The sequence below is a fragment of the Glycine max genome, chromosome 14 (assembly GCF_000004515.6).
Source record: "Glycine max cultivar Williams 82 chromosome 14, Glycine_max_v4.0, whole genome shotgun sequence".
In the NCBI taxonomy this organism is placed as follows: domain Eukaryota; kingdom Viridiplantae; phylum Streptophyta; class Magnoliopsida; order Fabales; family Fabaceae; genus Glycine; species Glycine max.
Genome location: NC_038250.2, coordinates 40,684,791 through 40,828,969, shown reverse-complemented (window position 1 = coordinate 40,828,969; position 144,179 = coordinate 40,684,791). Strand labels below are relative to the sequence as shown.

Genomic DNA, 144,179 nt, shown 5'->3' with positions numbered 1-144,179 from the left:
GTACCTACAGGGAAGATCCGACATAAGATTTAGCTTTCCATACCAGGAAGCCTTCTTAACAACAAAGAGAAGAACAAGATGAAAGATTGCAAAAATACAAGTGTGAGGATGTCTCCTTCACCTCTAGGATCTCATAATCACTCACAAACTCATCTCAAGCTTTCAAACCGGCTTCTGCTTCAAGCTCTGGTCTCTGCAGATCTTTACACAACAAAATCTCTCAAAACTCTTTGGAACTTGGACCTTTCTCTCTCTAGAAACCCTAGACATGCAAAGCTCTGAATCCCAGTCCAAACTCTCTTTCTAAAATCTGATTTCAGGCTTAAATAGGTGGCCTTGTTCATGCTTGTGCGCTTAGCACACCTATGGACCGCTTAGCGCATGTTAGTGATTTTTGGCTTAGTGCGCCTTTCTCGCTTAGCAGATGCTCTAAAGCGGAGCGCTTAGTGAGATGAAGCGGTGTGCTTAGCGAACCTGTACAGCTCATCTTTTTCCATAGTCTTCCTCGCGCTTAGCCCAAGAGTGTTGCGCTTAGCGAACGCTCACTAAGCCAATAGATTGGCTTAGCGAGAAGGTGAAAAACAACACTTTCCAAAGCTTGCCTAATTAACCTGAAATTGAGAGAAAATGATTATTAAACACACAAAATGAAAATACTAAGTATTTATTACCTATACTTAACAGAAAATACTTATAACACTCCAAAATAACCATAAATTGGGAGAGTTTGATACAATTTATACAAGTTTTATACACAAAAGTTAGTCATTTTCATCGACTAACACTGACACAAAAAATCAGGGACCAGCTGGTGGAGTCAATCACAAAAAAAGTGACTCGACAACTAATGTCCTTCAGCTAGATGCAGTCCAAGTTTCAATCGCAGATGCAATCACAGGGACTCACACTGCCTCCTAAGTCTGAGGTTGGTCCTTCAATTACTCATGTCAGCACAAACGAGAGTTGTGTTGATCCCTCAGGGAACGACCCAGACACAGCTGACTCAGAGAAATGTGGATTGTATGTCAAAGAAAATCCCCCCGCCTGGTTGCCATAGGAAGACTTTATAAGGGGTCGGCAACTGTTCACAACATCTCTTTGTGCAATGATCAAGTCAAGGTTGGTGTTGAGGAAGTTAGAGATGTAGATGCTCCCATTCTTGTACCCACTTAAGAGGTTCAATTAGTGGAGCTGGCACTTAACACTTTCGTTGCTTGGGCGACACATCTTGTCAAGCGTTTATCAAAACAGGTATTTCACTGTCATTAAATGTTTTTTTCCAATTAAAGTGTTCACTGTCATTAAATTATGTTAATTAACTATGTTGGATAAACAGGGAGCTATGGAACCAGTGAAACCTGCAGTTAGGTCGGATCATGATGTCAATGATACCCTATATCTGATGACATTGACCATCCCACAACTTTTTCTAAAGTTGTTGCATGTTATGTGGGATGCTACCGTGTTTGGGGTGTTTAATGACAACTTCTCCTTGTACATAAAGCATGAAGATCTGTCTAAAATAGCACATAGTGGTCAATGTCTAAGCATCTATGTTATACAATTATGGATTCTTTAAGTCACTTTACATTATTGTTTATTACCTAACTTAGTGTTTTAAATTCATACATAATTTACTTTATTTTAACAACAATAGGCATATGAATGAGACAAGTATGTGAGCAGGGAGTGCTGATGTATATGGATTCCTCAAGCCACAATCCATATAGAGATCTGGGCAATCACAATTTGAATTAGAAAATTATATTAAGAACTGGATGCAGAATTCAAAGAGTGATGTGTACCTAGGAGCCTACTTGAATGGGTAAGTTAAACTAAATAAATGAATTTAAATAATATATAATAGTATAATATCTTATATTGTTCTCCACTGCAGTGCACATTGGCAAATGGTCATTATTTTGCTTAAGGAAAATGTTGTCATCTAGTTTTGTTCGTTGCATAATAGGTGTAACACCCTGAAATATCGCTAATTATAAATCGATGTTTAATTGTATTTGTCGTGTTATTTGATTATATGATTGACTTGAATAAGTTGAGGTATGGTGTAAATTAGTCGTGTTTGATTTGCTTGATGTGGATGTTGAGTTATGTAGATTTTTATTGAGCTAAGTTGAAATTATGAGATTTCAAATTTCACCTAAACCTATTTCGGTAAAACCACGATCATGGATTCGTTAACCATTGGATCATCTTCAAATTTTGACTCTAGGTTCCTAACACATGTCCCCATAGCCTGAATGTTGGGATTTTCAAAATAACAAATTTTCACCTCTCTCTTAGCATGAGAAGCGCACTAAGCACAATTCCAACCTGAGAGGGAATTGCGCTGAGCGAGAATTGTTGCGCTTAGCGCAAGATAAATTGCGCTCAATGCGAATTGTCGCACTCAGTGCAAATTCCAACCCGAGAGGGAATTGCATTGAATGAGAATTGTTGCGCTTAGCGCCAAAAGTGGACTCCCACTTAGCGAGATGAGCTCACTAAGTGAGATCTGGAGATTATAAATATGTTCTTCAGTGAGAAAACATTCTTTTTTTCAGTCTCCTCCTCTCTAAATGCCCACCCAAACCCTAACACCTTCTTCCACGACCACCGGTGGCCACCACGAGCCATCGTTGGTTACCGCCGAACCACCACACCAAGAGGAACGTTTTAATCGGAGTGAAATCCTCAGAATCCACCTTAAGGATTCGGTGGAGAAAAATCCCTCAATCCTTCCTTTCATAGCTTCTCTGAGGTAATATTGACTTCTAAGCCTTTCTCTTAGTTAGTTTGAGTTTATCTTAGTGTCTCGTGTTTTGGGTACTGTAATAGGGTGTCTTTACACTTCCTTTGAAAAACCCTTGAAAATGAGACATTGTAAAAGTTATCTTTTTTAAAAATTGATGTTATTTTCATGACCTTCACTAAACCTCAGTCACATTGGCCTGATTGGAATTTCAAAATGACGTCTCTGTTTAGTAGAATCAGAAACACCCCCTTAGCCCTTTATGTTTTGACAAGGGTAATTAACCCTGAATGTTGTCATTAACCTTGTTTCTGAAATCTATACTAAATTTCCTTCAATTTGGTATATAGAACCTTGCATTTTGACTGATAAACATGAGCAAGAGAGGTCTCTGAGCAATGCAAAGAGGAACTGACGTAGAGCTCACGATAAGTGAGGGGAGTTTATTATAATTTATGGCTTTTGATACCATAGTTAGGTCAAGGAACTAACTATGGGGATGTATGCTTGTCAATGTTGCATGTTGGTTTTCAACAAAAACAATGTTTTGACTAATGGGATGCGATATGTCTGTTATTGATCAATGATATTATTGTTTTTGTTAGACTTGTATTGTCTGAAGACTTGGGGACTGTGAATCTCAAGCATGAATCGTATATGTATGTATATGAGGAATGTGATTTATTGATGATATTGTTATTGATGATATTAACTGATATGATATGATGTTGTTACTGATGATTATGTTGATATGAGATAATGTTGTTATTAATGATAATATTGATATGAGATGATGTTGTTAATGATGATTATGTTGATATGAGATGATGTTGTTATTGATGATTATGTTGATATGAGATGATGTTGTTATTGATGATAATATTGATATGAGATGATGTTGTTATTGATGATTATGTTGATATGAGATGACGTTGCTATGCTATTGATGATAATAATGATATGAAGTGATGTTGTTATTGATGATTATGTTGATATGAGATGATGTTGTTATTGTTGATAATGTCATTGAGATGAGATGATGATGATGTTGAGAATGATATTGAGATGAGATGATGTTGATGTTGAGAATGACATTGAGATGAGACAATGTTGATGTTGATAATGACATTGAGATGAGATGTTGATGATGTTGAAAATGTCATTATGATGATGTATGTTGTGTACGACAGGCTGACCTCGACACTTACTGCCTAGTTTTCCTAAGTGAGAGTGTCGTGTGGACATGCTTAGGCTATTTCCTTGATGAATGATACAACATTGCATTTGAGAGTTGAGGTTAGGTGCATGCATCTTACTGAGCATGATTGATTGGAATTATGGATGGATGATGACTACTTGTTGAGTGTATGTTGGACTAATGGATGCTTATGTATGCTTATGGTATTTGTTAATGTTTTCTTACTAATTATTATTATTTTATTTTTATAATATGCTCATCCTCCCAATTTTTGTACCATGTGGTTGGTACCTGGGATGATCACAAACCTTTGTTCGTGGGAGTAGAATGACAACAATAGAGTACGTGAAGTGAGATTCTTTTGTGGAGCCGCCAAGCCAACGTGATGACATTGGGATTATTTTGGGAGAGAGTTGTGTTTTGTTAATCAACTCCTCCGTAGCTGATTTTATAATTCTTTGTTTGAATTGAGGATGTAAATCATCGATTTAATTATATGTATGAACTAATTTACTTTCTATTATGTGAATTATGTGTACTGAGTTACTATACCTATATATATATATATGTGTGTGTGTGTGTGTGTGTGTGTGTGTTTGTGTATTCAATTAAGTAATGGTGCGTTGTTTGATGAATGTATATCCTGAAAAATTTACTTTCATTTTTCATAAGAAAATTAACGAAGTTTTCAATTAAAAATTGAAATTTTCACGATTTAGAGTGGTGATATCGTAGTGACGAGGCGGGTCGTTACAATAGGTCAGACAACTACCTGAAAGGAATTATTAATAGGTTAGTTATATTTTTCAATACATTTATATTAGCATTAGTCGGGAACATCAAAATTTTAATTGTACAATACACATCCATGTTTGTATTGAACAATGCTTTGAAAGGATTTGATGATACTCCACAAAGTAAATCCAAGGTTGTGGTTAGGTGGATTATTGTTAAAGTAAGTCATTTAAACAATGATTCTAGTTATATTTTAATATTGTGTAGACTAATTTGTACTTAACATTGAATTTCTAAATTTCATAATGTATTTAGTGTAATAGACAAAAAAGAAGTACTGAGTGCGGGTATTACGTCTTGCACTAGATGTCAACTATAATCTTAGGAAGTTTCAAGAATAATTGGGAAACGGTAATTGTTTAATTCAAACGTGTTTCATTTTGTTATAATTGGTATTATATATTATTAACTTATGTTTTATTATATCGTGCAGTATTTCAATGATGCTAGACCATTGGAACCAGAGAGATTGAAGGCGCTTCACATCCAGTGGACAAGCTACTATTTGAAAGTTAAAAATGAAACAATTAGTGTTTATGTAATTTTGGAATTGTAGTATAGTTGATTTACATTTTTTACAATTCATGTTATATGCACATTAAATATTCTTTTAATTCATAGTAAATATTCAATTTTTATGGAATTTATGCTAAAAATTGTTTGAAAATAGACTGAAAATTATTTGATGTAGTTCTGCTTTTAAATTTGCAGGTTAATTAGGGGTAATTAAAAAAATAGACAGCACATTAAAAAAAATCCAAAAACAATATCGATTTTTACTAAAAAACTGATGTTGATGTTTACAAACAACATCACTTTTTCAGAAAAACCGATGTTAAGCTGCACTCACAACATCGGTTTCTATAAAATTGATGTTATTGTTGAACATACAACATTATTTTTTAGGTTTTTAGTAAAAACTGATGTATCGGTTTTTAGTAAAAACTGATACATTAGTTTTTACTAAAAAACGATGTTGTATGTATAAGTTAACATCGGTTTTGGTAAAAATCGATGTTAACGGTATTACTTTCAACGTTGGTACTTTCAACATCGGTTGATAACCGATGTTGAAAGTCCTTAATAACCGATGTTAAAACCCTATTTTCTAGTGGGGAAAGTATTAATGCAAAATTGACTATGGGGGAAAATAGATATCTTCAAAAGCTTCAAAGGGATTTGTAGAAAGAGTATCATTCTATTTTGCACTAGGAGGAATATTTTTGGTTCCAGAAGGCTTGGTGGGATTAGTTTAAATTTGATGATAAAAACACTAACTTTTCCATAAAACCATCCTTATTAGGAGGAAGCGAAATTAGTTAGAAGCTTTGATTAGTGATAATGGTGATCTTGTCATAGATCAAGAGGAGATTGTTCGTGTTGCTCAAAATCATTTTCGACAATTGTTTCTAGATGATGGAGAGTGGCGGCCATGGGACATGCCAAATATGTTTCCAGTTCTTGAAGGTGATATTCTTAAATATGTTCATAACCTTTTTTTTGGTGAGGAGATTAAAATGGGTGTATTTTGTATGGGCCTTTTTAAAGCACCGGGACTTACGGTCTTCATCCTATTTTCTTATAGATTGATTGGCATATGGTGGGCGAGTTTGTGTGTAAAATGATGAGAACATGCTTCCATGAGCTATATAGAATTGGGGAGATTAATGGTACTCTTATTGCACTTAATCTCAAGTGTGATGCACCTACTAGTATGAGTCAGTTTAGGCCTATAAGCCTCTATAATGTTATTTAAAAAATCATTACTAAGATTATAGCCACTGGACCAAAGAGTATCATGTCACTACTGGTTAGTCCAAATTAGTGTAGTTTCATGCCTGGAAGACAAGGTACTGATAATGTGGTTATAGCTCAAGAGGTTTTTCACGCCATGAAAAGTAAAAAGGGCAGACAATGGTTCATGGCTATTAAGGAAGATCTGGAGAAGGTCTACGATAGGTTGAACTGGCAATTTCTCATGGATACGTTGCGAGATGTAGGTTTTGAGGAGCACTTTTGCAAATGGATTTTGGCTTGTGGTTCATCACTTGGTCACTACTAAACCTCCACAAGTAAGTATCATCCCACACATAATATTTGGCATCACTCTTAAGTTTATCCATTTGAGACCTAGATGCATGTGGTGCGACAATAAATGCAACAATGAAATTCACAATGCCAACAAACCAAGGTGTGACATGTGATGAATGCAACTACATCAAATGTTCATCAAGGAAGTTATCCCTAATAGGAAGGGAATCAACAGGTCCCTCTATCCTACTCAAATGATCAACAACCACATTTTCTGCACCACTCCTGTCTCTAATCTCGATATCAAACTCCTGAAGAAGAGGCATCTACCTGATCAATCTGGGTTTAGCATCAGGCTTCTTCAACATGTACCTCAAAGTTGCATGGTCAATAAAGAAAATTGTTAAAACAATAGTTAAAAGCTCCTTTTTGACAGTGGTGTAGTTGACTTGGGCTGCATCCAAAGTGCATGAGGCGTAAGCAATGACAAGCGATAGTCTATCAACTCTCTGCAACAAAACAACCCCAAGTGCATAATTGAAGGCATCACACATGAGCTCAAATGGAAGCTCCCAATCTGGTGGTTGCATAATGGGAGAGGTGGTAAGCCTCCTCTTCAACTCCTCAAATGCATCTTTACAAGGTTGGTCAACCACAAAATATTCGTCCTTCTAAAGAAGCTTGGACAATGGTAAGGCAATCTTGCTAAAATCCTGGGTGAATCTCCTGTAAAAACGTGCATATCCAAGAAAAGAACGTACTTCTCGCATAGAAATGGGGTAAGGAAGAGAAGTAATAACATCAATCTTGACCTTATTGACCTTAATACCTCTACTAGAGACCAAATGCCCTAAGACAATACCTTCATGGACCATAAAATGAAATTTTTTCAAAGTTAAGAACAAGGTTAGTCTCAATGCATTGATTAAGAACTCTAGAAAGGCTATCCAAACATGGATCAAAGGAAGAATCATAAACAGTGAAATCATCCATAAACACCTCCATGCAACTCTAATAATTCAAAAAAGATACTTACCATGCACCTTTGGAAGATGCCAGGAGCGTTGCATAGGCCAAAAGGCATCCTGGTGTAGGAAAATGTGTCAAATGGATAGGTGAATATGGTCTTGTGTTGGTCCTTTGATGCAATATGAATCTGCATGTAACCTGAAAAACCATCAAGAAAGCAATAATGTGATTTATCTGCCAACCTCTCTAGAAGTTGGTCAATGAATGGGAGAGGGAAGTGATCCTGGCAAGTTGCTTGGTTCAATCTTCTATAGTCAATACAATCTCACCAACTGTAGGTCACTCTAGTCGGGCTCATTATCCTGGTTCCTCACAATAGTGATGCCCGACTTCTTAGGAACCACTTGCACAGGTGAAACCCAAGTGCTATTTGAAATGGGATTAATGATCCTTGCAGCTAGTAGCTTCATCACCTCCTTCTTCACCACATCAAGAATGATGGGATTCAACCTCCTCTGTGGTTGCCTTACAGGCCTGGAATCATCCTCCAAGAGTATCCAATGCATGCATATGGAAGGATTTATTCCAAGAAGGTCAGCAAGTGTCCACCCAATGGCCTTTTTTTGGCCTCTCAAAACATGCAACAACTTATCCTTATGCTCAAGTGAAAGGCTGCTAGATATGATGACTGGGAGCTTCTAAGCATCATCTAAATGGGCATATTTAAGGTGTTTAGATAGCGGTTTCAGCTCCAAAGAAGGTGGCTAAATGGTGGAAGGCAAGGGAAGGTTGACAGTTGGTAGAAGAGAAATAGGAGGATCAGAACCTGCACCTGCATCACAATCAGAGTGAATTACAAAGGAAATCTCTGCATAAATACTACACAAAACATCAAACTCATCAAAATCATCATAGACACAGTCAAAAGAACCAAGACCAAAGTCATAAGTCTGATTAAGTTGGATAGATTCCTATGAAAAATGAATGCTCAAAAATCAAGAATTCCTTGATTCAATTAAGGAACAACTCAACCATTTGGACAATTCTTCAAAGTTTCACTATTAATGTAGAAGGTCTTGTTGAAGTTGTTTTCAACATGATGCACATGCTATCTACCTCTAAAAATATTGAGCTTGTTAATGTCCTCTAGACTATAGTGTTTATGAAGGAGGCATAATGAAAAAGACTAGGATGGAATTTCAAAGAATCCATTGTTTTCCATCAATTTTGTACATGAACATTCCCCGACTAGAAAATGGCTCAAGCTAATAATGTTGAAACAACAAGTGCATCTTCTACTAGCAGAATTTTAAAGTGGACAAAATCGAATCCAGGCTATTTAAAGTTTAATGTCAATGCTACAATTTTCAAGGAACAAAATCTATATGAAGTAGGCTTGTGTATTCACAATAACAATTGTGATTTTGTTTTAGCAAAATCCATTTTGAAGCAAGGTTTATCCTCCAACTTTTGAAGCTGAAGTTGCATCTTTTTCTAAAGTCATTTCATGGGTTTTTGACTTACACCTGCACCACGTTATCATAGAAATAAATTGTGAATATGTTGATTGATTGGTTAATTTTAGCCCTAACTAATTTGTATATGGATTCATTATTCATAAGTGCAAACATTTAATCAATCAATTGTCAAACGTCTTGGTTCATTTTTAGAGAACAAGCTAATCATCTTGTTCATACTCTTGCAAGAGCATTTAGATTTTAAGCTAGTCACCATATTTTTTTTAGTACATTCTAACTTGTATTGAAAATCTTATTATTAATTAAACAACACAAGTCTTTCTTCCTAAAATAATCTTAATTTAAAAATATTATATTACAATAAACTACAGTATAAAAAATATAAAAGGAAATATATTTTTTTAAAAACAAAACCTATTTGGAAAATTTGTGACTGAAATGTCTTTTTTACTTAATTTCAAAGCATTGAACAAAATATTGTCACAAATGATTAATGAAAAGACTATATATGTAGGGGTATCTTTCAATTTAATATTACATTACCTTAGCATAATAACAACATATTATTTAAAAAATAGTAAATATTTATGTCTTTTTGAAGAAGTATAAGTATGCAAAGTAGTGAAGGAGACAAAAGTTTTGATGAGGAGAAAGATAATTATCAATCAAGAAGGAAATAAAATGATAGTGAGGATAGCAAGAAAAGAAAAAAAAATAGTCCTCAAATGACATTTGCTGATAGTTCGACAATTTTTTGTGAAACTTAAAAGAGAAAACTTGAAATTTTGGAGAAAATGAGTGCAATTAATGTTGCACTATGAACATCTAATGTTGCAAGAGAAGTAGAAAGAGAAAACAATATGGGAGATAAGGAATCTATAGTGACTTGTGTAAAGGTCCTTCAAAAACTTCAAAGCATTGATGACGCTTCTTTTACATAGACTTTAAATTTATTAAAAGAAAATGTTGTATGGAGATATGTATTTTGAGCATTACCATATGAATGAAATAAAAATTGGGTTCTTAATCTTGCCTAGTAAATTTTGATATTTATTACTTTAGTTGGTTTGTCTAAAATTGTTGGATCTTTTAAATTTTACATTTGCACTTGAATTGTGGAATCTTGTATTTTCTATTTTCTTTTGTAGACTCGATGGTATTAATTGTTGTTGTGGTGAATTTTATTTCTCATGGTGTTATTATAATAATTTTAAATTTATATTTATTCACATGTTGTGACAATAGATGTTAAATTGCTAGATAATTGTCATGGATGTTATTATTATTAAGAATTTTGATAGATGATTTCAATGACGAAGAACTTGAAAATATTTTGTCTTTATATCAATTAGATTAGTGTTCCATGTGTTGCAAGAACTTATTGTTATATTACTTGATAAGAATTTATTTTAATATATAAGAAAATTTGCAAACTGACTAATAAGTTTTCAATTAAGTTAATAAGATTATATAAAAATCAACTGCCACATACATGAGATCTATATTGTAAATTCATTCAAAATAATACCTCCAAAGTATAAATTAAAAGGAATGAAAACTATAAAGAAATTTTTTTCTTAATTATTATCTTTTTGAATAAAAGAAAAAATTATGCTACTTTACACTCCTTATGAATTTGAAATTTAAAGCAAAAAGTAGCATAAAAGTCCTCTTTTTCAAGCTCAAAATGAATAGCAAAACTTATACCATAAACTCAATATAAAAAGTAATTTATGTTTTATAACATTTTCACAAAGAAACCATAAATTAACCACAAAATAACAACTTAATATTAAATTAAACAATGATTAGTTGATATAGCATAATTGTCGCAACCTACCTCATGACAGGACGATGAAAGAAAATAAAAGAGGCGTCTTCTAAAAAGAAAACGAGTGGGAGTCGCTATCAATGTTTATTTAAGGAAAACGTTAGAAAAACCAAAAGAGGTCTGAGAATTTTGAAAATAAGGGTTCGAGAGTTATTTACACATAGGAAAGGTATTAGCACCCCATGCACCCGTCACGAGGGACGACAATCTTTAATCAAGTGTGCACAACATGACTTCAAAATTATTTATTTTCCCAAGAGCAGTGAATCGCTTTTATTACATTATTTTTTTTTCGAGTCGACAAGGGTGTTGCCCTTGCTCCTACGTATCCTCAGGTGCGATGAGAAAATCAGACTTACGTTCTTTAAGTCTGAGTGTTTGTGTGTTAAATTGATTTTATGTTTTTTGAAAGATTTATTTTAATTGCGAACAAAGAGTCGTTAAGGCGTTGGACCTTGAAATGATGTTTTAAATTTTTGAAAAGCGGAGAGAATCGTTAAAACGTTGGACCTTGAAACGATCTCAAGTGATATTTGATAAAAGAAGTTTGGTTTAAATTGATTTCCTTTTCATTTATTTGTATTCATTAATTTCTAGTCTCACAAAGAAAAGAAAACGATTTCATGACACTGGTGATCAACTAGAATTAAGCCTTACAAATAAAATGAAATTACTAACGAAAAAGGGGAGGAGATGAATACATACATAATGTCAGAGAGGACCCTTAAAGGTACATGGATTATATGAAAAACTAACCAACTGTTGCATAAGGTACAAGGCTAGCAAGAGAAACGGTGTAGGGAATGATCCACGGTTGTGATTTGGTAACCCCTCGGCTTCATTTTTTCCTTTTTTTCTTCCTCCACAAATTTTCTGAACCCCTAAACCCCTCCCCTAGCATGGCTATTTATAGGAAAAGGCCATTTGGGGCAGGGGAAGCTCGCCTAGGCGAGCCAGTTACTTATGGCTGAAGGAATTAGCTCGCCCAGGCAAGCTGGTTGCTTAGGCCTGAAGGCATTTCATGGCCCAAGGGAGCCAGATGCTAGTCTGGGCAAGCTTGGGTCCAGAAAAATCCCCAAAATGATCCTTTTGCCCCCTTTTCCTTGTATCCTTTTTTTTTCTTGATCAAAACCCAGAGTGATCCCTGGCTTTGGGCTATGACCGGTGCCAAACACCATAATTCGACTGGCAATGATCCAAACATCACGAGTGACTGATAAAACATCATACCCGGATGAAATTAGGGTCTGACAATAATCCAGTAATTTATATGACTTTGCTAGTATTTGAATGTTTGTCAAGCCAATTCTCTATACAACAACTGCAGCCAATTATCAAAAAGTAAGAATCTTTGTTTGCATTTGAATGTTTGTCATGTAAAGTATCTTTCATACTTTTATACCATTTAATTACCATTCATATTTACAACAAAAAAATGCATTCTAGCTAAAAATATATTCATTAATCTTTTATATATAAGATAATTTGATTAGGTAACCTTATCTTGTTTATTCTAATTTAGTATGTATATATATATATATATATATATATATATATATATATATATATATATATAATTTGAATAATGGTTCAAGTGATTTAGTCAAGAGGGAAAATTTGGCTCTTAACCTTTTGTGGGCTCCCAAGCTAAAAAAGAAAGCACTTTGATTTGAGGTGAATCTCAACAAAAATATGAACAAACTAAAGTAAAAATTGAACATGAAAGAAAACAATAAATTTGGCAAAGATAACTCGAAAATAATTTAGAAAATAATTGCATTGATTATTGGTTTTGGTTGAAGGCCCCTACAAACATTTTTGCAACAACTATTTATATTATAAAATCTAAACTAACTTAATCTAAATCGTGTCTATCCACGCTTATACATGACTCCTTCATTTTCAACTGATTTGGCTAGTTTTCTTCATGTTTCGGCTAAGCAACATCCTATTTTTCAGGAACCACTACCTAAATCATGGGATCTTCATGTTCTCAATTAATTTTATAAAAAAAACTATTTTTAGCCTTGATCCAAACTCTGATGCACTTATCCTTTGAGCTTCCTCTAAATTTTCAAAAATTGACTGAATTATCTTCTAGAACAATCAAATCTTATCACTTATTTGAAATAACAAACAAACCCATTTTCTGCTAAGTTTCCATCTTGATTCATTCGGTTAACTAAAAAAATTTCTACTGGTATCAAATGCCCCCTATATCTAGACATGTTGATTGGTCAAATCCAATGTTAAGATATATTCATTTAATCTTTCCCGCTTCTTTTAATCTTTACAATTGACTTCACATTTATTATCTCTAATCGTTAAATCTATGCAAGTCTTATCACTTTGAATAACCTTACTTTATTGTTGCTAAACCATCCGATTTACCCTAATCCTTGTTTTCTTCTTCTTTCACTTCTAGTAATATTTTATCTAATTTTACAATGTCTTTCACTAATAATTCTCAATCGAAACCCTATGAATATGGTAATGGCTATAATGATGAGTCATCATCCTCTTCTTCCAACTTTTAAAGCAATCAACATGATAAAAAACAACCCATAGCTCTTAATGGTTTCATCAATCCTCTCAAGGCTCATGAAGGACACTACTACCTTCATCCTTGTGTTGATGATGTCATAGATGTTGTTACTTTCATTATCATTACCTTTATCATGATAGCTATCTACTTCCCAATACGTCTTGGTTTTGGATCAGTTCTATCCCTTCCAACTTGGGCACTAGGCCTAGAGGTTTTGAACTTTATTATAGGTACCTCAAAAGAGTAACTACTACAAAAGAAGCTAACAGGAAACGATGGGGTATCTTTGATGCCCTCGACATGACCCGTCACAATGTTGAGTCAAATTACCATTTAATCTTTAGCTTTCTGAGCTTTTGGTCCACTACTAGAAATACTTGTGTTCCCTTTCAAGTTCATGACCATCATGTTGCAAGATGTGGCTTCTATATTGGGCTTCCCTATTGTCGACAACTAAATACCTTCCTTATTTGACCAACCCTTCAAAGACCTAGGGTGTTCTTTTAATCGATCCACCAATGACTACCCTTATTTCATCATGACTCACATAAAGAAGCTAAATATTGTTTCTAATGCATAACACAATGTTTTTCTCCTATTTTGGTTTTGTAAGTACTTTATTTGTTCTTCTTCAAAAGCTATTGTTTATGAATATGCCCCCATGTCTCTTTGCTTAAATCGGACAAACCTAAAGCCATTGGGGTTCTATTCCTAGCTTCTCTTTATAAATTCATCTTTCTACTTTTAGAAACAATGAAAGCTAAGCAAAACATATCTGGTGCAACTTTGAATCACTATGTATTTTCCAATGTTTGCAGCCAAACAATTGAAATCGATGAAAGCATTGGATCGCCATGCCAAGGACCCCACTCTAGGCGAATCTTTTCAGATCAAGATGTCCACTACCTCAAGTTCAACTCACTTCTTCATAGAGGTCATTTTTGGCACACTAGATGATATAGGTGCTTTATGGAATCCCCCAATTGTTGATCATGTTGTTCCTAACTAGCTGAAAATGGATCCCCTTGCCGATTTGGAAGCTAAAGCAGTACAATCGGCAAATTGGGGTAGCATCCTATTAGCTAGGGATTTGTTTTGTGGAGTCAAGCCTACATCCAAGGCTAACAAAATTTATGTCGAGCCTCATGACCCACAGTTCGTGGCTCGTCAATTTGGTCTTACTCAACATCTTCATATGGCCTTTCTGACAATGACTTCACCTAAGTCTCGTCTTTTATTGTCGACTAAAAAAGTAAAGAAAATCACCGACCTAACTCATTAGATGCGTAGCCTTTTTAGATTTCATATGTTCTTGCTTGATCACAAGAAAACCACTAGTTTCCTTAATTGGCCTTCTGTAAAAGATGCCTATTTTGAAAAGGCTTCCTTTTTACCTTTTACAAGCCAATGACCATGTTCAACTAGATCCTATTTCTCAAACTCCAAGTCAACCCAACCATTTTCTTCTCGTCCAGCTTTTGTTTTGGCTAAAAAGAAGAAAAGTTCATCAGTTGGAATCACCATTAACCATTCACCAGCTCTGTAATCAGGTATCATTTTATATCTTTATCTTTTAATTTCTCTTTTCCTTGTTGCTATTTTGCTATTATTTCCCTTTATAGCCAAACACCGAATTGAAACGATTGATTTGGAAAACATAGAAAAGGACACTTCTCCATAACCAGTTCCTCTGACTTTCAAGAAAACTACTAGATCTGCTACTGCTCAAAACTCTTGTGCTCTTAATCCTCCCTTAACTCAATTATCAATATCTTTTTTCATAAATCAGTTGTCACTCCTAGCCAAAGACACAAAAGATTGAAAGTTGGATTTGTTTCTACACCTATCCATGTAAGTTTCTTAGTTGCCATAGTACTTTCCATTTTGCTTTACTACGACCTCCATTGACCTACTTTTGCTTTTCAATTTCAATAATAAGTTTCTATAGAAGAACCTTTTAATGCACCTTTCAAATCTTTTGCCATGCTTCTTATGCCAACAACGACCTTCAAACAATTTCCAACTTTCACACACCTCATCTTACCAAATATTAGTAAAAAAAAGCTTTACTCGAATACTTCTAGTCCCCTGCTTCTTTTGTTCATGTGGTATCAAATGGATCTCCCATCGACAACCATTTTTCCCAATTTGAAAATTTTATGTTAGGAGATATTCCCTTTGATCCTGCTATAATGAAGTCATTTTGACTATCTTTTTCCAAATTGGCTATAGCACCCATGGTCTCTGATGCTAGCTACCAACTCCCGAACCATATTAGCATGGCTATTGATGACTTAATCTTTAATCATGATATGCACCAACATCGATATCTTTTTGCTGCAATTAATTTGGAACAACCGAGACAATTGCAAATTCAGAAGTTCACTTATAGTGCTAACTTCTAAATTGCTAAAGCAGAACAACAAGCTGGTTTAGCTGAACAAGAACGTCTTAACAAAAGATTTTCCTATCTGATAGTTGAACTTAGGTGTATGAAGAAAGAACTAGCTGAATTGCATCCCAAGATCACCCTTTTGAATTCAAAACTTAAAGGCAATTGAAATTAACGCATTTAGCTCTACACCTTGGCAAATTCTCTTGATCCCAACATCACTCATTTACTTCATCAACTACAATACTAGAGAAAGATCTTAATGCACATGAAATGGGTATTGCTAAAGATAGAAAGATATAGGATGACTTGCCGTAGAAATTTGACCAAGCCAAACAAACCCTTTTTGCACCTCCTATTCCTTCTACTTCGGCTGCCCCATCTACAACTATTCCCCAAGTGGAAATCATGGATTATATCGTGGAGGTTTCAGCCGGAATTTCTAGTGCTCAAGTTGTTGTTGTTGCCCCGAATATTGCTATTGGTGCCTCTAAGCATTGACACTGGACTTGCTGATCAACTTGAAGAGGATGTAGGTAATGTTGGCACTTCTTCCATTGAACCAAATGACATGATGATTGATTCAACTTCCAATCCTTGATTATCTCTTTTTAACTTATGCCTTTTTTTTTCAAATAAGTCCAATTTTGAACAACCTTTAGATTAGATAAGCAACCGACTTGTGGTTACTATCAACAATTTTTTTGTATGCCTCTCTCCTTCTTCCCAAATAGAAGTGTCATACCCTAGTTTTGTCCGGGGACTATTGTTTGATGGCATGCAACCTTTGGTTCACCGCTTCGAGGTACTTGGCACCCTTTGTTGCACAATACGTGAAGTTCTGAGACATGCCGAAAATCAAAAGGAAGTATTGTTACGCAATCCGTGAGTTTCCGTAACATTCCGTAAGCTAAAAAAGGAGTAATTACATGACCCGTAAGGTTCCACAACCTTACAGAAAGAAAACAAGTATCGTTACGAAATTCGTAAAGTTTCGTAACGTTACGGAAAAAGAATCACCAAAAAAAGCAAAGGGGTGTATTTAGTAAAAAAAAGGGTGCAAATAGCAACCAGGCCCACTTGGGCCTTCCAGGATGTTCCTCCAGAAGGCGGTTGCTTCTGGAGGAAGCAACCTGGCTCGCCTAGGCGAGCTGAGCTCGTCTGGGCGAGCTGGGTGGCAAGCTCCTCCCCTATTTTCCTATAAATATGGGGAGGAGTGAAGGAGAAAGGGTTTCAGCCCTTCTGGTACTTCGTAATCACTTAAAATTAGTGAGGAAAATTGTTTCCATGAAGAAAATCCAAGCCGAGGCGCTTCCATAACGTTTCCGTGGGTGATTTCGCGAAGATTTTCAACCGTTCTTCGTCGTTCGTTATTCGTTCTTCGTCGTTCTTCGGTCTTCAACCGGTAAGTTCCCAAAATCGAACTTTTAAATTCATTCTATGTACCCTTGGTGGTCCCTATTTGTTTCACGTACTTTCATTTTCGTTTCATTTACCTTCCGTACCCCCTTTTGACGTGCTTTAGTCATTTACTTAAGTCATTTTCTAGCCTAATCAAAAAATAAAATAAATTTCCACTGATCATTTGATTTGTAATATCCATTAATTTCTATTAAAATGAAATCCGACCGTTCGGTCATGCCGTAACCACGTTGGAAACCAAAAAGAGGTAAAATAATAATATAATAATCAAAAAATATCTTTTAGTAAAATAAACCAAAAAAATCAATTGGACGTTTCTCTTTGGGATTTCTCTTTCTTAATTGAATTGATTAATAACTAAAGTGAAACTAAGGCTAAAATCAACTCGCAAAGTCAAGCTCGTTCGCAAAAAAATCACTAAAAAGGATTTTAAGGTTCGATACCTCAGTTTTTCTCATCAAGTAAAAATGGGTCATTTTAAGGTCCAATGCCTTAAAAGGACCACCTTCCAAGTAAAAAGAATCGCTTGATTCGCCCTTTAGAAAGAACTACGTAAGTCTGATTTCCTCTTCGATGGAGGGTACGTAGGAGCAAGAGCCCCGCTTTTGTCGACCTCAAAAATAAAAAATAAATAAAGGTTTAGGTACACAATTTCACACAATTCTAAAATTAAGGCTGTTGTCCTTTGGGACAAACGTGAGAGGTGCTAATACCTTCCTCAAACGTAAATACAACTCCCGAATCTAGAATATTCTTCATGACCGGTTTCCTTCGGTTTTTCCGACGTTTTCCACAAATAAACGTTGGTGGCGACTCCGTGCATTTTCCTCCTTTTGGAAGACGCACCTGTGAGCCTCGCCTCACTCGCCCGCAAAAGGGTAGGTTGCGACAAGAAGGATGAAAACACTTTAAGTATTTAGCATTTAGGCTTTGATCCAACTTTATCCCATCCAAATGAACTAGTTGATATGCTCCATTAGGTACAATTTGACTAATTATGAATGGTTCTTCCTAATTCGTGGACCACTTGTTAAGCTCCAAGTCCCTAGATCCCAAAGGTAGAATTGATTTCCAGAAAATGTCTCCTGCACTAAATTACTTTAGCTTAACATGTTTATTGTACACTCTTTCTAACATTCTTTTGTTAAGTTGAATATGACCAAGTACCATGAGTCGATCCTCATTCAACTCATCTATTTCATCAAGCATGGATTGCTAATATTAATCCAAACTTAGCCTATTTTGCTTTGCTACCCTCAAAGATTGCACATTAATCTCCTACCGCAAAACCACATCATGTCCATTGGTTAGCTGAAATGGGGTGCAACCATTTGCTTTGGTTAGAGTATTTCGGAAAATCCAAAGAGCTTCTTGCAACAGTTCATGCCATCTTTTTGGGTTTTCCTCCAAATTCTTATTAACAATGTCAACCAAGATCTTATTAGTAGCTTCAGCTTGTCCATTTGATTGGGCATAATATAGTGTCAAATGTCTCAATTTGTTGTTGAATTGTCATATGAATGAACCCACTTTATCTTTAGTAAACATAGTTCCCTGATCAGTAGCAATTGACTCAGATATGTCGAATCTATAAATAATGTGTGTTTAATGAATTTAATAACAATTTCCTGAGTTACATTAACTAATGTTTCAACTTCTACCTATTTTGTAAAATAGTCAGTAGCTACCAAAATGAAACTATGTCTTTTAGATGAAGCTTGATAGATTTTGCTGATAACATCCATGGTCCATCCTCTAAATGACCAAGGCTTAACTATTGCATGCATTTCTTTTGCTGAAGTCTTTTGTAAAGGCCCAAATCTTTGCATTCTTCACACCCTTTAGCATATTGATAGCAATCATTTGAAATTATTGGTCAATAAAATCCATGCTTAATAATCAATGACTTCATTATAGGTACAAACCTATGAGCACCGCATAACCTTTCATGTATCTCCCTCATCAGCCGCATTGACTCAACTTGGTTCACACATTTTAGCTAGACTCCATTAAAACTCCTTATATACAACTCATCTCCATTCATGGTATATTTCAGAGCCTTTTGCTTTAATTTGAATTCAGCTTTGTTGGATGGGTTTTGTAAATAATCCATTATTTCTTCTTTCCATAGATCTACTAATCAATTTTCATTATGCAATACTCATTTACAGTTAACTCTAAAGCCTTATCTTTCAGCATCTTGTATCCAAAGGCATGATGAGCTAATTAATTATCTTCATCATTTTCCCCTCTATACACATGTTCTATTGTTACATCGACAAAACAATTAAGTAATTGTCTAGCCGAATTGTAGAACTCTGTTAAGGTGATGGTATTGCATTTTTATTCTCCCTTCATATGTCAAATCACTAATTTGGAATCTTTATATATTTTCACACATTTCACTTCTTTCTGTAATAGTAACGGTACTCCCCCCCCCCCCATATCAATGCTTTGTATTCTTCTTAATTATTGGAATATTTTAGATCAATTGGCTTAGAATATCTTCAGACCTTTCATGTAAGGCTAATAACGGCCTCTCCGATTCCTACACATCCTTGCATTCTTGAACCATCAAAGCTCAAAATCCAAGGTTGAAGGCTAACATAATTGTTGGCCATCTCAACTACATCATCTATTGGGATGCATGGATGTTGGGTGATGAAATTGCCTAACACTTGCCCTTTCATTTCCCATAATGGTACATATGTCAAAGCATAAGCATTTAATTTTATTACCCATTTCATCAAACATCCTTGCAAAACTCGTCGATTTAACAAATGTATAACAATATCAAATTTGCAGAAGACTAATATTTCATTTGTTAATATATAATATTCTAGTTTTATACATGCATAAAATATTGATAAACATAATTTTTCCATAGTAGTGTATTTGCATTCAGTGTTGTCTAATAATCAACTATGATAATAAATTTTTCTTTAGGTTCTATCTTCTGCATTTGTGCTAGAAGGCATCTAATAGATTCATTTGTAGCTTATATATATAACTTCAAAGGCTTCCTTGGGAATTATTGTCACATTGAATCAAAGTACTATTTTCCTCCTTATGACCAAGTTTCTCTAAAACTCTTCTCAACCAAATACACTGACAGGCACAAAACGCAGCAGCTATGTACTCAGCCTCAGTAGTAGACAATGTCACTATAGGGTGTTTTTTAGAAGACCATGAAACTGCTCCAGAACCAAGTAAGAATGCAAAGCCAGAAGTGCTCCTACGATCATCCAAATCACCAGCAAAATCACTGTCGATGTAAGCCACCAAATTTGTGCAACCATTCTTTTTGTAGAAAATTCCAAGCTCAGTTGTACCTTTCAAATACCTTAATATTCTTTATAGACGATGCTAGAATTGGTGGTTCAGCTAACACTTGCTTGATCTGCTTAGATGATTGTCGTTGCTCTTCTCCCTAAGTGAATTCATCTTGATCCTTCACCTTTAGTAAAGGAGAAAAAGGCCTTCATTTTGGTAGCAAAATTAGCTATGGATCTTCGTAAGAAATAGATTTTACCAATAAGGCTTTGTAGCTCTTTCTTGTTCTGAGGTGGGCTAGCCTCCAACACCAAATTTGCCTTGTTTTTATGAACTTCAATTCCCTTCTAACGTACCAAGAATCCCAAAAAATTTCCAGCTGACATCCAGAATGCACATTTAGCTTAATTCATTTTCAACCCATGAAACCTCATTTTCTGCAAAGCCTATTCTAACTTTACCACCACATCATCAATGTATACTTCCACACTCTTACCAATGAAATCATGGAAGATGAGGTTCATCGCTCTCTGGTATGTAGCACCATCATTCTTTAACCCAAACGACATTACTAATCATTCATATATCTCAAGCGCTCTAGAACATCTAAACGTTGTTTTGTGCCCATCTTCAACAGCCATGGAAAATTCATTATAACCAAAATGGCCATCCATAAAGGGAAAGACACCATGCTTGGGTGAAGCATCAACCAACATGTCGGCAATGGGGACAACATATTCATCTGTAGGGGTTGCTAGATTGAGATCCCTAAAATTAGTGCATACTTGTACCTACCCATTTTTCTTTATCACTAAGATAATGCTTGACAACCACTTTGTGTACCTGGTTGTTATGATAAAACTAGCTCCTAACATTCTCAATTTCTCCTTTTATTTGAGGCAATTTTCGATGTTGCTTAACTCCTTCTCTGATTGGTAATCTATGTTCTACCAAATCCCTCCACAATCATTGCATCTCGTGGTAATCCCAAGCAAAGTGATTAGCTTGATAAGCCATTTTTTGTCTTTTTTTGGCTAACAACCCACTTACTTTGGTCGTTCTCAACTTATCGCTTGTTCCTAGGTTGACTTCTTTTAAGGGATCTTGTACTTCAAAACTAGGAGACCTCTTTTCAATGAGCAACACTCCCTCTCTGTGTTGTGTTTCTTCTATTATTGCTAATTCGGCTACTTTATCCTCAATGACAAATGATGTTAGTTAGTTCAGTAAATCCTTTAAGATTTTATTTTGTATGTCCATATATAAACTCGATTGATGGTCATGCTTTGGCCTGCCAATATATGATGAACCTGTTGAGTCCAAAACCCTTGGTATTTTACTTATTACAAATCATAAGCCTTCTGAGTTTATGTTTATTGATGAGTTTGCTAAGTGTATTTAGAAAAGACAAGTTTTGCAAAGAACTACAATAGAAGTAAATTCAAGGCTATCATAAGTCACTCAGAAAGGATGATAAGCTTGAAAGCTCAAAAGAAGACTCAAAGTGTCATTGGTTGTGCACTGCAATGAATAAGTCAACATCCTCACTGGATGAAGATTAAAACTTCTAGCCATAAGAAGTAATCATCGACCAAATGATAAGAAAAATGTTGCAAACATCAAGATCTGCACAATGGACATGACACGAAACCGCATTGTTGCAACATACTTAGAATGAAATTTCATTAATAGAATGAGTTCATTCCAGACATTGTATCTATAGTTCCATAAATGAAATTAAGTTTTTCTTTCTAGATATGTAAAGCTTGAAGAAAACTCTTAAACTTTCATGAACAAGTCATGGTCAGATACAACCTGGATCATGGACAAAATTGAGCATGAAGTTGCAAACACTAGTCTGCCTAGATAACTTGATATATGTGCAGCAATTTGAAGATTGCTTGAGCTACAAAAGTTCATTTGATATTATCTTAGTGGTTATGGAAAGATTGGAGATATACTTATATCTTTTATGAAGAAATCATGGGCTAATAAGGCTTGGATATTGGAAGAAACTAATCTTGAATATAGAGATGTCATTTGTCCTCAAAATATAACACAACTGCAATGCTTTGAAGATTGTTTATGTTGTAGTGGTCCAATTGACATTATACCAGTGCCTAAATGTCTATGATAGAATTCTATAAAACTTTCATGAAGACATCAAAATCTAGTTTGGTCATTCAAAGGGTCAAAGAAATAAAAACCAATATCAAGCATAACATGCTATAATAATCTCACACCAGAATGTCTGGAATACATGTTTGTCATGTCATTTCATCAAAGTATTCCTATAAGAAGAACATTCTGTGACTTTCCATCTACATCAAAGAACTATCTCAAAGCATAACATCATATGCAGGAAAGCTATACAAGCCAACATATCTGCAAATGATACATATACAAAGAGCAGAACATAGCAAGTGTTCTGATGAGAACAGAGCAAGCTCAAAATAAATGTCTCAACTATGCTTTCAAGTGAGAAGCTTCATAATATTTGAAAGAAGCCCATATGTTGAAGTTAGTGCTTCCATTTAAAGATATCAACCTTATCATGTTGTAAAGACATCAAGAAGGCCTTACTTAGAAGATCTACCTAAGGCTACATTGAGCATATAACATCATAATGGTGTACTTGAGGACTCTAAGAATGAGAGCATCAAAATAATACTCTGATGACAGACCATAATCAAGACAAGATAGATTCTAAAATGACTACATCAAAATTATGTATTGAAGTCAAGATCATGCAATATCTAAGCATCAAAATGAAACTGCATTAGACATCAGAATGATGAGGAAATTGACTCTGAAAACTAAACATCAAAATGGTTTAGAATAGCTTAGAATGCAACTCAAAAACAACATCAGTTCTTCCATATGCTTCTATCGCAACCTACCTCACGACGGGATGGCGAAGGAAAATAAAAGAAAAGCATGTTCGTCTCCTAGGGAGAAAAACGAGTGGAGTCACCACCAACGTTTATACGAGGAAAATGTTAGAAAACCCAAAAAGAGGTCTGTGAATTTCAAAAATAAGGGTTTGGGAGTTGTTTACGCATAGGGAAGGTATTAGCACCCCACGCGCCCACCACAAGGGGTGGCAGCCTTTAATCGAGTGTGCACAACGTGACTTCAAAATTATTTATTTTTCCCTTTTTATATTTCTTCATTTTTTGGGGTCGACAAAGAGGCTGCCTTTGCTCCTATGTATCCTCAGGTGCGATGAGGAATTCAGACCTACGTAATTCTTTAAGTCTAAATATTTGTGTGCTAAATTGATTTTTTTTAAAGATTTATTTCGATCGCGAACAAAGAGTCGTTAAGGCGTTGGACCTTGAAATGATGTTTTAAATTTTGAAAAGCGGAGGGAATCGTTGAGGCGTTGGACCTTGAAACAATCTCAAGTGGTAATTGATGAAAAGAAGTTGGGTTATGAGTTGATTTTGTTTTGGTTTTGTCTATTAGCTTTCAATCATCTTAAGCTAGTTTTGTGGCACTAGTGATCGGTGAAGATTAAACTTTACAAATAAAATGAGATCATCGATGATAAATGGAGAAGATGAATATGCACATAAGTTAGCAAGAGAATGATGTAGGGAATGATCACGGTCGCGATTCGGTAGCGCCTCGACTTTGCTTTTTCTTCCTTCTTCCTCTTTTTCTCTCTTTCTCCTTCCTTTCCTCAACTTCTAAACCCCCCAAAAACCTTCCCCTACATGGCTATTTATAGAAAAAGCCATTTGGGGCAAGGGCAGCTTGCCCAAGTGAGCTGGTTTCTTAAGGCTAGAGGACCTAGCTCGCCCAGGCAAGCTGGTTGCTTAGGCCTAAAGACTTTTGGTGGCCCAAGCGAGCCAGATGCTAGCCTGGGCGAGTTGGGGTCTAGAAAAATCCACAAAATGACCCTTTTGCCCCCTTCCTTTGTGGCTTTTTGTTTTCTTGACCAAAACACTGAGTGATTCCTGGCTTCACGCTATAACCGACGCCAAATAGCGTAATTCGACTGGCAAGGATCAAAATATCATATCGAACGTGATCGAGGTCGTACCCGAATCAAATAAACATTAGAATGCAGTAACTAGGAAGTGATCCTAGGTCGTTTCCCAACGAGCAATGACTAACCAAATGTTCATAATATGCTTCGTTATAACAGTAACAATTGGGGGGTGTGTTTGTTTTGTGAATTTAAGAACTAACAGATTGGAATACGAAATTAATAGTATTAAAAACGTGTTGTTTCCTCTGATTCAGAAGCCATTCTCTTATCCTAGGTTATGAGGATTTCACCCCTAGCAGTTAACCACTTAATCCAATCCTAATTTAATTTACTAAGCGAAAATCAATTTAGGGTTGTCAATATGTGATTAAGCAACACATACACCAATTAACCCCTTGTTCATTAAGCACAAACGTAATTTAAGCATAGAGGCAATTAATCGAACACGAAGCATGCACAGATTAACAGAACGCATGTGGGTTAATTGGTGAAGGGAAAACCGATAGAAGAGCAACATTAAAAACAGAACCTCAAAGAGAGTTACGCTTCATCCTCAAAGGGAAACAACACTAGAAATTTAGCCTTCCATAAGTTCAACAAAAGCAGAAAACATAAATGAAACTAGAAGCAGAGACGTAAATGAAGCTAAAGGCAGAAAATGAAAATGAAACTAAAGGCAGAAGAAGGAACAGAAACGAAATTGCAATTAGAAGCTGAAAAATGGAAAAAATGCATTAACGTGAATAGTAATACCAAGCTCAGAACGTAAAACCCTAAAACTTCTGAATAATAGAATAACAAAATCCTTTGCATGAATCCCAAGGTTGTGCTATTTATAAGGGTCACTCAAAGTCACTGGGCCCTATTACATTTTTTTGGCCTAAAACGAAATAAAAATAACTGAACGCCATAAAATGAAATTAGACGAAATCTAATAAAATTGTCTTCTCTCTTCAAGTCCAATCTGGCTCAGGCCAATTGCTTATAATTATCTTGAAATTGAATTAAAAACATCAAATTAGTCAAGTGGGCCCAATTGATAAAACTGAATAATAAATTTAACAATTAGAGTAAATTAGTAATTAAATTGGTGACAAAAAGGGTTAAGAAATAGGAGAAAATAATGACACATCAGAACAATATTCCCCGGACGAAATTAGGGTCTGGCAACTTCCACACATACAACAGACACATTAGAATACTAAAGTTGAAAGCATCTCACTTTTCATACGTTACCATACATACTGAGAGCACATCAGAAAATGAATGCTAACTGTATTAGAAGATATACAAGAGGAAAGTTGAAAATGTCCTTGAGAAGATGTGGTGTGCAACATTAGAATAAAGACTAAAAAGACTTTGTGAAGTCTAAACCAAGGAAAGAACACTAACACAACAACAACAACCTTCACATGTCACCTATGCTAAAGTATGTGACTTTAGAATGATTTATGTTGTGACGAAGTGTTTGGATTGATGAAGCTTAGCTATCTACATTGTCATATCATATTATCTTCATCAAAAGGAACCTACATTAGAATAGGTTCTTCATCAACAACATAAGAATGTATTTCTAAGAGACCATCAAAAAGTTGCTCAGAAACTGATCATCTAAATCACAACATCAGAATAGACTAATAAGAAATCAGCTAATAGTTGTAAAGTTAAAATCATTATGTCTACTTCAAAAAGAAGTCACCCAATCATCATAACAACTAGATAATGGCTAGTTTGTCATGTGGGACCTATAAAAGGACAAAGGAGAACTGCAAAACAAGAGAGAGAGAGAGAGAGAGAGAAAAAAGGTAGGAGATGATCTACACTATGCAGAAACTAGATTCATCTCCTCTCCCTACTCTAGATGTATTTTGAGCTCATAATGGTTGTAGCAGGGGTGCATAAAGCTTAGAGCTTCAAAGAAGATTCACCTCAATGAGTGTTGTAAAGTTGTAACAGCCCATCAAACATCTTCTTTTAGTTTGTAATATGTATGTACCAAAAATTAATCATAAGGATTAACTTTAGTTGTGAGAGAAGTCATAGGGAGAACACATGAAATGTGGGAAGCTTAGAGAGAGTCTCTAATATGGAAGCCTGAATAGGCTATAGTGAAATAATACTTGGGTAGCCGGGAGAGGTGAAAGAAATACTTGTATTGTCTCTCCCATGTCCAAGTGGGTGTCATGGTTAAGTGGGTTTTGCTTCCCAAGAATGAAGAGAATCATAATGTGGGTTAAACCTACCTGAAGAGGTGAAGAATACTTGGATTGTCTCTCATGGTATTATGGTTAAGACGAATTATCTCTAAGCTAAGACCAGGTGTGGTGCTATGGTGAAGGAGATGTTGTGAAGTCCAACAAGTGGTTGGCAGTTGTAAAAATCCAACATGATGTTGGTCGTGTTAGTGGAAATCTCATCAATTTAGGTAAGGACTCGACCATTATGAAAAATCTATGTTCAAATCTCCTCTTCCCTATCTCTTTACATTATGTTATTTGTTATCTTATATACTGCATCTTCATTAGAACATTATGAGCATCAAAACGACATATATCATAATGCATACATAAGAAGGTTTTCATAACAAGCTTAACTATTTTATTAAATGGCATACCTTAACTAAATGATCTTTGTGATAACAAGATCCATTTTAAACTAGTTCGATCGTATGCATCAAAGTATGAAAACTTCCAAAAAACATGAAAATGATTTTGTGCATGAAAAGCTTCAAATAGTATTCTAAACAATGTCTTTTTTAGTACAAAATTTTGAGTATTGCAATCAAACCAACAACTTTCTAAGTGTTGAATCATCATAACATAATATATGTTTTCATAACAACTAAAAGATACATTTATCTATGTAATGATCTTCTTAACATGAGCAAATGCACATTGACATTAGGTTCTCATAATCATATCAAACATTTAATAATGAGTGATGTGACTAACCACTTAGAAAGTCTAATTCTCTAAGTGCTTGAACCTTTGTGACAAGACTTTTTGAACACCAATGTAATCTTGACTAAAAGTTTAGAAAGGTTAAAGTTTGAGGAAAATTTGATAAAGTCACAACTCAACCCCCTTCTTGTGACATTATGATCACTTCAAAACCCCTTCTTGGTCAAATTACAGGATTCCCAAGTACCTTTTTCGTAATTACTAGGAACTTGAATGAGAACCAAATAGGGAGAATGAACAGGCCTTCTACCATTCTCACATTAGTCGAAAATGGATGCTCATAAGCTGAAATGATACTTGATCTCCTTTGAAGAACATCAATTATTGATGTAATGTAGAAGGTACACATTGGCTAGAATGAATTCAATCTCTCTCCAAAAGCATAGAGAAAGATTGCTTGGCATCCACAATCAAGAATGTTGAATACATGGGCTTAGGTCAAATCGTGATTTTGGCTACCAAAACCCCTAATGTTGGAGTGGCTCCTCCCATAGAATTGGTCATTTTTATATTTGTAGGAATTAACTCCTCACGCCTTTTACCTAACTTCTTCAACATGGTCAATGACATCATATTCAAAATGGGTCCCCCATTTACATATACTATGGACAATTTTTTACCATATATCTGGGCTTTCACGTATAAAGGCTTCAAATGCTAAGTCATTCCCCAATGTAGGATGATCAAAAGTTAATGATAGATTGCTTATTAACCTTTATTTCTCCAATGGTATCCCTTTTAGTTTCCACTAAACAAACATCTCCATCTAAGTTGTCGTTTTAACTCGAACTGGCCCAAAGTTCACTCGGTATCAAGCTTATAACATCAATTTTCACATTTAGCAAGTCATCATCATTAAACCAAGCCTCCAATGATGAATCTTCTATTTCTTTCAGCTTTTGTCATGTTGACTCTTGCAGAGCGACACTTTCTTTCTCCTCATCTTCTAGAACTTGGTCAATTTTCTCACATGCACCCATCATTTGGTTGGAGTATATTTGTTCGAATCAGCTAAAGTGACTAATTTTTTGTTGTGATTGATGGATGCTTGCAAAAAGCATGATCTAGTGCAAGAGCTACTTAACTCAATGAATTTTCTCCTTGCCTCCTCGCTTTCAAATTTGCAATCACAGCCAAGCTTTGCTTCATTTTATTCATAGCCTTACTCCTTTGCAACCTCTTCTTATGAGTACGAGTTAATCCCCAAAATTGTGTATTTGCTTTGTCTTGAACCGCCTTTTGATTCAAGCACCGTTGTCCTACCTTATTATTGGCAGAAGGTTTAATAATCCTGGATTTACTCCATCCCTCGTTATCAATAGTAACTTGCAAGGTTTTCATCCTATTCTCCACATTGAATTCAACCACCCTTCTTTTGCTTCGTGGAATTGGACTATCATTAATTTCTGGAATGTGAGCCACCTCTATGTTGTCATGGACCTGTCGCCTCAATTTCTTATGCTTCATGGATTCTTCCTTCCTTCTCATGGCTTGTCGCATATCGACTAGCGTATGACCAGTAACTTGATATGTTATCCCATTAGATGTGTATTTTATTTGATGTTCCAATCTATTAAGCACACTTTGACAAATTTGGTGAGGTGCCCATATACCTCTTGTTGACGATGAAGACTATAACCTCTCAAACACTGAAGTTCTTTCGATGGACCCTTTAGTCTCCTATTTTCCTTCTTTTTTCGGCTACCACACCTATTTCATCTTCTTTCTTTTAGTAGCAAGGTACTCATAAGATACCATATTAATATCCAATTTTTGGAAGGGGTGTGTATCCACTTCCATTTCAGCTATACTTTTATCAACTAGCTTAAATCAACCTTTTTTCAAAGCCCTTTGTGCAACTTGCTGAAATATGATGCAATTAGTCATTTAATGGTTGTAAGAAATATGTCACTTGAAGTATTTGTTTCCTTTTAATTCTTCTGGAGATGGTATCTTGTGCCCCTTTTTCAACCAAATTTGTTGGTCCTTTATCAAATGGTCAAAAATCTGCTATGTTTTGATATATCAAACTCATACTCAAATTTTCCATCACCAGTAACACATTTATTCTTTCCTTACTTCAAGGCTAGATATGAATAAGGTTTCCCTCGTAATATCTCAAAAGCCATGATTTCAACTTCCTCTTCAAAAACCTCCACATTATCCTTATCAACAATAACTAATGAGATCCTCGTCCTTTGTTAGCCCTCCTCAATTCTTTGTCATGTATAAACGGCTCTATTAGATTAGTCTTGGAAGCCAATTGACTAAGGTCACCATACTTTTGAGCCCTAATTTTTCTTTCAACTGGGGATGCATATTCCCAGACGTCATGGCTACACACATACTCTACTTTTGGCAATTTAACTGAATAGCGACTTCCAACTTTTTTGAACCTTTCTATGAAGTCTACTACCGATTTGTCAACCATTTGCCTCATGGTCATCTAATTGGCTATAGTTACTTTATGTTGAGCCCAATAAAATGTATCATGAAAGCCAGAGCCAAGGCAGTGGCTGACACATACTCTACTCCTGATGAAGTTCACAGTCTTTTCAATTACTGCCAACACATGGTCGAACTAATGACCCACATAATTAGGAATCGTTGATGCGTTTGTGTTGTATTTATGCTTTGGCTCTGACAAGATGGACAATGTTGTTTTTAACGAAAATAGGATTTGATTCGATCCTATGTTCTACTGAATGTTTTGTGTTAATTCACAATACTTCAGCAACTTATCATTGTCATGCATTTACGTTTATTTAGTTTTTGCATTACTCATTGCATTCATTCTTTAACAGTCATCGTTGTCGTCAAAACATAATCATAGTAATCAAAAAGAACAAATGCACTTTACGGAACCCTTACCAAACACGTGCCAAGGCTAGAATCATGAGCGAGATAGAGGAAGTTCAAGAACAGATGAAGGTCGACATGGAGGCCATGAAAGACCAAATAACCACCATGATGGAGGCCATGATGAGTATGAGAAAAATGATGGAGGTCAATGCAGCTGCAGTCGCTGCCACAAGTGCCACCACTGAGGTGGACCCAACTCATCCATCTGGTATCAATCAAGTAAATCGTCTAGTCCCAGATATGGTAGGTCAGGGAGGCGAAGCATTGGGAAGTATAGGCGGCCCCCATTTTGTGCAGGTCCAGAGCAAGCATCCCTTCCCACCATATGGCTTACCTCCCAACTATGCACCACCCAATATTGTACATGCACTCGATGAGAATGTCGACCACTCCGCTCCCATACCCATTAAGAGCCAACAACCCTAATTTGGTCATGCACATGTCTCTCAACCCATGGGGAGACACCTGAAGTACCCCGAGACCACACTCTGACTGACTTCGAGCCTCACCTTGGATATGCCACTGAGGGGCAAGCATTTGGTGGCATACCCTTACCAAAAACTTTGGGGGGCCCTCAGTACCGCCCACAACCACAACTATAACCCCTACATTTCGTAGTGGGGAGGCTGCCTCCTACCATGGTGGAAAGGGAAATATTCGATCATATAGAAGAAAGGCTGAGGGCCATTGAAGGAGGCGGAGACTATCCTTTTGCCAAGTTCCCAACAAACCCCTCATAACCCCATGTACCAGTATCCCCCGCACTAATATAATTACTCAACCAATATCGGATCTCCCCCCCTACCCGACGACCCTCCGACCAAGAATGTCCAATCAACCACAAAGACCTCCCCAACATCACCCACAAAATCCATTCCGTACACAGCCTAGACCGGGTGTAAATCCTAACCCCAATACAAACACCAACCCAAAGAGAAACTTCCTAGAGAGAAAACCCGCAAAGTTCACCTCAATCCCAATGTCGTACGCTAACCTGCTACCATACTTGCTTAGCAACCAAATGGCCATGGTGAGCCCGGGAAAGGTCTATCAACCTCCATTTCCCCGATGGTACAATCCATACACCACATGCGCCTATCATGGTGGCGTCCTGGGGCACTTCGTCGAGCAATGTGTATCTTTTAAGCACAAAGTACAAATTTTGATTGATGTTGGATGGCTTACATTTCAAGAGGATAGCCCAAATGTAAGGACTAATCCACTTTCCAATCATGGAAGTTCGACAGTGAACGCGGTGGAAGAATGTAAGTCCCATGAGTTGAAACAGATAAGGGATGTGTCGACTCCAAAACGATTCATATTGGAGGCGTTGCGCGAGGCCGGTGTGATTAAATGTGATGGTAATAAGGGAGATCCATGCTTGATGCATCCAGGGGCATTACACGATGTAGAGAGATGCCCAATAGCTGAGGAGTTACTGCAGGGACTGATAAGTAGGGGTCAAATTGAAATCCACAATGCAAAAAAGTAGGAATGAGGGGTATTCATGTAGTCGAGTGACAGAAACCCAAGTAAGCCTAAGCCTTTGGTGATCCACTTCACCAGGGATATTACCACTCAGATATCTTGAGGTTTCCAACCCTCTATAGCAAAGACGCCAGCACCCTTACCTTATAAGAGTGACAAGGTAGTACCGTGGAAGTATGGCATACAGGGGCCCAACGAAGGGCAGGACGCGTCCGTCATATGTGTTGGGAATGGCATGCCAGCTGCTAAGGTCACAAATATTTCCGGTATGAGCGGCATGACTCGTAGTGGACATATTTTCGCTCTTCCAGAACTACCGGCAAGGTCAAAAGACAAGGGGAAGGCAAAGGCAGATATGGGTGAGAGGGAAAAGACAGGCTTGACCGTGAATGATGAGGCCTCGGCCGAAAAGTTTACAAAGGAAGGGGACGACCTTAACAAGAAAGAGATATCGGCTGAGGAGGCAACTGAATTTCTGAGAATCATTCAGCAGAGTGAATTCAAAGTAATTGAGCAATTGAACAACACTCCAGCCAAGATCTCTTTATTATGGCAGCTCATGCATTCCGAGCCTCATCGGGCGTTGTTGGTAAAAATCTTGAACGAGGCCCATGTGGCACAAGACATATCGGTGGAGGGTTTCGGGGGAATAGTCAACAACATCAACACAAACAATTACCTGACTTTTGCTGACGAGGAGATGTCAGTTGAGGGAAAGGGACAAAACAAGGCTTTGCACGTATCGATCAAGTGCATGGGCCACATAGTGGCCAAGGTACTCATTGATAATGACTCTTCTCTCAATGCCATGCCCAAAACGACATCGGATAAATTGTCATTAAGGCTAAGCTCCATGGTGGTAAGGGCTTTTGATGGTAGCCGTTGTGACGTGAGAGGAGAGATCGATCTCCTGATTCATATTGGGCCACACACCTGTCAGATAACTTTCCAAGTGATGGACATAAGCCCCGCCTATAGTTGCTTCTTAGGTCGACCTTGGATCCATTCTGTTGGGGTGGTCCCATCAACATTGCACCAGAAATTGAAGTTTGTGGTTGAGGGTCAGCTAGTTATAGTTGTTAGTCGTCTTATACGACTAACTTTTGTATAGAAAACTTTTGCAAAATATGTATAGTTTTACCCAATTTATAGTTCTTTTGTAGGAATTGTAAATAAACTTTGTTGTGTTTTGATCTCTGTCATTAGGGTCTCTTTTATTGGAATTAATGTTAAAATCTATACAATTTTAGGTAAAAAGGAGCTAATTTCTTGAAGTGCCAAAGTGACTGTCGCGCTAAGCCCACTAAGTTCACTTAGCGCGTATCCATCGCTAAGCGCGGCTTCAGCGCGCTTAGCGTGAAGAAGGAATCTAGAAGAGCACCTGAATTGAAGCAACGCGCTAAGCGCGAGATCAGCTCGCTAAGCGAGTCGTCCGTCTCTTGCTAGTCTCAGCGCAGCATTGGCGCCATGCCCAAATCCACTTACTCGCGTTAAGCACGACAGTGGCGCTAAGCGCGACGGCGCGATTTCAGAGCCCATTTAAAGCCTAAATTGTCAGAATTAGGGTAACAAGGACAGCAGGAAGGAAATTATTACGCTCTTGTATGGAATTTTACACACTCAGAGGAGGAAGCAATAGCAAGGAGCCATTTGAGAGTGATTTGAAAGTGTTTGCGTGATTGTGAGGTGCTAAGAAGAGGAGGAGGGATCCCCCTTCCTGTGTAAGCATCAATTGCTCTTCATTCTCTGTCTGATTTGTAATTTAGGTCTCCTTGAAATGGATTGGTAAAACCCTAGCTGGGGATTTCTAATGAACAATTCATGTAAATACTTTTCATATCTAATTAAGTGTGTTTTATGTGTTCATTGCTTCTATCAATGCTTTATTGTTGCATGCCTTTGGTCTGATCACCCACTAGTGTGTATTGTTAGGGAACTTTAGCACTGGGAAGTGTAGTGTCTCCTTAGAACTTGATAGAGCAGGGCTGTGGAAGCAATGTCTTCCAAGGTTATTTTGATGATGCCAAAGAATCAAGAGTTAAGCAAACTCCAAAGATTCAAGAATCAAGTTTCAAGATTCAAGATTCAAGAATAATCAAGATCAAGATTCAAGAATCAAGAGAAGACTTAATCAAGATAAATACTAAAAAAAAGTTTTTCAAAACATTGAGTAGCACAAGAAGTTTTCACAAAATCATTACCAAAAAATTTTACTCTCTAGTAATCGATTACCAGAAGGTAGTAATCAATTACCAGTGCTTTAAAACGTTAGATTTCAAATTTCAAGAGTCACAACTTGTGTTTAAACAATTTTTAATCATTTTAAATTTGTGTAATCGATTACACAATACTTGTAATCGATTACCAGAGTTGTAAACATTTTAATTTTCAAAATTTAAACATGAAGAGTCACATCTGTTGATGTGTAATCGATTACACCTTAATGGTAATCGATTACCAGTGACTGATTTCGAAAAATAAATTTCCAAAAGTCACAAATCCTCAAGTGACTTGTTTCTGAAGATTTTTTCAAAAGTCACAACTTATAAGTGACTAGTTTTCAAAAGAGTCACAATTTTTAAAGGGTTACTAGTTTTAAAGAAATTGCCAAGAGTCACAAAATTTAACTCGAGTCATCAAGAGATTATAAATATGTGCACATGGCAAGATATATATGAATGCAAGTTTGGCCACTTAATGAAATTTGGAGCAGCTTCTTCGAAAAACATTCGGGCCTAAAAGAAGAATTTTAGGTCACCCTATATCGTGAAAGGGACTTGGGGATGTATATAGTTAACAATGAGGTCTAGCTATAGCTGGGGAATATTAATTTGCAAAATACTAATAATAGTAAGGGGAACTTCATTGATAATTTGTTTGAATATGTGGATTGGATTGATTATATTTTAGTAGTGTAGAATATAAATAACAGAACTTATGCAAACTAATCCCAACAAGTAATAAGAACATATGCGCATTATTAATATTTGCACTTTTGACAATCTTGATGTAGCTACTAGCTAAGTTTACCATGATATATCATTAGCTTGAAAATCAGACATGGGGACTAGTGATAGTACCATAATTTACAATTGAAAACATGGGGACTAGTGATAGAACATATGCGCATTATTAATATTTGCACTTTTTTCGTCCCGCTCCCACCAAAAGGCATGATGAGTGTGATATCAGTAGAAATGAGACTGAATTTTAATACTTATTCCCCTAACCGGATTTGGATATATTTGTGGGTTATTTATTACACTTTTTATATTTTAATTTACTTATATATTTTTAAATAAATTATATATAAGTTTCTGATTATATTTTAATTGAAACAATATATAAATATAACTAATAAAAAATAAAAAAAATTAAGAGTTCATTATATATTTAGTTAAGTGTATATTTTTAAGTTTTCTATTTAGTTATTTAACAATTAAGTTAATTGATTTATATTTTAAAAAATTATAACAAAAAATATATATATATATATATATATATATATATATATATACACGTTTTGTGAAAAAAAATTATAAAAAAATGTAATATCACAAATATAAATATGGGTATAAGTATAATTTGATACTCATCTCATTCTGATTCTCGCTTGAATAGTAGTTTGGGTAATATCAATACTTGTAGATTTATTTGTTTGTCACACTGATCATAGGTTTCCAGTGATATATGCTAATATAGATTTATTTGTCATATCTAATCATTATTAAAAAAATCTAATAGTAAAAAATTATTACGTCTTTTAATCTCTTCAATTCCACATCAGTTAAACCAAGGGGACACTTACCGTAAAATTATACTACTATTCATATAAAAAAATTACAATAATTTTACAACATTACCTAGTTTTACCACATTAATCATTTCTTTTATCTTTCTTTTTATTATATAAGTTTTTGTGCAGTAAAATTATACAAAGCAAGCAAGATACTTCATCAAACGCAGGAAAGTTTCCTAATCCAATATGGCAAAGAAAAAGAACTTTAATAGTCACAAATACAACAAACAGAACTATAGCATAAACAGAAAAGCACATTTATGAAAGGATTTCGTATCTACAAAACCTTATAATATAGAAAACTAACAAAAGCTTATCTTAATTGAAGTGAGAGTGTGAAATGGAATGTAGAGGCTAATGTACTTAACTGCCCCCACTTTCATTTCTACCAATTATAGTCTAACATATTGACCTAACCAGTACTTGAGTAAGGCAAATCACATCAACATAACTTCATATAGAAATAAACTAGTCACATAAGGAGCAAAAGAGATATTACCTCCAACATCACATTCTTGAATGACACAACTTCCTTTGCCTCTTCTACGGAGAGCTACACATATTATTGAATATTAGCACACAATATATATCTTGAATATAACTGAAATTCACAATGATGCAAGGTTACCTTATCTCAATATGTCCCTAAAAGATCCCTATTTTTATCAGAATCCTACAATGTGTAAGAAGCATAAGGCAAAAAATGAGGAACATTTGGAAAAGAGAAAACCAGAAAATACTCTTGAGTGGAAAAAGCATGAACCAAGAGCATCAATGTGGTAAATAATCACTTCTACTTAAAAGATATAAAGATAACCTTATCAAGCTTTTTCAATCGATGCTGTATGCGTATATGTCTTCTATAGTTAATGGGAGAGCAAAATTCTCGAGAACACTTGTTGCACTTCTGTAACTAAACCTTCACAGGAGAGCAGAGGCAACCCTGGAAGTTTTGCCAAGCAAATGCAAGTTTTTATCAGAATGTTGGATTTAGAATCAGTAGCACCAGAAACAAACTCAAAAAGCTACTTATGGTACATTTTACATACAATTCAGCTAGCCTAGAATAGATAAGCACAAAGGCAATACCAATCTAACAACTTTAAATTTTTGTTTCCATTTTCCACTTTCTATTGATTTTTTTTATTTTACTGTTGAAGCTAGGGTGGGCAACCTATATAATCACACGTGTCTAACATATAACAACTGCATATTATCTCTAAAATAATTGCTAATACCTTGCTGATCTAAAATCATTTGACTAGTCACCCAAATTTTATTTTATATATATTATATAATAACATTTGAGGCTTAAGATTCTTTGCCTGACATGTGTCACTTACAAGTTGCCTCCATCGCATATAGATGGCCCCGAACGAAATTTCGTGGAGACATGGGCACCAAACAAACTAAAGAACATTGCCAAATTTCCACTGCCCCCCCCCCCCCCCAATACTTTCAACTCTTTATCAGATATTTGACACAAACCCCATGTGTTGCTTGGTTGGAATTAACATAAACAACGAATTTTATAATGAAATATCATCGCTAATAAGAACAAAGAAGAAAACACTATCTAATTTATTTATTTAATTTATTTAATTTAATTACAAATAAACAAACAAACACTTGTGGAATATAAGATTGACTTGGGGAGAGAGGTTGAGCGTGAAAGTAGAAAAAGGGAGGAGGAAATGAGTTCAAAATTCCTGCCACTGAAATTTCTACAAAAGTTTTTGTTGGCAATTTTTTTAATAAATAATTTTATTAATTGTAATATTGTAATTGAGGGGCTAAAATCCAAAGGAGACGAACTAATAACTATGCAACCCCATCTAAATGAAACTCCAGGGAGAGGTAAGCCACTAAAGAAACATAAGCAAAACCTAAAACAGAGCCAACAATCCACTGCTACAACTAGACTAGCAGATTCCCTTCACTCGATCCTAGTAGAAAAAAAGACTTCCATAAAAGAAAAGGACATAAATAAATATAAATTAATAGGCATATGGTTCACCCCTATTCCCACCGTTCGTGTGAACATTGCAGGCTAGGAAAATTCCAATCCAAGCGGATAAATGATCTATTGCATATTCAAGTAAAATATTAAGCAAAAATTGAAACCTAAACACACAAGATGCAGCTACGAAGTAGCTGCACATCAGCAAGAGCAAATGAAGTCAAAAGAATTTTGATCCAGAAAGTGAAGAAGGAAGCTTTTATATTCAGTGAAGAGAGCTAAATGAGAGTGAAATGAAACTCAAATGCAAATGAACTTTCGACTTGGACAACGCCCCATATGGAATGCCCCATATGGAATACCGTGGTTTCTTGTGAAATGAAAACGGAGTTGTAACGGGTCGCCTTTCAAAAAGCAAATATATTTGCAACTAATCATAAAATTTAAGCTGATTAAATCATGCAAGCACTACTTTAGCAGTAAATTAGGGTGAAAGAAAGCAACCAAAAACTAGCTAGTTCTCGTCACATCATGTTCCAGGTTTCTTGTTTTTTCTTTTGGACATCAAAAGTTCATCAAATTGATAATTTAAAAAATTAAAAATCACATTTTTTCATTTTAGTTGGATTTGATTTTTTTTTACTATTTTTCACTTTTAAAATATTTATATATTACTCTTTCTCTTATTGGAGTGTGGTTAATTTGACTAACAAGAAATTACACTATTATTTGTAGGTAAAAAAATTTTAAATTTTATCTACATAAAATGTAGGTACAAGTTTTATAGGATTTTACCAACACCAAGTAATCGTAGGTATAAGTTTTTTGAAATTTTACCAACACAGAAATTATTTTGAGTTTTACCTACACAAAACAATAGTAAGTATAAATTTTTAAATTTTACCTATGACAAACAATAGTAGGTATAAGTATTTTTTACTTTTACCTACACTAATTCATGTGTGTAGGCAAAAGACTTTTACCTACACTTATTTTAACTTGTAAAATTTATTCTCTTGCATGGATAATAAGATTAGGTTGAATAAATATTTTAATTTTTTTTTAAAAATTATTAACTAAAAAATTTGCTTAATTTTTTATAAGGAAATTTTTTTTTTGTAATGAGTGTTTTAAAAATATTACTTGAAATAGTATTTTTTAAAATGTTAACTTATAAATTTTTATGTTTTTTTACTCTTAATAATTTATTAGTTATTCTTATTTAATAAATTAATTTTTTAGTTTTCAATTAACTTTTAAGTTAATTTTAGCCCAGGTAACTTATGTTTAAAGTTCCAAATGTATCTTTTATATTATTATAATTTTTAAACTATCATTTGAGGTTATACCTACACCAATCAATTATAGGCATAAGTTTTATCAAGTTTTATCTACACTTTTTTTTGTAGGTAGTAATCCTTGAGTTTTACCTACACTAATCAATCATAGGCAAAGTTATTCGAGTTTTAACTTACATTAGTCAAGTGTAGGTAGAAATATTTTTGAGATTTACCTACACTACACTACACTAATTCATGTCTGTGGGGAAAGGCGTCGGTAGGCATAGGTCATTTTGTCTGGTAGTGAAAATTGAGTAAAAAGATTAATTATATTTTTTAGTTGATCAAATATCATCTTCAAACATACTTAAGCCTACTGAAATTTATCATGATTTGTTATTTCTTCAAGTAAAAATAATGATGTCATACCTATGTGAAATGTATAAGTTGAAAATAAAAATAAAAAAATATAAATTTATAATTATTTTAATTGAAATTTATCAAACTCGTGTGTTATAAAATATTTTTAAAAAATTTTAATCAATTTATAATTTATTATAAATAAACAATTCATTGTAAATGTAATTTTTAAGTATTATGTGTATTTTTAAAATTAAGCATATTGATTGTCGATTTTTTCATGAGGTTATCATTATAAAATAAAATATATTAAAAATTATAATTTATTAAAGTAATTTATCAAATTCCTTATAACTATATATTTAATATTTATTCATATTTAAAAAATAAAAAAGAAAAAAATATAAAATAATTAATTTAACTCTAAATTTATCAAAGATATGAGTCTAGCTTTATAACACATAATCATAATAATGGTTCTTAAAAAAATCATGATAATGGTGTGAGTAAATTTCACACTTATATAATTTCTCACTCACATGATCAATATGAAGGGGAAAAAAGCATGATCAAACATTTATTAGTCATGCATTCGAGTTTATTTTTCTTATATGAAAAGTATGAATTCAAAAAGAATCTAAAAATAATAAATATGAATGTATAATATTATATAATTATTAAAAAAAATATTTTTATTTTATTAATTGTTGATATGATGTTAATATGTAGTAATTTTTAAATACATTTATTATTAACATTAATATTTATTTTAAATTTTTTGAAATAATGTATTTTTTTATTAAATACATATATTTTTTAATTATTTTAAAATAATTTTTTTCATGATTTTAAAGATATTAATTTTAATTATGTGATATTGTTGAATATTTAAATTGATTAATTTGATCGTATCATAAATTGAATATTGTCATTTAGTACACTTAAAATTACATTATTATTGTTGTTATTATTGTTGTTCAAAGGAGTAAGAGCACTCTAATAATACCAATGAAAAAGCCAGAACAACTATTGTTTTGGACTATGTTACTATTACTAAGCATACCTATTCTTTGTTACAACACTTTTTTTAAGCCTTAGCCTCAGCTATTTTAAAGCCTAACTTGGCCTAAAAGTTTGTTTACATGACCTAATTTACAAGAGGACTATAAAAATGTCAATAGGCCTTACTAGGCCAACAAGCCTTGTTCATTACATACATTATTCTTATTATAAAAATTATTATTAATATTAATAATTATTATTAAATATAAATATTACATATGTGTTATATTTATGTAATATGTAATATATATAAAATATTATATAAACAAGTAAATCTACCAGGCTTAATAAGGTTTTTTTTAGCCTAAAACTTGGCCTTTTTAATCAAAAAAGACTTTTTAAAAAGTCTAAGTCTAACTTTTTTTTTAATAAATAGATCATTCCCACTCATGTAACACATAAATAAACCTTAAATATAATGCTAACATATTTGTAGATACATCATCCTTTCTATTCTACATTATTGAATTGTTTATTTATTTTTTATTTAAACTTGTATTTATTAAACTACACTATTTTGTACTTAAATTTGTGAGCAAGGATATGTAAAGACATAACTCCCGCTTCATTTATTGGAACATTTTTTGTTCTTATTAATCCACTACTTTCTTGTAAAATTCTACAAAGCTTGAGAAATGCACTATTAATAACCCGTAGTTGTTCTATACAATTTCTTTATGACCCTTTATAGAGACAATTAAGGTAACTGTGTTGTTCCAATTCCCAATTGCAGACTAGTTCCTTAAAATAATATTTATTATGATATCATGCTACTACACTCATAATCATACAAAAGACACAAGTAAACATAATTTTAATTATCTCCTCTTTTATATTTTCTTGAAGTAATTGTCATGTCCAAGATTGTTAAAATCAAGATCTTACATAAGATCGGGAGAAAAATAAAAACTCGTAACTTGAATCATAAGATCCTGCATGTTCCTACCCAAAAACACATATATATAATATATGTGCAAAAAAAACTACATAGAAAAATGTCATCTAAATCACAATATAAAACAAACTTAAATTAAAAACTCATAATTTAAAAGTTCATAATCATAGTTTTTTCCTTTTAAAACAAAATTAAAATTATGGCATGTTAGAGATAAAACAAAAAACAAAACCTATAGGCTACTACATTACAGTTTTTCCCAAAAGAGGTAGAGCTTGGAAAGAAAAATATTTCATTCGATGATTCATAGTAATCTTTCCAAGCAACTAAAATCATTAAAAGATCAACACATAACAAAGATAGGCTCAAAATTAACAAAGATAAGATGTTAAGGACATAGTTTCTAATTTAGGTAAGGTTGGCCCTTTGAAGGAAATGGCTACTAATATTTCATTTGAAGGACAAAGTTCTTAAATTTTACCTTTGACTTATATTTAGTAACAATCAAATTTAACTAGTGAAAAAAATCAAGTAATCTATACTTTGATGAAAAGCTTTACCTAACTTAATATATATCCTCTCTATATATTGATAGCAATGCCATTTTGAGGTATATGACCTGGAATCAATATGGACCAATGGAAAAATTGACAACTCGGTCCATGTTTGATTTGGTTAAGCATAATTTTCAGTTTGACAAAGAACTAGGCAATTCAAAACTAGCTGAATTCTCCAGTTTTGCACAATTTAACCAATTTTTACTGGTTTGGTTGATTAAAATGTTAAAGTGGTTTAGGATTTACCCAAACTGGTATGGATTCAAGTTGGCGAGGCATGTTCTCAAAATAGATTTTAGAATACTAATCAAGAGTGACACAAAACAAAATTACCTAATACTTCACACTTTTGTTTGTGATATTGGCAAGATGTAACAACAAAACCAAAAATATTAGCAAAATAAAAATGATTTCATTTAATGACAATCTTGAACTTGGCAAATGAAAGTATTCATGATACTCAACTACAAATAAGGGCATGGGTTTAATAGTGAATCACATTTAAGAGCACATACTCAATATAAGTAGAACACAAGGATAAACTTTGATTATATTTGTTAAAGTAAACTCTCCTATTTTCATGTTACTATCACATAATTATTTAGAAATGATAAAGATTTCTAGTTGTTAACAAAATTTCTAAACTAAATGCAGGAAGACTCCACAAAATAGTATACATTAACAACATATAGTAAAATTTTAAGTTGAAAAAGATATATCATATACTTATAAGACATCTAAACAAAATTCATTATTAAAAAATAGTAATAGTCATACAATTAAATACAATTTGAATTGATTGAACTAAATTTTGATTATTGGTACCTTTTGCATGCTCTAACAATTAAGAGGACTCATCCACCTAGACATTGAATATAGTTTATGGTAGTTCTAAGTATACTACTATAGACAATCATATCATGTGTCATTTACATTTAAGATAAACGAAAAAAAAAATTGTGTTGTGATTATGTAATAATGAAAAAGAAGGAAATTAGCACACACACACACATAATCGGACATGCTATATTCTCCACAAACATGCAATACATGACATTAGGACACCAACCTCAAATAGTCAAAGAAAAACAATACCTAAAAATATTTTTTCACATTTATAATCCATTTTTCTCTTGATCTACTTACACACTCACAAAATAAAAGGCACACAAAATAAAATTACCTAATTTTGGAATTCCGTCTAATCCCATGTATTAAAATGTGACATTCTCTATTTTGCATTATACATAAATCATTATAGTTTTAAACACCTCTAACAATCATCAAATATTAAAATGAGCTTTGAGCACCTCCAATAATCAAATGAATAAACTTATAAACAAGCCCTTATTTAAAATATTGAAAAGAAAGAAAAACAGGCCAAGAGATTAAAAATAAAATTTTAGATCAAGAAGACAACAAAAAAGTATTACAAGTTCATGAAGATAACAAAAATCAGGAAAAGATGATACCTCCCCAACTTGAATATTATTCTCAAAATATAAATGAATCTTTGTTTCTCACTTGTATAGTATAACCCTTAATAAAAAAAATCAAAACCTAAACACAAATCAATGAACTATAAAATGAAACCTAGATTAGAGATAAGTGAAAAATTTGCTATCAACCACGAGAGAGTACTCTAAACAGAGAGAATGAACAAAATGTAGAAGAAAGCTTCATGATGATGAATCAAGTTGATTCAAGTAGTTTTGATAATGACAAAGTTGATGACAAAAACCCAAAGAATGATTTCAAGATTAAGTCAACAAGAAGAAATCAAGAAGATTCAAGAATCAAGTGAAGTTTGATTTCAAGATTCAAGAAAAGATGAATTCAAGATTCAAGAGAAGAAATCAAGAAGACTTCATAAGGGAAGTATTGAAAAGTTTTTTCAAAAAACAAACATAGCACAATTTTGTTTTTTCAAAAGAGTTTTCTCAAAATTTTCTAAGTTACCAGAGTTTTTACTCTCTGGTAATCGATTACCAGTTTCATGTAATCGATTACTAGTGACAAAGTTTGATTTCAAAAGCTTTCAATTGAATTTGCAACGTTCCAATTGATTTCAAAATGGTGTAATTGATTACAAGATATTGGTAATCGTTTACTAGTGTATCTGAACGTTGAAATTCAAAATCAATTGTGAAGAGTCATATCCTTTCATAAAAAGCTTTGTGTAATCGATTACATGGTTTTGGTAATCGATTACCAGTGACAAGTTTTGAATAAAAATCAAAAGATATAACGCTTCTAATGGTTTTCAGGTTTTTCTAAAGGTTATAACTCTTCTAATGGTTTTCTTGACCAGACATGAAGAGACTATAAAAGCAAGACTTTGACTTGCATTTTAAACAACTTTTACACAACTTTTTCATATCTTCTTTTACAACCTTTGAGTCTCTTTGAACATCTTCTTGAACTCAAAAGCTTTCTGAGTTTTCTGGTTTCCAAACTTTGTTCTTTCATAGAAAACAAAAGTGTGCTATTCATCTTTTTCATTCCCTTTTCCCTTTGACAAAAAGAATTCACCAAGGACTAACCGCTTGAATTCTTTTTGTGTCTCTCTTCTCCATTTTCCAAAAGAACAAAAGACTAACCGCCTGAATTCTTTTGTGTCTCCCTTCTCCCTTGTCAAAGAATTCAAAACAACATAGTCTAAGAATTCTTTTGATTCTTCCCTTTCCCATAAACAAAAGATTTCAAAGAACTAATCGCCTGAGATATCTTTTGTTTCCCCTTCACAAAGTTTCAAAGGACTAATCGCCTGAGAACTTTGTCTTAACACATTGGAGGGTACATCCTTTGTGGTACAAGTAGAGGGTACATCTACTTGGGTTGTTGTAACTGAGAACAAGAGAGGGTGCATCTCTTGTGGATCAGTTCAAGTAGAGGGTTCATCCACTTGGTTGTTCAAAGAGAACAAGGGAGGGTACATCCCTTGTGGATCTTTGCTTGTAAAGGATTTTACAAGGTTGAAAATAAATCTCAAGGACCGCATGTCGCTTGGGGACTGGATGTAGGCATGGGTTGTTGCCGAACCAGTATAAAACTCTTGTGTTTGTCTTCTTCTTCCCTACACTCTTTAATTTCCACTGTGCACTTTAATTATCGCTTTTACTTTTGGTTAAGTTTCTATTTTTGAATCTAGTAACATTAAGAATGATAGATTTTTAATTAGTAAAGGTTCATTAATAATTAATTCAACCTCCCCCCCCCCTTCTTAATTATTCTGAGGCCACTTGATCCAACACAAAATGTTGGAGAGAATAATCATAGTGAAAAAATGAGTTAGTTGTGAGTGATTGAGCAAGAATGTGAGTGTGAGGGTGCAATGTGTGTGAGTGTAGGTTGACATAGAGAAAAGAATGGCAGAGAGAAGGATCAAAGCAAGCTAGGATTATGAGTGATGGAGTGAGAACATGAGCGTACAGTTGTAGTGAGTGTGAGCTTGATTTAGATAGATAAAGGAATTTGAAATTCTTTCTTTTTTGTTGGAATTTCAAATTCTTCTATTTTAATCAATTAAAAATGAGATATTTTCAATTACTCTTCACAAATACCTACCCAAACACGGTAATTTAACATGGAGTATTTGAAGTTCATGGTAAAAATGAATTATCTTGTAAAAATGATGCGCCTAAACAAATAGTAAATGATTTTTTTGATTTTGCTATATTTTGATTTTGATTTATATCTTATCGTGTCAAATTTTTTTTCTAAATAATCATGTGTATAATGGAAGTTATTTTTATTTGAATTAATTTTGTATTTTATGTCTTTCTTCAAAGTATATGACTCACATTAATTGTATGACTTGGAAATTATTCTTATGGTATGTTGTGTGTTTTTTTTTTTTTTGCATGCATTTTCAACTTAAATAACATTCATTTCAAAAGTAATGTTTTCACATAAACAAATAACAACGCCTAAGAACTTATGATAATTGAATTTACACATTGCACTTAAGGATGTTCAAATAGGCTTAGGTTCATGACTTGTTTAGATAATCTTAACCATTAGATTTATGTGATAAATCATATAAGTTTTAACTATACTTGTAAAAAATTGGAGACTCACCATAAATGCTATTTTTGAGTTTTTTGTTTTAAAAAACAAAAAGTTTAAATTGTGTTTGATTCAATTTGATTTTCAAAATTATATAGATGTATTTTTATCATTTTTCATCTATTAATTTCATTATTGCATTTTCATAAATAAAAAAATCATTGTTGCATTAGGAAAAGAAAACTCAATTGTATGAGTCCAAGATGAAATTTTTCTAGAAAATGTGTTACCTCATATTACAGTTATCCAATGTATATAAAACCTTGATTCTTTTTTTATGCAACTAGATGGACTTTGCAACAAACCTAGCAAGGCCTTGTGTTGCTTTGGTGTAAATGTAAGCTTATATTTCTACTATTTTCTTTAATGTGATTTGACACTTTGTTTGTCAATCGTTAGATGATCTACAAATTCCATACAATCTAGGGGTGTTCGTAGTACGATTTGGTACGATTTTGGCTTAAAATTAGTCCAAACCAAACAAGAAATTAAGTGTAGTGCAGTTTAATTTGGCTAAAATTATTTATGAAATTTGAACCAAACCTAACCAATCTTTTATAGTTTGATTTAGTTCAATTTTTGCGATTTGAAAATTCTATTAGTAAGTATTAAAAAATGCTAAAAAAAATGTGTTACTAATTAGACAAAACTTGAATAATAACTAATTCAACAATCAACTGCACAAATGGATAATAAAAGTTTTAACAATTGAACATAAAGTAAAATAGCAATTGTTTTCAATTTGAATAATACTTGAATAATAATCATTCAACTTAAAAGTAAAAACAATACATAATACTTGCTTCCAAGTTCAAACAACTTAACTTAAAAAAAATAGTAAAATAACATTCATGTTTCGGTTTCTACTTTAAGGCTTCACTTTTCTTCATTAAGTTAAGCATTTTACACTTTTAGCCATGAGTGATTGTCATTTCACATAGTTGGGTGTCATATGAGCCTATAATACATTAACAGGATTGATTCGATTTTGTTTGGTTTTCATGTGCCAAACTGTGAATCAAATCAAACCACAAGGTTTGGAAACTTTAAAAACCAAACCAATGACTATCAGTTTTTTTTTTGCAGTTTTCAGTTTTTTGGGTTGATTTTTAGTTTTATGCTTGATTTGGTTTAGTTTTGAATACGCCTAATACAACCTACCAAAAAATTTGATGCACCATTATTCTTCTAATTAAGAGGAAAGCCATATTTTGTTGTAGCAAGCCTTAATTGTGTGGCTAGTGCAATTGCAATAAAAACTATACATTTATGTACTTTGTCCTATTTCTCCATAAGTACTTCTTCCATTCATGTGACCTTAGATTTTGTCATATCTTTCCTTACTCTTTCATCTTTCTCCACATTTGAGGTCATACGCAATAACTAAAACTAAAGATTCATTAGAGTTGTCACATAAGTGTCTCTTTTAATGAATTAAAAATGAGAATACCTAATTCATGTTGGGAAGATATTGCATTAACAAGATTTGCAATCTCACAGCAAAATATTGATCATTCAATTTAAAAAACCTAATCAAATAATTCTCTATGTATTCCCTAACTATAGGAATTAACTCACAATTATAATAAATTTGATAGTTGTAAGAATAAAATTATATGAAGTTATTCAACTATTCTCATCATCCCTTGAGATAGATGTAATAACTAGTAACATGTCACATGTTTTAAGTGCCAAATTTTTTTCTTGTATTTCTAAGAGTTGAAAGACATCCCCCTTATAGTATTTCTAATGCAATTTCTTTCCAAAATAAACTTTGAATAATGGATTAATCTAAAGAGTGATTGATTTATGATAATAGAGGAACGTTGCGCTTATCACATGTAGGAGGAGATATATCAATGATTTGAGACTTATTCTTCTATTGAAGGCTATGGTCATGGCACTCAACAAAAAATGATAGTTTTTTGTTGTCAAGAAATTCAAAACTAATTATTTGATAAGGCTTTCATTTCGATGCATATAATAGGAACTTGAATGATAAACCAAAAGATTTATGTTCACCATTATTGATCATTACAAGAAAAATCAAGATCAAGCAAGGAAGGAGATAAATCGGAAAAATATGCATAATTAGACTAATATGCACAAGGGAGCTCCCAAATGAGGGGCCTTGATACCATGTAAACAAAATATAAGAAACTATAACTTGAGAGAAAAAACGAGAAAGAATTTTTTTTTTCATCTAGAAGATCAAAAAATATATTACATCATGTTCTATTAAATATAAGTTGTACAAGTCCCATAGACACAACTAGACTTTAACCAACTTAATGTTTCTTAAAAAATAAATTATAAGTGTAAGCAATTAGATGACGTGTAAGCTAATTAGTTATCATTGACACAATGATACCGATTAAAAAAATGTAATCAAGGTTTTGGAATTTGGTGTTTAAATGATAAAACTACAAATAGATAAAAGGAGTTACAAGGAGGTAAGATCCATAACTCTATCTCTCTACTTCTAATTTTTTTCATTTAAGAGAATGATCATATTTATCGAGGAAATAATAAATTTGAGGAGAAAAAGCCCATGTCAAGATGCATTAAATAGAATTTTCTAATGATAGGAGACTTGAATTAAGAAGTTGATTGAGGACTCTTCAAATTTCTTCCACCAACAAAAAATGAACAAACAAATGAGTATTTTTCATGATAAAGTGTGTTTTTTATTTATTTATTGTAAAATTAAGTTTGTGATTTAGTTGTATGTGATGGAGAGTAACACTTCTCAAAACATGTTATAATACAAAATAACTTTTACTTAAATAAGGCAAGATAAGTATGGGCTTCATGTAGTAAAAAAAAAAGTATGAGTTTCATGATCATTCTCTTGATTATTTCATCTCCAGACTCATCTCAATCCTTGTAGGGGATAAAACTTGAGTAGTAATCTTTATTCTCACGAGTTAGAAAAATGTTGTCATTCTCATTCTTGATTTTAATAATATTAATAGCCTTTTATTTTTTTTAAAAAGTCTTAGCAAATTAACATAAATAAGTTTATTAAAATTTAAATATTATTAAAGCATGTATCTACATCTTGAATTTGACATTGTTCTAATACTTATATGTTGTAATTTAAAATAAATAAAATTACACTTGTACCTCTAAGCTTTTGTTGGAAAACTCACATAAATAGTGGTTATCGCTAGATAAAAGGGTGTGTTGAAAGTCTCACGTGGCGGGTAGTCATGGGTAAAGGGAAAACATGTTGAAGTCTCACATTGACTAAAGATAATATCGAGATAGACTATATAAGTGAGAGCAATCCTCATCTTACATATCTTGATTTTGTAGATTTGAGTTAGACTCATAACTCACTTTCTAATAGTTTTTTTTTTCAAATTATACATGACACTATTTTTTTCTATTCACGCACTAATTCCCCTTTATGTTTGAAAATATTACAGTGACACTCCCTTATATGTTACATTAATACCCCTAAATGTTTGAAAATATTTCACTGGCACACCTTTATATATACACTAACACCTCTTACAAGGAAGATTACTGTAATGATTAAAAAAACAGGAGGTGTTTGTATATTTTTACAAAATCTTAGGGATAATTAGTGTAATTTATTCTTTAAAATATAATCCAGGACATGATTAAATTAGGAAGACATGTATCTACAACTTTTTTGGGAGGCATACTTCCTATTAAAAGATTTTGTTATATTGGGATGTGGAACATCAAATTGTAAAGACAAATATCACAAAGCTATCATCTGATAAAGCTTAAAGATAAAAAAAACCTGATTTTCACATCAGACTCAATTAGACGATATTAACCGATTTTGCAAAAACTCTTTTAAAAAATAAAATCAAATTCAAACCCTTAGTCAATTAAAACAAGAGATATAAAAGGATCAGACACAAAAAGTTTTATATTGGTTCGTCTTTTTCACTGAGACTATATTCAATTCTTGACAATCTATCAAGTTCCACTAACTTTAATAAAGCATTCTTCACAACTACTTCACAACTACAACAAAGCTTATCCTCAAGCTTTAAACAACCCTAGTATTCTTTGTTCTATCAAGCCAGTTCTGGCTCTAAACAAATTTGAAGATTTGTTGAAGTTGGTTTGCTCATTGACTAGTCGCAATGTATTATAGACGATTATACAAATTAAACACTTAGTTTTTTATCTGAAGGTATACAAAGTGTTTTGATAGCTTTATAACGTAAGAAAATTCAAAGAGATAGCTCAAAGAAAAGGGAAAAATGAATTTCAAATATTTGCTTGTAGGTTTGTAACTTCATCTCTTCAAAGCTTCTCGTATCTGTAATCATTCTTCATAAAGTGTCCATTGTTACTAAACAATATTTTTTTCATTGATCTTGCAACTAAAGAGGTGTTTGTTGGTGTATTAAATGCAAACATTGAATGCGCGTCCAATCCATCCTAAAACACCACTCTCTTTTATCTTTCTTGAGTCACACTTTAGTCGAGTTTAAGTTGTTTTTGCTCAGAAAAGATATTGTTCACAATAAGTGTAGTAGGTATTGTCCACAATAGGTGTACTAGAAGAAGAGAGATGTTGTTTTTTGACTCTTTGATTATTCTCTTACTTCCTTGGCCTTTGACAGATCCTTGGAAGAATGTTTCAAGCCATTCTCTATAAAAAAAATTTCATATATAGAACATTAATGAAGTCTTAAGTGCTTATCAAGGCTTCATCTATCAAATGCAAATACAATGCATTCATTCGATGTCCTATTAAAGTCAATTTTTAAACTTTGTAATTTGTAACACCCTGACATATATATCTATATATTATTAGTAATTATGTTTGATGTTTGATTATTTGTTGCGTTATTTTCATCCGTAATTATTTTTAAGGAAGTTAATTTAGTTAATAGAGGGGTGTGTATAGATAAGGATCTAACTTCTCAAAGAAGCCTCTTTAGAAATCTTCTCAAAGAAGTCACGAGGAAGCTTCTAGAGGAAGCCTCTTAATGAAGCTTCTAGAGAAAGCTACATGAAGCTGCCTCGGTAAAAACGCTGCTCAGCCTTCGTTAACCGTTGGATCTTCTCGAAATTTGGTCTGCAACTTCACAAGACATTTGTCCATGATCTGACCATTGGGATCTTTAAGAAGATGTCTCGAGTGTTCTAGAAGCCTCTTAATGAAGCTTCTGGAGGAAGCCTCTTAATGAAGCTTCTAGAGAAAACTACATGAAGCTGCCTCGGTAAAAACGCTTCCCAGCCTTCATTAACCGTTGGATCTTCTCGAAATTTGGTTTTCAACTTCACAAGACAATTTTCCATGATCTGACCGTTGGGATCTTTGAGAAGATATCTGGAGTGTGCTAGAAGCTTCCGTTCCCGAGAGCATCTCTTATTTAAGCATTTTAGCCTTTGCTTTCTTGTAGCTTAGGCAAAACGTCATTTCTTCTTCTTTCTTTCTTCCAAAGCCATTTCTAAAGTTCCAAGAACTTTCTCCATCACCCACAGCCACCATTAGCCACCACAAACCATCATTGTTCTCCATTGAAAACCCACACCGAGAGGAACCCTTCAACCGAAGCGGAATCTTCCAACTTGGCTTGCGGTTCCGGTAGAGAACGAAAACCCTAATTTGACCTTTCGTTTTCTTTTGAGGTAACCATGGTTCTATGCTTGTTTCTTGTTAGTTTCATCTTGTCTTTGCATCTTTTCTGACTTTGAAACCGCCATTGCATGTCTTATGCTTCCTTTGAAAAATCTTAGAGAAAGAGACTTTGTAAACGTTATCCTTTCATGAAATGCATGTTATTTTCGTAACCTACACTGAACTCCGGTCACATTGGCGTGGTCAGAATTTCCAAATGACGTTCCTTTGTAAAACCCGAAATGCTCTCAGCTCTTTCATGTAGTGATGTGGGTGTTTGACCCAGAGCACTGTTACTAGTTTTATTTTCTGAAATCGATACTAAGTCTCCTTCATTTTGGCATGGTAGAGGCTTGTGTGGAATCGACGAGCAAGGACAAAAAGGAATCTTCAAGTGACGCGACGAGGAATCCGCGGGGTAGCTCACGATAGGTGAGAGGAGTTTATTATAAAATTTACCGTTTTAACACCATAGTTAGGGTCAGGAAACCTAGCTATGAGGATATCTGCCTGTCCTTGTTGCATGCTGATTTTTCTTCAAAGAAAATTACGTTTTAACTAATGGGATGCGATATATATATATATATATATATATATATATATATATATATATATATATATATATATATATATATATATATATATATATATATATATATATATTATGATGAATGATATTGTTTTGGTTGTTTGAAATGTGTTGTTTGAAGACCGTGCGTGTGGAAATGATATTGTTGTGTTTGTTTGAATTGTTGTTGATGTTGCTATTGAGGATTTTAATTGATATGTGATGATAATGATAATTATGATGATATTGATTTGAGATGACATTGTTAATAAAGACCATGTCAACATGAATTGTTATTATTGATGAATATGTGAATATGAAATGAGGTTGTTGTTGTTGTTGATAACATCATTGAGATGAGATGATATTTATGTTGTGAATGACATGGAAATACGATTTGTTGATTGATGTTGGAAATGCATTGGCATGTGCATGTTGTGTATGTTCGTGGGGGGCACTGTGCACTGACCTTTCAAGGTCTTTGGCACTAGCTTTTGGTCACGCTCATACGTTGGATGTTGTGTATGATCGTGGGGGGCACTGTGCACTGACCTTCCAGGGTCTTTGGCATTAGCTTTTGGCCACGATCATACGTCGTATGAAGTGTATGTCATGGGGGGTAGAGTGCACTGACCTTGTCGGATGGCTCAGACGTGGGTAACTAGCGTGGTTAGAGAATCTAAGCATTCCTGAGGGGATGCTTAGGTGCTTTAATTGGTCCATGGTCTTTGGCACTTACTTTTGGCTGTGATCATAACTCATACGACACAGGAAATGGAGTAACTGTGGCCAAGTGTACTTTGTACTAGGGGACTGTCACCTGGTAGGGAACACCTTTGGGCTCCCAGGCTGATCACCTATGGGAGGGGGGCTGTTACGTGCACAACCAGGTGGTCTCAACAAACTCAGCACAGTTCCCTAAGTGAGAGTGTCGTGTGGACACGCTTAGACTATTTCCTGAGGTTTGGTTGTTGTTGATACGTACCACATTGCACCTGAGTGTTGAGTCAGGTGCACGCATCATTCTGTGCAGTCTTGATTGGGTCCATGGATGGATGATGAGTAATTGTTGGATGTGAATGATGAATATTTGTTGGATATGAGTGTTGAATAATGATTGTTGTGTATGCTTATCATGTTTGCGTGTGTTCCTTGCTAATTGTGGTTATTTGGAATTGGTATTGGTTCTTTTATAATAAACTCACCCTTGCAATTTTGTATCGTGTGGTTGATACCTGTGATGATCACGAACCTTGTTCGTGGGAGCAGAATGACAGTGGCAGGGTGTAGGGAGTAAGATTCTGGTGAGGAGTCGCCGAGCCGACGTAATGACGTTGACATTATTTTGGGAGAGAGTTGTGTTTTGTAATCAACTCCCCCGTAGTTGGTTTTTAAATTTTATTTTGTTGAGTTAAAGATGTAAAACTGGAATTTTAATTATATATATATGAAAATATTTAATTTTCGTTATGTGTATGACACGTACCGAATTATTGTTTCTATGTAATTATGCATATTCACTTAAGTAATGGCGTGTTTATGTTGTGACAAAATCACTTCTATTTTCATAATAAAAAATTAAGGGAGTTCTTTTTATAAAAATTAAAATTATCGAATATTACAATGTGGATACCATAGCGACGAGGCGGGTCGTTACATAATTAGTTGTATTTAATCAAAATCATTAAGGATCCTGATTCACCTTATGACTTTACACATACAATACATATTGTATTAGAAGATGATCATAAATTGATCAAATCTAATAAAAAAGACCCAAAATTGAATAAACCAAAAAAAATGTTTATGGGATAGGATTGAATGAATTTTGGATTTGATTTTGAAAACAAATTTAATGGTGATGTACTGATCATGTAAAAAAATTATTATAATTCCATCACAAATCATCATTAATATAATTTTTAAGGTAATTACAAATATACCATACATGTTAGTATGTTATTAAGTAAAACTATTTTTTATTATGAGTGCATAATTATTATTTTTTCTTCTCTAGTTTCTTTTATAAATTTATGATGCCATTCATATTTATATATTTTTTATTGTATGTGTAAATTTATTCTATATGGGTGCAAAATATTTATATTGAGCTTGATTGTAAAGCAATTGTTGAGAACCTATATATTTGTAACACTGCTAATTCTGATTTTCATTATATCTTAAGATTAATAATTTTTTATTAAAGTTTTTTTAATGATTAATATTTTTTATTAAAGTTTTTTTAATAATTAATAATTTTTATTTAACTTATAATTGACTTAATAATTTTATTAATCATAATTAATAATTAATAATTTATTAAATGACTAAAATTGTCAATTTAAAAATAAAAATAACTAAATTATAAATTAAAGAAATTAAGAAATAAAAATTATAATTTAGTCAATAATAAAATAAGATTAAATGTTTTCTAATTAAAATCAATCTAATCGAAGATTGCAAACACCTTTAGGTTCATCTTTCTGATCTTTCTGACTACTACCCTAAGGGATTCTTGAGTGAAGAAAAAGAAAAAAAGAAGGGTATTGAAGTGGAGTAGGAAGCAGGAAAAGGCAAGAGAAAGAGAGACAAAAAGAAGTGGAGAGGAAGTAGGAAGAAAAGAGTGAGAAGGAAAGGAAGAGTCGGCGCGCCCCTTGTCCCTGCCGACCAATCATAACGTCGTTTTCAACCTCATCACATTCATACCCTTACTTACCCACCTTCTTCTCCTCCTACACTTACTCTTCTTATTACAACCTTTGTCACTTCTCCTTTTCCCCTACTATTATTACTCTCATCAATAATACAAAATCTTCTTATTCTTGAATAATTCTTATAATCCTAACCTTTTATCTTCCTTTTTCTTTCGATACTTTTTTCTTCTTTGGGTTCTTCCGATTTATATTTTTTTCCCAAATACGGAAGGCCTAGTGTTTTTCCTCTTTTCTTTTTTAACCTCTTCCATCTTGATTCGTTTCGTTTCCCTGAATTTCCTATTTTTTTAGTTTCAAAATCTCTTTCTCTCTCTCTCTCTCTCTCTCTTAATTTCGAGAATTATGAGAGCCACTGTTGAAGGATCCATGACCGAGAGGTTTGACGACGGTGAAAAGGAGAAGAAGAAGAAGCGCCGATCCAATCGTCGATCCAAGCAAAATCCTCCATCATCTTCAGGTGTTCTAATTTCATCCTTTTTTTCTTCTTCAAATTATTAATTCTCGGAAGACATAATTCAATTGTTTTATTAGGTTAACTTGTGGATTATGAGAACATGGCTTTGTGGGTGTTGAAGTTGATGTTGTGTGTTTTTCCTATTTATGGAAAGTCAAATCGAAAGCGAGTTCTCTTTTTTTGAGGAGAAAGGGTGTAACTATTTGTGTTCGTGATGTGAACACATGTCACTGTTCTTTACCAATGGTTCCGAGGTTTTATTGCGGGTCTTGTGTTTGTTGCTGTTACTGTTTGCTTTTGTTGTATATGGGTCTTGAATAGTTCAGTCAATGCAAAATGTGCCATGGTGATTTGTTTGTTTGATTTTTTTGGGGAGGTTGAAAAGTTTAAGTGTGTTGGATATCCGGTCTTTGCCGGGGCAGGGTAGGCCTCTAGGCTTGCTCGCATACAGTACTTACATATTACCCACACTAACAAGGTCTTCACATCATCAATAGTAGGATTCAAACTCACAACCTTGTGAGATATTATTCTGATCCTTATGAACTGGACTCGTTGCTTGTGGTTGTTTGTTTTACCTGCCACTCTGATCAACTCTCCTTTTTTTGGTAAATTTGCAATTTAGATTAAGAATTTAGGTGAAATGGTTTGAAAGTTTAATTCTCTCTTTTTTTTGTGTGTTTGTGGTAAATGTGAAAAAAATGGATTCTCGTGTGATTCTTGGTGTTTTTTTTGTTATGATAGCGTCTGAAGTTAATGAGGCCCAGGGGGTGTCACCAGAATCAGGGAAAATTGGAACACCTACTCATGCTTCTCCATCCTTTGGCAGTTCATTGAAGCAGGTCAATGTGTGTTCTCCTAATGAGCAAGGATTATCCAAATCATCAAATGTCGCTTTTAATTCGATGCCTCCCATGCATATCAATGAGCAAGTGGAACCTGGTGATTTGCGAATTGTGCCAATGTATGATGGAGGAATTGATTCAAAATCATTTTCTGAGCCCACTGGTTGCAGAGGGTCATCTGTAATTAATAAAAACAAGGACTCAGTCCCTTGCGGTCAAATTGGGCTTTCTGGGCAGAAAAATTATTTTAGTCCACACTGGTCTGTAGAGGCTGTTGAGAAGGCATTGGAGGTTAGTAAATGGTAGTTTAAACACACATGCATGTGTGCAATATTTTGTTGCTGCCATTGTTATGGAATAACATTTGGTTGATTTCTTCTGGCTTGTAGAAGGGTGATATTTTTAAAGCTCTCCTTCATGTCAATGCTCACAATAGACTTGAGGTTTTTTTCTAACATCTATCTTACAGTCTTTTTAGTTGCTGTCCCCCTCCCCCCCCCCCCCCCCCCCTGTTTTTTATGGGAGGGGGTGAAGTTAACTTGATATAGTTTGTAGTTCCCTGCTACATATAGTGTATTAATATGGCAATTAAAATTTTCTATGTACATGTAGGCATACTGCAAAATTGATGGAATGTCAACGGATGTTTTCATTGGTGGGATTCCAGCCCAGAATAGAGCTGTAAGTATGGATGTCATTATATTTCCACTTAAGTTTTTAATTGAAAAATTGTTTCTTTTTTGTTTCCTATTGATCATATACAAATCATTGTGAAGTACTATGTTGCTTTTATCAGGGTCATTTGCTTATATGTCTCCTGGGCATTCATTAAGATTTTCTGATTTTCATATATTACTGTATGCATATATTGATTTAATTATCAACCTAGCCCGTGTCTGGTTATGTTGACCTCTGGAATGCTGTGATCCATGTAGCCCACCTCACCTAATTGAATAAGACTTTTGTTGTTGTTTACCATGTATGTACTGGTTTATGTGGTGGGGTGGAAGATCAGAAGTAATTCTCTGAGCCGATTAGCAGTTATAATTTTTGGTCATGTGCAGGGTATTCTCTGAGCCATTTAACAGTTATAATTTTTGGTCGTGTGCAAGGGTACATTCTCGATATTGATTACCTTTCTCTCCTCTACTTTCTACAATGAAACTTTTCATTTCTAAATTCTAATTGGCATAGATTTTAGACAGATGCGTTGTTTCTTCCTTAGTTGATATCATAACTGAAATGTGCCTCATTGTGCCATGTTCTAGCTGGAGGATGTAATCTGATGATTGTTCTGTGTAGGTGCAAGGTGATATTGTTGCAGTCAAGTTTGATCCCTTGCCATTGTGGACAAAAATGAAAGGACCAAATGGGTCTTGTAACAACACTGCAACACTGGAAGGTTGCAACCTTCTTACAGAAGATAAAGAAGTGGGTGGTAATATTTGTAATGGGAAAGCTAAAGTAGGTGCTGAGTATGAGTCTGCTCATTGCAGAAGCTATCCTGGTCAAAACAAGGAGGATGCTGATCAAAACTCCTCATATAGAAGTTATCCTTTGCCTGAAAAAACAATGGTTTATGATGATATTACCTCTCAGGGTTCTACTAACCATTTAGATCTGCATGGAATGGCCAGCCATGACAGCATTAATGGTCATCACTGTGCTGCTCCTGATTCCATAAAGAACAATTCTTGTAGTGGGCAGAGCAATGCATTAGAAAAGATGTGTTTGTTGGTTAACTCTTTCCCGTCTAAAAGACCAACTGGCAGGGTGGTTGCTATTATGGAGAGATCTCCACGTCGAGAGGGTATTGTTGGTCACATTAATGTGAAGCAGTGGGTTTCTTTCAGGGACACAGGCAAAAAGGATTTGAAGAAGAATAAGAATTTGATTTCTGAGCATGAATACATCCAACTGACACCAACTGATCCAAAGTTTCCAAATATGATGCTTCTTGTTAGAAAGTTGCCAAACTGCATTAAGAAAAGGATGAAAAGTGGTGATGTGACAATCGAAATGGATCTGGTAGCTGCACAAATTGATGACTGGGTTGAAGAAAGTCCTTTTCCCGAGGCTCACATTTTGCGTGTTTTTGGACGAGGTGGTGAAGTTCAGACCCAATTAGATGCAATTTTGTTTCAGAATGCAATCTGTTTGTCTGAGTTTCTACCTGAAGCTCTGTCCTGTCTGCCATGTGTTCCTTGGGAGGTTCCACTGAAAGAAATTCAAAGTAGAATAGATCTTAGAAATTTGTGCATATTTACTATTGATCCTTCAACTGCCACTGATCTGGATGATGCACTGTCAATTGAGGAGTTGCCTAATGGAAATTATAGAGTAGGTGTCCACATTGCTGATGTGTCATATTTTGTTCTCCCTGACACACCCTTGGATAGCGAGGCTCAGTTTAGGTCAACAAGTGTCTATATGTTGCAAAGAAAGTTACCTATGCTGCCTGCATTATTGTCAGAGAATATTGGTTCACTTAGTCCTGGAGGGGATCGACTTGCAGTTTCCATGCTCCTGGATATAAATCTTGCAGGAGATGTTGTAGACCGTTGGATTGGTCGTACTGTCATACATTCTTGTTGTAAGCTTTCATATGAACATGCTCAGGACATCATTGACAAGGCTTTTGATTTTGAGGGTTCAAATTTCAGTGAAGATGGCTATCCTAGAGTGTATGGCCATTTTGAATGGCCTGATGTTATTAAGTCTTTGAAGAGTCTTTATGAAATTTCAAATGTCTTGAAACAGAAGAGGTTTACTGATGGGGCTCTACGGCTTGAAAACCCCAAAGTTGTTATCTTGTTTGATGAAAATGGAGTTCCTTACGATAGTATGCTTTCTGAAAGGAAAGAATCAAATTTTCTTGTTGAGGAATATATGCTTTTGGCCAATAGGATTGCAGCGGAAGTCATATGTAGAGCTTATCCTGATGGTGCATTGTTGAGGAGGCATCCTGAACCTAATATGCGGAAGCTGAGAGAGTTTATGGCATTTTGTCAGAAACATGGTTTAGAATTGAACACATCTTCATCTGGTCAGTTCCATTGGTCATTAGAGCAGATCAGGGAAAAGCTCAAGGGTGATCCTGTGCTTTACAATATACTTATTTCTTTTGCTACAAGGCCAATGCAATTGGCATCTTACTTCTGTAGTGGAGATTTAAAGGACAGTGAAAATGAATGGGGTCATTATGCTTTGGCTGTCCCATTTTACACTCATTTCACATCACCTCTGCGTCGGTATCCGGATATTATTGTTCACCGGACACTACTTGCTACTATAGAGGCTGAGGAATTATATATGAAGCATCAGAAGGCTTTGCAGGGTTACAAGGAAGTGAAAGTGCAAAAAAGATGTTTCACAGACATTAGTTTTGATAAAATTGCTGCAGAATCCATGGAAGGTAGGGAAGCACTATCAGCCGCAGCTGTGAAGCATAGTGTTCCATGTGCAGAAACACTTGCAGATATTGCTGCTTATTGCAATGAGAGAAAGCTAGCTAGTAGAAACGTTAAGGATGCCTGTGATAAACTTTACATATGGTTTCTCCTGAAGAAAAAGGAGGTATAACTTTTCTAAATCATTCTCTTGGTAAATGAAAGTCACTTCTGTCATCATTCTCTTTAAAAGAAAAATCCTAGGTTTGGTTCTCATATATATTCCTTTGCACTTAAAAAGTGTTACATCAATTGTGCAGGTTTTATTGTCAGAAGCAAGAATACTGGGACTAGGCCCAAGATTCATGTCAATTTATATTCAAAAGCTAGCTGTAAGTAACTTCTGACGATATGCAGCTCTAATTTTGCATAGAGTATAGGTGTCAAAGTGTCTCTTAAATAAGTATGCTTTTTATTTTCTTTTATGTGGAATACCTTATGCAAATCACTAGAATAAGAAAATGGCTTGTATGATCTTGGCATTTTCTGATGCTGATTGTCAGAGATAACCATTTTTTTGATAGTCAATGATAACATGTGTTGGAAAATTTTCATTTTAAGAGGTTGGGCGTTGTTGATCGAGTAGTTTGTCTATTGACATCACATAATTCATAATAGGACATTATGGCATCATTTTATCCATGTATATAATATAACTGAACCTAATAGAAAACGTCTTGGTTGTTGGTGTCGTTGGTGTTACTTGAATAGGAATACTACACATTTACGGATAAAAAAAATACTATACATATTTTGTAATCTATTCAATTTCTACCATTGGAGAAGTACCTTATTTATTTCACTATAGATTTATAAAGAAGCTTAAGTTCATATCCTAGAAAATTTTATAAACGTAGGAATATTGAATCTAACTAGGTGCATATTAATTCTGTCATCCTGGAGACACCAAAACACCAGAGAGAATTTGCATATTCTGAATTTTGCACTATATTGAAAAAAATAAGTGTATATGATGTACTAGTTGAGAGTTTTTGCATAATTTAACTTATGCAATTTGGTACTTTTCTGTTACAAATGCTTCATGCCATTCTTATGTACACTGTTCATATTCAGATTGAGCGACGCATATATTATGATGAAGTTGAAGGTTTGACTGTGGAGTGGCTTGAGACAACATCCACTTTGGTGCTTAGCATGTCTACTAGTAAGTGTGCATTTAGGAGGGGCTGCCCTAACAAGTGGAGGGCATTTGAAGAAGTTGCATTGCTTACTTGTCCATATAACCTGGATTTTACCATGGATAATTCTAACCAGAGTGAAGTAATGAAAGTGGATGATAGTATAACTGCCATGGACAGGGAGGAGCCCATTTCAAGATCAGACTTATCGGAAACTGAAATTGACCCTGCATTTTTCCCACTCACAGTGTGTCTTCTTTCAACAATTCCAGTAGCACTTCATGCTGTTGGTGGTGATGATGGCCCCCTTGATATTGGAGTGAGGCTGTACATGAGCTCCTATTTTCGGTGAGTTGGTAGTTTTGAGGTGGCAGATCCGGTTTGCAACCAAAGATTTTTATGTGATGAATCTGTTGATTCTCTTAATGGAATGCACTCGGCTCCATTGTGGAAAATAGTGTATAGTTCGACATAGGTGGGAAAATTGCATTGTCTAAATTTGCTAATGTTCTATGAACCTGTTTAAAACTGAGATTTGGGAGGTAGGTGTTTAGATAAAAAAAGCAGGAGGTTCTGTTATAGATTTGGCCTCACTGCCTGTTTTCTAACAGAACCTTCTTAATGGAATTGGCGCTTGTTTTTGTTGGCCCGTTCCATCTACTTAGTATGTGCACGTATTTGGTTCTCTAATAGAGGCTGAGGCCAATTCATACTTCGTTTCTATTTTGGTTTGACTGCAGCCCAATAAATTTTTTGACATTGGGTGGTCACTTGTATTAGTAATTTGGTTTCTGAAACCTTTTTTTATGTTACCTTCTGACTTTGGTAAACGTTGAAATGGAATAGTCATTTGTTTTATACCATTGCTGCAGTTTGTTATCATTGTTGATCCTGTCTGATACTGTGTTTCATTTATGGTTAAATTCTTTGATTTTTTTTATATGCTTTATGGGATTATTAAAAGATATAAGTGGTATCCAGTCCATTGGTAGTGTTCTTGAAACATTGATGATTAGTTTCATGCTTTGCTCTTAAATTTCATCATTTTCCACTGTTGTTTTGGCAAAAATTTCACCTCATGGAAGAGGTGGTGGTGCTTATAAAAGTTCTAGTGTAAGATTCACTTTGGAGAAGGCCATATTTCTCATGGCTTAGTATTTCCAAGGATACATGCTATAAAATGTTTTCATTATACTGTCATGTATTTTGCATTAAAGAAATATACGGAATGATTTAACTTAATGATATAATTAAATATGTTGTTTTCCTTATACTGTCATGTATTTTGCATTATTTTTAAAAATATTTTTATTAGTGGAAAAAATTCTAGTATTATTATCTTTTTCATACATTTCCAATTTCTCTAATAAAATATTTTTAAAAGAAATAGAACTAAATTAGTTATATTTATAATATTTAGTTAAAAAAGTTATATTTATAATATATTATATGTATTTTTTTTTTATGTTTTTATTGCTTTTAAAATTAATCAAAAACTGAGTTAAAATTTTAAACTAAAATGTAAAATACCCGTGAAACCTATTTAATGTAACATTTTAGAATTGTATCACAAAAAAGTATTTAAGTTCTATAAAGTAAAAATTAAAATATAGTAGATGGTCTGTACAATAATAATGTAAAAATGAGTTTAAGTGTTACTCATTATCATCGAGTAATTTTTTATACTATCAATTAATTAATATAATTTATGATACTTGTGACTTTCAAAGAAGTTAGGATAAATTAAATATTTTTTAGTGTCCCTATTTTATATGAATGGTTGATAATGTAAAAATATTTTTAAACTATTAGGTCATATCAATTAAATTCAATTTTTTTCTAACAAAAATTAACAAATATATAAATTTGTTAATTATTTACCGTAATTATTTTAAATATCTTACCGACTGTAATCTTTAGTGTAAACTTAATGAATAAAACTTGAGTATCATTTTTGTGGTGCCTTTAGTACTACTCTTTTTCGGTGATACACTTTTTTTCACAAAGTCGAACAAGGCAAATGCTAATAATTATATTTAAGATACAAATGCTAACCTAAAGAAGGGACTTTTTTTTTTTTTTTTGTTAGAATACGTAAAAATATGTTTTCTATTATTTTTAACATTTCTCCTTAGCAAAAATCTTTAAACAATTCTCTAGTTTTAGACCAACATTGGAGTGTTACACAAAATACCCAAACAACAACACTTTAACTTAAATATATTTTTATTTTTTGTAAGTCAGTAACTTTTTCATTTTCTATTTCTATAAGTTTGTTATAAGTTTGTGTTTATCTAATTTTAGTTCCTGTAATATTTTAATTTTTTTAATTTATAATTAAATTCATACTTACGAGAATTAAAATTAAAAAAATCAGCAATTTAAAATAATTAAAATAAATAAAATATCTTAGATGAATAAAATTAAAAAGACATAAAAGTAAAGTAGTTGTTGCTCTTGGCCTAGGTTACAAGAATACGAACCATTTGTTGGCGCCAAAAGAAGAGAAGGAGAAGAAGATGGGTTCAGCATTTGGATGGTACGGTCCTCTCATAGACCTCTCCACAACCTCTTCTCGCATCGGCGATTTCGTTCAGCTTCTCGTCTTCGTTCACCGTTCCTTCCCCGTTCAGGTTTCTCCCTTAATTATTAGACTTCTTCTTCTGTTAACTTAATTGCGTCCCTTTTTCTTTCTTATTCCCCAGTGCAAATCGTGGAAACGTGGACGCGACCTAACCCGAACCGACATTGAAGTCGGCGACGATACGATGCCGTTTTTTGTGGTTTCTCTTTGGCAGAAGCAAATGGGGTCCATGGTATCAGCCGGAGATGTCGTCTTGTTACAGAGTAAAATCAATCCGTCATCCGTTTCTTCGAAACTCGTAGCTAGCTATTGAATGAGTTGACGCCGTTAACTAATGCTGATTTGACACGTGGCAGATCTCAAGATTGCGAAGTATGGAAACGCCGTTGAGGCCAGAACCGTTCAGTGGTCTTCGCTGCTTTGCTTGGTTCACCCTTACCAATCACTTCTCTCAAAGGGTCTGTTTTTTCTGTGCTTCTCTTCTTTCATGAGTTAATAAATTCAATTGTTTTGTTAATTACTGCATTCATGAGTAAAAACATCAAATTTTTTCATACATTCAGTGTGTGTTTGTTTCTATGTTTTTGCACATTCCAAAGCAATTGAATGATTGTGGCTGAGCAAAATAGTTGGAATTTGCGTTCACCATGTTTTAAACGGAGTTTCAAACACACCTTTACTGCTTTACTCAGTCAGTGAATTGTGACGGTTAAATAAAGATTGGACCTCATATCTCCATTTCGTATTTTAAGTTTGATTTGTCGAGATGAAATATTACTCGATCTTCATCCAATGGTTTCAATTTGCTGACTGCGTGATTGTGCGAAGAATCGTAGTGCATGGAATCTAGACGGTTCTCGAGAACTAATTTGACTCACAGAACACAGACACATACGCATACTTCAGTGTTAATTCAAAAATTAAAGGACGAAACTAGGTGCAGGAAGAGCAATTGATGAGAGTTGCATGAGGTTCTTAAACTTGAGAATATGTTGTTATGCTGTTTCACAATTGGAGCAATTGATGTGACAGTTCTTGTATAAGAATTGTTGCTTATATAAGCAACCGTTCTTAACAGTTTTCAAGAATTGTGAGACAATTATTAGACCCTTTTTAAGTTTTGAGGATTGTAATTTGTACCATTATAGAGAAAACTTGTTGAAGTTCTTAAATCTCATGAGTCATTATAGGTCCCGTCAAAAGTGAGTTTAGCAACTCCACCATAGTTGCCCCATTGGAGATGCTCTAAATGTTTCTTATATTATCTATAATCAATATTAGAGTTTCACTTTCACCATCATAACTAGCAACAACCTTTACGGTAAACTTTTATTGCATGGGCTACCAAAGTGAAACTTTAATTTTGATTGCAAAACAATACCAGGGTAAAGTTGTGCCTTGGTGACTTGTTGGTCATGGGTTCGAATCCGGAAACAGCCTCTTTGCATATGCAAGGGTAAGGCTGCGTACAACATCCCTCCCCCATACCTTCGCATAGCGAAGAGCCTCTGAGCAATGGGGTACAAAGTTTTAAAACAATACCAGGGGTACTGAAACTAAGTTTTCTCTTGCCTATGTAAGTGTTTTCTCATGCTAATGATTACCTCCACATTAGACATGTGCACAGTTTTTGCCATCTGATTGCAGCTGGTTCTGCTAAGACTCTCTACCCTCCCATGCAGATGTGAGATACCATGTGATGTGCAACAAGAATTATTGAATGCGGATACAATTAGTTACTCTATGCTTTTAAAAGGATTCAACTTTTACAATATGTTTCTGTGCAGCTGTTGAAGAGTTGGTAACAGGTTGCCGTGTGGGGACAACAACAAAGGACAAGCTTAGGAGGGTCATAAAATGGGTGCAGCAGTCTCGGTCAACCATTTGCAACATTAAGTTGCAGTCCAATCAAGTATTCTCTTTGCCCTGTAATTGTTGCCCCTATTATACATTTCCGACAAGGGTGTGAGGATACATCATGAAACCATAGAAGTATCATTAGCACACTACATCTTAATATCCTATGGCTTTGGTTACGTTATTAGGCTGAGGGCATCGTCTGTTGCATTTATCACATAAAGTTTAGGATAAGAAATTAGGACTTCTGCTGTTTGAAGATTAAGTCACATAGCAAATAGCATAGGTGTATTCAAAAGAGAAAAAAATAAGTACAAAATCCAAATCTGTGCACTTGTCTGTCCAATTCATGTCCTGTATTTGATGAGTGTGCTATGTGCTATGTTAGACGAGTGTGTCATTTATCCATCAATCATCCAATTGACTCATGTATAAATCCAACAAATCCATCCCATTAAAAAAATAATAATCAATGGATTGGATCACCATTTGTTTGGGTGGATATTGAACCATGTAACATATTTTTGTAATTCATTGGGTCAAATAGTTCAAAGTTCATTGTTTCAGCATAGGTATTTGAGGGATAAGTTTTAGACTCTGGTGTTTGAGTATAAGACTGTATAAATATTGAATTTTATTTATAATTTTTTTGAAAAAGTAAAATATAAGATACTTTAAATAGATGAATTGAATATTCATCCCTAAAAAAAGGTTTATGGATGAGTTGGATGATTTTTTATTGTGTCATGAATGGATTGAATTTTTCTAATACATTTTTAACAGATCATAAATGATTAATGCTTTAGTGTGTGTGTGTTTTTATGTTTAAAACCCTGTTGAATGTCAATCCAACATTTTGTTTCTTTCACATTCAATTGCATTGGGAAGGTGGGACAATGAAAATGCAACAGTCTTACCTTCAATTCAAAATTCATCCATCCATTTGATACCTCTAGTTGTGTCAATTGTCCTGAGGCAAGTAAGATATTAAAAGCTAGCAAATCCTTTTGTTTTATTATATAGCATGTCACTAATATTATATGCCTGTCCGGTTTCATTGTAATTCCATTATCTTGCAAACATAAATACTGGTAATCGAGACTATTATATCATGTTCATTTCATATTTAGATTCAAATTTCATTAACAAAAATGGTTGTCATTGATAAGTTGACTACGTTAGTATTTCACTTACTAAAACTATCAATATGCTTCATCCATAGTCCGTACTGTATTGGTTAAGATATACTGATGAATCTACTGAATGTGATAGACACAGAAAATAGAGCATCTGCCTAGAAACTGGACGGTGCTTGAAGAGGAAAAGCCTAGGGACTGCTTTTCACTTATGGAAGTCTCTCAGCTAACAACATCCTGCAAGGCTATAGTATGTGCATCGATTGGTGAAATTGTTCCACTACATACCTCCAGGACTCTTGGTGATACCAAGAAAGAGAAGGTTTTCATTAGCAGGAGAGTTTGCAGAACTGAGGATAACGAATTAGTGGATGATCTCTTATGCACTGGCTGCCAGCTCTGTGGTTCACCCTTAGATTCAAAGTGCTAGTTTATATAATTACTTTAGCCTTCTTGTTGTTCCTTCCATTATGATCAGTGATAACTCTTCCCCTTCTTTCAGATTTGAGCAAAATGCTGTTCCACTGATCTGTTGGAAAACTTCAAGCCGCCTTCACTCTATATGCTCGATATATCGGCCCTTCTTGGTAAATATATGTACATGCATCTTGCTCATGTGTTTCTCCTCATCAAGATCTTGTTCAATCACTCACTAGGCTTTGAGGATTAATTTATGTGCTGTGTTTAATGATACATTCATAATCATCATTCATATGAAAGTAGAAAGACACTTCTTGTTGTCAAAGAGCAACCTACAATTCCACATATCTCTTATAAATGAAACAAAACTATCCATAGCCAAATTGATGAAATGTGAGGCATCTTTCAAGTGTCTAAAATTTTGAAGTAAACTTGAATGTGTCTGGTGCCACTATTTGTTTCATAATTATTATAGAGATCAGATAACATGAGGGAACATACAAGTTTTGTTATGCATCTGATTTGTAACATTTAGATTATTCTTGTAAAATTATAATCTTAACATTGCTTATTGATGCAATTTTGGCAGCTATATGTCTGGGACGAATCAGATTACATGCCAATTCTTGTTAAGAACAGGGCCGCAGAAATCTTGTTTGGGAACATCAAGGCTGGAAAAGTATATTCAGCTTATAAAGAGCAAATGAATAACCAAAATCTTGGTCCAAGAAACGATAAAGATGCCATTGGAAGACTTGCTATTGACCCGAGACTTTCTGGGGAAGGACTTCCGAGTACCAGTACATTAGAGGTGGGTAAGAGCTTGCAATTGCAGGAAAAACATCTTCCTGATAAGTTAAACTATTACCGTGTATGGTTAATTCTTCTGAAAATGTTGCTGAAACAAGGAAAGAACGGCCCTCTGAAATTAGAGATCATTGTTGATCCCAGCTTAGATATTGAAAATGGAAAATTTGAACTGGTTTCTGCAACAATGCCTTGCTTTGGAACCAAATGATTTCACATGTCATGGACTTTGCATATCTGCTTGCGCAACTTCCTAACTGCAAATTCTAGAACTCCTGAGTCTCGCACCCTCTTTTCAAAATTAGTTCAAATATGTTTTTAATCTATAATTTTTTTAAAATAATTTTGAGGATTAAAACCTGATAACATTTTAATTCACAAATGTAGACTAAAGCTTCTTCAATTTCATAACGTCGAGCTGCATTTTATCTAGAGGCAAGTAAATCGGGTTGCTCATTTGCTCGCAAGGGTGTCATGAATGAAAAGACATAATTGTCTTTTGTGATGAAATTCTGATTTGCGGATCCAATTTTTAGTATCCATAAACTGGGGAACCTATTTAAGATTCTATGAAATTGGAAAAAATAAAAGGAAAAAAAAATGGGATTAGAGAAGAAGATGAAAATAATGCCACAATCTTGAGAGTTTGATCAATTGAGGATGATTCGTCACAAATAATAGAATTCTTCTATAAGAACCTAAGTTTTTACACAAGAATCAAGAAAGACACTCTCTTAACTGGGTGCCTAATCTAAAAATTTGATCAAAACTGCAAATAAAGTGTTTAAGGAGTCTATTTATAACTCCTACTAATAATCCTAAATTAAACTTAATGTCCAATAACTCATCTAATAATTAAAAGACTTAAATAACAATAAAAAGATAGTAGTCTATTACAAGCCTAAAAATAGGCCTTAAATATAATTAAAAACGAAAATAAATTTTATTCTAAAAGTTTACTAAAATACTTTTTCTTCTCTTTCTTCCATGAGAGAATTTGGTCTCTTGCCAGACTTTTTTTGAAATCTTTTACTCCTTGTTAAGTGATTGGTCCATCCATGTTGAGCCCACCTAAGTCAAACTCTTTCTCCTTAGATAGTTCTCTATCATACCCTTCTTCTTAGGAAGAATTTGCCCTTGAATTGATGTCAAAGATACCTACATCAAGTCAAGTCACTAACATTAAGAGTGTTGCTTACACCATAGTCTAGTGGTAAAACAATTCTATATGCATTATAGTTGATGCGTTTTAAAACATGAAAAGGACCATCTTCCTTTTCTTGAAGTTTAGATTTTCGTTTGGAAGTAAACTTATTCTTTCTCAAGTGAATTTAAACCCAATCACCTAGTTTGATAACCATTTTCTTTTTCCCCTTATTGGAATATCTAGCATATTGTTCAATCTTTTTCTCAATTTTTGCTTCCCCCTTCTCATGCAAACTCTTGACAAATTTGACTTTAGAAAGTCCATCCCTATTCATCCTAGCAAAAGTGTTAGACAAAGGTAACAAATTAAGAGGAGACAATGGACTAGAACCGTAAACTACCTTAAAAGGAGAATAAGTAGTAGAGTTTACTACCCTATTATAAGAAAATTTAGCATGAGGTAGGCATTCCTCCCAAGCTTTCAAATTCTTACCTACCACGTACTTTAGAAGTTGAGATAGAGTTTGATTTACAAGGATGACAGGCATAGCACATGGGCTCAAGATTTCTCTCACCCATCATTTTTTCATCAAGCTCTCCAGTTGCCTTTGGATCTCTTTTGTCTCTTCCAGATTGCTTCTATATGTTGACTTATTTGGTAAGGAAGCTCCTAGAATGAGATAAATTTGGTGCTCTATCCCTCTTAAAGGAGTTAACCCATGAGGGGGGGTCTTTGGGGAAGACGTCCCCAAACTTTTTGAGTAATTCTTTCACACCTAGAGGAAAAAAACTAGCAATAGAAGACAAACAATAATCACGAGACATTAGTAAATACATAGGTTGCCTACCTAGTAGCACTCTCTTCACCTCTTTTTCTTTCATGAACAAACTCTGTATTTTCCTCTCTTGATTTTCATCTTTTTTTTTTCAGTTTCACTTTTTTTTATCTCCACCCTTTTATTTCTTTTCTCTCCTTTTATGTTTCTCTCTTTTTTCATCAGTTTTTTTCTCTTTTTTTCTCTCTTGTTCTTTTTTCACTCTGATTTTTATTTGATCCTCACAAATCTAACTTGGAGACAAAGGTTTAAGGGTAACCTTTTGCCCTTTATGTACAAATGAAAATTTGTTTATGACACCATTGTGGACGACATCCCTATTATACTACCAAGGCCTTCCAAGTAAGAGATGGCTAGCCTTCATAAGGACTACATCAAACAGTATCTCATCAACATATTTTCCAATGGAGAAGCATATCAAAACTTGTCTATCTACAACTAGCTCCTCATTCTTACTCAACCATTGTAGTTTGTATGGCCCAGGGTGAGGGGAAGTTTTCAAAGCAAGCATTTCAATCAATCTTTGGCTAGCTACATTAGTGCAACTACCCCATCAATAATAGAGCATATTTTCCCCATGACCATGCAACTAGTATGAAAAATGTTCTCCCTTTGAGTTTCATCTCCATCCTTACACACACTCCCCATTAACCTCCTAACCATCAAAAGATCACCTTCTAGGGGTTGTACATCCCATTCACTTTCACTCTCACTAAAAGAACTTGAAGAGCTAGAAGAAGATGCACTAATGATATCCTCATTACCCAGCACAACCATAGTCCTTTTGTTAGGACATTGGGAGGCAATATGACCCTTTCCCAAACACTTAAAACATTTAATAGAACTCGCCTTTGAAGAAGTGGGAGTAGGGTTAGAATTATTTTTACCAAGGGCAACACCTTTTTCATGAGATTTGAATAAAGATCCTCCCTCCTTCTTGAATGTCTCCTTATCTTTCCAAGTTGAAGAGTCATAGAGGGACTTCTTGTATCTTTGCTTCCTCTTTAATTGTTGTTCCACCTTGATAGCTTGATGAATGAGATGCTCCAAAGAGGCATAGTGGTGCAACTCTACAATGTCTTGGATCTCCCTATTCAGACCATGCAAAAACCTTGCCATGGTGGCCTCTTGAGACTCCTCAATTTGAGTCCTAATCAAGGAAATCTTCATCTCTTTGTAATACTCATCCATACTCCTATTTCCTTGAATTAGTCTTTGAAGCTTGTTGTGAAGGTCTCTCGCATAATATGATGACACAAATATCTCTCTCAAAACTCTCTTAATGTCTTGCCAAGTATTAATCAAAGGCATTCTCATCCTTTTAACATCACTCATCACTTGATTCTACCACACTAAGGCATATCCCTCAAACTTCAGGGAGGCCATTTTGATCTTTTTCTCTCCGTTGTAGTTGTAGCAAGCAAAGACTTGCTCAATCTTCATCTCACACTCAAGATACACTTCTGGATCATAAGTCCCTTTAAAAGTATGGATCTTCACCTTCACTCCCTCAATCCCTACAATTACAAAGAGAAAAAAAATTGGATAGGATATAACCTATAACAAGAACTTGGCTCTGATACCAGATGATGTGATCCTTTCTAGGAGCAGATTGCTTGATATAGGTTACAGAGTTTTTGATGTGATCCTTACTAGGAGCGGATCGCTTGATACAAGTTACAGAGTTTTTGGATGATGCCACTTCCAGTGAAGGAAGATAATTCAGGGTAAACGCCACAGGATTACCTTGATAAGTCCGAGATTGGTTCAGCGAGGAACCCAAAGAGAAGTTCTCACAAAATTTTATCAAATGCCAAAAGTCCTTCTATTGAAAACAAAATCAATACATATAGTGTATCTAAAAAAAATTAGAAATAGACATGGGCCTTCAAATCAGTTTGGGCCAAAATGACAACGAAAAAAAATAGAATATAAAAAAAGAACATATTTGGCATGGGCCTTCAGTAACAATTAATATTCTTAGCAGTACCTCTGCCTCTGGGCCTTCATCCTTCTCCACTTGGACCTTGTTAAGTATGTCTGCTACCATTTGTTGGAGGGTATCCACTAACTGTTTGGTCCTACTCCTGGTCATAGGTCCCTGTATTTGGCCAGTCTTAGGATCCTCATCAGTTTTGGATGACACCACTTCTAGAGAGGGAAGATAAGTTAGGGTAAACACCACAAGGATTACCTTGATAAGTCTGAGATTGGTTCAGGGAGGAACTCAGAGAGAAGCTCTCACAAAAAAATTTCAAATGTCAAAAGTCCTTCTATTGAAAACGAAATTAATACATATAGTGTATCTTAACCAAAAGATAGAAATAGGCTTGGGTCTTCAAATATATTTGGGCCAAAATGACAACAAAAAAAATAAAAATATAAAAAAGAATATATTTGGCATGGGCCTTCAAATTAATCTGGGCCTTCAACAACAATTAAAATTCTTTGTAGTGCCTCTGCCTCTGGACCTTCATCCTTCTCCACTTGGGCCTTGTTAAATATGACTGCTACCAGTTTAGTCCTACTCCTGGTCATAGGTGTCATACCCTAATTTCGTCTAGGGACCATCCGTTTGTTGGGATGCGACCCTCGTTTGACCACTTCGAGGTACTTGGCACCCATCGTTAGGCAATCCGTGAAGTTCTGTGACATGCCAGAAGTCATAAGGAAGCATTGTTGCACAATCCGTGAAGTTTCGTGACATGTCGGAAGTCAAAAGGAAGCATTGTTGCACAATCCGTGAAGTTCCGTAACCTCCCGGAAGCCAAAAAAAGGGATGATTACATAATCCGTAAGGTTTTGTGACATTACGGAAAGAAAACAAGTATCGTTACATAATTCGTAAAGTTCTGTAACGTTACGAAAAAAGAATCAGCAAAAAAAAAGGGACAGGGGGTGTATTTAGTAAACAGGGGGTACAAATAGCAATCAGGCCCACTTGGGCTTTCCAGGAAGTTCCACCAGAAGGCGGTGCCTTCTGGAGGAAGCAACCTAGCTTGCCTAGGCGAGATGGGTGGCAAGCTCCTCCCTCTTTTTCCCTATAAATAGGGGAAGGAGGGCAGAACAAAAATGTTCAACCCTCTTGGTATCTGAGAATCACTTAAAATTAGTGAGAAAAATTGTTTTCGTGAAGAAAATCCAAGCCGAAGTGCTTCCTTAACGCTTTCGAGACGTTTCCATGGGCGATTTTCTGAAGATTTTCCACCGTTCTTCGTCGTTCTTCGGTCTTCAACTGGTAAGTTTCCGAAATCAAACTTTTCAATTCATTCTATTTACCCTTAGTGGTCCCCACTTGTTTCGCGTGCTTTTATTTTCATTTCATTTACTTTCCGTACCCCTTTTGACGTGCTTTAGTCATTTATTTAAGTCATTTTCTCGCCTAATAAAAAAATAAAATAAATTTCCACTGATCATTTGAATTGTAACATCTTTTAATTTCTGTTAAAATGAAATCCGACCGTTCGGTCATGCCGTAACCACGTTTAAAACCAAAAAAGAGGCAAAATAATAATATAATAATAAAAAAATATCTTTTAGTAAAAATAATCAAAAAAATCAATCGGACGTTTTTCTTTGAAATTTTTCTTTCTTAATCGAATTGACTAATAACCAAAGTGAAACTAAGGCTAAAATCAATTCATAAATCAAACTTTTGTCATCACCTAAAAGCCATTTTTAAAGGTCCAACGCCTTGAAATGGTTTTTTCCGCTTTTATTGGTTAAACGTAGATTTCTAAAAAAGCCTAAGATCAACATGTAGCTTTATTACCTCTTTCAAAAATAACAAGAGATCATTAATGGTCCAATGCCTTAATGTTTTCTCTCCTTTCAAAAGAACCGAAAGATTGTTTAATGGTTCAACGCCTTAAATGACCTTTCATTCAATCAAAATATATCTTGCAAAAAGGATAAAAACAACTTAACCAATGCTCAGTTCTCAAAGAACTACGTAGGTCTGATTTCCTTATCACAATTGAGGAATACGTAGGAGCAAGAGAAACACCCTTGTCGACCACAAAAAGATAAAAAAATGTAAAAAGGCATAAAAAGACATAAGAACGTAAAAAAGGGAAGATAACACAAATTGAAGTCATGTTTGCACACTTGATTAAAGACTGTCGTCCCTTGTGATGGGCACGTGGGGTGCTAATACCTTCCCGTGTGTAAATACAACTCCCGAACCTTTCACTTAAAGTTCGTAGACCACGCCTTTTCTGGTTTTTTCGACGTTTTCCTCGAATAAACGTTGGTGGCAACTCCGCACGTTTTCCTTCTTTGGAAGATGCACCCGCAAGTCCCGCGTCGCCCTCCCGCCGAAAGGTAGGTTGCGACAATAGGTCCCTATATTTGGGCAGTTTTAACTACCCAAATACAAGGACTTATGACCAGGAGTAGGACCAAACAGTCAGTGGATACCCTCCAACAAATGATATCAGACATACTTAGCAAGGCCCAAGTGGAGAAGGATGAAGGCCCAGAGGCAGAGGCAAAGGCACTACTAAGAATATTAATTGTTGCTGAAGGCCTAGACCAATTTGAAGGCCTATGTCAAATATGTTTTTTATTTATAATTTTTTTGTTGTAATTTTGGCCCAAACTGTTTTGAAGGCCCATGTCTATTTCTATTTTTTTGTTTAGATATACTATATGTATGGATTTCGTTTTCAATATAAGAACTTTTGGCATTTGATAAAATTTGTGAGAACTTCTCTCTGGGTTCCTCGCTGAACCAATCTCAGACTTATCAAGGTAATCCTTGTGGCGCCTACCCCGACTTATCTTCCCTCACTGAAAGTAGCGTCATCCAAAACTCTGTAACCTGTATCAAGCGATCCACTCCTAGTAAGGATCACATCATCTGGTATCACAACTTCGACTCTTGTTACAGGTTGTATCCTATCCAATTTTATTTTTTTTTCTCTTTGTAATTTGTCTTAGGTTCGTGTTTTTTTTTCTATTATTCGTGTTCTTGTTCGCGTCTTGTTGCGTTCTTGTTTGCATCTTGTTGTGTTCTTGTTTATGTCTTGTTGAATTCTTGTTTGTGTTCTTGTTTTCGTTCTTATTCTAGTTCTTGTTTGTGTTCTTGTTTTCGTTCTTGTTCTTGTTCCTTTTAGATTTTGTGTCAAAAAAATTCTGTTTGAATTCTATTTCAAATTCTATTACAAATTTTGATTGGGGACAATTTGGCTTACTGGAAGAATTTAGGGGTTTAGGGTTTAGTAGGCTCTTGAATCTGTTTGCCTATTTACCTATTGAACAATTTGCCTAATTGCCTATTGAACAAATTGCCTAAATTATCCTAGACGAATTTGAAAAGAAAGCATTATAAAAAAATGTTGCAAAAAGTTTGAAAAAAAAGAAAATATTTGCCATGGGCCTTCAAATTAGTCCGGGCCTTCAGCAACAATTAATATTCTTGGTAGTGCCTCTGCCTCTGAGCCTTCATCCTTCTCCACTCGGGCCTTATTAAGTATGCTTGATATCATTTGTTGGAAGTTATCTACTGACTGTTTGGTCCTACTCCTGGTCATATGTCCCTGTATTTAGGCAGTTTTAGAATTCTCATCATGTCCTCTCTTCTTCGCTCTATATTTTCAATCCTCGCACTTAAAGCTTCACTACTCCTGTGTATTCTTCCCAAACTCTCCTCATTCTCCTTTCTCATACTCTCCATCCTTTCTTCATCTTCATAACTCATTCTTCTCATTTGCTCACCAAGTTTAATCATCTCCGCCCCGAGCCTTGCAGTTTTTGGAGATGGTGGAGTAACATTTGTACTTGTAGAAGCCATACCTACAAGAAAAGTTAGTGCACAAGTAGAAAATAGAATAGGACCTCACCACTCAACTTAGTGTTTCACTCAAGTTCGCTTATGTATTACTCTTTCAAGGCTTTTTCTTTTATAATATGCACTTTTGCCTTTTACCACTCTTATTTCTTTTTAGTTCTTATGCAGAACCTTCAAGCTCAAAATCAAGAAGTATTCAATGTGAAATATGTCACAAATCAAAACTCAACTCAAGAAGCCAAGAAAAGAAATACTCTAAGACAAAACAAAGGAACTTTAATGACAAGCAAAAATAATGAAATGAATACTCAAAAGGAATGACAAGGAAGACAAACCAAAAGACTCCAGAATGAAGAAAAAGATAGTCCAAAAATTGAACTATACTATATGTAAGTAACCAACAAGACAATTTTTTTTTAGAAATAGAAATATTTAAAAACAAGAAAGACTCTGTATGCAATTTTTTTCATTTTTCTTCTTTTTTTTGCTTCCTTTTTTTTATCTCTGCACTTTTTATTTTATTTTTGGCACACAATTCAAATTTGAATGCAAATATGTGATTGGGATAATCCAAATCCAGACTGTAACAAAATTTTGCCTCCAAATCTAAAAAATGGATTTCTTTTTTTAACTACTTTCTTTCCTTTGTTTTGCACAAATTTAATACTATATTTATAAAAAAGAAGATAAAAAGATATTGATACTAGATATAATTCAATAAAGAAAGATAGACACAAAGAAATAAAACAAATGAAGATAAAATAATAATATAGAGTTAAACAAAAAAATGACAGAATAAACAAAGGAGGAAACACACATGAAACAAAAAAAACAGGATATATAACACATGATTTCAAGAACCAAAGCTCTGGTACCAATTGATGGAACCCTGATTTGTGAATCCAATTTTTAGCATCAGGAATCTGGGGACCTATTTGAGACGCTATGAAATTGGGGAAAATAAAAGGAAAAAGTGGAATTAGAGAAGAAGATGGAAAGAACAATGCCACAATCTTGGGAGATTGATAAGTTGATGATGATTCACCACAAAGAATATAATTTTTTGATAAGAACTTAAGGTTTTACACAAGAACCAAAAAAGACAATCTTAATCGTGTCTAATATGAAAATTTCATCAAAACTGTTAATAAAGTGTTTAAGGAGTCTATTTATAACTCCTACTAATAATCCTAAATTAGGCCCAAGGCCCAATAACTAATCTAATAATTAAAAGACTTAAAAATAACAATAAAAAAGGTAACAGCCCATTACAAGTCCAAAAATAGGCCCAAAAATATAATTAAAAACGAAAATGAATCTTATTCTAAAAGTTTCTAAAATAAATGAACTTCACTTCTTCTTTTCTTTCTTGCATGAGAGAATTTAGTCTCTTGTCAAGCTTTTCTTGAAATCTCTTACTCATTGCTCAAGTTATTGGTTCATCCATGTTGAGCCCGCCTAAGCCAAACTCATTCTTCTTGGATAGTCCTCTATCATTTTGTGTAAAAAAAAACATATAACATTTTTATATATGAACTACAAAACATAATACTTTTAGAGATCAAATTTATAGTTAAGTCTTTCGAAGTAAAATTACATTTTAGGGATAATAGTTGCTATGCACAAGCGAGTGTCGTTGGGAGAATCCATCGATTAGCAATCAAAACTAGACACTACTTAAAAATGTTGTAGATATATTTTTCAGGGTGAATGTTTGCAAATTTGTTTTTGAATTAAATTGATTTTTTCATTTATTTTTGGTTTTTTTGAAGTGATGTAATTTATATTTTGGTTAAAAGCAAATCAATACTAAAATTTAGCATCTTGTTTTTATTTAATCAAAAGTACCTAAAATTGTTTACAACTTATCAATTTTGGAGTTATTGAACTATAAGTTCTTTCTGTTTGCTTCAGAGTTTGGGTGACATATGTACTACTCAGACTTGGCATGTTTACATGAGGGATGATCGATCGAGTAGACAACTTGAGGAACATGTGTAGTTATGTATTACTCAGACTTAGTAGACTCGACTAATAGTGTTGGGCTTGTTAGGAAAGTCAATATTCTATGATTCTTGTTATTATGAGAGTTAATTGTATCCCATGATTCTTGCTTTAAATATGGTAACAGTCAGTCATATTAGAATGACTTGATTGTAGGAATAGATTGTTGAGTTATAGGAGTAGAATAATCTAATTAGAGATATGCATTTGTGTATATATTGCCTCTATGATTCTGAATGAAAACACAACCAAATTATTTTCATCTTCTTTTTCCATTTTTTTACATGGCATCAGAGTAGTGATGATCTGCTTTCTCTCTTTCCCATTTTTTTAAAACCATTATGGCTAACGATGGAAACAAAAAAGATTCCAATAGCTCTTACTCTCTTCACCATTCCGATCATCCTGGAATGGTCCCATCAGCACATGTTCAGCCCCTTGTGAATGGATTGACTGAATTACAATTACAACAAATTTTGTTTATTATGCACGACAATGGAGCATCTCAATCAGCTACTCCCAAGGCAAATAATGTCAATTTTTCTTCAGGTTTGTCCGCACCCAAGTTGATAATTGATAGTGGTGCAACAAATCACATAACTTCTTCTCCATCTCTACTTGTCAACAGTAAAGAAACCCTTATTTACCACCAGTTGTTATGCCAAATGGAGATCAAGCTCCAATTATTTTTACTGGAAATTTACCTTTGAGTCCTATTATTTGTTTGAAGAATGTACTTGGGGTACCATCTTGTAAGGTGGATTTGATGTCTATGAGTCAAGTCACAAGAGAATTAAATTGTTCAGTAACCTTTTTCCCTCAATTATGTATTTTGCAGGATTTGATGACGGGGATGACGATTGGTTTGGGTGAACAACGAGATGGACTCTATTACTTGGTTTCAATGAATAAGACACACAAAGTAAATACCATCAAAGTTGCCTCCACTTCAAACACCACAAGTATATTGTGGCATAAATGTCTAGGACACTTATCCTCTTCTCGATTAGACTTTATGGCCAAAAACCTCCTTCATTTCCCTTTCAAGCAAAATAATGATTGTACTGCTTGTGCTCTTGCAAAACAAACTAGGCTTCCTTTTTCCACAAGTTCAATTTCCTCTGATAAACCTTTTGAATTAATACATTGTGATATTTGGGGGCCTTTCAAAGTTGCTTCCCTTTTTGGTGCAAAATATTTTTTGACTATTGTGGATGACTTTTCTCGTTTTACTTGGGTTTTTCTAATGCATTATAAAAGTGAGAAAAAAAAATTCTAACCAATTTTTTTCTCATATGTGAAAACCCAATTCAATACTACAATTGCAAATATTCGGGTTGACAATGGAGGAGAGTTTTTCTCTATGCGGGATTTTTTTTCCCAACAGGGCACTAATTATCAACATTCTTGCATTTACACACCTCAACAAAATGGGGTGGTTGAGCGCAAACATAGACATATCCTTGAGTCAGCCCGAGCTCTTCGTTTTCAATCTAATCTTTCTTTACACTTTTGGGCAGAATATATCTCTGTTGTTGTTCATATAATTAATAGGTTGCCCACACCTATACTTTCTCACCAAACTCCTTTCAAAAAACTTTATAAAAAAATTCCCTCTTATTCCCACCTTAGAGTTTTCGGATGTCTAGCTTATGCTACAAAGGTTCATGTACCCCATAAGTTTGCTCCTCGTGCCACCAAATGTGTTTTTATTGGTTATCCAATTAGTCAGAAAGCTTACAAATTATATGATATTGAAACCAATAAAGTCTTCACTAGTCGTGATGTTATTTTCCATGAGGATATTATTCCCTATGAACCCATTTCTCCTTCCCCAACTAAAACAGATTATGTCCTACCCATTGTTGTCTTAGATTCCTCACCCATCCAGCCAACACATGCAAAATCTAACCTTGCCACTACTACTTCTCCAAAAACCCCTTTGCGTCATTCTCAAAAAGCTCATGTCCCTCATATAGCCTTGAGTGATTATGTTTGTAATCCAGTAAGTTCTCCCGAATCATTGTCATTCTCGTCATCTTTTCCAAGTAAAGATACATGATATCCTCTCTACAATTTTATCTCATATGATTGTTACTCACCACAACATAGATCCTTTATTTCTACTATTACTAATGATGTTGAACCTACATGTTATGAACAAGCTGCTTCCCAATCTCATTGGCAAATAGCAATGCAATCTGAGTTGGCTGCTTTAAAGGCCAATAATACTTGGTTTCTCACACCTCTCCCTCCTAGAAAGCAAGTTATTGGTTGTCGTTGGGTCTATAAAATCAAGCGCAAATTAGATGGTTCTCTTGAACGGTATAAAGCACGGTTAGTAGCAAAAGGTTACACACAACTTGAAGGGATTGATTACCATGACACTTTTTAACCTACTGCTAAAATGGTTACAATACGTTGTTTATTAGCTTTGGCAGCTGCTCAAAATTGGTCACTTCATCAACTTGATGTCCACAATGCATTTCTTCACGGAGATCTTTCTGAAGAAATTTATATGTCTCTTCCTCCTGGTTTTCAGTGACAGGGGGAGAACCTTGTGTGTCGCCTCAACAAATCCTTATATGAATTAAAACAAGCCTCTCGCCAATGGTTTGCCAAGTTCTCTACAGCTATTCAAGGTGCTGGATTTATTCAATCAAACGCATATTATTCGTTGTTTACGTGTAAGAAAGGCAAATCATTTATTGCCTTATTGATCTATGTTGATGACATCCTTATAACTGGTAATGATCCCAATGCCATAATTGCTCTTAAAAAGTTTTTGCATAATCAATTATGGATTAAAGATTTGGGTGACTTGAAGTATTTTTCGGGCATGGAGGTTTCTCGGTCAAAGAAAGGTATATTTGTTGGATCGAGTGGCCTTAGAATAATTAAGAAGGGGGGGTTGAATTAATTATTCCTAAAACTTTACCAATTAAAAAAATTACTCTTTTAAGAATTTTACTTATGTTGTTAAGAGAATATGGAGTAGAAGAGAAACTTAACAGAAAGTAAAAGCGAAAATTAAATGCACAGCGAAAAGTAAAAGAGTAGGGAAGAAGGAAACAAACACACAAGAGTTTTTATACTGGTTCGGCAACAACCCGTGCCTACCTCCAGTCCCCAAGCGACCTGCGGTCCTTGAGATTTCTTTCAACCTTGTAAAAAACCTTTTACAAGCAAAGATCCACAAGGGATGTACCCTCTCTTGTTCTCTTTGAAACCCTAGTGGATGTACCCTCCACTAGAACTGATCCACAAGAGATGTACCCTCTCTTGTTCTCAGTCAAACCTAAGTAGATGTACCCTCTACTTGTACCACAAAGGATGTACCCTCCAATGTGTTAAGACAAAGATCTCAGGCTGTTAAACCTTTGATACTTTGTGAATGGGGATACAAAAGAATTCTCAGGCGGTTAAACCTTTGAACGCTTTTGTATTAGGGAATGGGAAGAATCAAAAGAATTCTCAGACTGTGTCGTTTTGAATTCTTTGACAAGGGAGAAGGGAGACACAAAAGAATTCAGGCGGTTAGTCCTTTGTTCTTTTGGAAAAGGGAGAAGAGAGACACAAAAAGAATTCAGGCGGTTAGTCCTTGGCGAATTCTTTTTGGCAAAGGGAGAAGAGAATGAAAAGGATGAATAGCACAAGTTTTCAAGGTTTAGAAAACCATAAAACTTCATAAAGCTTTTGGTACAAAGAAGAAGAAGAAGTTCAAAGAGATTCAAGGCTTGTAAAGGATTGTATAAGATTAATTGGAAAAGTAAAACAAAGTCTTGCTTTTATAGACTCTTCATGTCTGATCAAGAAGGTCATTCAGAAGAGTTATAACTTTTAGAAAAACTTAAAACCCATTTGAAAAAGTCAAAACCTTTTTGAAGAGTTACATCTTTAGATTTTTCAGAAACAAACACTGGTAATCGATTACACAAAGCTTTTGAGTGAAACAATGTGACTCTTCACTTTTAAATTTGAATTTCAACGTTCAAGGACACTGGTAATCGATTACCAAAACCTTGTAATCGATTACAGCCTTTTGAAAATATTTGGAACGTTGTAAATTCAGTTTGAAAACTTTTTCAAACTCATTTTGCTACTGGTAATCGATTACAATAATATGGTAATCGATTACCAGAGAGTAAAAACTCTTTGGTAAAGGTTTTGTCAAAAACTCATGTGCTATTCAAAGTTTTGAAAAAACTTTTTAATACTTATCTTGATTGAGTCTTTTCTTCATTCTTGAATCTTGAGTCTTGAATCTTGATCTTGAGATCTTGAGTCTTGATTCTTGATTCTTGATTCTAGGCTTTCTTCTTGAGTCTTGAATTCTCCTTGATTCTTGAACTCTTGACCTGTTCTTGATTCACTTGAGATGTTCTTTGATTCACTTGAGTTGTTCTTTGATCTTTTGAGCTTTTTGTTCATCACCTTTGTCATCATCTTTTGTTGTCATCATTGTTATCATCAAAACACCTTTGAATCATTGTTGATTCATCATGAAGCTTTGCTTCCACAATATTCATTTTGCAAAAAAAAAAAAAATATGCTTTGGAAATTCTAAAAGATGGAGGATGTTTGGGAGCTAAGCCTGTGAATTTTCCTATGGAGCAAAATGTAAAATTGTTAGATGAAGGAGAATTGTTGAAAGATCCATCCCCATATAGGCGACTTGTAGGACGCCTAATTTATTTGACTGTTACTCGTCTGTATATCACCTACTCAGTGATCATATTGAGTAGATTCATGCATGCTCCTCGCAAACCTTATATGGAAGCTGACATGCGAATATTGCGGTATCTAAAGAACAATCTAGGTCAAGGTTTATTTTTCTCTTCCTAAAATGATTTATCTTTATGTGCTTTTTGTGATTCAGATTGGGGAGGTTGTCCAATATCCAGAAAATCAACTACAGGGTATTGTGTTTTTTTTATCCTCTCTAATTTCTTGGCAAACAAAAAGACAAAAGATAATTTCTCTATCATCAGCTGAAGCAGAATATAGAGCTATGACAGGCGCATGTTGTGAGTTGTCTTGGCTACGTTCATTGTTGAAGGATTTAGGGATATTGCACTCAAGGGCAATACTGTTGTATTGTGACAACAAAGCAGCTCTTCACATTGAATCTAATCCGATATTTCATGAAAGAACGCGACATATAGAGATAGATTGTCATTTTATTCGTGATAAAATTCAAGATGGTTCAGTTGCAACTGAGTATGTTCCTTCAACAGAACAAGTTGTCGATGTGTTCACTAAACCACTAGGGAAGGAATCATTTCTTACAATGAAGCGCAAATTGGGAGTTCTTGATATCCACTCTCCAACTTGAGGGGAAGTGTTAGAAAAGTCAATATTCTATGATTCTTGTTATTATGAGAGTTAATTGTATCACATGATTCTTGCTTTAAATATGGTAACAGTCAGTCACATTAGAATGGCTTGATTGTAGGAATAGATTGTTGAGTTATAGGAGCAGAATCATCTAATTAGAGATATGTATTTGTGTATATATTGTCTCTATGATTCTAAATGAAAACACAACCAAATTATTTTCATCTTCTCTTTCCATTTTTTACAGGGCTTAACAAGCGTAACGTGAGTGTAAGCTAAATTGGATCTCACAATACAATAAAAGCAATAACATGAATATGTGTAACAATAGAAATGAATATCAATTTTTAACGTGAAAAATCTCTATACCAAGGTAGGATAAACTTAAAAAATATTTCACTATATTAAACAATATTACAATATTCTCTTCATTCTCTTTCACACACAAGAGATAGAATATAGTGTTTCCTTCGGAGATCCACTTTATTCAAATACTATATTTTTTAGGTACCAAAGAACTGTAAAGTTAATACACACTCTAGTATATTTTTTTCACACTTTTAGGATTTACTCAACACTTTATTTTTCTGTCATTATTTTTCTCACACCTACCCAGAAGCTTTTTTTTGCTTTTGCTCTTGATGCTTTCCTTCATCTGTCAAGTTGTGGTGGATCTATGTATAAGGATGTGGGAGCAATTGTCCCCACAAGATTTTACTTTTTATTTGTTTGTGCATAATAAAAGAATATTTTCCCCCATAAAAATATAAGTATTGTCCCCATAAAATGTTTTTTTAAGATGAATGGAAAATAAATATAAGAAATTTTAAAAAAATAGAATAAATTGATACTAGTTTTACTTCTTTATCCTTTTAATTTTTTGAAGTATGAAAATGCATAGAGGACAATTGTAATTTGTAGAAACTTAAGTATTTTGGATTCTTTTTTTTCAATATTTTGAATTTCTTTTGTCATGACACTATGTATTTTATAGAAGCGTGTGATATTCTTATTTTGTGAAAATATTGGATAAATGATCATTTTGGTCCCAAGATGTGTAAACAAGTGACAATTTAGTGTATGAAAGAAAAAAAATTCTGATTTAGTCCATAAACATCTAAAAAGTGTGACAATTATATCCTGTAATAATAATTGATGTTAAATTGATCATCAAAAAATACAACTTAATATCAAATTAACACTTGAACATTACAACTTAACGACAAAATAGTCTCACAAAACTTAATGATAGGATGCCAATGTCACACTTTTTACATATTTAAGGACTAAATTAAAGTTTTTATTCTTTTAGGACTAAATTGTTACCAATTTATACATTTAGGGACCAAAATGATCATTTATAAAAAAAAATATTATAAATCATTTCTTGTCCCAACTAACAAAAATTTCTGGATCACCACTATTGTCAAGTCTTCTATTTATAGAAGGAAAAAACAATATAAACTGATACTAAGCTTTTCAACAAAACCTGCATTGTAAAGAATGTTTTCAATGCATTTCAAAATTATCTACATCTCAGGCTACACATCTAAGCAAGGCTAGTATTTTTTTTCATAGAAGCATGTGGTGCATTAAATGCATTGTGATTGTTTTGGCTAACCCAGAGGGGTGCTTGGTAAGTAGATTAGAGTATTCATTCAAGAGTTAATGTACTATAAGCTCTTTCAGGTTGATTCAAAGCTCAGGGGTATCTACTCAACTGAGCATCCTTCTTGCAGCAAACTTCATTTCTTTGATCCTTGCTACCATTAATGATACTTATATCCTATTACTATGCCTATGGACCTAGAGATCCCTTCTAAGGAACACTGAATACTCTAATTTGAATTCAAACCTTAATCTCAATACTTGTCTCTTACCTCTAAGTGTTGGATTACTTTTGTAGATATCCTCATCGTCGTGCAAGGAAAAGAGATAGGAGGAGTAATCGTAGGAAGAGGTTCTACTAAATTTTGGAGAAGACATTGGAGGAGTAATCTTAGGTAGAGGTTCTATTATATTTGGTAAGAATAATGTGAACATTTACCTAAAATTAGGTTAACTAGTATTTCATCATGCGTGTTCTTTTTATCTGTAAGAGTCAGAAATATACAAAGAGATTTAGAGTAGCTTACACACCCTGCTCAACCAAGTGAGCTAGATTCCTTGATTTCAACATTCATGTTTAGTTACACATTTCATGGATTCAACAAATAAAAACTATTCTATGTAACTTCTACATTTTATATTGGTCGGATGTGAAAATATTACTATATGTGTATTTTTAATGTCATCCAAAACACGGTAAACTTATTTTTGAATAGTTCAACATGATCTAAACAGACATTAACGTGTTTGTTAGCAGGAATCAACGTAAAAGTTGAGCATCCAAGCTGTTAAGAATAACTTCTACGTTATTGTGTGATTTTGATGTGAATTTGAGGTCAAACGTGAGTAATTAATACGAATCTAAAAACATGCTAAGTCTGGCAGAAATTGCATGTGTATACAGTGTTACATTATAGCGAACAAAATTGTGACAGTGCCTCATGAGCAAGGTAAAAATGTGAGATAAAAAACAAGAGATCAGCTTCCTTGTAAAAATGGGTACAGTGCTCCAATTATTCGATACACAATTTGCTCCAAAAATAAGAACCCTTTCGGGTGTTGTAGCTATATCCCAACAAGGGCGTTTTTCAATTACCATTATATTGGAAACATAATGTAACCAAACATCCCTGCAATCCTTATAGTAATAAATTAACATAGAAATGCTTCATACCCGCCTTCTTTGGTCTACACTGCTGGAAGAAAAACCAGAAAAAAAAGGCCAACGAAAAAGCATCAATTAGAAGAACATTTGACCTTAGGCTACCAGAAAAAGTGCATTTAGTTTGTTACAATCATGACCAAATAAATTTGACAATGCTGACAACTTCAACATAGCAGTTTATGAATCAATTTCTGTTTCACCCAAAGAAGTCTCGGCAGCAGCATTTTGCGCTTCAAGTAACTTCATTTGGCGCTCTGCATGTTCCCTTTCGCAAGCACTAATTCCCATAATAATATCCAACATAGTACCAGTGGTGCCAAAAAATACAAGGGGTGCCAGAGATTTGCGCTTTATCCCCACTGGAATAGCCAGCAAAGCTCCTGCAACTGAGAATACCCAAGTGCCCAATGCACTGCAAACTTTCCTTGTTCAGTAAGATTTCAACCAAAATTAACAAAAGGCATTGTGGAAAAGACAAACATATTAAGGAAATCAGGACCCCCTTGCAGATTTCCAGACTATAGCAAAACAAACCATTTAGAAGGACACCAAACTTACCCCAATTCACAACTGCTTATAAGAAAAGCAAATAATCATAAAGCAGATGATATACAAAGTGGGGTAAAGAGGAAAAGAAGTGAGGGAACTAAAGTGTCACTGCAACATGTCATGCCATACCAGAGGAGTACCCATGATCATGAACATCATGATAAGCCCCTATCTGAATGCCAATACAGTAAAGTAATTTGAGTAAACCCTCAAGTTAATCCTCTAAAGTTTCACTTACACACATCACCACATTCGTTCTCCAGATTTTCTTTTAATGTTAAATTGTTCCTTCAAAGATTTAAAACATCATGAAATTTTTGGAAGACTAAAGTGGAATAAATTTTTGGAGGATTCATATGGTGAATCACTGAATCATGGACCTTGGGATGATCAACTGGAGGGTTTACTCTAAAATTTATTGGAGCATATAGTCTACTCAACATTCTTATTATCCTGTGTTCCAGTGTCCCAACACCTTCATGAATCGTCAGACATTCACTGTCTGCTGCATTGTAGTTATACTTACTGAACTGCCAAAACCATTTATCTTCAAGAATAAATATTTGACAACTCAATAACATATAGGCACTTAGGAAAACTAACAATATCTATACTTGGGAAAAAACTTGCTCTGCCTTGTGTTCCAAAAGTGGGAGGAATAATTAAACCAAAACACATAATTAGTGACCTTTTTAACAACTAAGTAACACAACAAAGGAGTTTTCTATTGACATTGTCATAACCAACAGTAGATTCAGGACTTTAAGGAAACAATTTTTTTCGCGTAACAAACCAATTGCGTTGGAACTGTTAGAACATGTTTATTGGCTAATCCAAATAAACTATCCCTTCACCATGGACCCATTACAAGGGAGCAAAATAGGATCCCTAATTTCCACAGCGAGTCCCTTAAAATTTCAAGGCTAATTACTAGTTCTGAAATTAAATTCGAATTCTTTATTTAATGGGGTGTGCAACAAAGGCTTCAACAATTTAATCTTATACTGGGTTTCTATGAATCCGACAATTAGATGAGATGGGTTAATCATGTTATGAATTCAGGGAAATATTTAACGGAAAAACTATCACTTCAAAAAACAGAAATAAAGAAGAAGAGACACCCACTTGGAAACAGAACAATCTTCAAGATGCTTTACATTTTCTTCACCTCCCATTTTCCGCAGAAACAAACGAAACGGTAAACAGGAAAGAGGGATAGAGAGGAAGAATAAGTGTGCGTTTCACTGGCCTCGATTTCGACAACTTTACTTACGAGTCCAAGGAGTGGTGTCTTTCTACCAAGGACCAATTAGAAAAAATACGAGTTCTTTAGGTTTTTTATTTTTTGCAGTTGACAACCAAATATACGAAAATTGCACTTTACTAACTTTTTTGCCAGGGGGTATATTTAAAGATATATTTATTTAATTAATTTTATAAAACACCTTTTGTTTATCCTTTGGAATTGAAGAAAGTGTGAAAATTTATATTAATTAACGCTTCATGCTCAACCGAGTTAGACCATTTCATAATTTTTTATACATGGGAAAGCTGAAACAAGACAGAAAGAAAGAAAATAAAACAACAATCAAACCCTAAAATGAACTGCTCCCATTTTGTCAGTCATAACAAGAGTTGATAACTGAGATGGACAAACATTCCATATTTTGTATGACTCTGCATGCGTTGCCCCATATTTAGCAAGCCAGTCAGCATAAGCATTTTCTTCCCGCAGAGTATGCTTGAAAGAAACTATCCATGTCAAAGCCAAAAGATGATGGATAAGCTGAACCAGAGGAGAGTATGGATGGTACTCATTAACTTCGTTCTAGATGAGATGTAAAGCGAGTGTTGAATCTGACTCACAAAGAACATGTGTATAACCATTATTCCAAGCAGTACGGAGACCATAATAAATGGCTAAAAGCTTTGCTTTGAGACTAGATGTAGTGCCGCACTCCCCAGAGAAAGCTGTAAGCATATTTCCAGCAAGGTCTCTAATGATTCCTCCATATCCTGAGTCTCCTGGATTACCTATAGAGCTTCCGTCGGTGTTAAGCTTAACAAAAGGGAAAGTTGGTGGGTCCCAACTAACATTCCTGCCCATCCTTGGTTGTGTTGGTTGTTGCAAGGTGTTGATGACATCATTGGACAAAATGTTAACTTGATTAATAATCTGCCATGTTGTCCATCGCTTGTTCTGGAAAATAAGAGAATTTCTACTCTTCCAAATTGTCCAACATGTCACTGCAAAGAGGATTCCTCTAACGCTGTTGATGTTGTTCACGATCCAATCCACACAATTTGCAACGTAGAAATTTGAATCATGGTCTAGATGAAGAAATTGCCACACCTGGCGAGAGTAATGGCAGTCACAAAGTAAGTGTAAAATTGTCTCCTATCCATGCATGCACCTGTTACAAGAGGAAACCACAGCCAAGTGTCTAAAGACGCGAAAATCATTAGTAGGAAGGCTACCATGGAAGGTAAGCCAAAAGAAGTGTTTAATATTTTCCAGTATTTGCAATTTCCAGATCCAGGACCAATTTCCAAATTGACTAGTAGGTAATGAATTTACGGCAATAAGCCATTTGAAGGCTGTAGTAGCAGTAAATATTTCGTCTCCTGAAGGGCCCCAAACAATGACATCCTCCATATTGTCATTAAGGATGTAAATTTGAATTTCTTTCTTGGTTTCCATTGGTAATGGTGTGGATAATTTTTCAAAATGCCAAATACCATCCTGGAAAATATCCTGCGCCTTTAATTGAGTATCTTGGATATTCACGAAGGGGACAAGATGGCAAAGGTAATCATCGGTGAGCCATTTGTCATACCACAAAGAAATATCACCCCTCCCTAGACGATACTGGAATCCCAAATGAAGATGGTTAGTGGCTTTGACAATAGAGTTCCAGGTATATGATGCTCCATCAAGAGTTGAGGCCTGAAGTAAAGATTCCCCTTGACGCAAGTACTTGGATTCCAGCATTTGAACCCAAATTTTTTGCTTCTCATGTAAAAAATCCCATGCGTGCTTGCCTAGAAGAGATATATTTACATGTCTGGAAGGTCTAATATTGAGGCCCCCAAGAGCTTTTGGCAGGGAGATGGTTTCCCAGTTCACCCAATGATAGTGATTTTGTCCCCAAATAAAACGACAAATAGTGGAATCAATTTTGTCACATATCCCTTCTGGTACCCATAGATTTTGCATGGTGAAAATAGGCATGGATGAAAGTACAAATTGAGCCAGGGTCACTCTACCAGCTCTATTCAAGAGTTTCATTTTCCAACCTGCCAGTCTTGAATTGATCCTTTCAAGAATAAAATTGAAATCTCTATTTCTAGTTCGTCCTTGAAGCATGGGGAAGCCCAGATAGTTGCCAATTTGTCTAGTATGCTGGAAGAGTGAAATTGAGGCAAATTTCTGAATCTTCACATGAGAAATATTATTGGATGTCATAAATCTTGATTTTTGGAGATTAACTTTTAGCCCAGAAGCTTTACAAAAGATATCAAAGACTTCTTTAGTCAATTGGACTTGAGATGATTTTGCCTCAGTAAACAAAAGGCAATCATCAGCAAAGAAAAGATGGGAAATAGATGGCCCATTTCTATCCACTTTCACAGGCAGCCAGAGTTGTTCATCAACTTTTTGTTGTATAAGAAGAGAGAGCTTCTCCATACACAAAACAAAAAGATAAGGAGACATTGGGTCACCTTGTCTAAGACCTCTTTTAGGAGCAAAGGATTCCAACTTCTCACTATTCCATTTGAGGGTCAAAGTTGTTGAAGTGATACAGTTCATGATGAGATTGACAATTTGAGAAGGGAAGCCAAAATCAATAAGAGTAAGCCTAAGGAAATTCCAATCAACCCTGTCATAGGCTTTTTTAAAATCAATTTTAAACATGACATATCCTTTTTTCCCCTTCTTTTTCTTATGAAAATGATGAACAATCTCCTGGGTGATTAAAGCATTATCAGACGTACCTCTCTTGGGGATAAAACTACTCTGAAGTGGACCAATGATCTTGTCCAAATGAGGCTGAATCCTATTCACCAAAACCTTGGAAATTGTCTTGAAAAGAACATTGCATAGACTTATGGGTCTGAAGTCCTTAAATGATAGAGGAGAATCAATTTTTGGAATAGGAACAATGAGAGTTTTTGCTAGGGCAGGATTGAAAGTCCCAGAAGAAAAAGCCATAGAAACCATCTCCCACACATCATTAGCAACAACATTCCAAAAATTCTTGTAAAAAACTAGTTGAAAGCCATCCACTCCAGGAGCTTCATAAGAGTTCATAGAGAACATAACATTCTTAACATCCTCCATAGAGACATTTTGAATCAAAGAATTATAAAGGTCTTGGTCTACCTGAGGAATATGATGTAACTGTAGACACTCAGGCTGGCAAAAGTTAGAGGATTGGAATAAATTTCTAAAAAAACTCAGAACCTCTCTCTTTATAACTTCGTCATTTGTGCACCAAATTCCATCAATATTAATTCCTGAAATCTTGTTCCTCCTCCTTCTTATGATGGTCTGAGTATGGAAAAATTTGGTGTTTTTATTTCCAAATTTAATCCATTGCTCTCTGGACTTCTGGAACCATAGAACCTCCTCTTGGTGAAGGACTTGGTTATAAAGTGCCTGAAGTTTCCTTTCTAGAATGATGAGGTCTGAATATGGAAATATATCAAGCTGCTTATGGACTCCCTTAATTCTTGCATCAAGATGCCTCTTTCTCTTAAAAATATTGCCAAATACCTTTTCATTGAATTTGGTTGATTCAACTTGGACCTTATGAAGTTTATTATAAACATTTCCCTGGGTGGAATTCCAAGTGTTAGTAACCAAATTAGGATACTCTGGATGAGAGAGCCAAGTAGCCTGAAAGTGGAAAGATTTAACTCTCTTGCTCCTAGACTTCAAACAGCTAAGCAGTAAGGGATTGTGATATGAATTATGCATAGGGAGCACCTCCAAAAGAGCATGCCGAAACAAAACTTGCCACTCAGAATCATCCATACATCTATCAAGTTTTTTACGGACATGACCACTAGATTGAACATTTTTCCTCCAAGTAAACCAACCACCAACTGAATCCAAATCCATAACACCACACGCCGACATCATATTAGCCAATAAGTATGCCCTGCTAGAACTGAAATTACCTCTAAAGACTTCATTGGGGTTTAGAATTTCATTAAAATCACCTAGCAATAACCATGGCCCTGAAATTTGGTTTCGCAAGTCACTCAAATAGTCTCATAAGAAATTGCGATTGGATGGAGTAGGAGAAGCATAGATCGCTGAACAATGTCGAGCAACATTTCTTTTTTGTATGGAGAAAGAAATAGCTTGGTGAATGGAGTCAGTAAGAGAAACTGTGATATCATTAACACAGGAGAGAATCCAAATGCCACCAGAATGGCCATTAGCTTCCTGAAGAAATAAAGGCTTATAACCCAAATTCTTCCAAAAAGCTTCTACCTTCACGAACAAACCATGAGTCTCATACAAGAGAAAGAGAGAGGGATGGTGTTGAGAAATAACATCCCTAAGATGGCGCCTCGTACTTTGCCCTAAGGCCCCACGGACATTCCATGAAATGATTGAAAAATCAAAGAATAAATCCATAAGAAAAGGCAATAAAAACGAGAGGCCCATAAGCTACAAGGGCTATGTTGCAGTGGGTTGACCCTCAAGAGGTGTCTCTAGAACCATATCATGTTGGCCCACATGCTCTTGTGAGTCAACTGCAGTGATGTCAATATATTGGGCAACTGGTTCCTCATCATTCAGAATGATAAATCTGTTTGGTGATAAAGCTTGCATAGGGACAGTCGATTTGATTCCATAGCCCGCATTATATATCACTTGTCCTGATGGGTGGTTGGAAGGGCCCACGTGTTCCCCATTGATTGGTTTGGGTTTATTGATAATATTCTTCTCAATTATGATCTGCTTCCTTGGGTCTTGCCTGACTCTTGGGATTGTAACTGTATCCCTTCTTACTCTTTTATTCTTTTGTTTCCCATTGGATGATCTCTCCACTATTGTTGGTGCAACATCTTTATGGGCCCCACTTGCAGTATCATGAGCATTTAAAGTGATCGGATTAATCTTCTCTTTCTTCTCATTTAGATGAGATTGGCACTGATTTTTAGGATTCCCATCTTTATTCCCCTTGGCTTGATTCTTGTTGGTTTTGTTATGGGGTTTGCGCTTAACTACGAGCCACTCCCCATGCAAAACATCCTCTTCATTATTGGCAACATCTTTGCTAATAATTGCATTAACTTGTGCAACCGTCCCATTATTGCCACAATCATTTGCATGCGTAACTGACGCAGGAATTTTTAGGCCATTAAATGTCGCCGGAGCACTCAAATTCTTCTGATCATCTGCCGTCGTAAGATTGGGAACCATCATAGGAGTTTTGGCTAGTGTTGGACATTCCCTAGCCAAATGCCCATAGCATCCACATGAAGAACAAATTCTGTGCAAACCCTCATATTCTACCTTATACCAGTATCCCTTCAAACCAACCTTACCCACCACAGGTTTATTTAAATCAATCTGGACATAAATTCTTGCAAAACGTTCCCTTCTAACATCTAAGGTGTTTGAATCAACCTTGATAAGGGTACCAATAGCCCTAGCCAAAGCCAACAAAATACTTTCATCATAATAAATCAAATTCAAACCTGGAAAGCAAACCCATACCATAGTTTTATCAATCTTGGTCGTGGGTGAAATGAAGTCCGGCGTCCATGTTTGAACTGTTAGGTAATGATAAAAAATCATCCAGGGTCCTCCATCAATCACCTTTTGCCTATCCTCAGTAGTATCAAACTTGACCATGTAGAAATGGTTGCCAATGTCAAGAATATCAAATCCTGCTACAAGTTTCCAAATGCGTGTCAAACAATCCTTTATCGCCTGGAAACCAATATTCTTCCCAAGCAATTTAACCACCAACGCATCTTGCCATGGGGCATATAAGCCATTGAAAACAGAATCATCAATATGAACAATAGGCTTCAAGTGATTATCATCCTCAAAGACTATTTTGGCCAATTTTTCCTTGATAGGTCCACTTTTGGTCGCTGAGGTAGTGCTTCCCTATTTGCCATAGCCTTTTCTTTAAAAGAGACTCGTGTTTGACCACCGCCACCACCATCTGGTGGCTCATTGCCTACTACGTTCGTAGAGAAAACAAAGTCCTTGGCCTGGCCTACCACAATTCTACCCCTTCTGGTTAATTGCCCCTCAATCCACATATATGGAGATTTAGGCTTCAACCCTTGATGCAATTGAGGTATAAGCTCGGATAGATGTGGATCCATCTCCCAGCTACCTTGAATTTCAGCCATCAACTCACTGGAAATGATGGAAACTGCAATCACCATTAATTCAGAACCCTACACTCTAGATAAAGCATCTGCAACAGTGTTTTCTTTTCCTTTCTTGTAGCAAGCTTCATAGTCATACCCCATGAGTTTAGTAAGCTAGCTGTGTTGCCCCGTAAAAGAAATTCTCTACTGCAACAAGAACTTAAGACTATTATGATCAGTCCTAATTGTTGGATCAAGTGGCCTCAGAATAATTAAGAAGGGGGGGTTGAATTAATTATTAATGAACCTTTACTAATTAAAATTTACCCTTCTTAGGCTTTTACCCTTCTTAGGCTTTTAAAATTTAACCTTTACTAATTAATTATTAATGAACCTTTACTAATTAAAATTTACAACACACAAGAGTTTTATACTGGTTCGGCAACAACCCGTGCCTACATCCAGTCCCCAAGCGACCTGCGGTCCATGAGATTTCTTTTCAACCTTGTAAATTCCTTTACAAGCAAAGATCCACAAGGGATGTACCCTCCCTTGTTCTCTTTGAACAACCTAGTGGATGTACCCTCCACTAGAACTGATCCACAAGAGATGTACCCTCTCTTGTTCTCAGTCATAACAACCCAAGTAGATGTACCATCTACTTGTACCACAAAGGATGTACCCTCCAATGTGTTAAGACAAAGTTCTCAGGCAGTTAGTCCTTTGAAACTTTGTGAATGGGGAAACAAAATAATTCTCAGGCGGTTAGTCCTTTGAAATCTTTTGTTTATGGGAAAGGGAAGAATCAAAAGAATTCTCAGATTGTGTCGTTTTGAATTCTTTGACAAGGGAGAAGGGAGACACAAAAGAATTCAGACGATTAGTCCTTCGTTCTTTTAGAAAAGGGAGAAGAGAGACACAAAAAGAATTCAGGCAGTTAGTCCTTGGCGAATTCTTTTTGGTAAAGGGAGAAGGGAATGAAAAAGATGAATAACACACTTTTGTTTTCAAGGTTTTGGAAAACCAGAAAACTTTAGAAAGCTTTTGGCAAAGGAAGAAGAAGAAGAAGTTCAAGAAGATGTTCAAAGAGATTCAAAGGTTGTAAAAGAATGTAATCAATGTTCTTAAAATGCAAGTTAAGGACTTGCTTTTATAGACTCTTCATGTCTGGTCAAGAAAACCATTAGAGGAGTTATAACCTTTAGAAAAACTTGAAAACCATTGGAAGAGTTACATCTTTTGATTTTTGTTCAAAACTTATCACTGGTAATCGATTACCAAATCATTGTAATCGATTACACAAAGCATTTTTGTGAAAGGATGTGACTCTTCACATTTGAATTTGAATTTCAACGTTCAAACACACTGGTAATCAATTACCAATATATTGTAATCGATTACACCATTTTGAAATTGATTGGAATGTTGTAAATTTAGTTGAAAGCTTTTTGAAAACAAAACTTGCCACTGGTAATTGATTATAGTAAACTGGTAATTGATTACCAGAGAGTAAAAACTCTTTGGTAAAAACTTTTGTGAAAACTTCATGTGCTACTCAATGTTTTGAAAAACTTTTTTGTACTAATCTTGATTGAGCCTTTTCTTGATTCTTGAATCTTGAGTCTTGAATCTTGATATTGATTATTCTTGATTCTTGATTCTTGAAAACTTGAAACTTGAAACTTCTCTTGAATCTTTCTCTTGATTCTTGAATTGTTCTTGACTAAATCTTGAAATCATTCTCATGGGCTTTTGGTCATCATCTTTGATATCATCAAAACACCTTGAATCAATCTTGATTCATCATCATGAATCAATCTTGATTCATCATCATGAAGCAATGAAGCTTGCTTCTACACTAATCACAAAATCTCTGCCAACCAAATAGTGATGCCATATTCCAACTGCATACACTTTAGCAAACAACTCTTTTTCATAAACTTACAAGGATTGATGCTTTGGAGAGAGATCTTTGTTGATAAAGGCTAGAGGATGACCCTTCTGCATCAATACTGTAACGACCCGCCTTGTCGCTATGGTATCCACACTCTAATATTCGATAATTTCAATTTTTATAAAAAGAACTCCCTTAATTTTTTATTATGAAAATAGAAGTGATTTTGTCACAACATAAATCCATCCAACAACACGCCATTACTTAAGTGAATATGCATAATTACATAGAAACAATAATTCGGTACATGTCATACACATAACGAAAATTAAATATGTTCATATATATATATATATAATTAAAATTCCAGTTTTACATCTTTAACTCAACAAAATAAAACTTAAAAACCAACTACGGAGGAGTTGATTCTAAAACATAACTCTATCCCAAAATAACGCCAACGTCATCACGTCGGCTCGGCGGCTCCTCACCAGAATCTTACTCCCTACACCCTGCCACTGTCATTCTGCTCCCACGAACAAGGTTCGTGATCATCACAGGTATCAACTACACGATACAAAATTGCAAGGGTGAGTTTATTATAAAAGAACCAATACCAATTCCAAATAACCACAATTAGCAAGGAACATAGGCAAACATGATAAGCATACACAACAATCATTATTCAACACTCATATCCAACCAATATTCATCATTCACATCCAACAATTACTCATCATCCATCCATGGACCCAATCAAGACTGCACAGAATGATGCATGCACCTGACTCAACACTCAGATGCAATGTGGTACGTACCAACGACAACCAAATCTCAGGAAATAGCCTAAGCGTGTCCACACGATACCTCTCTCTTCATGTTGGGCCACCAAAACCTCATCTTTAAATCTTGATACATCTTGGTAGCACCAGAATGGATGCTCAAATTACTCCTATGTCCTTCCTCTAAGATCATATGCAAGACTAAGGTCTCTAAACTGTTCTAGGAGATCCATCTCTCTAACCATCAAGGAAGACATATGTAGAGATTTCCTACTCAAGGCATCAGCCACTACATTGGCTTTACCGGGATGGTAGCTAAGCTCAAAATCATAATCCTTAAGAAACTCTAACCATCTCCTTTGTCTCATGTTCAGCTCCTTCTGACTAAACAAGTATTTAAGGCTCTTATGATCACTAAATACCTCGAACTTAGAGCCAAACATATAATGTCTCCAAATCTTAAGGGAAAAAACTACAGCAGCCAACTCCAGATCATGGGTGGGACAATTCCTCTTATGAGTCTTAAGTTGTCTAGAAGCATAGGCCACCACTTGGCCATTTTGCATCAACACTCCGCCTAAACCCATCTTTGATGCATCACAATACACCTTAAAGGGTTATCTCGGGTTAGGCAAAACTAGCACTGGAGCAGTTGCCAATCTTTCCTTAAGGGTCTAGAAACTATGCTCACATTGGGTATCCCACCCAAAAGCTTGACCCTTACGAGTCAGTTTAGTCAAAGGTAGAGCCAACTTGGAGAAACCTTCTATGAATCTTCGATAATATCCTGCTAAACCTAGAAAACTCTTAATCTCAAAAACAGACTTAGGACTCTCCCACTTAAGAACAACTTCTATCTTAGAGGGATCCACAGCTTTACCCCCTTGAGATATCACATGCCCTAGGAAACTAAATTTCTCTAACCAGAACTCACACTTGGACAACTTAGCATAGAGTTGTCGGTCCTTAAGGGTATGCAACACAATCCTCAAATGTTCTTCATGTTCCTCTCTAGTCTTGGAGTATACCAAAATATCATCTATAAATACTACCACAAAACTATCAAGGTAAGGGTGAAAAACTTTATTCAGGTAGTCCATAAACACTCATGGAGCATTAGTCACACCAATGGGCATGACTAGATACTTATAGTGACCGTAACGGGTCCTAAAAGCAGTCTTTGGTATATCCTCAAACTTCACTCGGATCTGATGATAACCCAACCTAAGGTCTATCTTGCTAAACACACAAGCTCCTACTAGCTGGTCCATAAGGTCATTTATTCTAGGCAAATGGTACTTATTCTTCATCGTTACCTTATTCAACTGGCGGTAATCCACACACAACCTCATGGTTCCATCTTTCTTCTTCACTAGCAACACTGGGGCTCCCCACGGAGATACACTAGGCCTAATAAACTGCTTATCCAACAACTCCTCTAACTGTTTCTTAAGCTCAACTAACTCTATAGGAGACATCCTATAAGGAGCTATGGATATGGGTCCAGCACCAGGTACTAAGTCTATGGAAAACTCTATCTCTCTCTCAGGTGGCAGACCAGATATATCCTCAGGAAACACTTCCGGAAACTCTCTAACAACAGGGAGGTCACACATAGAAACCTTTGTCTCTACTTCTAGGCTAGACAAGATCATGTATGCTTGAGCATCTTCCTTTAAAGATGTCATAACTTGGTTGGCAGAGATAAACATCATATCCTTACTCACTCAAGAATCATCAAACACCACACTTTTATCAAAACAGACCAACAAGACATGGTTGGAAGATAACCAGTCCATACCAAGAATAACATCAATTTGGCTCAAAGGCAAACAAATCAAATCAATCAAGAATGTTCTACCAGAAATCTCCACAGGACAATTCAAACACACATCAGAAGTTAACACAGAACCACTAGTAGGGGTCTCTACCACTAGATCTTTATTTAAGGAAAACACAGAAAGCTTAAGTTTTCCTACACACAAACAAAGAACCACACAACAATCACAACCATCACAAATTCCTACTCAGTTACTCTTGAGAGTTGATGACTCAAGACATTAACACCCACTTTCCATCATTTGCATTTTCTGATCGCTTGCCATATCATTCCATTGCCCTTCACAAATTATACAGTGGCCAGGCTGATAATTCGTGACTCGACATTGAAATTCATGGTATAGCAGACATCAGAAAAACAAATTCAATATAACTACAACAATCAAATCTCTATAGCTCGTAGGAACATAACTAGTGAGTAAGTGCTAATAGCAAACAACGAACATCAAACATCAGCAAACAACCAACACCAAGCATTCAACAAAACAACCAGAGAATGCACAAAAAAACATAGCAGACTCACAACTCACTGCCCGAAAGGTTCGACCTGCTCTAATACCACTAAATGTAACGACCCGCCTCGTCGCTACGGTATCCACACTCTAATATTTGATAATTTCAATTTTTATAAAAAGGACTCCCTTAATTTTTTATTATGAAAATAGAAGTGATTTTGTCACAACATAAATTCATCCAACAACACGCCATTACTTAAGTGAATATGCATAATTACATAGAAACAATAATTCGGTACATGTCATACACATAACGAAAATTAAATATGTTCATATATATATATAATTAAAATTCCAGTTTTACATCTTTAACTCAACAAAATAAAACTTAAAAACCAACTACGGAGGAGTTGATTCCAAAACATAACTCTCTCCCAAAATAACGCCAACGTCATCACGTCGGCTCGGCGGCTCCTCACCAGAATCTTACTCCCTACACCCTGCCACTATCATTCTACTCCCACGAACAAGGTTCGTGATCATCACAGGTATCAACCACACGATACAAAATTGCAAGGGTGAGTTTATTATAAAAGAATCAATACCAATTCCAAATAACCACAATTAGCAAGGAACATAGGCAAACATGATAAGCATACACAACAATCATTATTCAACACTCATATCCAACCAATATTCATCATTCACATCCAACAATTACTCATCATCCATCCATGGACCCAATCAAGACTGCACAGAATGATGCGTGCACCTGACTCAACACTCAGATGCAATGTGGTACGTACCAACAACAACCAAATCTCAGGAAATAGCCTAAGCGTGTCCACACGATACTCTCACTTAGGGAACTGTGCTGAGTTTGTCGAGACCACCCGGTTGTGCACGGAACAGCCCCCTTACCATAGGTGATCAGTCTGGGAGCCCAAAGGTGTTCCCTACCAGGTGACAAGCCCCCTAGTACAAAGTACACTTGGCCATAGTTACTCTATTTACTGTGTCGTATGAGCTATGATCACGGCCAAAAGTAAGTGTCAAAGACCATGAACCAATTAAAGCGCCTAAGCATCCCCTCAGAAATGCTTAGATTCTCTAACCACGCTAGTTACCCACGTCTGGGCCATCCGACAAGGTCAGTGCACTCTATCCTCCATGACATACACTCCATACGACGTATGATCGTGGCCAAAAGCTAGTGCCAAAGACCCTGGAAGGTCAGTGCACAGTGCCCCCCACGAACATACACAACATGCACATGCCAATGCATTTCCAACATCAATCAACATTCCATTTCCATGTCATTCACAACATAAATATCATCTCATCTCAATGACGTTATCAACAACAACAACAACCTCATTTCATATTCACATATTCATCAATAATAAAAATTCATGTTGACATGGTCTTTATTAACAACGTCATCTCAATTCAATATCATCATAATTATCATTATCATCACATATCAATTAAAATCCTCAATAGCAACATCAACAACAATTCAAACAAACACAACAATATCATTTCCACACGCACGGTCTTCAAACAACACATTTCAAACAACCAAAACAATATCATTCATCACAATATATATATATCGCATCCCATTAGTTAAAACGTAATTTTCTTTGAAGAAAAATCAGCATGCAACAGGGACAGACAGATATCCTCATAGTTAGGTTCCCTAACCCTAACTATGGTGTTAAAATGGTAAATTTTATAATAAACTCCCCTTACCTATCGTGAACTACCCCGTGGATTCCTTGTCGCGTCACTTGAAGATTCCTTTTTGTCCTTGCTCATCGATTCCACACAAACCTCCACCATGCCAAAAAGAATGAGACTTAGTATGGATTTCAGAAAACAAAGCTAGTAACAGTGCTCTGGGTCAAACACCCACATCACTACATGAAAAAGCTGAGAGCATTTTGGGTTTTACAAAGGAACGTCATTTGGAAATTCCGACCACGCCAATGTGACCGGGGTTCAATGTAGGTTACGAAAATAACATGCATTTCATGAAAGGATAACGTTTACAAAGTCTCTTTCTCTAAGGTTTTTCAAAGGAAGCATAAGACATGCAATGGCGGTTCCAAAGTCAGAAAAGATGAAACTAACATAAAACAAGCATAGAACCATGGTTACCTCGAAAGAAAACAAAAGGTCAGATTAGGGTTTTTGTTCTCTACCAAAACCGCAAGCCAAGTTGGAAGATTCCGCTTCGGTTGAAGGGTTCCTCTCGGTGTGGGTTTTCAATGGAGAACAATGATGGTTTGTGGTGGCTAATGGTGACTGTGGGTGATGGAGAAAGTGCTTGGAACTTTAGAAATGGCTTTGGAAGAAAGAAAGAAGAAGAAATGACGTTTTTCCTAAGCTACACGAAAGCAAAGGCTGAAGTGCTTAAATAAGAAATGCTCTCGGGAACGGAAGCTTCGAGCACACGCCAGATATCTTCTCAAAGATCCCAACGGTCAGATCATGGACAAGTATCTTGTGAAGTTGCAGACCAAATTTCGAGAAGATCCAACGGTTAACGAAGGTTGGGCAGCGTTTTTACCGAGGCAGCTTCATGTAGCTTTCTCTAGAAGCTTCATTAAGAGGCTTCCTCCAGAAGCTTCCTCGTGGCTTCTTTGAGAAACTTTCTCAAGAGGCTTCTTTGAGAAGCTAGATCCTTATCTATCCACACCCCTCTTTTAACTAAATTAACCTCCTTAAAAATAATTACGAATGAAAATAACACAACAAATAATCAAACATCAAACATAACTACTAATAATATATAGATATATATATCAGGGTGTTACAAATACAGCTCCAATTCCCTTGTTAGAAGCATCTGTTTCAATGAAAAATTCCTCTTGAAAATCTGGCAAAGCAAGAGTTGGTGGAGTGACCATAGCAATTTTCAATGCTTTAATGCAGAATCTGTAGATTCAAACCAATGAAATTGGTTTTTCTTAAGCAATGTAGTGAGTGGTCTGCTAATTGCTCCATAATTCTTCACAAATCTCCTATAGTAACCAATTAAACCCAGAAATCCCTTTAGCTTCGTAATAGTTTTTGGAGTTGGTCAGTTCTGAATTGTTGCAATCTTTTTGTGGTCAGTTGAAACCCCATCTTTGGAGATGCAATGGCCCAAATACTCCACATAACGACAAGCAAAATCACATTTGCTCTTCTTTTCTAATAAATGATTGTTCCTCAACAGCTCAAATGTGCATTTCAGGTGTTGCACATGTTCCTTCAAACTTCTGCTATAAATTAAGATATCATCAAAGAACACCAAAATGAACTTCCTTAAGAATGGCTTGAACATGTCATTCATGAGGCTTTGAAATGTGGCAGGGGAATTGGTCAGGCCAAATGGCATAACCAAGAACTCATAATGGCCATTGTGAGTTCTAAAAGCTGTTTTTGGAACATCCGTAAGGTACATTCGAATCTGATGATATCCAGATCGGAGATCAATCTTGGAAAACCATCCACTACCATGTAGTTCATCAAGTAGCTCCTCTATAACAAGTATAGGATATTTGTCTTTGATAGTGCTTTTGTTTAGATCCCTATAATCTATACACATTCTCCAAGATCCATTTTTCTTCTTCACGAGTACAATTGGAGATGAAAATGGGCTGTTATTAGGCTGCACCAACCCAACATCCAATAATTCTTTAGTCATCAGCTTAATCACATCTTTCTGCACTATAGAGTATCTATAGGGCTTCACATTGATTGTAGACACTCCTTCCTTTAAAGGAATCCTTATAGGAAAATAACAATTCCTCAATCTCTTCAGGAATTTTATCATCTTTAGTCTTAATCTCAGGTTTTCAGATGAAGACTACATAACTGGATTGCAGAATAGTTTCTTGGGCATCTATTTTCCAGATATGGTTTTCAAAGTTGTTGCTTCAAAACACCCTCTTAATACATGTATTTTTACCCTATACCATAAATTCCATTCTCAACTGTTTAAAATCCCATTTAATCTCTCCAAGTGTTTCTAGCCACTGAACCCCAAGTACCATGTCACAATTGCCCTAAGGAAGAAGCAATACATTTGTGACAAACTTGGTGCCCTGTAAAGTCCATGTCAGGCCCTTGCATATAGCCATACACTTCAGATTTCCCCCATTTGCCACATCCACTTTCATTGGACCCATCTCTTCCACTTTGCAACCTAACTTCTTTGCTACCCTCACATCCAAGAAATTATGAGTGCTACCTGAGTCGTTGAGAATATGCAGTGGTTTTTTGTTCACAGTCATAGTTACCCTCATAGTTTGGTAACTTTTTGTAGCAACACCATTAATTGCATACACTGAGATTTGTGGATTTCCTTCATCTTCCTCCTTTTCTTCTGTTTCTTCCACAAAACCCTCTTGATCTCCCTCCACGTCATTCAATTCAGTGACCTCAATCACAAACAACTCTTTCTTCTTGCACTTGTGGCCCTTTACATAATTTTCATCACACCAAAAGCATAACCCTTTCGATCTTCTATCATCAAAGTCAATAACAACTTTGCCCTTGGAATCAACAAATGGTTTAGGTGTAGGTTTCCAGGTAGAAGATGAATTCATGTGTTGGGTTCTAGGAGTAGGTAATAAAGGAGGTCTCCTACAATTCGAACTAAATTCTTGTTGCAAAGTTCTCAAAGAGGTTTCTTGCAAGAGTGCTAATGTATATGCTTGATTAACAGATGCAGGCATAAAACTCCTAAGATGATGCTGAATTGGAGGCTTAAAGCCATTCAAGAAGATTCCTAAAGCAATTTCTCCAAATATTTGAACCCTGCCAACCCAGTAATCAAATTGGTAATAGTAGTCAGAAACTTTACCTAATTGCTTCAAGGATAGTTTTGACATCGAATCTTTATGCTTTTCTCCAAATCTTTCTTCCAAAGCTGAAACATAAGTTTCCTAGGAAATCACCTCAGCTTTAGGTTGAAATCTAACAAAATTCTGATGCCAAGATAAAGCACGTCCTTCCAAGTTGATAGATGCCAACTTCATCTTCATTTCCACAGGTGTTCCATCAATTTCAAAGAACTGGCAACATCAAAACAACCAACCATTGAGATAACTGCCATTAAATCATGAAAAATCAATCTTTACTTGACGAGCAGCCATGTAACTGCGATCTCTATGGAACGAACCTGATCCATGCGAACTACCACCATGATGCGCCTCCTGGTTCATCCTCTCCATAAACACTGTATTTTGATGATTAAGAGTTGAAATGTGAGTTTCTTGTCCATCAACATGATCTACAATTTTCTTGATATTTTGGCTCATCTCCTTCAATGTTTCTTTGATTGAATCTTCAAATTTTCTGAAATCTTGCGATCTAGTATTGTACTCCGCCATTGATAATCTTCACAGGTGCGAGGTTGGTGCTTTGATGCCAAAATGATGTCGGAAACCTTCAGAGAATAGAGAATAAAGATAGAGAAATGGTTGAATCAGTAGCAATTGTATTTATGAAATTGGATCCTTGATTACATAGTAGAATTGAGCTTTTATACTTGCTCAATTTAGATAAATCATATACAATTTCTAATTAATGAAACTAATTCTTAACAACCTTCAAACAATTGAATAACAGAAGTAACAAAATTGCCAACTTGGCTTTCACGTCAACGCCATGCCATCATAAATTCCTCCATGTAACTCTTACCTTCGTCTGAAAGACTACGCAACAGTGCATGACGGAGCTTGAATGATGTCTCAGATTTGTTTTGATCCCTTTGCCTGGCTTTGATCTAGAGTAGGCACAACCTCAGAGATGGAGTAGAAGATGACCCCAACCTCTTCTAGGGACTCACGATAGGTGGTGGCGATGGTGACGCTGTTGAAGACGTCGCTGACTGGATCGAAGGTGAAACTCAAGACAGAGATAGAGGTTGATGACAGTGTTGATCAAATTTTAAAATAATAATAAATATAATGATAGTTAAAAATTGTATTTTTAAGAATTAAAGTATCTAATTGGAACTTTTAAATTTTTTGGGATCAAATTGACACTTTTAAAATAATTTAGGAATCATATTAACAATCAATTTTAAAAAGTACAAGTTAAGGTTCGAAATTAGTCACAAAGATTAAAATGATAAATTTTTTTAAAAATGAGAAATAAAATGTTTAAATTAAAAAAGAAAATAATTAAATTGTAAATTTTTTAAAAGTGAGAGACATAATATCTTAATTAAAAAATTGAGAAATTAAAATCACATATTTAACAAAATAGAAGAAAAAAAATTACATTTTAGTCTATTAATTTTAGTTTATTTTCCTTATAAGCTTATCAAGAAATATAGAATAATTACGTAGTAGGAATATACGCAAGTTGGTTTGGGTTGGGTTTGAAAAAACCATAACTCAACTCAACCACATTTGAACATGTTGATAATTAAAACTCAAACCAAACAAATCTAATATTGTAAATGAGGTGAATTGGATTTAATTGGGTGAACGAGTCAAAACATTTAAATTTATATGCTATTTTTTAAAATTTAATATTTTATATAAGTTAAATTTTTTATTAAATGGAATACTAAATATATTATTTATAATTGTTACATGTGATCAAATAGTGGAAGAAAAGATGAGGAATCATATTATCATTATCATCAAACATACCCACAAATATAATAAACTAAAAAAACAAAACTATTAAAACATAATTTGAAAATTCAAATATTCTCAAATAGTCAAATAAATAATACAATTGAAACTTGAATTATATCTAAAATAATTTTAAACAAATTTAAAAGAAAAATAGATACTCTACAATTAGGAATTAAAATCTTAATTTCATTAAAATGATTAAGTAAAATCATGAAAAATAAGAAAAGAAAAAATAGTTTCACTGATAGTTATTTAGTATGATAATAATAGTAATTAAATTTTTTAATTTTAAAAATATATATTATATATAAAAATAAATAATAATAATTTAATATAAATTAACGAATTTATATATTAAAATTGGTGACTAAACTCAATACTTAAACGAATTTAAATGGAATGGATCGGATTTGATAAAAAAAACTGTTTCGCGAGTAACCGTACCCGTGAATACCCTCATATTTAAATGAAATGAATTGAAGTTGAAAGGCAAAGCAAAGCAAAATAATATTGAAACGCAAGGTTAGAAGGATCAGAGAGAGAAAAATGTCTATGAGAGGAATCGGAGGACCCCTTTTGTGCATCGGAGATCTCCTGAACGACGTCGGAGAAGAAGAACAACAACACGGACAAGGACACTCTCTCCTTCGCGAAACCTTTCCTTCTTCTTCCAATTTCAACTACAACGATCCACCCCCTGACCTCACCAAACTCTTCCAGGTTCCGTTTCTTTTCATTCCCCATTCATTCATTTCCTTCGAATTTGTAAGTCGCGTTAAAACGGCAATCCTTTGTGTCGTTTCAGGAACACTACGACCACTTGAATTCCGCACTCTCTGGCACCGACCACTCCTGGACCTCTCTCACCTTGAAGGTATCATCATCATGCTATGCACTCTCAATCTCTTACTATAAACCAAATCCAATTTTATTATTACTGTAAAGGGACAATTTGTGAATGTCAATGAACTTATCACAAGTGACAATTTGTGATCGGAAGACTGTGTAACACAATGCACAAACTATTTTCTGTCATTATTATTATTATTATTGTTGTTGTTAGATTTTAATTTCTATGCATTAGTATAAATATATTTATATTTGCATTGTCAACCTATCAGAAACTATTGTAGGTATGTAATTATTTATAAGGAGAAAATAGTTTATGCACTCAAGTGTAACGAGACAATTTGTGAAAGTCAGTGAACTAATGAACTTATCACGAGTGACAATTTGTGATCATAAGATAGTAACTCAGTGCATAGACTATTTTAATTTCTTTGCATCAGTATTTTTTTTACACTGTCAATCTATTAGAATTTAGAAATCATGGTAGGTATGTAGTTATTGACTTACTGTGAAGAGAAAATAGTGTACACACTAAGGTGTAAAGAGACAATTTGTGAAAGTCAATGAACTTATCACAAGTGATAATTTATGATCAGAAGACACTGTAACTCAGTGCATGGACTATTTTCTCTCATTATTATTATATTGGCCAATGAAGGAGGTGGGGGAAGAAGATTATAATGTATGGTTCATCTTTATTTTCCTACTATTCATCTGTCTTCTATGTTCAACTTAGTATGTTATATTTTTTTACCCTTTATTCAGTTATGCACTGCACTAGAAACTTCAAATCAGCTGGTTCAATCTACCAACACAAATGTTGCATCCTTGTCAAAGAAGGTTGAGGACCTTCAGAAAATTGTTAAGAGAGGGGATTCTGCGATAGCAGCAGCGAAGGCACTTTATTATGTTACCCCAGACAATCACAGTAGTGCCTCAAAGTGAAAGAAGGTTTGTAAAATTGTACATCTAATAATAGAAGGATGATTTTGCTATATGTAAAGAAAGACATCCAATACTGAAATGTATTCAAAGTTTTATGGCCAGAAATTTCAGTGGTTTCTTTTGATTTGCAGTGCTATTGTTCATTTTGTCTGTTAGTCATAGAGTTTCTAGACTAAGAGAATTGAGAGAGAGAGAGAGACAGAGAAATGAAGAAGTAAAATATCATTTATTGACTCAATGAACTTCAGGTTTACAAACAATATATACACAATTCTGTTAGAGACTAACAGAATTTGCTAACTAACTAACTAACAGAATTGGCTAACTAACTACTTACAACTGACTAGCTTCTACTCAATGTTGTTAATGGCGGATGGCGGTTCATGGCGGAAAGTCAAAAATCCGCCATAAAAATATGGCGGATGGCGTAGCGGAAAATGGCGGATGTCATGGCGGACAAAAAAAAAAAAACATATATATAAACTCATTGAAATTGAAAAAAACAAAGGATTGCATTCAAATAAACTAAAAAAGTTTCATGAGTTCATACAATAATCAAGTACCAACACCAAATAAACTCATTAAAGAGTTCAAAATAAGAAAATGATAAAAGCATAATGCAAAGTGCAAAGTGAAGGTTGAGGCTCTAATCATCTTCTCCAATCCCAACATAATCATCTTCGTTGTTATCATATGGTAATGGAGCATCTCCCTCTCCCTCTTCCCCATCAGACGCCTCAAAATTGACCATGATTTCTTCTTCTTCAGATTCAACATCAATATTCTCCTCAACATCTAGATCCTCATCATTTTCTTGGACTGCTTTTTGCTTCCTTGATGAAGATCCAACAACCATTGCCTGTTTTTTAGTAGTTTGGGCAGCAGCAACACTTGTTTTTTGTTTTTTCCGCCTAGTATACATCCTACACTCTCCAACCCCCGAAGCCTGATACACAGTTGCCCAATTTAGAGCATCATCATCTTCAAATACCAAATCATTTCCAGCATCATTATCATCATCTTGATCCATCTCTCCCACGAGCCATTCATTGCATACATCAATATCATTAAGAGAAATTGGATCAATTTCATCTCTTGCATTATATCTTTGCTTCAATTGTTGGTTGTATTTGACAAACACCAAATCATGCAACCTCTTGTGCTCAAGCCTCTTTCTTTTTTTGGAATGAATCTACAACATAACAAATAAATGTTGATTTCAATCTCAAATATACTCCAAATATAACTTGATCATCAAAATTAAATAAAATTAAAAAGTATGGTTAGAGTTTTGTCACAATTACTTGCTCAAACACACTCCAATTTCTTTCACATCCTGAAGCACTGCAAGTCAAACTCAAAATCTTAATAGCCAGCTTCTGCAAATTTGGAGTTTGTGACCCAAACATTCGCCACCAATATGCTGCAATACCAATTACCAACCAAGAGCATAACTTAGAATTCTGAATTATAACACTAAATCACTAATACATAAAAAAAAATAGTATGATAAAAGTTTCTTACTAGGAGAATGGGTTTTCCTTTAAGTGGTCAGCACCAATCTTGTAAAGATGCAACTCGGTTAGAATTTTCTGTTGCACATCAAATTGTGGAATCAACTTCTTAATGCACTCAAACAAACCATTGGTGACCTCAAAATCAAACTCTAAGTCAGTGTTGTCATAAAAGAACTCTGGATTTAAGAAGTGGGCAGCTGCATGCAATGGCCTATGAAGCTGACAATTCCATCTTTTATCAATGATTTCAAACACATCTTTGTACTTGCTTTCATTGTTGTTGAAAGACTTGATAATTGTTTCTTTTGCCTTGTCCATTGCTTCATAAATATAGCCCATGGCTGGTTTCCTTTCACCATCCACAAGACGAAGCACTTTCACAAGTGGAGCCATGACTTTAAGAGTGTAAACCACACTATTCCAAAAAGAAGGCATGAGCACTACCTTTGCAGCTTCTTTTCCCTTAGGCTCCTTAGATAGCTTGTTCAAGGTCCATTCATCAGAAGTAAAGATTTTTCTAATATTGGCTTTCTCTTTGTGAAGCCTTTCCAAGGTTAGATAAGAAGTGGCAAATCTAGTAATAGCATGTCTCACCAATTCCCTCTTGTTTGTAAAATTTCTCAACAAACTTAAGGTACTAGAATGGGCATAGATAAACCCAACTAGATTAATTGCCCTTCTAATTGTCTTCCTTATCAAGGGATGCTTCCCAATATCTTCAAGCATCAAATCAATACAATGAGCTGCACAAGGAGTCCAATAAATATGTTTCCTTTTCTCCTCCAACAACTTACCCGCTAAAACATAGTTGCTCCCATTATCGGTTACAACTTGAACAACATTCTCTTCTCCAACTTCCTCCACAATGGCATCAAGCAACTCAAAAAGCTTTTCACCTGTCTTTACAAAATCAGAGCCATCAACAGACTTCAAAAACATGGTACCAGCTTGAGAGTTAATCAAAAAATTAATGATGCATCTTTGTTTCCGATCAGTCCATGCATCGGACATAATAGTACAACCATACTTGACCCATTGCTCCCTATGGCCTTTCATCAAATTTTCAGTATATTCAACTTTCTTCTTCAAGAGTGGAACTCTGATGTCATGATAGCTAGGAATGGGCAAATGTGGCCCATATTGACCAATGGCTGCAACCATGTTCTCAAAGCTTTTCAATTTAATGAGGTTGAATGACAAACCTGCTTGGTACCAAAAGCGAGCAATATGTTGATGCACCTTCAATACTTCATTCTTATCCATTGACTCTCTTATGTTCATTTGCCTCAGCATCTCCATTTTTCTCCGATTGATTGCATTTTCTGGATTCTTACAGAATTTGTCCATTGGTCCTTTTTTAGTCCCACACTTTGTCTTTGCACTTGCAGCAGCATTACAAGAGTCCGCAAACTCATCTTCTTCACTTCCATCACATCCAATCGGTTCACCAAATTCAAAATCTCTTATATTTGCCATATTACCACTGCCAGAAGTACTGTAAGTGGTCCCACTTTTTTTTGTAGTCATATATTCCTTCAACTCTTCGATTACATTTGGGGGAGTTTTCTTGCAAGCTGCAACGTTGCCCGACTTCCCAATCAGGTGTTGTTTGGCTCGGGTTATTCCTCCCTTAGTGATTTTTCCACAGAAATTACAAACAATGGTGTTTGTATCTCCTTCCACTAGTGAATGGCAATATTTCCAGCCTGGGTCTGCCTTATTTTTCTTCGTTTCACTTGCAGTAGCAGCATCAGATGATGGTTCAGCCATTTAAAAGAGGACTGAACAGAAAAAAAATAAATTATGGTGTCAAATAGGAAAAAAAAAAAAAGGGACTGTTAACAGTAAAAAGGGGTGTCAAATAGCAAAAGGAAAAAAAAAACTGTAGACAGAAAAATGGGGGGTGTCAAACAGCAAAAAGCCCAAAAAAAAAAAAAACAGATCAGCTGACCCGCGCGTCTTCTTCCTCTTCTTCCTTCGCGAGACAGAAATAGGGGGTGGTGTCGCGCGTTGCCGGGGCTCGTCGTCGGAGCTCGTCGCCGCCGTTCGTGCGTTGCGGGCCTCGTCGCGGCGGCGGCTGGGTGCGGCGGGGAGGGGGTGGTGTCGCGGCGGCGGCGGGGTGTGGCGGGGTTCGGGAGGGACGCAGGCAGCAGAGTTCCGAATGCAAGCTGTTGGAGGAACGGCTAGCTGTTCTGAACGCAAGCTGTGGAGGGTTTTTAGTTTAATGAATAACCGGGTAGGGTTGGGTCGGGTCGGCCCAACTCCTACCGCGGACAAAAGCCAAACAGATTTCCGCCATCCCGCCACGACCGCCATGGCGCCGCCATCCCAAACCCGCCATGCCACCGCTATTCGGTGGCGTTTTTTCGCAAATCCGCCATGGAAAACCGCCATGGCGCCACCATGGCCGCCATTTAACAACACTGCTTCTACTAGAAGTAACTAACTAGCTTCCACTAGAAGCTAGAGGAGACTGCAGTTGAATAACTGCAGCTCCTTATAATACTCTAATACCCCCCCCAAACTCAAACTCAATGAGGTTGAGACTTTGGAGGAGGCTCAAGGACATTGAGTTTGGATCTCAAGAAAAGAAATCTGGTTGGAGATAGAGCTTTGGTCAAGGCATCTGCCCACTGATCAATGGCAGGAATGTGGTAGACTTGCAGCTTCTTAGCTAGAACTTTCTCCTGAACAAAGAAAATATCAATTTCCATGTGCTTTGTCCTGGAGTGAAGAACAGGGTTATGAGTGATGGCAACAACACTTTGATTGTCACAGAAGATTGCTGGAGTAGTGAAAGGAACAAATAGTTCAGTCAGCAGAGTTTGAATCCACACTACTTCAGCTGTGGCTTGTGCTAGGCTTCGATACTCAGCCTCACTACTTGATCTTGCAACAATCTGTTGTTTCTTAGACTACCAAAATATAAGATTAGGGCCAAAATAAATAGAAGCTCCTGAAGTAGATTTGCGATCATCAGGGTCAAAAGCCTAGTCTGCATCACAAAGGGCCTTAATGGGAATGGGTATTCCAAGAGTAGCAGCTTTGAGAAGTAGGCCATGGTGTAAAGAGCCTTTGAGATATCTGAGAATTCTTTTCACTGCTGTCCAGTGAGATTCAAGAGGGTTGGCCATGAATTGACTGACTTTGTTTACAGCAAAACTTAGTTCAGGTCTGGTTATAGTGGAGTGTTGAAGAGCTCCAACTACTGATCTATAAAGAGTAGGATCTGAGAAGAGGTCTGCTCCTATTTTAGTAAGCTTGCATCCAGAAACCATTGGGGAAGCAATAGGTTGAGCCTCAGCCATTTTAGTTTTCTGTAGGAGATCTGTGATATATTTGCCTTGAGTTAGAAGAATAGAGCCATCAGTTAGGGTCTTGACTTCAATTCCCAAAAAATAATCCAGTTTCCCAAGTTGTTTAAGGGAAAAATTAGAGTGAAGTTTGACAGTGAACTGCTGGATTAAATTGACAGATCTGCCTGTGATTATAATATTATCAACATACACCAAAAGATAGACAATATGAGAGGTATCTTTGAAGACAAAACGAGGTGGATCACACTTGCTCACAGAAAAGCCAAGATGCAAGAGTGTAGATTTTAGTCTATCGAACCACTGTCTTGGTGCTTGTTTAAGTCCATATAGAGCCTTATTCAATTTACAAACAAGAGAAAGATCGGTATTTTCAAATCCTGGGGGCTGCTGCATATAGATGGTTTTCTCTAGAAAGCCATTTAAGAAGGCATCGTTAACATCAAGTTGAAAAAGTTCCCACTTATTGGTTAGAGCCAAGGTGAGAATCAACCTTATTGTAACAGGTTAGATAACAGGGGAAAAGGTTTCATTGAAATCAAAACCAGCCACTTGATGAAATCCTTTTGCCACCAGTCTAGCTTTGTATCTATTAACTGTCCCATCTGCATTTTCTTTGACCCTGAACACCCATTTGCAACCCACTGCTTTCTTATTGGGTGGAAGAGAAACCAAATCCCAGGTCTTGTTATTCATCAGTGCGTCATATTCTTGTTTCATTACATTAAACCATTTTGAATCAGCCAAAGCCTGCTTCACAGATTTGGGTTCACAGTGAGCAAGAAACAAGGTTGAATTAAGTCTTGGTAAATGAATTCCAGACTTTGATCTGGTCTGCATAGGATGAGAATTAACTGTAGGAACAGTCTCCAATGCTGCACTGTATGATACTTCAGAGGGAGACAAATCTGATGACTGCAAGAATTGTCTTGCACAGAAGTGGATCCAGCATCAATAGTAGGACTAGGAACCTCAGATGCAACAGTAGGACTAGACTCAGCATGGACAGAAGGACTAGGGCCGGAATTTGAATCAGCTGTAGGATTAACAGAAGTAGGACTAGCAACAGAATTGCTAGAGGGGGAAAGAGAAGAAATGGTTGAGGAACAATAGGGATGGAGGTAATGAAAGAGATGAGATTATTAGGATGTGAATCAGACTTAGAGGAAGACAAAAACAGATCTGAATTTGACTTCATTGAAAACAACATCCTTAGAGATAAAGAGTTTGCTAGTTAGAGAAAGACATTTGTAACCCTTATGAGATGTGGAATACCCAAGAAAAACACACTCGTGAGACCTAAATTCAAGCTTGTGACGATTGTAAGGTCTAAGGAAAGGGAAACAGGACCAACCAAAGGCTTTAAGAAAGTTATAATCTGGATTTTTGTTGAAAAAGACAGTAGTATAGGGAACATTAAAATGCAAAGAAGCAGTAGGCAATCTATTTATCAAGTATGCTGCTGTAGTGAAGGCAAAATCCCCAAACTTGAGAGGCAGTGAAGCTTGTTTAAGAAGAGCGAGTCCTAATTCCACAATATGTTTGTGTTTCCTTTCCACTACACCATTTTGGTGATGAGTGTGTGGACAGATCAATCTAAGAGTGATACCTTGGCTTGCTAAAAAATTAGTGAGAGGTCTGAACTCTCCTCCTCAATCTGTGTGAACACTCTTAATTTTGGAGTCAAACTGAAGTTCATTAGCTTGAACTGTTGAAAAATGGTGAAGGTTTCTGACTTATGTTTAAGCAAATAGATCCAGGTGAACCTAGACTAGGCATCAACAAAGGTTATGTAATAGTAAAAACCATTTTTGGAAGGAATGTGGACAGGACCCCATAGATCCCTGTATATTAGTTCCAAAGGTTTATTATAAACTGTTTCAGATAATGAGGCAGGTAATCTGTGAGATTTACCAACACTGCAAGAAGTACAAAATTCAAAGACATTTTTATTAGAGGTTGGTATCTTACAATGATTAAGAACAAGTCTCAAAACATTAGAACTAGGATGGCCCAGTCTAAGGCGCCAAAGAGTTTGAGAGCCGGTGCCACTACATGCACTATCAACAGAAGTGGTTTTTACAGCAGAATTGAGAGTATTTACATCAGAACGGACATTGGTTACAAAATTTGAAACAAAGCAAGAGGCTGAACTGGCAGGAATTGAGCCTTGGAGATGAAGATTTGGGAAGACATATAAACCATCTGGTCCAAGTGAGCCTTTAAGCAAGATCTCATTGGCTCCTTGTGATTTGACAAGACAATAATTAGGATGAAATTCAAAATATACATCATTGTCTAGAGCAAATTTACTGACACTCATAAGATTTTTTGTTATAGTAGGCACATGAAGCAGCTGATTCAAGGACAAAGACACTTTAGAATTAATAGGAGAAATAAAAGTGGAAGAACCAGTGGAATGAATGGGCAAACCTTGTCCATTACCAATATAAATTTGGTCTGGACCTTCAAAGGGACTGAGTTGCTGTATGTTCTGTGATTCCCGTCACATGAAATGAGGCACCTGAATCTGGTATCCAAGTTGTAGGAGTACTGGTCTGAAAATTAGAATTGGAGTTTGCAATCATTGCACTCGGAGACTGTTGATTCTGATTGTTTTGCATTGATCTGTTCTGATTGGTACCTTCACCCTCCGAATTTGATGATCTGAACCCATTGTTCCATCCATAGTTATTTTGACCAGAACCATTTCCTTGACCAGAATACTGATTTTGACTAAAACTGTTAGTCTGAGTATTTCCTTGATTTGAAGGATCATGGAAAGTGAGCAATGTTGTTAATGGTGGATGGCGGTTCACTACGGAAAGCCAAAAATCCGCCATAAAAAAATGGCGGATGGCGTAGCGGCAAATGGCGGACAAAAAAAAATATATTTACATATACATATAAATATTAACAAAACAATAGATAAAAAATAAATATAAATAAAAAAGGGCTAAACAGAAACAAAAAAAAAAACAGAACCAAAAATTAAAAAAGTGTCAAACAGAACCAAAAAAAAAACAGAACCAGGGTGTTGCCGTTGCCGTTTGTAGCCGACGCCGTCTGTAGCCGTCGCCGTCCGTAGCCGTAGCCGTTGCCGTTGCTCGTGTGGTGTCGTCGTCGACTTCGGGTGAGACCGTGAGAGAACTCGCACTGGTGCGTGGTGCTCGCATGGTGCCGTCGTCGACTTCAGGTGAGACCGTGAGAGAACTCACGCTGGTGCGTGGTGCCGTTGTCGACTTTGGGAGTTAGCGTGGTACTCGCGTTGGTGCTTGTTGCGTGCTGCTCATCCCATTTTGATTCCAAAACCGGGTTTAGGGTTGGGTCGGGTCAGCCCAAGACGGTCCAATCTGTCATTTTGGAAAAATTAAAAAAAAAAACGTTTCTTCCGCCATAATCGCCACCAAAGTTAAACCTATGGCGGCACCGCCATCCTGCAATGCCACCGCTATTTGGTGGTGTTTTTTCAAAAAGCCACCACGTCATACCACCATGGCGCCGCCATAACCGCCATTTGACAACACTAAAAGTGAGTGAAGGATTAGGTTGATAGCCCTGATCAAACCTATAGTGACAAAAAGATGCAGTATGACCATACTTGTAACATACTTGACATGGGAAATTTGCAAAGCATCCTCCCCCACGGTCATGACCGCTGCCGCTGCTGCCACGATGGCCGCCACGATTAAAATTTCCACGACCAGATGAATCATACAGTTCTGAGGAATTGTTCGGCGCTACATAAGAGTTAGAACCAAACGATGATGAGGAGTTAGGGTTAGCCTGAGTAAGGTTGATTGAAGGCGATTCAGTAGTGTATCTTTGAAACTTAAGCAATCGAGCTTTGTGAGCTAGCAATAATGCTTCAACTTCTTCAATAGGTAGCGGTTGAAATTTACTCTATAACTGAGATTACTGAATGATATTCTTGCGGCAGTCCTTCAAGAATGGCATCAATGTGTTCTTGAAGAGAAATTGAACTTCCGATAGAAGCAAGTGCATCGTAAATGGCTTTGATCCTAAGCAGAAACTCGTGCATGGACTAATCTTCAAGAATCGTTGCGCACAACTCTGTTCGAAGTTGCCTTGCTTTGGCTCGCGTCTGTTTGTGGAAATAATCATGGATCTGTTCCCAAACCTCATAAGAATGAACGCATCCAATGATCTGAGATAAGATTGATGTGGACAGAGTCGATTGCAACCAGGCAAGAAGAACCAGGTCTTGTTCCCACACCTTGTATGCAGGATTCTCAATTCCTGCATCGCGATCTGCTTTAGTAAGGAATCATAAGGGAATTTTCGGATTCGCGACAAACCTTTGAAGTTTGTGTGACTTGATGAAAGATTCAATTTGCTGTCGCCTAAGAAGAAAATTTGAATCATCAAGCTTCTGTGAGATCAAATTCAGAAAAAGTGGAAGCGGAATAAGAAGAGATAGAGTTTGTCGCCATTGATGATCGACTAAGCTCTAGATACCGTCATAGATTTCTAGACTAAGAGAATTGAGAGAGAGAAATGAAGAAGTAAAATATCATTTTTTAAGTCAATGAACTTCAGGCTTACAAACAGTATATATAGACAATTCTATTAGTCTGGCTAACAACTAACTAACGACTTACAATTGACTAGCTTCTACTAGGAGTAACTAACTAGCTTCCACTAGAAGCTAGAGGAGACTGCAGTTGAATAATTGCAGCTCCTTATAATACTCTAATAGTTAGTATCTTTATAACTTATTTTAAGAGTGACAACCGGAACATAGTGTATAAGTGTTTAATATCTATTTATTTATGCATCCATCAGTGGCCTGTTTGAGCTGGCGTTCTGATTCTGGTACATCAAAACTGAAGCAAAAAAGAAAATTGGATTTATTCCGGTGTTATTTAAATTTGTTGTAGTTGGTCAACATGGAGCTTACTATCCACTCAAAGTCAGTTTCATGCGAAATAAGTTTCCCCCCTATTGCATGCTTTGTACTTAAAGAAAACCAAGGTAATGCTGAAAACAAAGAGGAGACAAGTATATACTGTTGTTTCTTAAATTTAATATTGTGTCTTGTTGCGGTATAATATGTTGCTCAACCCACAGAATTTGTCACGTTAACATTTACTCATGAACCAAGAAGCAGAAACTAGGAGGATTCAGGAACATATTATGTTAATTTTGTTATAATTAATTGATTCCAAAGTGTATTTTTGATGAATATATCTTTTCATATTTAAAATAATTGCTGCATTGATCATTGGAGAAATTGGCAATTGAACCAATGCCGGGAGTTGTCACTATCCTTCACAGGGTCTGGTCCAGTTTCAATTACTATACTTTAGGATTTTCAGCTTGGTTATTGAATTTGATTTATTAAGAATTTGAGTATTCTGAAGATATAAAAAATATTTAATCTATATATAAAAATTCCAAATAATAGCCAAATTCCAAATAATGGCCACCCTGCCTTGCATTGTACCACTACCACAGTACCATTATGATTTTACATGAGTAAATGTCAGAAGAATCCAGAATTCCACATTCTTATACACCTCAAAAAGGGATGTTTGGATTAGTTAAGGGGTTCTAGCTCTAAGTTTCCATCATTCAAAGTTTGTGGAGAACTTAAATTTTAGAATGCTATACTTGAGATTTGAATTTTTGTGTGTATTTTCACACTATCAATCTACTTTGCATTGCTCTCTCTCTCTCTATATATATAGGGTACAAAAGGGAGGGAGACAGCTGTTTACACTTACACAATACAGCTGTCTCCTCAATAAAGCTGACTAACAAAACAGCTACAATACACAAAACTACATAAACTTTAACACTCCCCCTCAAGCTGGAGCATACAAATCATATGCACCAAGCTTGGAACATATAGACTGAATCCTAGTTCCTCTTAAGGACTTAGTTAAAATATCTGTTGGCTGGTCATTAGAATTGATGAACTCAGTGATAATCTCCTTGGACAATAGTTTCTCTCGAATGAAATGACAATCAATCTCTATATGTTTAGTCCTCTCATGGAAGACTGAATTTGAGGCAATGTGAAGAGCTGCCTGATTATCACAGTACAACTTCATTTGCACCACCTCACAAAATCTCAACTCTTGGAGAAAGTGTTTAATCCACATAAGTTCGCATGTAACCATAGCCATAGATCGATATTCAGCCTCTGCACTGGATCGAGCAACAACGGTTTGTTTCTTGCTCTTCCTATAGATAACATTTCCCCCAATAAAAATACAATATCCTGAGGTAGATCTCCTGTCTATGGGACAAGCAGCCCAATCTGCATCACAATATCCAGAGACTTGAGTGTTACCCTTGTCTTCATACAACAATCCTTGTCCTAGAGCGTTCTTTACATATTTGAGAATACACATGACAACATTCCAATGATCAACATGAGGATTTTGCATAAATTGGCTAACCACCCCAACAACAAAAGAAATATCAGGTCTTGTAATGGTGAGATAAATGAGTTTTTTCACAAGTCTCCTATATCTCTCGGGATCAGTGTAAACTTCACTTTGATCTGTCATGAGCTTCAGATTTGGATCCATAAGGCTATCAACAGGCCTACAATTTTGCATGCCTGTTTCCTCCAGTATATCAAGAGCATACTTTCTCTGTGAAATCACAACACCATCTCTTTTAGCTGGACGATCTTAGTAGTATCATTTCCTGTAATCACTATATCATCAACATAGACCATTAGATAAACACACTTTCCAGGAGATGTATGACAATAAAAAACAGAATGGTCTGCTTCACTTCGTTTCAACCCAAAAAGTTGCACAACATGACTAAATTTACCAAACCAAGCTCGAGGAGATTGCTTCAACCCATAGAGAGTTCAGTGTAGCTTGCACACCAGGCCATACTCCCCCTGAGTAACAAATCCAGGGGGTTGCTCCATATAAATTTCCTCCTCAAGATCACCATGAAGGAAGACATTTTTAATGTCAAGTTGATGGAGAGGCTAATGACGCATGGCAGCCATAGCAAGAAATAGTCGAACAGTGGTGATTTTAGCTACAGGAGAGAAAGAATCACAATAATCAAGGCCATAGATCTAAGTGTATCCTTTAGCTACTAACCGAGCCTTAAGTTGATCAACCTCACCAATGGGCCCGACCTAAATGGTAGAGAAAATCGAGTTACATCTTTTTTCAGTTTGAGGAAATGATGACCTAACATGTTTTCCTAATTGACAAGATTCACATTCTAAGACTTGAAGATTCTTAAGACTAGGGACCATTATTTTTAATTTTGGTAGACTTGGATGACCTAGATGATCATGCAAAAACTTGGGTTTTGAAGTTACAAAACAGAACACAGGAAAGCTGGATTCTAAGTAATAAAGTCCTCGTGATTCACGTCCTTCTCCAATCAGACGACCCGTACCATGTTTCTGAATAACAAAAGAATTAGCATCAAAGGTTACTGAGCAATTTAACGAACGAGTCAGTTGACTTAATGAGATTAAGTTGTAAGAACAATGAGGAATAAATAATATAGAATTCAACTTTAATGAAGGAGATAAAGAAACTTGACCAATTCCTTGAGATGCAACTTTGAACCCATTGGCTACAATAACAAAGTGAGGAGTTTTTGGAAAAGAAATAGATGAAAAAGATGATTTTTTACCAGAGATATGATCAGAGGCACCTGAATCAAGTATCCAAGGACTAGGACCTCCCATAGATTGAGAGATACATGCTATTGAAACACATGGTACCGAGGAGGATTGGGCTTGGTTGCTGGATTTTTCAGATTTTAGCTTCAAATATTCTTGGTACTCCTCATTAGAGAACTTAGACTCTGATTTTTCTGATTTAGATACATGTGCTACCTTGTCAGAAAAGCCATGTAAGGAGTAAAGTAACAATTTTCTTGAGTATGACCCATCTTCCTGCAGTAGGTGCATTGAGGACGTCCACTCCTTCCACCGCGGCCTCCTCTGTTGTTACGTCCTCCTCCTCTTCCAAGAGGTGCAACCATGGCTGATGTTTCCTCGACTTCAGCTAAGTTTTCATCTTTCAACACATGGGGCACACGAAGAAGTCTAGTAATTAGAGAGTCCATTGACGGAACTTGATCACGCACATGATCAAAATCTGAATGTAGGCTTCTCAAAATAAGAACCATGTAAAACTTGTCCAGCTTCCTATTTACTTCTTCCAAAGAATCAGCTACAAGAAACCTTTTTAACTCTTCCACTGCTGCTCGAGCTTTACCTATATGCACAATCATATCATGGCTGGTCTATTTGAGTGCAGCAACTTTTTGGGTTGCATCAAAAAGACTTTGAATATCATTGGCAAATATCTCTTGAGCCTTCTTCCAAAAAGAACATGTTTTGAATGATCTAAGAGTTTCCAAAACATCCAGCTCAACCGATTGCCACAGCACAGCACATAGTTGAAAGTCAAGTTTTTCCCACTCAGATTTCTTGTCGTTTGGGACAGCACTAGCTCTTTTTTCCAAGTGGTCATGATATCCTTGGCCAAGAAACCACAACTCCACTGAGGCAGACTAAGATAGGTAGTTCTTTCAGTTGAGTTTTGCAGTAGTGATGGTGGGGGTTCCAGAGAAGGAGAATACAGGATCGGCAGAGGCCATTTTTGATCAAAAAATGAAACCCTAATGGAGAAGGAGAAGGAAACGCAAGGGCTGGAACGAGCAAGTTGTCAATACCGAAAAACAAGGACTGAAACGTGCCCAGGAGAAGATGACGAAGCTGCTGGAACTGGTCCGGTGAACTTCGGGTGATCGGAGGGCGGCGTGTGGACCTCACGCGCCGGAATTGGCGTGGGTTGGTGGCGGTGTGTGGAGGCGCGTGGCTGGTATTCTGGCCACGCGACTTCCACAAGTGAGTCGCACTCTTCAAGGCGCACCCAACCCTGGGTTCGCCAGAAGATACGATGGCCGGAGATGGTGGAGGCCGGCGGCGGACAGCGACCAGAGTCAAAACAATTACCCTTTGATACCAACTTGAGATTTGAATTTTTGTGTGTATTTTCACACTATCAATCTACTTTGCATTGCTCTCTCTCTCTCTATATATATAGGGTACAAAAGGGAGGGAGACAGCTGTTTACACTTACACAATACAGCTGTCTCCTTAATAAAGCTGACTAACAAAACAGCTACAATACACAAAACTACGTAAACTTTAACAGCTATCAATAATAAATAAAAAACTATGGACGATATGGTCATATAGGGATGAAAACCCATATAAATAGAAATAGGGATACAAAACAAAGGAACCTTCCTTACCTGCATGTCTTGGATCATAGTGAATCCCATCTTCCCATCCATCGATTTGGCTCAACCATGGTTATCAAACTCTCGAGTTAATTCGCTAACTCTTACGAGTTTACGAGTTCACTTGTCCTCTGCGAGTTGATTCTTGAGTAAACTCTTTTTTTAGTAGATTCTCGGTAAACTCTCGAGTTTACTACCAAGTCAACGAGTTAGCTAGTTAAAAAAATTAGATTAAAATGTAAGTTATTTTTGATTGTTTTCTGTTTAGCATTCAACATACCTTCATTTAGCGTATTATTTTCAAATCCAAAATTTTTACCTTTAATAATATCAAACCCTTGTTCTCTAATAACATCATATCCTCGATGAGAATGATCTACTACTACTATAACCTCTACAAGTTATTGTCTAGTAGTGATGTATTATTACTAGACTTGATTATTGTTGAAAATGAAGTGCCTACGTTGCTGAGAAATTTGAGTTACACAATACAATAGAGAAGTGCTGAGTTATATTTTTTTATTTCTCAACCACTGCTTATATATTTATATATAAAACAGAGAGAGAGAGGAGATAAGCTGCCTTTGGATAAGTGGGGAGAGGGAGACACCTCTCTATTTAAACTTTCAAAAAGCAAATTTCTCTCCTGTTTAATTATTGTAAATGCATTGATGTAAAGGAGTCATGCCTAAAAGTCAGGTTGTTTAGTGGGGAGAGGGAGACACCTCTCTATATAGAACACACCCTACCGATATTGGTTTTGCCCTCCTGTGTCACACATATACCATGAAACCTCGCTCTATCTCCATCCGAAACAGAGTAACCTAGATAAAAAAAAAACTCTTAAATGCTACCCACATACTTCCTTTTTCCCTAAAACAAGAGTGTTTTTACATTTGAGCTAAAATAATTTCAATTATCTCCTAAGTATACTTGCAAGTATGAAGTTCTTAACAATTAGGAAGAACGAAGGTGTTGCAAAGATGTAACTTGTAAGCTGTCTTTCATATTTTTCTCTTATTACCTTCTATGGTTCTTCAATCAAGAGTGTCTCCTTTTTGTACCCAAGTAACCCAACATGTTTCCTTGACTTTTGCTAGCCATTGGGGAGATATTAGGATATGAAATTGGCCTCCTTAAGTTAGAAAATGGACAGCTTGTAAAATTAACACAATTCATAGTATTAGAACGGTTCTGTTTGTAGTAGCTACTTTCTAGTTTTCTCAGTTTTAGTATAACGGTATATTTGTCATATTTTGAATGTTGGGAGTTTGATTCTTTCTTGATTAAATCTGGATCCTAATCAAAATAATGTAAAAATCTTCATTATAGTAATTAACAATAATTTACATAGTTACCTTGATATCCGGAATAAAAACCCAGATGTCCTCTAGGACCTCCACTATAGTCTATAATATGGACTGTAGGTCTGTAGCTTTCAACATTTAAAATCATTACATTAATGAGATATTCATAATAATATTCATATTACAATTTTTTAAAATACAGCGTTTCTAGTTGTATCTCGCACAGAAAATTCATGGTAAAAAAAAAATATTGTACAAAATGTCACAAGATTAAGTAAATGTTGAGTATAAGACAAGTTTAAATAAAAGCTTTTGAAGAAACTAATACGAGATAACTTATATAAAATGACTTGTGCATAAGCTATTTTAGTTTATGAGAAATTTATTTAATTTGTTCTTCTTTTTCTGTTTTTCTTGCAAGTGTTTGGAGAAATTTATCTAAACAGCACTCAAGGTTTATCATCTAAGTACTTGTGCATAAATTGTTCCTATAATGGAAGAAGAAATATGGTTAAACAATTCACATGAATTGTAAGTTGTTTTTATAAGTTGTCTAATGAAACTTGTTGAAATAAGTTGAAAATAGTGCATGAACGTATTATAAGTTATTTTCATATGTTCGTTTAAACACTTACATAATCGTAGGATAAATTCAAGTAAATTATAAATAAACTCTTTCAAGTATATATTCCATTTAGAGCCAATCTTAATTAAATTTGAATATCATTTAGTGTGTGTGCATCAATAGGTGTGTGATTGTTTCAATTCAACTAGTGGTTTTGAGCCTAATTGTTGGATATGGGCATTAAATACTTAGAAGAGATTTTTCATCTATAATGAACTTATCCGTAAGATTGTTTTCCATAAAAGATATCTACAATCTCTATAAATAAATTTGAATATCATTAAGTTACTTCATCTGGGTTTAGAGCTTAAAGAATTATTAAGCTGTTAAACAATTAAGAGTTGGATGCAGGACAAGCTTAAGCTGTCCTAACCCTATGTATGGTGAAATTTTATAATAAGAAAATTATTTGTCAAAATTAATAAAATAGTTCAAACTGGAATTCTATATACGAGAAGAATTTGATTATTATAGTTAATTATTCGTACATTTTAATCCCGTCAAAGTTTTAAAACTCTCCACTAGATCATAGTTTATTCAAAAATGATAAGCTGCAGGCTAGAGTAATTTCGCTACTCATGTAATATCTATTTTAAATATTGAGTTCTGTTGTATAAAATTGAGTATAACGTCACAAAGCCAAATAGCCAATGCCAAACCGACAAACATACACTATAAGAAACAAATTTACTAAAATAGTGTGAATCCTATTATGTGATGTTTCGAATATTTCCATCCATATCACTCTGGCACTCACCTGCCGGTTGTTCCATCAACAATGCCTATGCTGTCCTAATAACTTAGAAATTTTCCCATCTTCTAAAGTGCAACCCGTTACTGAAGGATCTAATACCATAAACATGGAAGAATAAGGATATGTTTGATTAACAGTTAAAAAGTACTTTTTGAATGTTGAGCATATTTTTGAAGAGTAAAGTGGGTTTCGTAATATGTTAGGTTATTTTTAAAAGTATGTGTTAGTACTTTAAAATTTTTTCTGAAAATTTAATTTTGTAGAAGAATTGAATTGCTTTCGCAAATTCATATTACAAATTTAAGTTTAATCCAAATGTAAATTTGTCAACTTTAATTTAAATATACACTAAGTTACTTGAAATAATAAGCATACATTACTCTCTTTATTTCAAAACTTTGATAAATTTTTTTTTTTATTTCTAAAGACCTAACATGCTTACATTTTTAGAAAGGTCTTGCTTCCATATTAGGGATGACAAAGTATACTCCGATCCTACAAATACTTGCAAAAATATTTGCATACGGGTAGGGTAAATACCTACTTATTGGGATGAGTCTCAAACATGTATTTATTCACAAAAATTTACTGGGAATGGATGCTGGTCTGAGTGACTATAGTACCCGTCCCTACTATATTACTAATTATTAATTTAATGGCAATTATAGGAAATCTAAGCTTTTGTTGATGCATATATATGGGTCATGCCTTTGTGTGAATTATGGATCAATCCTTTGGAAAGCATTGTAAATTGAATGAAATTTGGTTTTGGAACTTGTTATCATTGTAGTACATAAAATATCAAGTAAATTTACCTTTAATATTTTTTTATTGTTTCAAATTTAAAATCAAGATAAATCATATTTTATTTGATGAGTTTTCTCTTTATTTTGTTATTAGCGAGTGAAAACATGATTGAAAATTAATCTTAAACAAATAGTCATCATAACTTTTGGTTTTTTAATAGCCGGATAAACTACGTATATAAAATTTACTATATAAAACACAACTCCATATAAAAATTTTAATATATAAAATTTATACACAACTATGAAAATAAATTTTTTTATGTGCTATATCAAAACACAAATGTAGCCAAACATATATTTATTTATCCCACATTAAACAAGTTCCTCAGTCTAATATACTTCTTTTTGTTTTGAACTTGCTAAAAAATTATTCATATAGAGTACCATCACATGTAGAATATAGAATATATAATTATAAGTTAATTAGTTTCAATGTATTTTTTTTTTCAAGTCTTAAAGAATACCATCACATGATGTGGAAGTTTCTAATGTTTATGTTAAACGATTAAAACATTACATTTAAAAATAATTTGTTGGATAATTATATTTATAATATAGGTTATATTTAAATGCGTTTAATGTTATGCTTGAATGATTTAATAGTGAATTTTCAATTTATTAGTCATAGCAATTTTTTTAATTAATACATTTTTTTTATTGATTTGTTGAGTTTATATTTAAATAAAGTGTGGATGTCAGGTGTAGATATGAGTATATATGTATTGTCACAACCAGGTGTAGATATGAGTTTATATATAGGTATTGTCTTTATAACAAACATCATAGAGTGTTAACATTCTTTTTGGTTTTTTTATCATCTTAATATTTTTTATTTTAAAAGATTTTTACGATAATCAAATCTAAACTACGTTCAAAATGATTATTGTGAACCTTTTAATGATTTTATGCATCTAAAGTGATTATTACTAAATCTTTATTTTATAATTAATTAATTTAATTGCATAAATATAATTATCAAATTCAAATAAAAGCTTCACTTTCAACAAATAATTCACGTTATTTACTATGCTAAAGATTTGGACCAAAGCAATGCAAAATTATCTAGATACCAATTGATTTATTACGTAACTGAACTTAACAAAATAGAAAAGGGACAAATTATTCAAAACAAGATTGATTATTGGCGGGATTCACTTTCATCTGAATGACTTATTTTCTTTTTTTCTTTTATATTTTTGCTTTATTTATTTTATTCGGCTTAATTCTAAGGCTAAAACAAACAGACCTGAATTTTATTATCACAACTCAAGCAGGTGCAACACTTAAGTTACTAAACCCAATCTCATTATTTGAAATTTAAAAGGCCCAACAAGCGGTGCACCAAAACTCTCGCGCTCTCCTAACTTAAAAAAGTGAAAGTGTGAGGACAACGTTTAAGGTGATCAAGTTGTTTACATGGTTCATGGTGATCAAACAAACAATACTGGCCATTAGATTTTGTATTTTAAAATTGAAGGGTCAGATTGAGTCACCTGAAACTTGTTTCAATAGTAATTATTAATTTCGATTATATGATAAATGTATTTGATGGATTTATCCTTATTGCTGAAACTAACGACTATTTGTCGATTTAGCTAGATCTGTAACCAACTAGTTAGGATTGAATCCTGTTGAGTGGTACACGATTAGGATTTTTGATCGTCATTGGTTCCTTTGCCATCATTTGTCGCCAACGAAGGTGACTCTACTTTTTTTTTTTTCCTTCTTTCTCTTTGTAATGCCCTCATCCGTTCCTCTACCTCATTGTGAATACTCCAACTCCGATGCTGACTCGACACTACCATTGGGCATGGACCACACCGCTCTTTACGAATCTCTCACAATGATTAGAGTTTGTGAAGGCCAAAACTTCTTATATAGTTCTAGGATTTAGGATCAAACCGAAGAACTAGAAATGAAGAAGAGAATCCCAAACAGGAAAAGATTTTGATATTATTGATATAGAATGAAGAATACAGAGAATTACAAGAGTAGTGGAAATTCAAACGTAAAAATGAGTCTTCACATCAACTTGCTATATATAGCAAGTCGTTACTAACTATCACCTAACAAACTTTCCAATAGGAAAACCTAACAGAATAAACAACTCTTCAGAGCCACTACCTAATGACACGTGGTACTGCTAACTAACTTCCTCAGCCTCTTATTATCATCTAATCACAATCTAATTACAGATTATACTATTGATCCTGCATCAATTCCTCCCTCTCAAGCAGATCCTTGACCTCAAGGATTGAATTCTTGAAACTTTTTCTTTAGATCATAGTAAAATTCCCATGTGGCATCCTCTGGAAGCTAATGTTTCCACTTGATGAGCTCCTTTGTCATAGCCTTGTTGCCTCTTTTTATTGTCATCCTATCGTGTATAGCCTCAGGCTCCTTGTGACTGATTTCTTCATCAGTACTTGGACAAGTAACAGATGTTGATGCTGTGACATCCTAGAATTTCTACTCGGAATTTTTGTAAATATTACATTTAAATAATTAAAAAAATATATTATTCAGTGTATGTATATATATATATATATATATATATATATATATATATATATTCTTGGTAGAAATATGTACATTGGGGGAAAATACGCGGGTTAGACTAATTAACGAAGAGTAACCCATAACTGGATGGTTATGGATTAATTCGCAATTAATTAGTCTAAAAATTATCGTTTTGCGTGCATCTAATAATTAAACAAAATCAACCTCTGAACCACGCTCAGGGCCTCATTCTGAGCGTTTTGATATATATATTGTCTACCTTTGAAAACGGGTCCCGACGGGTGCAGAGAAACGCAAAGAACTGAAATCGGGGAGACGACATGCAAATCGAGGCAAGATTTCAGCATCCAAAAAGGTCTAGATTTTTCTTCTCTTATGACTGAGCACGTGGTCAAAGTCAAATTAAAGGTGGGCCCCTTTTGCTCCAATCACAAAATTGCATGTGGAAATGCAATTAAGAAGGAAAAGAAAAAGAAAAAGAAAAAAAATGTTAAAAGCAAGACCTTCTCTCTCTTTCCTCCAGAAATTTCCAACCTCTTCTCCTTCTTCCCCTACGTTTTCTTCTTGCTCCTCCATCACCATTGTTAGCCTTCTTCAAGCTTCAAATTCTTCTTCAATTCCACACAAAATTTCAAGCTAAAGCTATTTTTGGAGCCTAGGAACCAACCTCTACATCAAGGGACCTTCAATTCCAGGTAAGGGTGGACTTCTCCTCACTTGAAATCTGAGGGTGTTGGGTTCTTGGGAGCTATAATGGGTAGTTCTACTAGGTTATCACATATAGGTAGTTGTTTGTGAAGGAAATTGTTGTAAATCATGCTAAAACTTGATATGTTTAATTTAAGCAAAACTGCCCATGTTGATTGATGGTTAAATAATGATGTTTTGATGTATATGTATGCTTAAAATGCATTTAGTAAACTGGTAGAGAAGATTGGTAGAGTTAGCTTAGAGTTAAATGTGAGGAAGGTAGTGTTGTAGGTGGAAAAGTGTGAGATTTTGAGGTTTAGAGGGCCAAATTTGGTGTTAGTGGAAATCTGAGTTTGAAGTGAGTTGATTCAAGTTTAGAATGTCAATTAAGACTTGTAGGGAAGCTTAGTGAGAGCAAATGAGAAAAATTAGTAGCAAATGTGAAAAGAGAGTCATTTATAGTGTAAATTGAGTGTTGAGAGGTCCAATTTTGAATAGGTGGAGATTTTACTCTAAAATCAGTTTGAGCAAGTCTAATTCAATGTTATAGACTTGATGAAGATGAAAGTTTATCCCAAAATCACCCAATTCTAATTTTCACCTTTCAAACCTTGAAAACTCACTAAATTTTGTTGGTTTTGGATACCTATATTTTGATTTACCTTTGTTTGAGGTTTGTAATTAGTTTGAACATAATTTATACATGATTTAGGACTTGTAGGATCAAATTTGAGTGGAATTGGATGCATATAAGTTAGATTTTAAAAATCTGCAAAATTATGCAGAAAAGCTGTCAAATTATGCAGAAAATTCGATTGTGCAGTACCAGTTTTCTCTGTCGCGGTAAAAAATTTATATCTCACGTTCTAGACATTCTTTCACATATTCCAACGGTCAAAACTTGGATTTCTGTATTGGGAACCTACAATTAAAAATTTCAAGACGATCCAACGGTTAACGAGTTGGGGATGGGGACTCTACTAAAGTATGTTTGTAGGAAAAACCCATTGAAATTTGAGTGAATCCTGTGTAAAAATTTCTGATTCCAATATGGTTTTTTTTTTCATGGTAGTTTCATTTCAAATTGAATTGTATTGGTTCCCAAGGACACTATTAAGTCTTGTGGATGTGTGTATTGAATTGATTGACGGTGAGGATGAGAGTAATCCCAGAGAGAAACCTGAGGAGACTACAACTATAAGAGATGATGCATTGCGGTGGTTGACAATGTTAAGGCTTGGAGGGATTGATGGAAACCCGGTGCTGAGAGGAACGAGGAGAAGAACTACGTACGCGTACATGAGCTCAAATTAAAGGTGGGCAATTGGGGATGGTGTGCTTATGCCTGGGCTTGTGGAAATGGAATATTTGCTTTGCACCATTGCTCGACTGTCACCTAGTACCACATATGATGGGTGCCCCATAATCCAATAAACCCTGTGTGAGAAAGTGTGGAAGAGTCAGTCTTCCAACTTTTATTAGTTGACCACAGAGTGGTACCTGAGGATATGTCGCGGGGGTCAGGAGACCTTGGGGACGTCAGGTGGGGTGCTATTGCCCAAAACCAAGCTTGACCAATTCCGACCCAACCCGGGCATAGTCAGCTAGTGAGAACCTGTGATGTACCTCAGTAGGCGAGCTCCTGGAAGTCAACCAATAAAGGAGCAAAAGTCCACGAGGCAGGGAGGCTTGCGTGGCAGCTGGCCAGCTAACTATCTTGGAAATAATTATCTGAAAAATTCCCTCTGGTAATCGATTACAAGACTTGTGTAATCGATTACAGGTTCTAAAATTTGAATCAAAATGTTCAGTAACTGCTGGTAATCGATTACCATTTATGTGTAATCGATTACACAGTGTAAAATTTAAATTCCAATTTGTAATGGCTGTTGTAAATCGTGTTTGGCCATTGGTAATCGATTTCATACTCTGGTAATCGTTTACTAGAGAGTAAATCTCTTGAAAAAGACATTTTGACTGTATGCAACAGTCATAGGTCGCATTGTATTGTTTGGCTGTGTAGTTAGGTTTCTTGTGGAAGAGTCTACCCCATTCTTTTCTCTCTTGTAGATCGCAATGGCAACGCAGCTGATCCGTGATCGCGTCGTGATGGAGTGCCTAGAGGGTGTTTGGGTGACCCTTGAGGGCAACGAGAGGTGCCAATTCCGCGGCACAGTTCGACTCATTGCTACATCGCTTGTACATCCGGAGCAACCCGCACACACACTTCAGCAGCCTGTGGAGTGGATACTACCTACACCTACCCCATGTCGACTAGTTGAGCCCGTTCAATTGATAGAGGTGTCATCCTCCGAAGAGGATCCTGAAGGGGACCCAGAGGAGTTATCTCCTGAACCTGCTATGGATGCCCCTGACTTACCAGAGGATGATGATGACCCACTTCTTGATGTTGATTCTCCAGAGGATATTATGCCAGCACCTGAGGCAGACTCTACAGAGGAGAGTGGTCTTGGAGGGATGGCGAATAACGACGACTCTTCATCACAGCAGACGACTCCTTAGATTAAGCGTATATACTTTTGTGGGTCGGTGTATCTAGTTCAGGCTGCTAGGTTTACTCTTTTGATTTTTGGGTGGGTAGACCTCTTGTATAGAAATTTTGATGATTGTATATATTGTGGCTGAAGCCACCACAATTATTACCTTTGCTCTGGATGTCACTGCACTATTTTGCAAACTCCTATGTTTTGGACAGTTTTTGATGATGAAAACAATTATGTTTTATCTTGTTATTTGAAAAAGAATGTTAATGAACTTTATTTGAAAAGAGTTTACCGAACGCACCTTATTATTTCTCACGTGACGACCTAAAATGATGGCTGGTATTTTTTTTAGAAAAGGAAAAATAGTTTGGAGGTTATGAGTGATCAGAAAGAAATGAATCCGAATAGAGTTGTAAACTGGCCACTTAGGACTCTATAGTGATAATTTTCCTTCTGAAATTAATTATCGTGAAATAAATAATAGTGCGAAAAAGAAATTTCATGGTTTCTGCTATTTAATTTATTACTATTAAACCAGTCATTAATTTAGGGACGCCACAGATGCCTCCCCTATAAACTTCTTGAGATGGGAGATATGAAAAACATTGTGGATCAAAGAATTAGGAGGAAGTTGAACCTTGTAAGCCACTGCACCATTCTGATCCAAAATAGGATAAGGACTATAGTATTTAGGGGCCAATTTAGCATTGCTTCTGAAAGCTACAGAGACTTGTCTATAGGGACGTAGCTTTACATAAACCAAATCTCATATTTGCAACTTCCGGTCAGATCTATGCTTATCTGCTAGCTGTTTCATCCTATCCTGAGCCCTCCTCATGTGAAACTTCACCAATGTAAGCATTTCCTCCCTCTTATGCAAACTTCTATCAACCAATTCAACCTTAGATTCACTAGGCAGATAGGGAAGGTAGGAAAGTGGGGCTTGTCCATACACTATTTCATAGGGGCTGGCTTTAATTGAACTGTTGTAGGTTATATTGTACCACCATTTAGCTAAGGGAAGCCACTTAGACCATTGTTTAGGACTATTAGAACACATACATCTCAAGTAAGTTTCCAAGCACCTATTAACCACTTCAGACTGCTCATTTGTTTGTGGGTGATAGGCAGTAGACAATTGGACTTGCACACCTTGGTAAGCCATAAACTCTTGCCAAAAACGATTGACAAAGATAGGATCCCTGCCACTTGTAATAGAGTCAGGAAACCCATACAATTTAAAGACATTGTCCATGAAACATTGAACGACATCAGCAACAGAATAAGGATGATGGAGAACCATGAACTGTGCAGCCTTATTGAGTCTATCCACCACCACAAAAATAACTTGTTTGCCCCCTGAGTCGGGAAGTCCCTCAATGAAATCCATTGTAATGTGCTGCCATACATGCTCAGGTATAGGTAAAGGTTGCAGCGGTCCAGGATATGCAGCAGAGTCATATTTGCACCTTTGACAAGTACTGCACTGATGAATGAACAACTTAACATCCTTGGATATTCCTTTCCAAAAGACAACTTCCTTGACCCTTTGCAAGGTTGCATCTCTACCATAATGGACTCCACAAGCTAAAGAATGTAACCACTTCAGAATATCTTTCCTTAATTCCAAATCTTTACCAATTACTAACCTTCTTTTCCTCCTCAATTTCCCCCTTTCCTAGGAAAAGTGTTTATAGGAGTTTGAATCACTTTGCAACTCAGAAATTAGCTTTTAAACTTCTAGATCAGATTGCCAAGACGCTTTAATTCTTGTAAGCATATCTGGTTCAAGTTGAACCACAGAAACAACATTACACTCAACTAAACTTCCTCGAGATAGTGCATCAGCCATCAAATTCTCTTGACCCTGCTTGTATTCTATGCAAAAATCAAATTCCATGAGTTTTACTAACCATTTCTGCTGGAATTCTATAGCTCCTATGATAGGTTCTGATTACAAACTTCTAAGGTAACAAATAATGTCTCCACTTCTGCACTGCAAAGACAACAACTAGTAATTCCTTCTCTTAAGTGGATAGGGACTGTTGCTACACATTCAAGCTCCCACTGATGAAGGCTATGGGATGATTGTCCTGCATCAAGACAACTTCAATACCTGTACCTGAGGCATATGCTTCTACTACAAATTCCTTATCAAAATTGGGTAGAGCAAGGATAGGTGCTGAGACTAATAGACCCTTCAATTCCTGGAAGGCTAACTTAGCTTCTTGAGTCGAGCAGAAGTTATACTTCTTAAGGATGTCATTAAAAGGCTTTGCCACAGTACCATATCGAAACATAAACCTTCTATAGTACCTCGCAAGCCCAAGAAATCCCCCCAGTTGCTTCAAAGATTGGGGAAGAGCCCACTATTTAACTGCTTCAACTTTTGATGGATCAGTTGCCACACCCTCACCTGAAATGAAATGACCCAGATATTCCACTCTAGCTACAACAAAATAGCATTTAGACCTCTTTGCAAACAATGAATTAGGCCTTATTGTAGAAAAGACAATATGTAAGTGAGACACATGGTCTTCTAATGACTTACTATAGATGAAAATATCATCAAAAAATACTAGTAGAAACTTCCTCAAATATTCCTGAAACATAAGACCTTGAAATGTAGCTGGTACATTTGTTAAACCAAAGGGCATAACTAGGTGTTCAAAGTGACCTGCATGAGTCTTAAATGCTATTTTGTGCTCATCATTTTCATCCATTCTCACCTGATTGTAGCCAGACCTTAAGTCTACCTTAGAGAACAACTCGGAACCATGCAACTCATCTAGAAGATCATCCACAAGAGGGATTGGAAATCTATTCTTCACTATAGCCTTGTTGAACTCCCTATAATCCACACAAAGCCTCAAGCTGCCATATTTTTCCTCTACCAATACAACTGGGCTAGAATAGGGACTACTACTATTTTGTATTATTCCTGATTGCAAATACTCCTTGACCAAACCATCAATGATGTCTTTCTGGTGTTTAGCATATCTATATGGCCTTTTATTTACATGAACAGTGCCTGGGACTAGAGGAATCTTGTGATCACGGGCAGGCCTAACAGGAGGTAGATTGGTAGGTTCTTGAAAAATATCATCAAAACTGCATAGCAATTCTGCAACACTAGTAGGCATGGCAGATACAGGTGCATGAGTAGTAAGTGAATTTAACAATAGATCTTCTTCTCCCTCACACAACTGCAACATAGAAATGTGCACACCAGAAGAAAGTGCCTTGTGTAATTGTTGATTCTTCACTGTTTTCAGCTTAGCATTAGAAGCCCCTCTCAGCACATGTCTCCTTCCTTGTGTAACAAACTCCATTGTCAGCTTATCAAAGTTCCAAGTAATGTCACCCAAAGTTATCAACCACTCCACCCCAAGCACCAAATCACAACAGCCTAGGGGCAGCAACATCATATTAGATGAAAAACTGGTATTCTGAATCACCCATGTAAAACTCTTAACCACATTCGAAATCTTTACCTTATTTCCATCCGCCACAACTACATTTAAAGAAGGAATCACCTCAATTCTACACCCCAGTTTCTTGGCCACATGTGTATCCAAGAAGTTATGTGTACTACCATTGTCAATGAGGATATGAAGGGGTTTTTTTCCTGTAATAACCAGTGACACGCATTGTTCCGAAACTAGTAGTTCTAGTTAAAGCATTTACTGATATTAGTGGTTCACTAGCTAAAGAGACAACCAACTCCTCACTCACAACATCTTTCACCTCTGAATCTGAATTATCATTAACCTCCATAACATGTATCTGTAATTTCTTGCATATCAAATTGTGCTCTGGTGTAAAGGGCTCATCACAGAAATAACACAACCCCTTTGCTCTCCTTTCACTCATATAGGCAGGTGTAAGATTTCTTGTAGTTTCTATTTTGGGCTTAGATGTTTTAGCAGGTTTAGGGGGTGTAGGAAACAAGGGTGGTTTCAAGAAGGGACTGGTCTTAGCTGATTTAGAAAATAGTTTTTGTTGGGTGTTAGCAGTAGTAACAGATTAATACATTTTGGCTAAGGAAAAAGCCTTCCTAATTGAATCCGGCTGGAACATCCTCTCCAAAATTTACACATCCTGTCTGAGCCCTCCCAAGAAACAACTCAATTGATGTTCCTCAACCAATTCAACTATTGATACAATTGCATCAAATTGTTCATGAAATTCAGTCACGGATCCGTTCTGCCTTAACCTCATTAACTCAACCATAGGATCCTCACAGACTTCAGCAAATCTATCCAATAATATTTGGGAATAATCCTTCCAAGAAGGAAAATTTCCCAATCCCACTGTTCTAACATAAGCATTGTGCCATTACAATGCTTTTCCCTCAAAATGTACCATAGCCAACCTAACTTTGAAATCTTTTGGAGTATTATCCACCGAGAAAAAAGTCTCACACTGAACCAACCAATTCTTAATCCCGTCGCCATTAAACCTAGGGAAATCAAGTCTTGCAAGGCGTGTATAACAAGAATAGGTAGAAGATTGCTCATCGTTTGTCACAATTCCCGCGCTGGAAGAAGGAGAATGCTCCATTTCCCGTTGCTGCAAAAGTTCATCCATGTCTTCACGTAGCGTTTGCTGTAACAAACACGCAAGCTCCAAGTACCTCTCATCCAGCTTCGAGCTCAAACGTTCTTCTGTTTCACGAAGAAGGGTCTGGTTTCTGGTGTTTTCTGCCATTTCGAGATGAATATGGAAGGTGCCAATCTGATACCAATTGATATAGTTCTAGGATTTAGGATCAAATGAAAGAACTAGAAATGAAGAAGAGAATCCCAAACAGGAAGAGACTATAATATTATTGATATAGAATGAAGAATACAAAGAATTAAAAGAGTATTGGGAATTCAAATGTAAAAATGAGCCTTCACATCAACTTGCTATATATAACAAGTTGTTACTAACTACCTCCTAACAAACTTCCCAATTGAAAAACCTAACAGAATAAACAACTCTTTAGAGCCACTACCTAATGACACGTGGTATTGCTAACTAACTCCCTCAACCTCCTATTATCATCTAATTGCAATCTAATTACAGATTACACTAATGATCCTGCATCAACTTCCCTCTAATGGCATGTTGACCAAGTCCAAGTTGTTTAGGAAGTGGAGCTTGTTGAGCATGTGAAGCTTGCAAACCAGTAGGGACCAGAACTAGATGTTATCTTTCCAGGTGGCCCTAAGGACAAATCATTGTTGACCTCCTATGCTAATCATGTGGCTTGGGAAGTATAGGGTGGCATGGTAAGCTACTAAGTTTGTTTGAATATTTAAAATTGATTGAATCATTGAAAGGTTTTTTTTTTTGGGAACTTATTTATTAATTATATATGTTGTTGTAGGAATTTGGTGAGCTAAAATTAGTATCACATGGGAGAAAGTTGCAATCAGAGATTATGCTACATGATCAAATAAAGGATGTGGTCAAGGGGTCTAGTTTATTCTCATTAACTTCATGTAGTTATGAGACAATAGATAAGGGACTTTTGTCTTTGCTTTTTCCGAGAGATGGTATAGAGAGATAAACACCTTCCATCTGTCTGTGGGAGAGATGACGATAACACTTAATGATGTGGCATTGTTGCTTGACATTCCCATTATTGACCCTTTTTACAATTGTGAACATATAGATAAGGAAGCAACAATTCTCGTGCTTGTTGAGTTACTTGGAGTTGAATATAAGGATGCCTTTGATGAGACAAAGAAAATAAGAGGGGAACAAGTCCGTTTAAGCTGCTTGTGAGGTGTGTATAAGGAAGGTGTCAGGAAGAGAGATAGGATGAAGCAATAAAAGCCTATTTGTTTCATCTAATCGGTTGCACCTTATTTGCTAATAAAAGTGCAACCTATGTGGAGGTAAAGTTCTTAGATTTTTTTTGTGACCTCGAGGGATGCTACAAGTATTCATAGAGGCATCTGCCTTGACATATCTTTATGAGCATCTTACTAGTGTTAGTTTTGCTGGCACAAAACAGATTGGTGGCTATGCCACTTTAGGTTATTAGGTGTCAAGTAAATTGTTTCTTATATTATTAACATTTCCATTGATGAGCTGACTATATATACTTTTCTTGGTGACTCGGATGGATTTATGAGCATTTTGTAACCATTGGCACCAGGGACAATGTCTTGGGATATGAAGAGACCTTTCCATGCATCAGTCGGTGGTCAAATAAATCGTCTTTGGTAGTAATCTATTACAGGGAACTAATTGATGAGCTGACTATCAAGGGAGTTAGGTGGACTCCACATGAGATGCATAGTACTCATCATCCATTTGAGAATATATCCTTATTCTCTAGATATATTCATTTGGGCCTAGATTTGCACCTTTGTTTGCCAGAGAGGGTGTTATGCCAGTAAGGGTATTGACAAAATATTGCACGACACTCTTTTGTGTTCATTGATGGGATTCCTACCCCATAATAGGTTGATGATTAAAATCAACTGCAACAGAAATGACCAAAAGTGTTACATAAATCAATCATCTCCAAGGTTGACATAATCACGTCTAACAACAATTAATTGTGAAAATTATTGTATCCAACCAACATAAGGGTTGACCCATTCTTTTGCTAGTGGATGACAATGTGTGGACCACAAAACATCAGGCCCTGGTATTGGACAACGATCTGTCAAATATACCTACATAACATAATAAAAAAACATAGTCACAATGTGAAAGTCTACTTTATAATATGTTATGACTTTTAGCATAACAAATGGTTTACTTGAACAAAATGATTCCCATTAACATGACCTATGCATATGATACGATGCATGAAACTATCTTTGTAAGGTTGAATTTTGAGAGGGAAAAAACTAATGTTTTGCTTCAGTGACAACAAAACAAAAACTACATTATAACGACTTGCAATAACATACCCCATGTTGGGTACAAACATCCATTTATCCACACCAACCTATTTAAATAAAAAAAACATTGAATTCATATGGTGTGAAAGCTAAATTAAAAATGTTATATCTCTACATAATATAATACTAACCATTGAGACATGATCAACAAGTAAAGATTGTTTTATCTGATAGAAGCAATCATATCCTTCAAAGATACTTGTATACTTGACACACCATTACTAGAGGCCAAAAATCTACACCCATACCAAATAAAGCTGCAACTGTCCGATATCCACAATGACCATCTGATCTCACATCAACAATGTATGAAATGTATGGATGAAGGTTTCCAAGGAATTGATCTAACATGGGAATCTTTCTCTTGTGTGTTGGTTGTTGGGATGATGTACCAGGTGACTTCCATGAAGGTGAACTATCATGATGCTAATGTAATGCATCCATATGCTTAAAGAAAGAAGGATAACACTTTGTTGACCATTCAAATTTGTTGGATCGAGTGGCCTCAGAATAATTAAGAAGGGGGGTTGAATTAATTATTCCTAAACCTTTACTAATTAAAAATTTACTCTTCTAAGGCTTTTACTTATGTTGTTAAGAGAATAAGGATTAGAAGAGAAACTTAACCAAAAGTAAAAGCAAAAATTAAAATGCACAGCGGAAAGTAAAAGAGTAGTGAAGAAGGAGACAAACACACAAGAGTTTTTATACTGGTTCGGCAATAACCCGTGCCTACATCCAGTCCCCAAGCGACCTGCGGTCCTTGAGATTTCTTTCAACCTTGTAAAAATCCTTTTACAAGCAAAGATCCACAAGGGATGTACCCTCCCTTGTTCTCTTTGAACCTAGTGGATGTACCCTCCACTAGAACTGATCCACAAGAGATGTACCCTCTCTTGTTCTTAGTCAACAACCCAAGTAGATGTACCCTCTACTTGTACCACAAAGGATGTACCCTCCAATGTGTTAAGACAAAGATCTCAGGAGGTTAAACCTTTGATACTTTGTGAATGGGGATACAAAAGAATTCTCAGGCGGTTAGTCCTTTGAACACTTTTGTATAAGGGAATGGGAAGAATCAAAAGAATTCTCAGACTGTGTCGTTTTGAATTCTTTGACAAGGGAGAAGGGAGACACAAAAGAATTCAGGTGGTGAGTCCTTCGTTCTTTTGGAAAAGGGAGAAGAGAGACACAAAAAGAATTCAAGTGGTTAGTCCTTGGCAAATTCTTTTTGGCAAAGGGAGAAGAGATGAAAAGAATGAATAACACAAGTTTTCAAGGTTTAGAAAACCAAAAAACTTTGGAAAGCTTTTGGCACAAAGAAGAAGAAGAAGTTCAAAGAGATTCAAGGCTTGTAAAGGATTGTATAAGATTGATTGGAAAAGTGTATTGAAAAGCAAATCAAAGCCTTGCTTTTATAGACTCTTCATGTCTGGCCAAGAAGACCATTTAGAAGAGTTATAACTTTTAGAAAAACTTAAAACCAATTTGAAAAAGTCAAAAAACCATTTGAAGAGTTACATCTTTTGATTTATTCAGAAACAATCACTGGTAATCGATTACCAAATTAGTGTAATAGATTACACAAAGCTTTTATGTGAAAGGATGTGACTCTTCACATTTGAATTTGAATTTCAACATTCAAAGGCACTGGTAATCGATTACCAAAACATTGTAATCGATTACAGCTTTTTGAAATCAATTGGAACGTTGTAAATTCATTTGAAAACTTTTTCAAATCCATTTTGCTACTGGTAATCGATTACAACAATCTGGTAATTGATTACCAGAGAGTAAAAACTCTTTGGTAAACATGTTTTGAGAAAAATCCATGTGCTACTCAATTTTTGAGAAAAACCTTTTCATACTTATCTTGATTAAGCCTTCTCTTGATTCTTGAATCTTGAGTCTTGAATCTTGATCTCTTGAATCTTGATTCTTGAAATCTTGATCTCTTGAATCTTGATTCTTGATTCTTGAAATCAACTTTCCTCTTGAATCTTGAAGTGTTCTTGATTCTATCTTGAATATCTTGAACTCATTCTTTGATTGACCTTTGAGCTTTTTGTCATCACCTTTGTCATCATCTTTTGTTATCATCAAAACATCTTTGAATCACTCTTGATTCATCATGAAGCTTTGCTTCTACAAAATTTACCAGACACAACCCTTTTTTGAACCTTTAGTTTTGACCTTGTCAACATGTGGACACATAGAAGTCATATTAGGAAGTGTAATTTCACGAAGTTTATTTTTGATAGTAATCATGCCAGCTATGTCAACCTCTTTCAAATGTTTTGTTATAGCATCAAATTCTTGTTGCACAAAGAACAATTCATTTAAATCAATAGACCCCATGTCATTAAAACTTAGCCTGGTCCAATACAAATGAACCACTTGAAGTAGTATGCTACCTAAAGCATACCTAACTAGTTCACAGGAACAGAGCAACCCATGTATAGATCTTACAATGCATCGACAACGAGATGTGTCTACACCAACAAACTGCATTCTATGAACCTCATTTGTAATATGATTCAATGCATACCTTAAAACAAATCCATATAGTCTCTTATATAGTTGTACATTAAAAGTGTGACCGACAACATGAATGCTATGTTCAAATGAGGCTTTAATTTCATTATGCTGCATAATAATCATGTTGTTCATTGCATCCTGTTAGACAAGTGGCCTCAGATATCTTAAGAAGGGGGGGTTGAATTAAATATTCCAAACTACTTCCCCAATTAAAAATCTATTTCACTTTTTATGCAAGTTATAAATTCCCTTAATAATGAACTTCTTAAATATTGATTCAAATAAAACAATTTGAATATGAATATAAAGCAATAATAAACAAAGGAGATTAAGGGAAGAGAAAGTGCAAACTCAGATTTATACTGGTTCGGCCACACCCTTGTGCCTACGTCCAGTCCCCAAGCAACCCGCTTGAGAGTTCCACTATCTTGTAAATTCCTTTTACAAGTTCTAAACACACAAGGACAATCCTTCCTTTGTGTTTAGAATTCCTTTACAACAAGAGACCCACGGTCTCTTAATCCCTTAGAGAATGAGGAGAAGAAGAAGAATGAATCTCTCTAGAAAGAGATAGATTTTACAGATTGAGCACTCAAATAATTCCTTAATGAATTGCAATTGAATTGGCCAAGGAATTCTTAAGAGGATAAAATGATTTTTGCTCTTTGAGAGGATAAACACTTGTTGTTCTGAAAAACTCTGAGCAAATACGTGTTATAAGTCACATATATATAGACCATTGGTGGTCATGAATAAAGCCTTTGAAAAGTTGTGACTCTTAGAAATATTTTCTGAAAATCCTGCCTGGTAATCAATTACAGAAATTGTGTAATCGATTACAGCTTTTAAAATTTGAATTAAAACGTTTATTAACTGCTGGTAATCGATTACCAAAATTGTGTAATCGATTACACAGTCTAAAATTTCGAATTCAAATTTTAGTAGCTGTTATAAAACATATTTGGCCACTGGTAATCGATTACATCCTCTGGTAATCGATTACCAGAGAGTAAATCCTTTGAAAGACACTTTTTTTAATTTAAATTACTTGGCCAAACCTTTTGCTAATTCAATTAGGAATTCCCTTCCTAATATACTAGTGATCATCTTGATGTTGTGACTTGTAATCTTGAAGTATTGTCTTGAATTTAATCTTGAAAAGCCCATTTGCATCAATTGCATCATATCATCATGATCATCATCAAAACACCAAAGGCAATTGAATCTACAATCTCCCCCTTTTTGATGATGACAATACAATACCTGAAATCAAGATTCAAGCAAGCAACAAACAATTGTATATAGATAAAATGTGCGTTTACTCCCCCTATATTTCGGAATTTATGATCACTTGATTTCTAAGTTTGTTAAGCTTTTTCTACAACCTTTTCTCCCCCTTTGGCAACATCAAAAAGCCAAAGAACTCGGGAATCAACACAGATATAACAATGGAGTAGAGAGATATAACAATGGAGTATAAGGCATAACCATCCAAACTCACAAACAAGAAATAACCAAACCAGAATCCAAATAACTCAAAACGTCAATGATGTGCCATCATTTTCTTCTATTTTCTAAACCCTTTTTGCACCATTTTAATTTTTGATTGGTCTTAATTGTCAATTAATTAGGCAGTTTTATTATTTGGGCTCATTTAGCTAATTTGATGTTTTTAATCTAATTTCAGGAATTAATGAAACATTGGGCTTAATCCGGATTTTGGTTGTGGACTTGAAGAGGGCAAATAAAGCAGCGCTTACCTTAGTTAATTTCTAATTAGGAAATTTCGCAATTTTATTTTATGTTGTTCAGTGTTTATTTCGTTTTGGGCCAGAGTATTGTAATAGGGCCCAGTGACTTTGAGTGACTCTTTTTAAATAGCTGCCTTGGGATTCGTGCAGGGCATTCTATTCTGCTAGGCTATTTTCATTATTTAGAGCTTTGGTTTTAGGTTTTCACGTTTTTCTGTTCCCTTGTTACAGTTTTCGTTCTTAATGCAAATTTCCGTTTTCTTCTTCTAATTACGAGTTCATTCTTGCTTCTTCTTCTACGTTCATTTACGTTTCTGTTCATTTACGTTTCTTTTCATTTACGTTCTTGTTCATTTACGTTTCTGCTTCATGTTTCATTTGCGTTTTCTGTTTGAATCCATGGAAGGCTAGATTTTCTGGTGTTGTTTCCTTTTGAGGACGAAGCCCAACTCTCTTTGAGGTTTCGTTTGTAATGTGGTTTCCTGGCAGTTTTCCCTTCACCAGTTATCCCAATTTCGTTAATATTAATCAGTGCACGCTTCGTGTTCGATTAATTGCCTCTGAGCCTAACTTGCGTTCATGCTTAATGGACGAAGGGCTAACTGGTGTATGTGATGCCTAATCACGTATTGAAAACCCTAAGTTGATTTTCGCTTAGTAAATTGAAATAGGGTTGGATTAAGTGGTTGACTGTTAGGGACGAATTCTCCATAACCCAGGATAAGAGAGTGGCTTCTGAATCAGAGGAAACAACCCGTTTTTAATATTAGTAGTTTCGTATTCCATTTTATTTGTTCTGCTCTTTAATTACCAAACAACCAAACCCCCCCCCCCCCCCATCGTTACTGTTACTGCAAGTATATTATGAACATTTGGCTTGTCACTGCTCGTTGGGAAACGACCTAGGATCACTTCCTAGTTACTGCATTTTCATGTTTATTTGATTCGGGTACGGCCTCGATCAAATTTGGCGGCGTTGCCGGGGAGCAGTGTCCAAAGGTTCATAATAGCTAGCTAGTGTTGTGTGTTTAATCCTTTCGTGTTTTATGTTTAATTGTTAGTATTGTGTTAGTATGTGTGTTAGTGTTGTTTAGTGTCCTGGTATTTTGTTTAATGTGTGTTCTGTTTCAGTTTTCCCATTAAGCGTTTCCCCTGTTTCAGTCTTGGGTGTTTTGCTGTGAAGATTGTGCTTGAAAATAGAGTAGTAGTAGAAATCAGCTTGCGGAAAAACAGAGTAGTAGTAGAAATCAATTAGAGACGGATTTTAGCGACCACCCATGCTAAATTATTTGGGATTTTTTGTTTTAGTAGCTAGGGTTGTTATTTTTGGCTGAATTTTTTTGTGGTAACTTCTTTTAATCCATATTTTGTGGGAAAAATAGCTAGAGCCTTTAGTTTGGTCAGATTTGAAAGTTCCAAAAGACTAGCAAATTTTGTGTTTGTCAAAACTTCAAATGGCCATAACTTTTGCTCCGGTTATCAGAATCGCAATTATTATATATGCATTTGAGGTCTCCATCGTCCAAAAAAAGCGATTCTGTCAAAAGTTTTTTTATTTTTCAAGTTTTATTCACTTATTTTTCTTAACCTACCAATTTTAGCTTTCATAGTTAGACTTTGAATTTTTGTCTGAAATTTTTTGTGCTATCTTCTCATCATTTTATAAGGTTGCTCACAAAATTTCAAGTCATTTGGATATCATTTGAGGGTAGCTGTAGTTCAAACCTGCACATTTATTTACATGACAAGGCAACTAGTTGTGTGCATGCTGAATGTAGTGTATGACTAGAGGCAATCCATCTGACTTACAACCCTTTGATCCTGAGATAGATAGGACATTTCATAGATTAGTTAGGCATCATTTTATACCTTTTGATCATTCTGAGCATTCCATAACTGGTGAATCTGTGCATTCTGTTATTGGTGATTTTGAACATCCTGATCTTGAGCATTATAATTTTGAGCATTCTGATTTTGAGCATTCTGATTTTGCACATTCTGAGAACATGACACAACCTCCACCTCGTGAGAGGACTCTAAGGGAAATGGCTGCACCTGATTTCACCTATGAAAGCTTGTGCATCCAATACCCTGATGAGGATGTCCCATATGTTCTTAAAACAGGACTGATTCATTTGCTTCCAAAGTTTCATGGCCTTGCAGGTGAAGACCCGCACAAACATTTGAAAGAATTTCACATTGTCTGCTCCACCATGAAACCCCCAGATGTCCAAGAGGATCACATATTTCTGAAGGCTTTTCCTCATTCATTAGAGGGAGTGGCAAAGGACTGGTTGTATTACCTTGCTCCAAGGTCCATCACGAGCTGGGATGACCTTAAGAGAGTATTCTTAGAAAAATTTTTCCCTGCTTCCAGGACCACAGCCATCAGGAAGGATATCTCAGGTATTAGATAACTCAGTGGAGAGAGCCTGTATGAGTACTGGGAGAGATTTAAGAAACTATGTGCCAGTTGCCCCCACCATCAGATTTCAGAACAGCTTCTTCTCCAATATTTTTATGAAGGACTCAGTAATATGGAGAGAAGTATGATAGATGCTGCCAGTGGTGGAGCCCTTGGAGACATGACCCCTGCTGAAGCCAGAAATTTAATTGAGAAGATGGCCTCCAACTCCCAGCAGTTTAGCGCCAGAAATGATGCCATAGTCATTAGAGGAGTGCATGAGGTAGCTACAAACCCATCTGCATCATCTGAAACTAAGAAGCTTGAAGGCAAACTGGATGCGTTGGTTAACTTGGTAACCCAGCTGGCCTTGAATCAGAAATCTGTACCTGTCGCAAGGGTTTGTGGTTTGTGCTCCTCTGCTGACCACCATACAGACCTTTGCCCTTCCATGCAGCAACCTGGAGCAATTGAGCAACCTGAAGCTTATGTTGCAAATATTTACAA

General features: G+C 35.3%; 6 protein-coding genes, 1 long non-coding RNA gene and 1 other non-coding gene across 10 annotated transcripts; 3 read left to right on the top strand and 5 right to left on the bottom strand.

Annotated features, from left to right (window-relative positions):
* Positions 1 to 25,379: 25,379 nt before the first annotated feature.
* LOC102670353 (uncharacterized) lies at positions 25,380 to 38,155 on the bottom strand. The gene is made up of 5 exons (XR_005888350.1): positions 37,136 to 38,155; positions 36,610 to 36,735; positions 36,421 to 36,465; positions 36,292 to 36,345; positions 25,380 to 25,675 (listed from the first exon to the last, which is right to left on the bottom strand). It is a non-coding gene; the product is annotated as an uncharacterized lncRNA (long non-coding RNA).
* Positions 38,156 to 54,691: 16,536 nt separating this feature from the next.
* LOC100817387 (DIS3-like exonuclease 2) lies at positions 54,692 to 61,618 on the top strand. Its single transcript, XM_006596235.4, has 7 exons — positions 54,692 to 55,330; positions 56,072 to 56,463; positions 56,562 to 56,615; positions 56,785 to 56,853; positions 57,475 to 59,748; positions 59,882 to 59,953; positions 60,696 to 61,618. Exons 1-7 carry the CDS (start codon positions 55,216 to 55,218, stop codon positions 61,110 to 61,112), a joined length of 3,393 nt encoding a protein of 1,130 aa, XP_006596298.1. The 5' UTR covers positions 54,692 to 55,215; the 3' UTR covers positions 61,113 to 61,618.
* A 1,599-nt stretch (positions 61,619 to 63,217) lies between these two features.
* On the top strand, positions 63,218 to 67,798 carry LOC100816843 (uncharacterized). Its single transcript, XM_006596237.3, has 7 exons — positions 63,218 to 63,393; positions 63,466 to 63,607; positions 63,701 to 63,802; positions 65,132 to 65,256; positions 66,474 to 66,760; positions 66,840 to 66,924; positions 67,347 to 67,798. Exons 1-7 carry the CDS (start codon positions 63,280 to 63,282, stop codon positions 67,773 to 67,775), a joined length of 1,284 nt encoding a protein of 427 aa, XP_006596300.1. The 5' UTR covers positions 63,218 to 63,279; the 3' UTR covers positions 67,776 to 67,798.
* Positions 67,799 to 85,248: 17,450 nt separating this feature from the next.
* LOC100527306 (uncharacterized) lies at positions 85,249 to 87,241 on the bottom strand. The gene is made up of 2 exons (NM_001250968.3): positions 87,126 to 87,241; positions 85,249 to 85,863 (listed from the first exon to the last, which is right to left on the bottom strand). Exons 1-2 carry the CDS (start codon positions 87,173 to 87,175, stop codon positions 85,629 to 85,631), a joined length of 285 nt encoding a protein of 94 aa, NP_001237897.2. The 5' UTR covers positions 87,176 to 87,241; the 3' UTR covers positions 85,249 to 85,628.
* Positions 87,242 to 91,692: 4,451 nt separating this feature from the next.
* LOC100815254 (uncharacterized) lies at positions 91,693 to 93,425 on the bottom strand. The gene is made up of 2 exons (XM_006596782.1): positions 93,147 to 93,425; positions 91,693 to 93,054 (listed from the first exon to the last, which is right to left on the bottom strand). Exons 1-2 carry the CDS (start codon positions 93,423 to 93,425, stop codon positions 91,693 to 91,695), a joined length of 1,641 nt encoding a protein of 546 aa, XP_006596845.1.
* A 12,016-nt stretch (positions 93,426 to 105,441) lies between these two features.
* Positions 105,442 to 116,798, top strand: LOC100305595 (uncharacterized). Of its 3 annotated transcripts, none has more exons than XM_014766443.2 (4): positions 105,442 to 105,687; positions 105,773 to 105,841; positions 106,582 to 106,767; positions 116,399 to 116,798. In XM_014766443.2, exons 1-3 carry the CDS (start codon positions 105,514 to 105,516, stop codon positions 106,759 to 106,761), a joined length of 423 nt encoding a protein of 140 aa, XP_014621929.1. In that variant the 5' UTR covers positions 105,442 to 105,513; the 3' UTR covers positions 106,762 to 106,767; positions 116,399 to 116,798. The 3 variants fall into 3 exon arrangements, with proteins under 3 accessions (XP_014621929.1, NP_001339438.1, NP_001237644.2); NM_001352509.1 differs by having other exon boundaries at positions 105,450 to 105,687; positions 116,494 to 116,741; NM_001250715.2 differs by lacking the exon at positions 116,399 to 116,798 and having other exon boundaries at positions 105,450 to 105,687; positions 106,582 to 106,898.
* LOC102667799 (uncharacterized) lies at positions 108,062 to 110,048 on the bottom strand. The gene is made up of 2 exons (XM_026125410.2): positions 108,286 to 110,048; positions 108,062 to 108,184 (listed from the first exon to the last, which is right to left on the bottom strand). The coding sequence occupies exons 1-2, from the start codon at positions 110,046 to 110,048 to the stop codon at positions 108,127 to 108,129; spliced, it is 1,821 nt and encodes a 606-aa protein (XP_025981195.1). The 3' UTR covers positions 108,062 to 108,126.
* Positions 116,799 to 143,652: 26,854 nt separating the features above from the next.
* On the bottom strand, positions 143,653 to 143,759 carry LOC112999423 (small nucleolar RNA R71). Its single transcript, XR_003264610.1, has one exon. It is a non-coding gene; the product is annotated as a small nucleolar RNA R71 (small nucleolar RNA).
* Between the last annotated feature and the right edge of the window lie 420 nt (positions 143,760 to 144,179).

What these genes read in the sequence shown, in the direction of transcription:
- LOC100815254 (XM_006596782.1), bottom strand. Translation starts at nt 93,425, where the DNA reads ATGGTGATTGCAGTTTCCATCATTTCCAGTGAGTTGATGGCTGAAATT. An exon ending in CTTTTAAAGAAAAGGCTATG is followed by an intron (nt 93,055 to 93,146) that starts GCAAATAGGGAA and finishes AATCACTTGAAG; the next exon opens with CCTATTGTTCATATTGATGA.
- LOC100816843 (XM_006596237.3), top strand. Translation starts at nt 63,280, where the DNA reads ATGGGTTCAGCATTTGGATGGTACGGTCCTCTCATAGACCTCTCCACA. An exon ending in TTAAGTTGCAGTCCAATCAA is followed by an intron (nt 65,257 to 66,473) that starts GTATTCTCTTTG and finishes TGAATGTGATAG; the next exon opens with ACACAGAAAATAGAGCATCT. An exon ending in CGATATATCGGCCCTTCTTG is followed by an intron (nt 66,925 to 67,346) that starts GTAAATATATGT and finishes CAATTTTGGCAG; the next exon opens with CTATATGTCTGGGACGAATC.
- LOC100527306 (NM_001250968.3), bottom strand. Translation starts at nt 87,175, where the DNA reads ATGGGAGGTGAAGAAAATGTAAAGCATCTTGAAGATTGTTCTGTTTCC. An exon ending in GAAGATTGTTCTGTTTCCAA is followed by an intron (nt 85,864 to 87,125) that starts GTGGGTGTCTCT and finishes GAAAGTTTGCAG; the next exon opens with TGCATTGGGCACTTGGGTAT.
- LOC102667799 (XM_026125410.2), bottom strand. Translation starts at nt 110,048, where the DNA reads ATGGCTGAACCATCATCTGATGCTGCTACTGCAAGTGAAACGAAGAAA. An exon ending in AAGGAAAACCCATTCTCCTA is followed by an intron (nt 108,185 to 108,285) that starts GTAAGAAACTTT and finishes TTGGTATTGCAG; the next exon opens with CATATTGGTGGCGAATGTTT.
- LOC100817387 (XM_006596235.4), top strand. Translation starts at nt 55,216, where the DNA reads ATGAGAGCCACTGTTGAAGGATCCATGACCGAGAGGTTTGACGACGGT. An exon ending in AAATCCTCCATCATCTTCAG is followed by an intron (nt 55,331 to 56,071) that starts GTGTTCTAATTT and finishes TTGTTATGATAG; the next exon opens with CGTCTGAAGTTAATGAGGCC. An exon ending in ATGCTCACAATAGACTTGAG is followed by an intron (nt 56,616 to 56,784) that starts GTTTTTTTCTAA and finishes ATGTACATGTAG; the next exon opens with GCATACTGCAAAATTGATGG.
- LOC100305595 (XM_014766443.2), top strand. Translation starts at nt 105,514, where the DNA reads ATGTCTATGAGAGGAATCGGAGGACCCCTTTTGTGCATCGGAGATCTC. An exon ending in ACCTCACCAAACTCTTCCAG is followed by an intron (nt 105,688 to 105,772) that starts GTTCCGTTTCTT and finishes GTGTCGTTTCAG; the next exon opens with GAACACTACGACCACTTGAA. An exon ending in GGACCTCTCTCACCTTGAAG is followed by an intron (nt 105,842 to 106,581) that starts GTATCATCATCA and finishes CCCTTTATTCAG; the next exon opens with TTATGCACTGCACTAGAAAC.